This window comes from Nicotiana tabacum, chromosome 2, assembly GCF_000715075.1.
Source record: "Nicotiana tabacum cultivar K326 chromosome 2, ASM71507v2, whole genome shotgun sequence".
Lineage (NCBI taxonomy): Eukaryota > Viridiplantae > Streptophyta > Magnoliopsida > Solanales > Solanaceae > Nicotiana > Nicotiana tabacum.
This window is the reverse complement of record NC_134081.1, coordinates 118,212,918-118,357,096: the sequence shown is the minus strand read 5'-3', so window position 1 is coordinate 118,357,096 and position 144,179 is coordinate 118,212,918. Positions and strand designations below refer to the sequence as shown.

Genomic DNA, 144,179 nt, shown 5'->3' with positions numbered 1-144,179 from the left:
GAGTTTCGCAAATGCGAAGGAGTCATCGCAAATGCAAGATCCTTCACATTTCCGCTGCCTTCGCATTTGCGAAGAATATATCGCAATTGCGACAATTGGCCCATCATATTTGCGGACAGAAATTCGCATTTGCGAGCATACCCTTCCCTAGACCCTCATCGCAATTGCGAAGAAAATCTCGCAATTGCGAGAACATGCTGGCCCAGGCCTTCTTCGCAATTGCGATAGATACCTCGCAATTGCCAGGCCTGCTTATTTCGCATTTGCGAAGCCTGATCTCGCAATTGTGAGATCAGAGGCCTCCAACAGGTTCAGTTATACCAACAAAAATTTTTTAAGTTCAAAACATCCTGTGGCCTATCCGAAACTCACCCGAGCCCTCGAGGCTCCAAACCGAACATGCCCACAAGTCTAAAAATATCATACGGACTTGCTCGCACGATCAAATTACCAAAATAATACCTAGAACTATGAATTTAATACCAAATCAAATGAAATTCTCAAGAACACTTTACAATTCATATCTTCTCAACTGGACGTCTGAATCATATTAAATCAATTCTGTTTCTCCCTAAAATTCACAGACAAGTCTTAAATATCATAATGAACCTGTACCGGGCTCCAAAACCAGAATACAGACCCGGCACTAACAATGTCAAACATCAATCAATTCTTAAAAATAAATAAATTTTCAGACTTTTAATTTTCATCAAAAATTCATAACTCAAGTTAGGGACCTTTGAATTCGATTCCGGGCATATATCCAGGTCCCATAATCTGATACAGACCTATCGGGACCGTCAAAATATGGATCCGGGCCCGTTTACCAAAAATATTGACCGAAGTCAACTAAAATTAACTTTTAAGGCAAAAATTCTTATTTTTATTAGTTTTCAACATAAAAGCTTTTCGGAAATCTGCTCGGACTGTGCACGCAAATCGAGGAGGATAAAAATAAGATTTTTAAGGCTTAAGAGCACATATTCGAGTTCTAAAACATAAGATGACCTTTTGGGTCATCACATTTTTGTTCAACTTATGAACAACGAGTTCCGAACTAAGATTTAGGTCATTATACCGTTTCTTTTCTCTGAACATTTTTTTGTGTACAAATGATTTATTTTAATTTTAACATATGTTTATAGATTAATTAGTTTCTAAACCACGTGATTTGCATGTGTACCTTGCTGAACCATTTAGTAAAAGATCTTAATATTTTTTCTTATTTTTTATTTTTATTTTTACATTTCATTTCGGTTAACTTTGAGTTCTGAATCAACAACAACAACCCAGTGAAATTTCAAAAGTAAGGGGCGAGTTCTGAATCCAAAACTCATATTTAGGTCATTCTACAGTTTAATTTTTTTTTTACTTAAATATTTTTTTTGTTTAATTTTTGAGTAGCGAATCCAAAATTCAGATTTATGTCATAATACAGTTTGGCTTTTTCTTTACGCGTGTTTATAGTTTTATTAGTTTCTAACACACGTGTACCTTGCTCAATCATTTAGTGTAAGATTTTGAATATTACTAGTTCATTTTTATATTTAATTTTTGGTCTACCCTTAATTGTGATCCCAAGTAAGATTAGTTCATGTCATATGTATGGTTTGACTTTTTCTATACAAGTATTTGAGTGTGTATAAATTAATAGTTGCAAAATTTTGCATAATGACAACTTGGAAACAAGTTTTCGATCTTGTTAAGGGCATATTTGTTATTTGATTAATTTTTATTTTTCATATTCTGCATATCTTTTTTGTATTAAATTTCAATTAACTTGTGAGTGGCGCATCCAAAACTCAGATTTAGATCATTATTTTATTTGGCTTTTTGTGAACTTAATTTTTTTTTTTTTGTATACAAATGATCCATTATTTTTAAAAAATTGCATGTTACAAGTTGGAAGCATTATAGACGAAGATGGTTTCATTTGTTTTGCATGTGTACAAGTATTAGTTATAAAGCACGTGATTTGCACGTGTACCCCGCCTAATCATTTAATATATGATTTTAAATAATCGCAGAATATTATCAAAAAATATTTTTGATTAATGTTGTAATTTTTTCTAGAATTCTTTTCATACTTAATTTTTGGTAAACTTTTAATTAGTGAACCTACATAAGATCAATTCAACAACAACAATAACAACCACCCAGTATAATCTCACAAGTGGGGTCTGGGGAAGGTAGAATGTACGCAGCCTTACTCCTACCCTGGAAGGGCAGAGAAGCTGTTTCCGATAGACCCTCGGCTAAAGAAGGTGAAAGAAGCCCTGATAGCAAGTAATAGCAAGACAAATAATTAGAAAACAAAATCAAATATAGCAACAGAGAATATGAAAGGGGTACTGATAACAAGTAATAGCAATATAATATATTTAGAAAACTAAATCCAAGGCAGCAAATGAGAATATGTACTTTTTTATACAAGCAATTTTTATGTGTAAAAATTAATAGTTACAAAAAATGGTATGATTATAACTTAGAACTCTTTTGATCTTGCTAAAGCTATACTTGATATTTGTTTTAATAATAATAATAATTATTATTATTAATTCTTTTATATTTAATTTTTTTTCATCATTCAATTTTTTTCGCGAGCAGTTTGTAATTATATGAATTTTGGTCGAGGATCATCCAAGCTAACTAGTCATTAGTTACAAATAAGTCTTTATAATTTTATTAGTTTTTAAAGCACGTGAATTACACGTGTACCCCATCCAATTATTTAGTACAAAATTTTGAATAATCACATCAAAATATAGAAATGTGTTATAAATATATTATATTATGAATGTTCATTTAGTACTCCGTTGTAAATAAGCTTCCTGAAGAAGCTGATCTATATGAGACTCCGCCGTAAATATATTTATCTATTTAGTACTCTATTGATAAGCCTCCTGAAGAAGCTTATCCTTTCGGTACTCCGTTATGTATAAATATTACCCCCACTAGAAGATTATCTATATCTAGTATAATAGCAGCTTACACATCAGCTTGCAGTAGCAGCTTACACAACAACTTCATTTCTTCTATAAATAAAGGAAATTTCGGTTCATTATGTACATGAGTTTGAAGTTGAATAATATATCAATCTCTCTCTATACTTGTCTTCGATTTATTTACTTCACATTCTTTATTTTATAACACTGGTTTATATCCAAGCTGGTTTATATCCAAGTTGGTTTAGCATTGAATACCTCCTATTAATGGCTAAACTATTGCGTATGAGAACAAAGCTTCATGTGTTGGTGTAAGATTTTCTAAATTGCATACAACAACACTAGTATGCATCATACTAATAAAATATGATAAGTCCTCCCCTCACAATTTATTTAGGATCAGAAACCAAATATTTTTACTATCTAATAACTTTTGATATGTGGTATATGATTAATTTATCTACCACAATGCACAAAGATAGGTTTTCCAAAAAAAATTGGGGATATGTGTTAGTTTTTCTAACATTTAGGGGATGAAATAAACAGCTGAAAAATATGCTATATAAATTGAATTATCATTAATATGATCCTCACTTTGAACATAATTCAAGTCAAATGCCAGAAGCATTTGCTGATCCAAAATTAAATATCATATTTCAGCTGCAAATGCTCATATTAAGATTAAAGTCCCTGAAGGATAAAATTTACTGCAAACATGAAGCGTAGTAAACCGATCTGTTCCAAAGGTAACAATCCTTGAAAATGATAGGAGCAAATGATCAAAATGAGGAGGAAACGAGCTCTAGAAGAGCCCACGACATAACATTTCATGAAACTGTAGAAGAAGTTCAGGTACCTACAAATAAAGAAAGTGATAAGATCTCAACAAGTTATGTCGCTTAGGAACCGATAAAAAATGATCGTTGACGATATATTTAATACAATATAGTGCATAATATTGTAAAAGATTGTGAGGATCAGAGATGTAGTCTAGACACCTGAAGGTGACATGCCATTTAAATGCAAGTCATAACCTATATGACTTATTTGATTAAGTCTATATGAAAATCCCCGAAGGATTTAAAATGCCTGAAGTATATAGTTCAACGGATCATGAAATATATTCAATCAGATTACAAAGATTTTTGTACGGTTTAAATCAATCTGGGTGCATGTGATATAATCGCCTCAGTGAATACTTGCTGAAAGAAGGTTAGATAAATAATGTTATTTGTCCATGTATTTTTATAAAGAAAATGTCATTAGAATTTGTTATACCTGCTATTTATGTTAATGGCATAATCTTGTTGGAACTCCAGAAGAGCTCCAAAAGGAAGTTGAATATCTTACAAAAGAATTTGAGATGAACGATCTTGGAAAAATAAAATTTTGTCTTGGTCTGCAAATTGAATATTTAGCAGATGAGATCTTTATCTATCAATCTGCCTATACATAAAGGGTCTTTAATCGCTTTTATATGGATAAAGCGCACCCATGGGTGTTCGATCACTTGGAGTGAATAAGGATCTGTTCCGACCTCCAGAAGTGGATGAGAAACTACTTGGTCCTGAAATACTCTATCTCAGTACAATTAGTGCACTTATGTATCTTGCTAATGCTAACAAATGTGGTGCAGATCGTATTGGTTATGCAGATGCATGTTATTTATCCAATCCATATAAAGCTCGATCTCAAACCAGCAAATCCGTTTAAGTGACAATCTAGCATATTTATTCACTAAATCTTTACCAACTTCAACTTTTGAGAAGATAGTATACAGTATTGGAATGCGGAGACTCAATATTTGAAACAAAGTTTCATCAGGGGGAGTAAAATACGCGTTGTACTCTTTTTTCCTTACTAAGGTTTTTTCCCACACGGTTTTCCTTATAAGGTTTTTAATGAGGCAACTAGCAATGTGTGTTACTAGATATGTGTACTTTTTTTTCTTCACTAGAATTTTTTTTCACGGGGTTTTTCCTAGTAAGGTTTTAACGGGGCACATTATCTTTTAATGAATATCCAAGGGGGAGTGTTATAAATATATTATATTATGGATGTTCATTTAGTACTCCATTGTAAATAAGCTTCCTTCTATATGAGACTCCGCCGTAAATATGTTTATCTATTTAGTACTCTATTGGAAATAAGCCTCCTGAAGAAACTTATCCTTTCGATACTCCGTTATGTATAAATATTACCCCCGGTAGAAGATTATCTATATCTAGTACAATAGCAGTTTACAAGTAGCTTACACAACAACTTACAAACAGCTTGCAGTAGCAGCTTACAAGCAACTTGCAGTAGCAGCTTACACAACAACTTCCTTTCTTCTATAAATAGAGGAAATTTCAGTTTATTATGTACATGAGTTTGAAGTTGAATAATATATCAATCTCTCTCTATACTTGTCTTTGATTTATTTACTTCACAGTCTTTATTTTATAACAAAATACATCTTTTATTAATATTTTTTTTATTGTGTTTTCCGTATAAAGTTTTTTTGTCAACTTTTGATTTCTTACCCAAATAAGGACGGTTCATGTTATATTTACTGCTTGGCCTTTTCCATACAAGTATAAGTATTTTTTTATAACTTAATAGTTATAAATTTTTACATAACATGTTAAGCAAATTAAAGTGCTAATCTGGAGCAAAACGCTCCTTTGTTTTTTCGCAAAACACGACATTGTTTTCCTAACCAGTCTGCATTCTAGGTTTATCAGCATATCTGCTATCTGCAAACTTACTATTCTTTTTGGGGTAACTTTTGAGTTTATTAAACTCTATGAAGTGCAGATTTTTAGCACTTTTCTGGGTATAGCACAGACGAGAACGTTTATAACTTCTCGAAGATTATAATTAAACAGATTATATCTGTTGAAGATTAGGGTATATCCACAATGAAGGAAAGGCAGATAAGCCTTAACAAAAATAAAATAAATTTTACTTATTGGGATTATATCCAAGCTTTTGATAAAGTATTATACTATAATAATGATAGACACAAACATACTTGGTTTATAAAAGTATGTGCAAAGATATTTGCAACAACTGTTCCTAATTGGTTTCTAAACTGGTGGTCATACCACGGTCCAACAATAAAGATTTTACCAGATCCATTTCTCATGTTATACAAAGAATGGATAAAAATTTCTCCTTTTATTAACGATCTATATCACGCAGATCATATCTGCTACCCAGAAAAAATTAACCAAATATATTTCTTTCTGGAATTTTCTATCCCTTGGATACACAAATGGAATCCGGAAGTCGGATTCACTGAAGAACAAGTCCCCTGCTTATATAGGACTTTTTACAATAATTTTTGGGACAAGTTAATGAAGAAGGATCCCAAAACAAAAACCTTATATGGTCAAGAGCTCTTGGATTCAATCGAGATGATGATCCAAGAATATTCCAGTAAACCTCAGAAAGAGGTAATTGATGACAGTTCAGTGAGGCATATTGCCAGAAGGATTAGCCTATGGTACACAACGATACAGTTAAATTTATACGTGATTTCTAGATAAGTGAACTAATTTTATCCTGAAATAATACAATAATCGAAGAAATACACAATACTTAGTCTTAGAATGTAGATGAAATAGCAAAGATGGTGATTCCGTGAACACGGTTTTAGAACACATCAATGATGAGATCAAAAGGCAAGAAAGTAAAATTGTGTAAAGTTTTATATAGAATATAGTATATGTTCTTGCGAGAAAATTCATCCCCTTACAATGATAACAAAGCTCACTATTTATAGCTACGTCTATGAAAAACGGTCCTAGGATCATACCCTTCTTTAATGCCAATTATGAGGGTCATTGATGAAGATGTAATGGTGAACATAAAAGATAAAATCTATGTAACGGATTGTCTCTCTTAATGCTACAGAATATTCCTTAGTAAATGCTACCGGGCGCAGAGTATTTAATACACTTTTACGAAAGTTATCCTTTCCGGTGACAAACGGAGTGACTGTATTCGATCCTCAGTAATGCCATCTTGGATTTCACGTGTCCTCTTTTTAGCAGCCACATGTCATATCATATTTTACAATATACATATAGCCCCCTATTTTCCGGTGACATAACTTTGTGTTACCGAAAAATTGGTAGAAATACCTTTTTGGCGGGAATTACTATAATTCCCTCTGAAGGTTAGACACAAGTCTCTCCGCATTTAATACACCGAACATGCATCATCCCATGATTCAACAAAATTTTTATCGGTTATCGAGATAATCATGGCCATAAATTTAGCCGTCAAAATTTTACTTATACGCAACTTCTTTTTCCTTTGCGTTTCACAATTGCTTGAGCTTCTGATTTGCATCCTTATTTCCCATCCCTTTCCTATTTTTCTCCAAACACAAACTATTTACCTTATTCTTTTCCAATGGCTTCTTCCTCTAAACGTGTTGGTTCTATAAAGAATAAGAACAAAACTGAGGAATCCGTTCCTCCAGCAGTGGGTTCCATCATCCCAAGAAGGTTTAGTACTTCGAAGGATTTTGAAAAGAAATTTTCTACTGCTAACCCTCGTACATGGGATGTTAGTAAGTACCCCTCTTCCATTCGCCCGTCCAGTATTCTTGTTATGAAGGAAGATTGTTGCTACAATGAGTTGGAAATTATTGCTCTTGATCTATCGGAGCGGGCAACCCTTCCCAAGGAAAGTTTTACATACTTTTTCACGTATCATTTTACTTTGGATGCATTTTCTTTAATCGGAGAGCTTGATTCCATGATTGCGGAGTTTTGCCTTCGCTACCAGGTGTGTTTGGCATGGGTAAGTCCTTTAGTGTGGAGGACGATCCCATGTCTCCTAAGTTTGTGCCAAAAAACCGGAGATGAGTTAACCTTAGCTCATATGATGAATCTTTATTCCCCAAAAATCTTCCGTGTGGGAATGATAAACCTTTGCAAGCGTGGTCACCATGCTTTATTGTCTAACATGGATGATGACAATGATCGTGGATGGATGGAATGGTTCGTTACAGTTGACACCAATGACATCATTCCGACAACGGCTTCATACTTTCCGGTTGCTTGGAACCGCACTCGTAAGCTCTTTGTATAATATTCCTCTTACTAGATATTCTTCTATGGCTGTATCATCTCTTCACCCTTCACATGTTTCAGCAACTCTATGACTCCCACCGGTGGTGAAAGGTTTGAACCGGTGGGTTTAGAAGATCTTGGACTTCACAATGCCCGAAACTCGTCCGTGAAAAGAATTCGGCCCTTATATAGGGGTGAAAGGCCAAAAATCATGGTAACTTTAATTTACCTTGCTTCCATTTTTGTGTATGAAGAACTTGGTTGAACCCTTTTGACTTTGTTCATGAAATTATGTCTACATGCGGGCTCTATTGTTGTCCCCGATGAGGACGTTCTGGTTGATCCAGCTGATGCAGCGAGGCTGCTTCATGAAGCAATTACTCGAACATGTATCTCCGGGTCTGTTTCGGGTGCAAATACTTCTTCACGGAGTCCCCACCTGGAGGATAAACAAACAAAGAGAAGACGTACCCCCATGGCCGGGAAAAAGAATAAAAAGGCAAAGATTGATGCCCCGAATCATCTCCGGTAGCGATGATGAATGGTCCTCCTTCTGGGCCGGTCGTAGACACTGTGATGATTGATGATGATGAAGAAGTTGTTGATAAGGGAGCTTCTTTACACAGAAGGCGATGATCCTCATCATCTCAACAGGATGCTCGACCTGTTGAGATAGTTACACCAACTGAAGACGATGTCTCGGCATTTTGGGGAGAATCTAATTTGGTATATTATGCCAACTCCCATTTTCGGTCCCCAATTGCTGCAATCGGTGCTGCGGGGATAAGTACCAGGTCCTTGCAATCTTTGGTTGGCGAGCATCAAACAACCAACAGTGCATTTGATGCAGCTGTTTCTCCCTCTTTAACTCCATCAGCTTCATCTCCACCTTCACCGACACAAGCATCAGCTACATCATTTTCATTTTCGTCTACCCTTCCACTAGCGGTTGCTACACCATCTCCATCGGTCGCACCTGACCATGAAGAAGGTGTTCCTCTTCCACAATCCCCAGTTCATGGGAATTTGGGGCAAAATTATACCGCTTCTTCTGAAGATCCACAAATGAGGAGGAACATTATTATTTCGGTCTCTATCGGGTGTAACCTGCTATCATGACCGGTGGAGCTTGCTAATTACCTGAAGCCTTTGGCTTCATAAAAAAGACTGGGAAAAGATTCTGACACTCTCGGGCGAATGTTTGTTGAACAATGCTATGCATAACGCTACAGTTGTACGTTCATTCCTTCCTCTGTTATTTCTTCTACTTTTGAACGAATGTATTCTAAGTTTTACCTCTTCTTATTTATAGGCCAACTTTGTTACCTCTGAGGGCCTTCAAAGGTTGATTCATGAGAAGGAAGAACTTACTTTTGAACGGGATCAACTTTTGGCAGAACGGGACCAGACTGTTCTCTGCCTCACGGAACTGGAAACTAGGGCTACTGAGGCCGCTGTTTTGGAGGCTCGTTTGCAGCAAGGCGAGCAAGAAGTGTTAACCCTTAGCCAAGAAATTAGGCTGGTGAGGGTTAATTTTGATGAGGCCAAGGCCAAATAAGCAAAGTCCATAATGTCGTTCTTGCTGCAGTCGACCGTGAGGCTGCCTCCACTGAAAGAGTGGTTAACTTGGAGGCAACCTTGAACTCAAAAAGTGAAGAGCTTGCTGTTTGTAGAGGTAAAACATGCCCAGCTAGAAGAGAAGTACAGGAAAACCATTGAGCATAACATGCTCTTTAGTTCAACTGTCTGCGAGCTCCACGTCAGCCTCAAATTTGCTAGATCCTCCCAGGAAAACCTTTCTGCCGAGGTAGCTCAACTCAAAGAAGAACTCAAGTGCCGAGCGGCTTCCTTCATTGTCGAAAAAACTTATTCCATGTATAGCATGAGGAGAAAAACCTTGGAAGAGGCCAAAGCTGGTATCATTGATATCGATGCCGAAATTGCTAAGGCCCAAAAGCTTGAGTTGGCTACAAAAAATGGACTCCCGCCGCAGCCTGATGCTCCAGGTTCTTCTGATCCATGTTCCGAGTTTTCGGAAACTAAAGAGGGATCGGAAGGCGATGAGGCCGAAGACCAAACTGGGGAAAGCATTGAGCCATCGACGGAACCGCCTGTGTTTCCCGGCAATGCAGATTCTCCTCTTCGTCCTGGTTCCGGAGGCGCTGCAGTTTAGCTTTTTCTTTCTTTTCTCATTTTGTACTTGTAACGTTTTGTCCCTTTATTGTAAATAAAGACATATTTTTTGTTCAAATATCATTTGAGTCTTACTTTCGTTTGAACATCCATGCAAGCCTCAAGCATTCTACGCATGTTGTTCAACTCACGCTTTATTATGTGTAGCCTCGAATTCCTTTTCATCTAAGCATTTTGGTTCCAAGTATTATCCCTTTTACGTGAGTTTTTTTATGAATTTTTGCGCAAGTTTCCCTTTTATGTGAGGGTTTCTATTAATATTTGTGCAAGTTTCCCTTTTAAGCGAGGGTTTCTATAAATATTTGTGCAAGTTTGCCTTTTGCGTTCTTTTCATATGCGACTTCAGGTGTATTTTTTCCCGATGGCATTTTGGATTCTGAGCATTGATTCTTCTGGAACCAACCCTTTAACGTGATGGTTTTTATAAGAGAGGGACATCTTATGTTTACGGTGCTCTTGAAGAGAACGTCTCATGTTCATTACGACACTAATATTTGAATTACTTTTTAAACTTTCAAATGACAAAATTAGCTCATTATTTAGACAACAAGCATGATAAAAAAAAAGGATTTCATTTATTCATTCTATTTTCAGAAATTACACAAGCATTTTGGTATGCAGAAAATAAATTGCCATTACTTGTGGCTATCTTGTACAACTTGTTTCTACGAGGCTGGTTGTGCAGTCCTCGGTCCCGATGATGCATTTTGTTCCGGATTTTTGTTCCTAGTTGACGTGACAATCATTGTTGTCGTATTCTCATATCATTCCCCCCCCCCCCACCAATGTTCGAATGCGAATTGGAACACTTAAAGTCTTGTATCTTCGAATGTCCCACTAATGAATTGCTAGGTAATCCTTCATTCGACAACATATCTTGTTTTCTCTTAGGAATCTATGCTATTGAGCAAAAGAATACCTAAGAGTCCTCTGGTGCTTTGGGCCCGTGAATGTTTAGGTAACCTCTGTTTGGTAGAAAACTTAACTTATCGGTGGGAATTTGCTATCAAACTAAAGATTACCTAATCGTCCCCAAAGCTTGTTCGTTTGCCTTGCTATTAAAGGTCTTATTGTTGATGTCTTCATAGAATGTTTTCTGTCGCTGCCTCATTAAAAACCTTGCAAGAAATATCCAATTTGGACAAAAACTGAACTAAGGGAAAAAGAGTGCAACACATACTTTATGTTTGAGCGTCGTTCATCAGCAATAATACCTTTTGAGGTGTGCCATGTTCCAGTTGCTCGGCAATTTATCCCCATTCTTATTCTCCAACTCATACGAACTTTCCCAGTGACAGCTGAAATCCGGTAGGGACCTTCCCACGTTGGACCTAGCTTTCTCACGTTGAGCTCCCGTGTATTTTGTGTTACTTTCCTTAGAACCAAGTCTCCTATTTTGAAAAAACGGAAGTTGGCTCTTAGATTGTAATATCGCTCCATCCTCTGCTTTTGAGTTACCATTCTTGCACGCACCAAGTCCCTACGTCCCTCGAGCAGTTCAAAGTTGATTAGCATTGCTTCGTTGTTCAATTCTTCATTTGTATGAGAATATCTCAAAGTGGGTTATCCCACTTCAACCGAAATCGGGGCTTTAGCACCACCGCACACGAAGGGAAAAGGAGTTTCTCTTGTACTTGATTTTGGCCATTGTTCAGTAGGCCCATAGAACTCCGGGCAACTCTTCGGGCCATTTGCCTTTTGCTACTTCCAACCTTTTCTTGAGGTTTTGAATGATAACTTTGTTTGTCGACTCCGCTTGACCGTTTACCCTTAGATGATAAGGCGAAGATGTGATTCTTTTTATTTTCAAGTTTTCGAGGAACTTTGTAACTTTTGCATCGATAAACTGTGGTCCATTGTCATATGCTATCTCTTTTGGTATTCCAAACCTGCAAATTATATATTCCTACAGGGAATCGACCAATTAGCATTCTCCAATCTTCTGATAAGAACCTGCTTCCACCCATTTAGAAAAATAATCAGTAAAAATTAAAAGAAACCTTACCTTTTCAGGAGCTGGTGGCAGCGGTCCAACGATGTTCATCCCGCATTTCATGAACGACCATGGAGACAGAACCGAATGTAAGGGTTATGCCGGTTGATGTACTAGTGACGCATCGCGTTGGCACTTATCATATTTTCGTACGAATTTTTTGGCGTCTTGTTCTATGTGAGGCCAATAATATCCCGTCCATACCAATTTCAGCACCAAAGACTATTCACATGAGTGATTGTCGCATATCTATTTTGTGGATTTCTCTCATGACATAGTTAGCTTCTGATGCTCCTAAACATCGAGCCAACAAGCCTTGAAACATATTTTATACAATTGGCTATTCCTGAAGCTATTACGTGCAACCTTGGTGCGTAATGCCCGTGATGCTTTGGGATCGTCAGGCAACCTTCCGTGCTCGAGGTAGTTGATTATTTAGTTTCTCCAGTCCTACGCCATCATAGTAACCACCCGTATCAAGGACTGAACTCATCATTTGTACCACCGTTCCGGACTCCGATCCCTTTATTTTTGTTGATGAACCTAAGTTTGCTAATGCATCCGCTTTTACACTATCCTCTCTCGGGATATGAGTGATTGACCACTCACGGAATCGTGCCAAAAGAGCCTGGACCTTTACCACGTATTGTTTCATACGTTCTTCTTTGGTATCAAAGATCTCGTAAATCTGATTTACCACCAGCTGTGAGTCATGTTTGATTTCGATAACCTCTGAATCAAGTCCCTGGGCCAGTTCGATCTCTGCAATCAAAGCTTCATACTCTGCTTCATTATTAGTTAAAGTGATCGTGTGTGATGGCTTGCCTTAAGGTTTCCCCCGAAGGCGTGATTAAAACTATTCCGAGCCTAGACCCTTTTACGTTCGAGGCTCCGTCCGTAAATAAGATCCAAACCCCTGATGTCGATTCTGACACCATTACTGCCTCATTGATTACAAGAAGCAGCAGTCTTGAACTAAAATCAGACACGAAGTCAGCCAAGACATGTGACTTAATTGCAGTCCTCGGTTTATATTTTGTGACGAATTCACTCATTTCGATGGTCCATTTGGCCAATCTGCCTGAGAGCTTGGGTTTATTAAGGATGTTTCGCAAAGGGAAAGTATTCACCACAACTATTAGGTGGTATTGAAAATAGGGCCTCAACTTCCAAGAGGCGACTACTAAAGCTAAGGCCAGCTTTTCCAAATGTAGGGTAGCGAGTTTTTGCTTCCGTTAAAATTTTACTAACGTAATAAATAGAAAATTGCATACCTTCGTCCTTCCAGACTAAAACCGCACTTACCGTAACTTTTGAAACTGCGATGTAGACTAGCAATGTTTTACCTTCTTTTGGTTTCGAGACAAATTGAGGGCTTGATAAGTACTTCTTCAGGTCCCTCAAAGCCTGCTGGCACTCCGACATCCATTCAAAATCGTTCTTCTTTTTTAGCAATGTAAAAAAGCAATGACACTTTTCCGACGACCAGGAAATGAAGTTGCTCAAAGTTGCTAACCTTCATGTGAGTCTTTGGACTTCTTTCACGTTTGATAATTGATCTGGATATCGTCTATGGCCTTGATTTTGTCGGGGTTGAGTTTCATGTTATGCTTCCTCACAATATCAAATATTTCTTGCAAATGCTTAAGGTGGTCACATGCATTCAAAGACTTAACAAGCATATCGTCTATATAAACTTCCATGGTTTTTCGTATTTGCTTTTCAAACATCTTATTTACGAGCCGTTGATAAGTGACTCCGACATTTTTCAACCCGAAATTTGTTAAGTCTTAATTTGGTTATACCGAGAACATGCATAAAGGAAACTCATCAACTCGTGCCCGGGCGTGGCATCAATCATTTTATCGATATTTGGCAGTGAAAACGATTCTTTCGAACACGCCTTATTAAGATCTTTATAGTCCATACACATACGAAATTTATTGTTCTTCTCAGGAACTACTACTACACTGGATATCCAGTCTCGATATCTTACCTCTCTGACCAAACCAATTTTAAGCAAGCGAGTTACCTCTTCTTTGACGAATTTATTCCTGGCCTCGATAATAAGGCGCTTCTTCTGTCGTACTGGTGGTACGTTGGGATCCAAACTCAGCTTTTGAATGGTTATTTCCGTCGGGATACCTGTAGGGGTGGGCATTCGGTCGATTCGGTTTTAAGAAATTCGGTTCGGTTATTTAATTTTTGGTTTTGTAAAAGTAGTAACCGAAATCGAACTGAAATAAGTTCGGTTCAGTTCGGTTTAAGAAATTCAGTTCGGTTTATTTCGGTTCGGATTGAACATTATCATATTGGGCTCTCTCTATGTAATAATTGGACTAACGAATTTGTTGGTTTTCTTTCAAAATTTGGCTAAATTAAACTAAAACCAACCAAAAATTTGTTGGTTTGCTAATATTTCGGTTTTTCGGTTAACTGAACCAAATAAACTAATAACCGAAAACCGAACCGAAAAACTAAAATTTTAAAATTTTAAGCCGAAACCGACCAAAAAAACCGAATAACCGAAACTGGAATAAAAATATTTTCGGTTCGGTCGGTTTTTTCGGTTCAGACCGAAATATGCCCACCCCTAGATACCTGTCATATCCTCGTGCGATCATGCAAAACAATTAATGTTAATTTTAAGGAATTCAATAAAACCATACCTGAGCTCGGGGTGCAGTCATGTCCCAAAGTGAAATTTTCTTTCTAAGAATCTTCGAACAATGCCACTTATTCTAGTTCCTCTACCATGGATTTCGTTGCGTCCGTCTCTTTCGAAACTTGGAAATATCTCGACACCTGATATTGTTCTGACGATTATGCCTCTGGAATAACCCCTTCTAACTCGGGAGTAGGCGTTGGTTCCTGTAATTGCTATGTTGTGCGCTCCTTCCCTTTGCTACTGGAAATTGAGATTACATTCATCTCCCTTACTACCGGTTGGTCACCTCTTATCTGCTTGATCCCTTCGGGCATTGGAAACTTCAGCAATTGGTGATACGTCGAAGGTACAACTTTCATCTCATGTAGCCACGACCTTCCTTAGATGATGTTATATCCCATATCACAATCCACTACTTCGAAGAGAGTTGTTTTCATTACTCATCTAGCGTTTGTGAGCATCAAGATATCTCCCTAGGTTGTCACACTCGCAAGATTGAATCCAGCGAGGAGTTTTGTTGCCGGAATAATGCTTCCGATGAGTTTAGCTTGTTCCATACTCTCCATTGTATGATATTAGCCGAACTTCCTGGATCCACTAGAACACGCTTAATTTTAAAATCTAACATATTTAAAGATATTACCCGTGTGTCGTTGTATGGTAACAACAATTCGTCTGCGTCTTCCTCCGTGAAAGTGATATCATCCTCCCGGAGTCTTTTGCTGTGATTATCGATACTTTAGTCTTTTTTCCGCCATAAAGGTGACCCCGTTAATCTCGTTCCCCCTAAAGATCATGTTAATCGTCTGGCGTGGGGTTTCTCTTCCTGCTTTCGAAGATTCCTCGTTGTTTTTGTTACGACCGTAATTGTTCTTAGCTCAATCACTCAATAATTCTCGGAGATAACCATTCTTCAATAGCGTTGCCACCTTCTCCCGAAGATGTTGACAGTCCCATGTCCGGTGACCGTTCATCCTGTGGTATGCGCACCATAAGTTGGGATCCCTCTCGCTGGAATCAGGCCTCATAGGTCTTGGGAATCATGCTTCTTTAATGTTCCTCATGGCTGACACCAGTTCCACTACGCTGACATTGAAGTTATATTCTGATAACTTGGGGTAAGAAAAATCTCGAGACCCCAACATTTCTTTATCTTGAAGTGATCTATTGTTTCGACTACGATCAGTCCCTCTGTCAACGGTGGACTTGTTTGCTGGTCAGAAATTTTTGCCATGGCTTTCGGTACGCTCGTAGGGAAAAACTGACCCCTCGAAGTCCGCTTATCCGTGCCGTAGTCATCCTTTAATTTTTCTTTATTCTTCTCCCGTCATTTGGTCGATGATGTAGAACCAACCTGGTCATCTTCGATCCTTATCTTTGACTTGTACCGGTTGTGAACATCTGTCCAGGTTGTTATTTGAAACTCAAGTAGACTCTCCTTCAGCTTCCAGGAAGCGTCTGAACTTCTTGGATTCTATCCTTTGTTGAATGCTTCAGCTACCCATTTATCCGGGATGACCGGGAGCAACATTCTTTCTTTCTGAAATCGAGTAACAAACTCTCGTAATAATTCAGATTCTCCTTGTGCGATTCTGAATATATCAGCCTTCCGGGCTTGTACCTTTCTGGCCCCAGCGTGAGCTTTAATGAAAGAATCCGCAAGCATCTCAAAGGAATCTATGGAATGCTCGGGCAGTAATGAATACCACGTTAGGGCTCCGCTCGTAAAAGTTTCGACAAGTTTCTTTAGCAACATAGATTCAATTTCGTGAGGAGCTAGAACATTTCCTTTCACCGCCGTTGTGTAGGTGGTAATATGTTCATGTGGGTATGAAGGTCCATCATACTTTGGAACTTCATGCATTTTGAAACGCTTCGTAATTAGTTTTGGTGCCGCACTTGGCATGTACGGTAATTGAACATACTTTTTCGAGTTCGGGCCTTTCAATACTGGTGGTGCTCCCGAGATTTGATCCATGCGGGCGTTTACTTCCCTCATAAACTGTAAAATCTCAACTTTAACTGAATTATTCTCGTTGTTATGACATGATCTGCTCCCCCAGTCCCATCGGAGCCAACTTCACCCCTGGGAGTGTTGTTGTCGACTCTCTGCGTTATTTGGTGTGCGTGAACAACAGGAGGAATTGGATCGTACTTGTTTGCATTATTCGAAGCACTTGTTAGTGTCTGCTTCAGTTCCATCATAACCTGATCCTACCGAGTGAGATGATCTAGAATGATTGCATGCTGCTCTTGCAGGATCCCCACAGCATCCGCTACTTGCTCTTCGCCAGCATCATCGGGAGTTGTCTCCCGAACCTGTCAAGGGTATCGCTTGTCATGCACCAGTGTGGCGTTATTTCCCTCATTGCGGGTGTCACTGATTAAGTCCTCGAAATGAGGTTGATACCCTCAAATTTCAGGGTTGGGTGCATCGTTAACAGTATTATCTGTCATTTTTTGTGATTTTTCCCAAGACAAAATAATCAAAACACGTTAGTAAAAAAGGCAAGGATCAATTTAATTGCACGACTGTCTAGGACCCATGGTGGGCGCCAAATGGTTTACCCGTAAAATGATACAATTGAATTTATACGTGGTTTCTAGACAAGTGAACTAATTTGATCCTGAAATAATATAATATTCGAAGAAATCCACAATACTTATCCTTAGAATGTAGATGGAATAACAAAGATGGTGATTCCGTGAACACGGTTTCCGAACACAACAATGATAATATCAGAAACCAAGAAAGTGTTGTGTAAAGCTTTGTATAGAATATAATATATGTTCTTGCAAGAAAAATCACCCCTTACAATGATAACAAAATTTACTATTTATAGCTACTTATAGGGAAAACAGTCCTAGGATCATACCCTCCTTTAATGCCAATTATGAGGGTCATTGATAAAGATGTAACAATGAACATAAATACCAAATCCTCTATAACGGACCGCAACTCTTAATGCTGTAGAACATTCATTAGTAAATGCTACGGGGCGCAGAGCATTTAATACACGTTTACGAACGTTATCCTTTCCGATGATAAACGGAGTGGTTGTGTTCGGTCCTTAGCCATGCCATATTGGATTCCACGTGTCCTCCTTTTAGCCATCCACGTGTCATATCATATTTTATCATATACAATGGTATACAACAATAATCAACATCGGAGATGATCGTGTATTTTAAAGATTTTACCGGAAACAAAATATTTTTAAAATATAATAATAATACAGTTATATATGTTATGTAGTTTGTAATGATGTGAACTTTGAGAAGTTCATCCAAACCAACTAGTCCGTAAGTACCTCTTTGTAATTATTTAAACTTATATATAAGTATTCACAAGTTATTAATTTCTAACCCACGTGCAAACCCGACCAATAATATAGCATATGATTTTGAATAACCATGTAGTTTTTTTTCCTATTCTATATCAAGGAGATAGGTTTTTTTCTTTCTTTTTTTTTTTTGGGGGGGGGGGGGGGGGGGGCTTTTGGTATAGTTAAGGACTATATATAATATTTGATTTACTTTATTTTTTTTAAGTTTTGGCATTTGAAAATTTTGAGTTGTGAACTTTTATTAGTTTAAATCATGTTTACCCCATCACCTCTATGGTTACAATTTATTGCATTTGCTCGATTTGGAAGCTTTGTTGGGGAGGGCGATTCCTTAGTTGGAACGATAAATTTTGTTTCACCTTAAATATCATAATTTTTGTTTGTTATGTAGTTGTAATTACATGAAAGCTACCACTTTGGTGAGATTATCTAAATTAACTAGTCATTAGATACTTATTTGTAATCATTTAAACTTATAAAGTTATGTTTGTAACTTTTTTATTAGTTTCTAAAGCATGTGCTTTGCATGTTTTCTCGACTCAATCATTTAGTACAACATTTTGAATAATCATGAAGGATTACTAAAATATATATTTTTTTGTTTTTTTATTCTATTGATTTTTTGATATTTAATTTCTGGTTAATTTTTAATTTGTAACCTCATATAAGACCAGTCCATGTCATGTTTACCTTTTAAGCTTTTCTATGTAAGTGTTTTTTTTTTTGCATGTAAAAAAGAGTAATTATAAAATTTTGCTTGATTTCTACATGGATGCATGTAGGAAAACGCGACACTTATGTGATGATAAATTTTATCTAACCTCTTTTATGATTTAAAATGTCAATTAATAATGAAGAAAAAAAACTTTGAATAATCAAATTAAAATGCTAATATGAATTAAAATCCAAGTATTCATTACGTACGATTACGATAAAATTAAGGATAAGTATTGTGATGACCCAAAATATTATCGTTAAATTTAATAATTAATTATGTATTCTAAGACCTTGAAAAATACCATTTATCATTTCTCGACTTGCGTACGCAGTCCGTACAATTTTTCAAAAAATTTTTATGTGAAAACGGATTAAAATGTGAAATAGAGCTTTAAAATTCAATTGAGTTGACTTTGGTCAACATTTTAAGCAAACAGACCCGGATTGGTATTTTGACAATTTCGTAGGTCCGTATCGTGATTTTGGACTTGGGCGTATGCCCGAAATCGAATTCCGAGGTCCCTAACCCGAGATATGGAATTTTGATGAAAAATTAAAAGATGAAAGCTTAAAGATTTTTAAGAATTTACTGATATTGGATTTATTGACACCGGGTTCGTATTTTAGTTTCGGAACCCGGTATAGGTCCACTATAATATTTATGACTTGTCTACCGAATTTGGGGAGAATCGAAGTTGATTTGACGAGATTCGGACGTCTAGTTGTAAAAATATAAGTTTTAAAGTTTTCTTGAAAATTTTCTTTGATTTGGCGTCTGATTCGTAGTTCTAGGTGTTATTTTAACGATTTGATCACGTGAGAAAGTTTGTATGATATTTTAGGACTTGTGTGCATATTTGGTTTGGAGCCACGAGGGCTCGGGTGAGTTTCGGATAGGATACGAGATGATTTTGAACTTAGAAAAATCTCGTTTTGTGCAACTCCAGGCTTCTGGTATTTCTTTCATCGCGTTCGCGAATCTACTCTCGCGAATGCGAAGAGCAAACTGGGCTGACTGAATTTTCCTTCTTCGCGAATGCGAAGATTGGGTCGCGAACGCGAAGCTATGGGGACTTTACCCTTCGCGAACACGACCAACTCAATGCGAACGCGAAACTTTAGAGGCCTGGGGGAGGGGTCAATCGTCCTTCTACGCGAGCGCGAGCACTGGCACGCGAACGCGAAGGCCAGGGGAGAAAAAGCCTCTGCGAACGTGAAAGACACGGGCTGCTACTCATCGCGAATGCGACAGGCCCTTCGCGAACGCGAAGAAGGCCTGACGTCTGTGACTTAAAACAGAACTAAAACGGGATTTTCCCCATTTTTCACAAACCCTCAATTAGAAATCGGTTTAGGGGCGATTTAAAAGGAGTTTTTTACGATTTAGAACTGGGTAAGTGTTCTTTGTCATATAGTGATTGTATTTCATGAATCCATGCATATATTCATCCTTTATTTCGGATTTAGATGGAATAAATTAGAATTTTTGTAAAACTTTCCAAAAACGAGAAATTTAGATTTGAAGGTCCATTTGACATTGGAATTGGATAATTGTTGTATGATTGGACTCGTCTTGGAACACATATTCGAATTTTGTAAGTTTTTCCGAGATTTTATATGTGGGTCCCACTATCGAATATTTTAATGAATTTTAGATTTTTATCCGGAAAATTAGTAAATTCATATGGAATTAATTCCTATGATTCGTATTGAATATATCGAATTGTTTGTGAATAGATTTTAAACTTTTGGAGACAAATTTAAAAGAAAAAGTTGTGATTGAGTAATTGATTGAAATTTGTAAAGAGAGGTAAGTGTCGTGGTTAACCTTGACTTGAGGGAATAGAACCTTTAAACTATTTGTTATGTGAAATACATGTGAACGACGTATAAGCGAGGTGACGAGTGTCTATACGTCGTCAAATTAATTGTTTGCATAATTACTTGAAGAAAAAAATTCATAAATCGTTTTAAATCATGAATTAATTATTATAATAATTATTTCTCTCCTATTCTTTGTCAAATATCAATTCTTGAATTTCTGTATTAATTGTTACATGCTATTTGAATTATGTGTCTTAATTGTTATTTGACATTTAGCATATTAAATATTAAACTGCCTATTTTCTCCCCGATTTTCATAATAATTTGCTATTTGCCATTGTTTATTTCATAATTTAATCATAATTATTGTATGCTTGTTGTCTTATAATTTTATATTAATTGTTGCATTTATTGGAAAAATTTCTTCTATAAGAATTGGTAAATGGATATATTGAAGGATCGGGTTGCACGCCGTAACAAAATTGATTGAAATGGATATATTGGAGGATCGGGTTGCACGCCGCAACAGACTTATTAAAAAGTCCATATTGGAGGATCGGGTTGCATGCCGCAACAGACTTATTAAAAGTCAATATTTGGGGGATCGGATTGCACACCGCAATAGACTTATTTAAAAGTGAATATATATACCTAATTAAAAATATTTATATGAGAGGATTGAAAATGAATATATTGTGAGAGCGGGTTGCACGCTGCAACATAATTGAATGTGAATATATTGTGAGAGCGGGTTGCACGTTGCAACGAAAATTGATGAAAATGATAATTGGTTCTGACTGCTGAGTTGGCTTCAATTATTATAAATGAGTTACCTGATTTATTTCTATTATTTATTGTTGTTACTAATATTGCGTACATGTTAATGTAAGTGACCAGCCTTAGTCTCGTCACTACTTTGTCGAGGTTAGGCTCAGCACTTACCAGTACATGGGGTCGGTTGTCCTGATACTGCACTCTGCACTTCTTATGCATATTTCAGAGTCGGTCCCAACGGCGTACCATAGACTTGCTCGGATTTCAGCTACTCGGAGGAGACTTGAGGTATAACTGCACAGCGTCCGCAGTTCTGAAGTCTCTATCTACTTTACTTTAGCTGTGTGTTTATTTTCAGATAACTTTATTTTATTCAGGCCCTTATTTGTATTATTCTAGAAGCCCGTGCACTTGTGACACCAAACTCTGGGATGGTATTTAGACACCATTATTTTTATGGATAATTTCACTATATTTCAGATTTTACTTCCGCAATCGTTCTTTGTTATTAATAAATTTAAAAATTATTTAAAAATTAGTTAATATTATTCTAATATTGGCTTGCCTAGCAAGTGAAATATTAGGCGTCATCACGGTCCGAAGGTGAAAATTTCGGAGCGTGACAAGTATCCATTAATGATCAGTTGAAATCAAAAGGGTTTTGACATTTTCGATGATGTGCAAAAATCAAATATATGTAAAGAAGAAGCTGAACGGAATGAAATCTATAATTAGTTTGGAAGTCATAGTTAGATTTGTGAAAATTTAGATAATCAAGATGTAATTCGTCGTATTTGATTTTGTCATATTAGCAAATAAACAACTGAAATATTGTCTTAAATCTTCGGGTTGAACTCATAACGCTAATTCTCCTAATTTCTAAGGCTCGTGAGTTGCACACGCGCTTTCAGAATCATATAATACAAGAGTTCAAATAGCCACATAATATTATTAAAACATATTTTTTATATCTTTTGTTTTTTATTTTTAATTTAAATTTTTTGGCCAATTTTTGCTATTCAATGAGAGATTTAATTGGTTATATTTACTAACTAGTTAATTTATCCACGCTTTCGTGTGTTCCAAACCTCTCCATAATATTAACTAGTAAATTTATTTTGTTTAAATTTTAAAAGTAAAAATTATTTTCTAGTAATTCATCGTATATTTCACTAACTGTCAAAACAGAATTGTAAAAATTGGAAAACATCATGTATCAGAATAAACATTAAATAGCATGTCACCAAAAAAAGGAAAAAAAAAGAAAGAAAGGTTAAAGCAATGTCGATACTTGCCCTTTATTTCTCTAGCAGAGGAAGTTTTATTCTTAGAAAGGCATGAGTGGTAATAATAATTAATATATCCTTTCATAAACCTTTAAAAATTTAATAAGGATCTAGAAAAAAAAATAACTAACTCACGGAAATAAAATGAATTTCTTATATCCTCCTCCTTCATTAAATTTATGCAGAAATTTTGGACTGAATAGTAATTTTGAATGATAAATTTTTATTCCTCCCTTAATTTGTATTACTTTATGAACGTTTTCTTTCTTGTCAAAACTTTCATAGCATAAAAACTTTGAAAGCACTAAAAAAAGAGTTTGAAATTTTATCATATCAAAAGCATGTGTATTTCTCAAAATATATTATTGTCCAAAAGGGTCTTCCCATTCTTAATTTAAATTATCATCTTTGTTAAAAACTCAAGGGCCTGAAATAGATTGACACAGGAGTATCAATAAATATTATGTCATTTAGGTTTAGAGAGATATTTTGAAAATTAAGAGATTCAGATATCAATTTAGTAAAATATTATTATGGTATTTTTCTTCTTTGCACCCCCATTAATTGAGAGGGAGATTTTTACTTAACTGTCGGCACAAACTATCAATACTAACGTTTGTAAAATCAGTCAGTTATCCAAACTAAACCAAAATAATTTGAAGTAAAATTTTCTGATTTCATTAGCATTTTAAATATAATGCAAAGAACACTAACTTTTATTAAATCTACACATGCAAAAATAAAACAGAAATATTTGTAGGAAGAAATAATAGAAGAAGAAATTAGAAAAGAGTAGCAGGAGTAGAAAGAAATACTAATGATAACATATATTTTAACTCGCTCTTCTTGGATTTGTTATTCTGTTACCTATTTTTTTTTTTTCCTTCTTTTGATTTTATCTCCTTTTTTCATTCCACTCTTTGCATATATTTCTTCGATTTTTCATTCCAGGCCGGTCACCTTCATCCCTTCAGAAAAAAACAGACAAAGTTGTGGAGATAGCCCTTGTTGTTGGTCAGAAGAAATTTCAACCTTTGTTGGAGTATTACTGTTAGAATTGATATATCCCAAAATATTACTACAATCACGTAGATAGAAGAAAACAAAAGAAGCAATAAAGAGAATAAAAAAAATAAAAATTTATTGACTGCTCTGATTCGAAGAAAGTTTGCACTTAAATCTCATCCCTTACTGCATTACATATTGCCAGTATTCTCAGCATAACATGCACAACTTTAAATAGGAAAAGCAAGATCATATACTGTTTAAATAATACATTAATATCACATCCATTACACATTGAATTGAAAAGAAATTAAGGGAGAAAGAAGAAGAAGACAGGGCGAGGGAGAAGCTACTGTAATAGGGTTATCAAAAAATAGGAAGAGAGCGAGGGAGAAAGTAACGTGCAATAACCAATTAGGGTGATCTTTGATATTGTTTCTTTTGGGTTGGGTCAAAAAGTAGAACGATAGAGCTCTGGAGAATGTAACATATAATAAGGTTGCTTTTAACATTGTACCTTTTGGGTTGTGACTAATCGTAATATCTTCGCATCGTGTCTTTTGGGTTCTGACTAAACGGTTAGATAGAAAATAATAGAAAAGAGAAAGAGGCAAAGTGATAGAAAATGGTAAAAATTTGAGGAAAAATATAAATAGAAATCCTACTTTAGGATAGTGCCACATCAATCACTTGTTCTATACCTTTTCTACATCAGTATTTATTGGGTGTACAAAACAACACAAGTCATATTTACTATCCGGCCTTTTTCTATATACATGCTTTTCTTTTTATAGTGTACAAATCAATAATTACAAATCTTTTCATGTGACCAATATTACATATCGTATGATCACTTTGACTTAAAAAGAAGTTTTGTAATTATATTATGTCGACATGTATCGTGTATGTGTATCCTAAAATATTTAGTACGTAATTTTAAATTGTAACGACCTGACCGGTCGTTTCGCTTTCTAAATCCTAGTTCCCCTAAATAAGACTCATCGTATCTACTTTTACTGTTTTATGACATGCAGGTTGGTTGGTCTGGGTTTAGAGGAGTTCAGGTTGAAATCGGAACACTTGGTTCCTCGTTATTGGCTTTAAAGTGTTAAGTTTGACTTGGGTCAACACTTTTAATAAACGACCTCGGAATGGGGGTTTGACGGTCCCAATAGACTCATATGATAATTTTGGACTTAGGCGTAGATTCGAATCGGGTTTGGGATGACCCAGGAGCGTTTCGAAGCCTAGAGTTGAAAGTTGGTTTGATAATGGTTTTAAAATTCCTTAAATTTGGTTTGGAGTAGGTTTTGGTGTTATCGAGGTCCGTTTGGGATTCCGAGCCTGTGACTAGCTCCGTATGGTGATTTAAGACTTGTAAGCAAAATTTGGTGTCATTATGAGCAGTTTAAGTATGATTCGGTATGCTCGGAATAAGTTGGATGAAATTGAAGTTCATAAGTTGATTCTATTGGTTTTGGGTCGCGATTCTTAGTTTTAATATTGTTTTCCGTGTTCCGAGGGTTCGAGCGAGTCAGTTTTATGTTTACAAACTTGTTGGCATGTTTGGACTGGGCCTTAGGGCCCCCAAATGCCATTCAGATGAGGCACAAAACTCATTTGGACTTGGAAAGAATGGTTAAAGTATCAGAGTTCTTGTGCAATCACACATGTGGAGGTCCATCCGCAGGTGCGAACTCGCAAAAGTGAGGAGAGGGGCCGCATCTGCGAAGGCGCAGATGGGAGGAAGAGATCGCAGAAGCGGGCTCGCAGGTGCGAGACTTTGCCCACAGAAGCGGGAAGGGCAGACTTGGGCATGGTTTGCATCTGCGAGGCTATGTCAGCAGAAGCGGAGTCGCATATGCAGCCATGGCTTCGCAAAAGTGGAAGTCGCTGGGGCAGCGAGGTCTATTTATTGCGGACTTAGGCCATTTTTGGTTCATTTATGGCTACGTACTCACGAGGTGAGAGAATTTACCCCATAGGTAATTTAAATTATTATTTACTTTTAATTGTGGGGGCTACGTATGCACGAGGTGACGAGAGTCCGTGCGCAGCTACTAATTATGCTTATGTCCATGTAGTTTATGATCCAAATCATGAATTACTTGTAATGCTTTCACCCTATTTGTTAATTAAAGTGCCTAAATTAAATTGGACTTGATAGAGAAAAGTATAAAAGACCGACTTCCACTTACCTGAGTTTTGGCGAGTTACTTGACCGTTAAAAAAATATATGTTTCTTTGTACATTCGCCTTGTATTAGCTTTTAAATCAGTTGTTCATAAAGTATCCTCTCTTCTTATGGAGCGGGCCGAACGCATCGACAGTATATATATGCATCTATGGTTCGTGCCGCTCGACCCTCGGCAGTGTACACATTATTCTGGATCGTGTTGTACGACCTCGGTATAATCGTGCATGAAAATACTCAGAGTTTAATTATATTTGATATTATTTTATGGCTTGAGAGGTTATAATTTCATATGACAGAAACTGACTTGGGATTTACCATTAGTGAAAGAATTATTTATTTCCTGCTTGTTATTGAGTTAATATTATTACGTGCATAACTCATGCTTATTTATAATTCTTGTGTTTTTCTTGTTAGCCTATAGTAAGTGTCGATGTCGACCCCTCGTCACTACTTTTTCAAGGCTAGACTAGATACTTACTGGGTACATGTTGTTATGTACTAACGCTACACTTCTGCACTAACCGTGTCGGATCCGAGGCAGGTGCATATGGCAGTCTTACCGATGCGCACCCCTATTACCCTGAGGCCTTGTGGTGAGCTGCTTCCTGAGCCGTCTTGCAGCACCTAGAGTCTCTCTTTTGCACTTACTTTCTGTCTATTTTTATTTTAGAAAGTAGTTAGAGTTTTGTATAATCTACTAGTTACTCATACACTTGTGATACCAGGTCTTGGCACACATACTAGTAGACTATACTTTTGCAGTACTTATATCACTATGATTGCCACTTAGTTATCTTCGTTTTATTTATTAAATTTTATACTCCTTATTTTATTAATAAATAGAATTTAATTACTTGAAAACTTATTAAAAAGAGAAATAACATGGATCAGTTCACCGTTGGCTTGCCTAGCGGTGACGTTGGGCGCCATCACGGCCTATAGGGAAAATTGGGTCGTGATAATATGGTATCAGAGCATTAGGTTCACGTAGGTCTCATAAGTTTTGAGCAGGCCTAATATAGTCTTACGGATCGGTGCAGAGACGTCCGTACTTATCTTTGAGAGGCTATAGGGTATTAGAAAACTACTCTTTCTTCATCTCCTATCGTGCAGTTGATGTTGTGCTAAGTATCTCTCACATATGGTGAGAACGCGTGCGACAGATGTACCCGATCACAGAGGGGGTGGTCCCCATGTTGCTAGAGGCCGAGGGAGGTCTCCAGCTCGTGGTATAGGATGAGGACATCCTAGAGTTTCTCCAGTTACGCCACTAGTGGATCCAGTAGAGGGTCCTATTATTGAGGAGCAGGGCAAGGTGCTTGCAACCGAGCCAGCCCCAGTGGATTTCATGTCCGCACAGGGATTTCATGAGGTCATTGGTCGTATGCTGCGGTTCATGAATTCTATGACTCAGACTGGTTTATTTCCAGCGGACCCAGCCATATCTCATGTGGGAGGGGGAGCACAAACCCCTACCGCTCAGGCTCCTGGGCATGCAGCTACTGTATATCAGACCCTGGACGCACTACCCGTGGGCAGGGCCCAGTCAGTTGCAACAACTATACCTGAGCCCATACCATCTGCGGTCGGCGAGCTGCGGAAGCAATTGGATAGATGGACCAGACTACACCCTCATGTTTTAGAAGGTGAGCGACATGAGGACCCCCATGACTTTATTGATCGGTGCAGGGACAAACTACACAACATGAGGATATTGGAGTCCCATGGGGTGGACTTTACTACCTTCCAGATGGAGGGCAGGGCCTATAGGTGGTGGCAGTCATATCTTCTCGACACACTAGCAGATTCTCCCTCCCTTGACTTGGGATCGGCTCACATGTACTTTTCTGGATAGGTATATTCCGCCCTCTCAGAGGGAAGAATTGCGGTTTCAGTTCGAGCAGCTCCAGCAAGGTCATATGTCGGTGACCAACTACGAGGTGAGATTCTCTGAGTTGTCTCTCTATGCACTTATGATTCTTCCTACCGACGCAGAGAGAGTGTAGAGGTTTGTTACAGGTTTGCACTGTGGTATTCAGGCCACTATGGCCCGAGATGTTGAGGTGGGGACTTCTTACGAGCTAATTGTGGAGATAGCTCAGAGGATCGAGGGTGTACGTCAGTGTAGCCGAGAGCAGGCGACGAGGGATAAGCGGTTTCGATATTCTGGAGAGTTTAGAGGTGCCCCAGCTGGGGGCAGAGGTCAGTTTGTGAGGGGTCAGTCTAGCAGGACCATATATCCAGCATCACCGCCTCCTCGGGGTACTCCGATGTGACTTTATTTCAGTGCCATGCCAGAGAGTTCCTACCGCCCATTAGCTATCCAGGGTTCCTCCAGTGGGTATTCAGGCTATTAGGGTCAGACTTCAGGTCGGCAGTCCACTGTACCGAGAGGTTGTTTCGAGCATGGACTTCAATTATGTGCGGAAGTTCTGCCTTAGACTTCGTGGAAAGGCAGTGCACCAGGGTCCGCAACCTATGATTTCAGCACCAGTTCCCCCACCAGTCGTCTGGCCGCCCAGATGCGGAGGGCAGGTAGGTAGGGGTCGTCCTAGAGGTGGAGTCCAGTCAGGTGGCGTACTAGCTAGGTTCTATTCTTTTCCGGCCAAACAAGATGCAATGGCCTCAGATACCGCGATCACAAGTATTATTTTTGTTTGCGGTAGGGATGCCTCAGTACTATTTGATCCAGGGTCTACATATTCATATGTTTCATCTCTGTTTGCTCATTTCTTGGGTGTTCCTCGTGAGTCTTTGGGTACTTCTATATATGTGTTCACACCAGTGGGCGATTTTGTTATAGTGGATCGGGTCTATGAGTCTTGTATCGTGACATTCTGTGATTATGAGACTTGAGCGGATCTTCTGTTGCTTGATATGACCGACTTTGAGGTCATCCTGGGCATGGCTTGATTGTCTCCATATCACGCCATCATTGATTGTTATGCCAAGACTGTTACCGTGGCGATGCCAGAGTTGCCTAGATTGGAATAAAAGGGTTCGTCTGTCAGTACATATAGTTGGGTTATTTCTTTTCTAAAGGCTCGACACATGGTCGAGAAGGGTTGATTGACTTATCTAGCTTATGTTTGAGATACTACTACAGAGACCCCGACGATTGATTCAGTGCCTGTAGTTTGGGTGTTCTCTGATGTGTTTCCTTCTGATCTTCCACGCATGCCACAAGATCGTGATATTGATTTATGTATTGATTTGGCTCTACGTACCCAACATATCTCTATTCCACCATACCACATGGCTCCGAAAGAGTTCAAGGAATTGAAGGAACAACTTGAGGAGTTGCTAGCAAAGGGGTTCGTTCGATCGAGTGTGTCGCCTTAGGGTGCACCGGTGTTATTTGTGAAGAAGAAAAATGGGACTATGCAGATGTGCATTGATTACCGCCAGTTGGACAAATTTACCATTAAGAACAAGTACATGTTGCCACGTATTGATGATTTATTTGACTTGCTGCAGGGTGCCAAGGTGTTCTCTAAGATCGACTTGAGGTTGGGGTACCATCAGTTGAAGATTCGGGATTCGTATGTTCCGAATACGACTTTTCGGACTAGATATGGTCATTATGAGTTTCTAGTGATGTCCTTCGGTTTGACCAACGCCCAAGCAGCATTTATGGATTTGATGAATTGGGTGTTCATTCCATATATTGATTCGTTTGGCATTGTCTTCATTGATGACATTTTGATCTACTCACGTAGCATAGAGGAGCACGAGCAACATTTGAGAGTGGTGCTTCAGACCTTGGGAGAACAAAAGCTATATGCTAAGTTCTCCAAGTGTGAGTTTTGGTTGGATTCTGTGGGATTTTTGGGACATGTTGTATCAGGCGAGGATATTAAGGTAAATCACAGGAAGATTGAGGTAGTTCAGAGTTGGCCTCGTTCTACTACGGCGGCTAAGATTATGAGGTTCTTGGGGTTAGCGGGTTATTATCGCCAGTTTGTGGAGGGCTTCTCATCCATTGCAACATTTTTGACTAGATTGACACAGAAGGGAGCTCCATTCCGATGGTCCAATGATTGTGAGGTGAGCTTTCAGAAGCTCAAGACCGCATTGACTTCAGCATCGGTGTTAGTGTTGCCTTCCGGTTCAAGAATGTATACTATGTATTGTGACGCTTCACGCGTTGGTTTGGGTTGTGTATTAATGCAGGAAGGGAGAGTTATTGCATATGCTTCACGTCAGATGAAGCCCCACGAGAAGAATTATATTGTTCACGATTTGGAGTTGGCCGCGATTGTTCATGCTCTTAAGATCTTGAGGCATTATCTTTTTGGGGTGTCCTGTGAGTTTTACACCGATCATCTCAGCTTCCAGCATTTGTTCAAGCATAGGGATCTCAATTTGAGGCAGCGCAGATGACTTGAGTTACTAAAATATTATGATATTACCATCATATATCATCCGGGCAAGGCAAATGTAGTTGCGGATGCCTTGAGCAAAAAGGCAGAGAGTATGGGTAGTTTGGAATTTTTTTCAGCAGAGGAGAGGCCACTAGCTTTGGACATTCAGTCCCTGGCTAACAGACTTATGAGATTGGATATATCGGAGCCCAGCCGAGTTCTTGCATACGTCATCGCCCAGATCAAGACTTGTCAGTTTAATGATCTGCACTTGTTGGTTCTTAGAGAAATGGTACTATAGTGTGGGGCCAAGGAGGTTACTATCAGCGAGGATGGTGTTCTGCGATTCTAGGGTCGTCTATGTGTTCTAAATGCTGACGAATTGAGGGAAAAGATTTTAGATGAGGCACATAGTTCTCGGTAATCTATTCACCCAGGTGTTACGAAGATGTATTGCGACCTGAGGCAACATTATTGTTGGTGGTGTATGAATAAGGACATAGTCGAGTATGTGGCGAGATGTCTAAATTGCCAGCATGTTAAGTATGAGCACCAGAGACCAGGTGGCCTACTCCAGTTAATGACTATACCATAATGGAAATGGGGGCGCATTACTATGGATTTTGTAGTTGGATTGTCGTGGACCTTATGGAAGTTTGATGCAGTTTGGGTTATTGTCTATAGGTTGACCAAGCCAGCACACTTCACTCCGGTGGTGACCACGTATTCATCAGAGAGATTGGCCCAAATTTACATCCAGGAGATTGTTCGGTTGCATGGTGTGCTTGTTTCCATCATATTGGATAGAGGCTCTCAGTTTACTTTGCATTTCTGGAGGGCAGTGCAGAGTGAGTTGGGGACCGGGGTAGAGCTCAGCACAGACTTTCATCCGCAGACCGACGAATAGTCGGAGCATACAATTCAAATCCTCAAGGACATGCTGAGAGCATGTGTGATTGACTTCGGAGGACATTGGGATCGATTCTTGCCTTTGGCTGAGTTTTCTTACAACAACAGTTATCAGTCCAACATCAAGATGGATCCATTTGAGCCTTTATATGGTCGGCGATGTCATTCTCCCATAGGATGATTTGAGCCCGGCGAGGCTAAGTTATATGGTACTGATTTAGTGAAGGATGCCTTGTAAAAGGTAAAGTTAATTCAGGAATGACTTCGCACAACACAGTCCATACAGAAGAGTTACGCGGACCAGAAGGCGCGTAATTTATCATTTATGGTGAGCGAGAAGGTTCTCTTGAAAGTCTGGCCGATGAAGGGAATCATGAGTTTCGGGAAGAAGGGCAACTTGAGCCCTAGGTTCATAGGTCCATTTGAGGTTTTGAGACGAGTTAGGGAGGTTGCTTATGAGCTTGCTTTGCCTGCCAGTCTATCTGGAGTTCATCCGGTTTTTTATGTGTCTATTCTCCGGTGGTATCATGCCGACATGTCGCATGTGTTAGACTTCAGCACAGTTCAACTAGATGAGAGCCTGGGTTATGAGGAGGAGCCAATTGCCATTATTGACATGCAGGTTCGCCAACTGAAGTCCAAGAAGATTTCTGCGGTAAAAGTTTAGTGGAGGGGCCAACCAGTCGAGGAGGCGACTTGGGAGGCCGAGGAGGACATGCAGAGCAAATATCCACACCTATTCAACACTCCAGGTATGATTCTTGACACGTTCGAGGACGAATGTTTGTTTAAGAGGTGGAGAATGTAACGATCCGACCGACCTTTTCGCTTTATAAATGCACGCTCCCTTAAATAAGACCCCTTGTATGTGCTTTTACTGTTTAGAGGATATCGGGTTGAAATCGGAACACTTAGTTCCTTGTTATTGGCTTTAAACGGTTAAGTTTGATTTGGGTCAACACTTTTAGAAAACGACCTCGGAATCGGGATTTGACGCTCCTAATAGGTTTGTATGATGATCTTAAACTTGGGTGTACGTTTTGATCGGGTTTTGGATGAACCAGGAGAGTTGAAAGTTGGTTTATTAATGGTTTTAAAGTTTTATTAATTTGGTCTGGAGTTGGTTTTGGTGTTATCGAGGTCCGTATGGGATTCCGAGCCTGTGAATAGTTTCGTATGGTAATTTAAAACTTGCACGCGAAATTTGGTGTCATTACGATTAGTTTAAGTATGATTTGGCGCGCTCGGAGTAAGTTGGAAGAAATTGAAGTTCATAAGTTGATTCTATTTGTTTTGGGTCGCGATACTTAGTTTTAATGTTATTTTCCGCCTTTCGAGGGTGCTAGCGAGTCCGTTTTATGTTTACAAACTTGTTGGCATATTTGGACGGGGCCTCGTGGGGCCAGATGCCATTCAGACGAGGCACGAAACTCCTTTGGACTTGGAAAGAATGGCTGAAGCATCAGAGTTTTGGTGCAGTCGCACCTGCAAAGGTCAAGCCGCAGGTGCAAGCTCGCAAAAGCAGCCTAGCGTGGGCTGCCCAGTGACCGCAGAAGCGAGGAAAGGAGTCGCATATGCGAAGGCGCAGATGCAAGGAAGAGACCGCAGAAGCGAGCGGGTGCGCAGGTGCGCAGGTGCGACGCTAGTGCCGTATCTGCGGGCTTGTAAATGCCAAACGTTGCCTGTAGAAGTGGGAAAGGCAGACCTGGGCATGGTCTGCTTCTGCGAGGCTATGTCCGCAGATGCGGCCATGGCTCCGCAGAAGCGGAGGTTGGCAGTGAGGTTCATTTATTGCGGACTTAGGCCATTTTTTGTTCATTTATTTCACTTCTTGAGGCAATTTTGGAGCTTCGTAAAGAGGGATTTCCACCTAGCTATTGAAGGTAAGTAATTGCTACCCAATGTAAGTTAAATACATACATTATGGGTAGATTTTAACATGTAAAATTGTGAGAATTTTGGATTTAGATGTAAAACCTAGGTTTTGATAAAAAAGAAATTTAACCACAAAAAATAGTTATGGAATAGGATGAAAAATATATGTTTGAGTTCGTAAGGTTATAGGTAACAATTATATTCAAAAAATTTCAAAATCAGGGCACGTGGCCCCGAGGGTGAATTTTAGGAATCTTCTAATTGCAGTTGGGTAATTACTCTAATAGTTAGAATATGAACTTTCAAACATGTATTGATTAATTTATATAACATTTGACTAGTTTCGGATTGTTCGGCACCGAGTTGAGGCTTTAGAGTGAATTTGAAGTCGAGAAGTGAGCTTTGAGATGAGGTAAGTCTCTTGTCTAACCTTGTAAGAGGGAGTTTATCCCATAGGTGATTTAAATTACTACTTGCTTTTAATTGTGCGGGCTACGTACACATGAGGTGACGAGAAACCGTGTGTAGCTACTAATTATGCTTATGTTCGGGTAGTTTACGACCTAAATCATGAATTACTTGTAATGCTTGCACCTTATGTGTTAATTAAAGTGCCTAAATTAACAAAAATTGTGTTTCTTTGTACACTTGCCTTGTATTAGCTTTAAAATGGGTTGTTCATAAAGTATCATCTCTTCTTGTGGAGCGGGTCGAACGCTTCGACAGTAGATAGATGCATATATGGTTTGTGTCGCTCGACCCTCGGTAGTAAACACATTATTCTGGATCAGGCCGTACGACCTCCGCATAATCGTGCGTGAAAATACTCGGAGTTTAATTATAATTGATATTATTTTATGGCTTGAGAGGTTAAAATTTCAAATGACAGAAACTGACTTGGGATTTACCATTAGTGAAAGAATTATTTATTTTCTGCTTGTTATTGAGTTAATATTATTATGTACATAACTCATGCTTATTTAGAATTTCTATGTTTTTCTTGTTAACCTATAGAAAGTGTGAATGTCGACCTCTCATCACTACTTCTATGAGGTTAGACTAGATACTTAATGGGTACATGTTATTTATGTATTCACGCTACACTTCTGCACTAACTGTGCAGGATCCGAGGTAGGTGCATCTGGCAGTCTTACCGGCGCGCACCCCTGTTACCCTGAGACCTAGTGGTGTGCTGCTTCCTGAGCCATCCTGCAACACCTAAAGTCTCTCTTTTGCACTTATTCTGTCTATTTTTTATTTCGGACAGTAGTTAGAGTTTTGTATAACCTACTAGTTGCTCATACACTTGGCATCAGGTCTTGGCACACATACTAGTAGACTTTATAGTTTTGGAATACTTATATCACTATGATTACCACTTAGTTGTCTTCGTTTTATTTATTAAATTTTATACTCCTTAATTTCTTAATAAATAGAATTTAATTACTTAAAAACTTATTAAAAAAAGAAATAACATGGATTAGTTCACCGTTGGCTTACCTAGCGCCGACGTTGGGCATCATCACGGCCTATAGGGGAAATTGGGTCGTGACAACATGGTATCAGATCACTAGGTTGATTTAGGTCTCACAAGTTATGAGCATACCTAATAGAGTCTTGCAGATCCGTGCAGAGACGTCCGTACTTATTTTCGAAAGGCTATAGTATGTTAGGGAACTACTCTTTCTTCATCTCCTATCATGCAATTGATGTTTTGCTAAATATCTTTCTCTTATTCTCTTATAGATGATGAGAATGCGTGCAGTAGATGAACCTGGTCATGGAGAGGTTGTTCCGCCTATTGCTAGAAGTCGAGGAAGACGCCGATAGAGGGCTCCAGCTCGTGGTAGAGGACGAGTACGTCCTAGAGTTGCTCCAGTTATGCCACTAGTGGATCTAGTAGAGGGTCTTATTATTGAGGAGCAGGGCGAGGTGCCTACAACCGAGATAGTCCCGGTGGATTTCATGTCCGCACCGGGATTGCAGGAGGTCATGGGTCGTATTCTGCGTTTCATGGATTCTATGACTCAGGTTGATTTATTTCTAGCAGACCCAGCCACATCTCAGGAAGGATCATACCCCGGGCGCACTACCCGTGGGCAGGCCCCAGCCAGTTACAACAGCTATACTTCAGCCTAGACCAACTGCGACCGTCGAGCCGCAGAAGTAATTGGATTGTTGGACCAGACTATACCCTCTTGTCTTCGGAGGTGAGTGACATGAGGACCCCCAGGACTTTATTGATCGGTGCAGGGACAGATTACACAATATGAGGATATTGGAGTCCCACGGGTGGACTTTACCACCTTCCAACTAGACGGCAGGGCCCATATATGGTGGCAGTCATATCTTCTCAGCACACTAGCAGATTTTCCTCCCTTGACGTGGGACCGATTCATATGTATTTTTTTGGAGAGGTATATTCCTCCCTCTCAGAGGGAAGAGTTGTAGTTTCAGTTCGAGTAGCTCCAACAGGGTCAGATGTGGGTGACCGACTACGAGGCGAGATTCTCTGAGTTGTCTTGCCATGCACTTTTGATTCTTCCTACTGATGCATAGAGAGTGCGTAGATTTGCTACAGGTCTGCACTCTAGTATTCATGCCACTATGGCTCGAGAGGTTGAGATGGGGACTTCTTACGAGCTAGTTGTGGAGATAGTTCGGAGGATCGAGGGTGTACGTCAGCGTAGCCGAGAACAGGCGACGAGGGATAAGCTATTTCGATATTCTGGAGAAATCAGAGGTGCCCCGGCTGGGGGCAGAGGTCAGTTTGTGAGGGGTCAGTCTAGCAGGCCCACATATCCAGCACCGGCCTCCTCGCAGTGCTCCGGTGCGACCTTATTTTAGCAGTCCACCGTACCGAGAGATTGTTTCGAGTGCGGGGATTTCAGTTATGCACGGAGGTTTTGACCCAAACTTTGGGGCAAGGCAGTACACCAGGGTCTGCAACCTATGCGGATGGCAGGTGGGTAGGGATCTTCTTAGAAGTAAAGGCCAGTCAGGTGGCGCTCCAACTAGGTTCTATGCTTTTCCTAGCACACCAGATGCATTGGCCTCAGATGCCATGATCACAAGTATTATTTTTGTATGCGGTAGGGGTGCCTCAGTACTATTTGATACAAGGACTACATATTCATATGTTTCATCTCTGTTTGCTCATTTCTTGCATGTTCCTGGTGAGTCCTTGGGTACTCATGTTTATGTGTGCACACCATTGGGCAATTATGTTGTTGTGGATCGGGTATACCAGTCCTGTATCGTGATATTCTGTGATTATGAGACTAGAGTGGATCTTCTGTTGCTACATATAACTCACTTTGAGGTCATCCTGGGCATGGACTAGTTGTCTCCATATCACGCCATCCTTGATCGCCATGCCGAGACTGTTACATTGGCGATGCCAGAGTTGCGTATATTGGAGTGGAAGGGTTCTTCTGTCAGTGCATATAGTCGGGTTATTTCTTTTCTAAAGGCTCGACACATGGTCGAGAAGGGTTGTTTGGCTTATCTAGGTTATGTTCGAGATACTACTACTGATGCTTCGGTGATTGATTCAGTGCCCGTAGTTCGGGAGTTCTTCGATGTGTTTCCTTCTGATCTTCCAGGCATGCCAACAGATCTTCTAGGCATGCCACCAGATCATGATAATTTTGGACTTGGGTGTACGTTCGGATCAGGTTTTGGATGACCCGGGAGCGTTTCGGTGCCTAGAGTTGAAAGTTGATTTATTAAAGGTTTTAAAGTTTTTAACATTTGGTTTGGAATAGGTTTTGGTGTTATCGAGGTCCGTTTAGGATTCTGATTCTGGGAATAGTTCCGTATGGTGATTTAAGACTTGCACGCAAAATTTTGTGTCATTTTGAGTAGTTTAAGTATGATTCGGCGCGCTCAGAGTAAGTTGGAAGAAATTGAAGTTCATAAGTTGATTCTATTGGTTTTGGGTCTCGATTCTTAGTTTTAATATTGTTTTCCGCGTTCCGAGGATGCGAGCGAGTTGGTTTTATGTTTACAAACTTGTTGGCATGTTTGGACGGGGCCTCGGGGGCCCCGGATGCCATTCAGACGGGGCACGAAACTCATTTGGACTTGGAAAGAATGGTTAAAGGTTAAAGCATCAGAGTTCTGGTGCAATCGCACCTGCGGAGGTCCAGCCGCAGGTACGAACTCGCAGAAGCGAGGAGAGGATCCGCATCTGTGAAGGTGTAAGTAATTCCTACCCATTGTAAGTTAAATACATAGATTATGGATGAATTTTAACATGTAAAATTGTGAGAATTCTGGGTTTAGATAAAAAACCTAGTTTTTTTTTTTTATAAAAATAGAATTTAACTACGAAAAATGATTATGGAATGGGATAAAAATTATATATTTGAGTTCGTAAGATTATGGGTAACAATTATCTTCGAAAATTTCCGGAATCGGGGCACGTGGGCGTGGAGGTAAATTTTAGGAATCTTCCAATTGGAGTTGGGTAATTACTTTAATAGTTAGGTTATGAACTTTCGAACATGTATTGATTAATTTATATAACATTTGACTAGTTTCGGATTGTTCGACACCAAGTTGAGACTTTAGAGTAATTTTGAACCAGGAAAGCGAGCTTTGGGACGAGGTAAGTCTCTTGTCTTATCTTGTAAGAGGAAATTTACCTCATAGGTAATTTAAATTACTATTAATTGTGGGGGCTACGTACGCACGAGGTGACAAGGGTCCATGCATAACTACTAATTATGCTTATGTCCGTGTAGTTTAGGACCCAAATCATGAATTACTTGTAATGCTTGCACCCTATTTGTTAATTAAAGTGCCTAAATTATATTGGACTTGATAGAGGAAATTGTAAAAGACCGACTTCCACTTACCTGAGTTTTGGCTGGTTACTTGACTGTTAATAAAAAGTATGTTTCTTTGTACATTAGCCTTGTATTAGCCTTTAACAGGTTGTTCATAATGTAACCTCTATTCTTATGGAGCGAGCCGAATGCCTCGGCAGTAGATAAATGCATCTATGGTTCGTGCCGCTCAACTCTCGGCAGTGTACACATTATTTTGAATCGGGTCGTACGACCTCGACATAATCGTGCTTGAAAATACTTGGAGTTTAATTATATTTGATAATATTTTATGGCTTGAGAGGTTAAAATTTTATATGACAGAAACTAACATGGGATTTACCATTAGTGAATATTTATCTCCTGCTTGTTATTGAGTTAATATTGTTATGTACATAACTCATGCTTATTTAAAATTCATGTGTTTTTCTTGTTAGCCCATAGTAAGTGTAACGACCCAACCGGCCGTTTCGACTTTTAGAACCCCATTTCCTTAAATAAAACTTTCCGTATGTGCTTTAATGATTTATGACTTTGTGGGGATGGTTGGTTCGGGATTTGAAAGTATTTGGGTTGAAATCGGAACACTTGGTTCCTTAAGTTGGCTTTAAAATGGCAAGTTTGACTTTGGTCAACATTTTGAGCAAAGGGACTCAGATCAGTATTTTGACAAATTTGGTAGGACCGTATAGTGATTTGGGACTTGGGAGTATGCCCGGAATGAAATTCCGAGGTCCCTAGCCCGAGATATGGAATTTTGAAGAAAAATTAAAATGTTTAAGTTCGAATAGTGACCGGATGTCTAATTATGTGAAAACGACCCCGGAATAGAATTTTGATAATTCCAACAGCTCCGTATGGTAATTTTGGACTTAGGAGCGTGTTCGGAATTGTTTTTGGAAGTCCGTAGTTAAATTAGGCTTGAAATGGCTAAAAACAAGAATTTAAGTTTGAAAGTTTGACTGATGAGTTGACTTTTGATACCGGAGTCGGAATCCAGTTCCGAAAATTTTCATAGCTCCGTTATGTCATTTATGACTTGTGTGTAAAATTTGAGGTCAATCGGAGTTGATTTGGTAGGTTCCGACATCGAATGTAGAAGTTGAAAACTCTTAGTTTCATTAAGCTTGAATTGGGGTATGATTCATGGTTTTAGCGTTGTTTGATGTGATTTAGAGGTTTGACTAAGTTCGTATGATGTTTTAGGACTTGTTGGTATATTTGGTTGAGGTCCCGAGGGCCTCGGGTGAGTTTCAGATGGTTAACGGATCAAAAATTGGACTTAAAAGCTGCTGCAATTTTCCCTTATGCTGTATATTCTGGGCTGTGATCGAGCCCCATATCGAACCCAGATATCGAGCCCACAATCAAGGCCTGAGTCGAAGCCAGGGACGGGGCTCAGTATCGAAGCCACGATCGAAGGTCCAGCTCGAGGCCGTGCGTAGCTACTATTAATGCTAAAGTCCGGGTAGTTTAGGATTCAAAGCTGTCTTACTTGTTGAAATTGTATTCTTTGATTTATTTATATTAATTGATATCTATATGAATATATTGTGAATTGTTAGATAAAGATACTAAAGGGTGAAAATCTCACAGGCTTGATTGTTTGTTTAAATCAATTAATTGTTAAAAGAAATTGTTCTCTTCCCGAATTTACCCTATAATAAATATACTCTCCTTCCGGAGGCACATAAGAAAATGTCCTCCTTTCTTGTGAAGCGGGTCGAACGCCTCGGCAGGATAGATGCATCTATGGATCGCGCAGCACGTCCCTCGGCAGTGTACACGACACTCTGGATCGGACCGTACGTCCTCGGCAGAAATCGTGCTTAATAATAATAATTATACGATACTTAAATAATTTATTTCAGCTTGTGAAGCTAGCTACTAAATTGAAAAAATCCTTGAAATTTAATGAATTAATATTCTTGCTTGTTAAGGAATTTAATTGTTACTCCTGTAAATGAGATTTAATTGATAAATTAGAAATTATTTGAATTGAAGGAATTTAATTAATATATTGAGAATTGTTACATTTGAAGGAATTTGATTATTTCCGCTGATTAAATAAATTATTGTAAATTATGTAAATCATGATGATTTAAAAATCCTAGTTTTATTTCAGTTATTATTATTGACCCATAGTGAGTGTCAAAATTGGCCATCTCGCCTCTACCACTTCAAGATTAGGCTTGATACTTACTGGGTACACGTTATTTTCATACTCATACTGCACTTGCTACATATTTTATTGTGCAGGTACATATATGTATAGCGGCCTTGTGGGTGCAGATGTGTGGTTAATAATTGTGGGGACATAGGTGAGCTGCATTCTATATTACGATCCGCAGCTAACAGAATCTCCGCCAGAGTTATTATACTTTCCTGTCTAATTTGTATTCTGGACATATGCTGTATTTTATTTTAATTCCCTAGTAAATGCTTAAGCTTTTGTGATACCAGATTTTGGGAATGGTTGTGAATTGTTTAGAAATTTAGTTTTAAAAATATTTATCATTTACTCTATGAGTTTTATCTTTACTATTTCATTGAAGAAATTTTTATTTCAAAAATACTAAAATGGGTAATTAAGCTAATTGACTATGGTTGGCTTGCCTGACAGTGTTGTCCGGCGCCATCACGACCTTTTTGGATTTTGGGTCGTGACAGTTTTGTTACAAAGCACTAGGTTCACGTAGGTCTCACGAGTCATGAGCAAGTCTAGTAGAGTCTTGCGGATCGGTACGAGACGTTTGTGCTTATATTCGAGAGGCTACAAGGTTGTTAGGAATACTTCCCTTTTTGATTCCTCACTGTGCGATTCGATTCCTTTGAGGCTTATGCCTACATTTCCTTCCTATTCAATCTTATGCGACGTGAAGCGCTTGTTATAAATTGGGAATCGAGGAAATTTTTAATGCTACTACAGATGTAGTACAAGATGCTTCTCCATGTATAATTAATTGGGCTATTGACGTTGCTTTGCAAAAAGGCCGCTCAGTCATTTCAAATTAAGTATCAGTACTACCTAAGGTTTTGAGATTTGGCATTGATTGTTATGACGATTCGTGCGTTGTTATCGCACAGTGTTTATGAATTGGTAAAATGCCCGTCTATGAGTCAGGGCAGTAAACGACTTGAAAGAAGGTTTTCCTCAGTACATAATTCAGAGGCTCCACGTTTTATTTCCAGCAGAGAAAAAGGCAATCGGGCTATGATTGTTCAGGTTTGGGGTTGATAGAGTAATGAAGCATGATATTTTCGAGCGTGGTAGAGTTCTCAATTTCGATGTGGTGTCATCGCCTTGTAAAATGCGTTAAGGTTCGCCGGTGTTATGATTTTCTTCAACTCGGCTTCACGACGGGGTGTTAGGAATTGGTATAGGGGAAGCTGTCATTAGAGATCGCGGTGTGCAGTAATTCAGGATCAAAGCAGCGTTTCTAGTATTGATGTCTCGAGAAGGATGATCGTCAGAAAGGTTTAAAGCCGGTAACGAGCTATTGGTTCAAGTGCTACAAAGACGAATTTTGAGTTAAGGCAACAACTGGGCAGCGAAGGATGAGGAAGGACATGTGGAAGGTGCCTTGCGGTGGTTAGGTTCTGAAAAGTCCAAGTGTAAGAAAACATAAGTCGAGTAGTTGCTTAAAGGAAAAAGGTTTGACCAAAGTGGGAGAGTGGCAAAGTAGCATATGGGTTATGTGGTAGGATGATTACACGTCTTGAGGAAACGTTTGAGTGATTTGGGATGTATAATGGACAGTGACTAGGTCTACGGACTTAAGTTGTAATATTAGCTGCTACATTGAGGAAGACTAGATACAACATGAGGGAGTTGCTTGATATGCAGAAGGATACACCATGACTTTGGATTGGAATGTATTGTCGCACCTTTAGCTGATGTCCACAAGGAGTGAACGGACTGATGTAGCTGGTGAATGAGCTTGGACTCGGGATGATCTATTGATTTCGTAGTAATTACACTAGTGCAGCGACGTTGGAATATGTCAGCATGTAATTTCCACATGTGGGTTATCTCCTGTAAATAGGTTAGCGGTCGCGTGGTGTTGACGGAACTTCTGCGAAAAATTCTACTGGCTACCCGGTAAGAGATTTAATATGTAAATATGGCTAGTGGTTCGGAGTGTCTATTAAAGGTTAATAGAGGGATTTCAAATAAATAAATAAATTGGCGAGTTGCGTGTGCAAGATCATGTCAACGATGAATAAAGAATCTCGGTGGATTCCAAAATTTTGTAACTGTAGCTTCAAGCTAAGTGGGAGAGCCCCACCGTCTATGATTGGATTGTGTAGTGTCAACTTGTGCGGTTTCTGGTTATCGGTGTATTGGTGGGTCATTGAAACTAAGGAAAGAAAACATCAGTGGTAATTTAAGCAAAGTATTTGGGGAATGTGTGCCATATTTGGCCTTATCAATTCACATTCAGGTTTTTGGAAGACTTAGAGTTTATGCTTCGTGTAGATGTAATGCACAGGAAAGTGAGACAGTCGGATGTTTTCTTGATAAAGTGTCCATGTGCTAGCAGGGTCTTGGAATTGATCATGTTTGGGAACAAGTCAGAGCAAGTGACTCTCAATAACGGTCTTAATGGGTTCAAAAATTTAAAGTGCGGTGTCTAAGGATCTCGAGTTCGTAGTATGGTTGAGTATCGAGCTTTTGCAGCAGATTATGAAACAGGGCTTGGAGTACTCTGCGTTATATTTAGGTTGTGGTGTAGCATTTGAGAAACGGAAGAAAATAACTTCGGATTCATAAAAGAAGTATCAGAATGGGTGTAACAGTTGAAGATGAAAAAGTGCGCACAAGGAGGGGTAAGAGATGATTTGTGGATTTTGAAACAGCGTGGTCTCGCGAAATAAGGTCACTTGGGATGAGTGCGGATTTGAGTTCGTGATCTAATGAATGAAGCTATTATTATTTCTAAGGCAAGTTGAGAATAAATTGAGAAAAAGACGAGTTGGCTAACTATGGTTGAATCGGCATGATGGTGGCATTGACCAGTTCCTTCAGTGCATAGAGTTATGCATGTAATTTTTGGCGGTACGTGCGAGGCTTGGCGGCCGCCGTAATTAATTTTTCCTGGAGGAATTCAAATATTATGGCATATTATGTGTAGAGGGATCCCGGAAAAGTTATGGTGGCTTAGACCACTACTTGAGGCCGGTATTTTCTACGGATATGGGAATTCAGTCACGTGTTGCAATGGATCTCTTGAAATAAGTTAAGAAAAAGGTTTCTATATGATGAAGTGTTTACTCTATTAGTGGTTTGGGAGTTATGATGGAATTCTCGTACTCCTTCACATTGGCGTGGTTAAGTGCACTAAGTAGCATGGGATTCGAAAGTTGAGGATTTAATATCTCGGTTCGGTGTTGTCAAGGATGTCATGAGCTCGGATGAGCAGGAAAGGGATTTAGAAGTTTAAAGTAAGATGGTATTGTTTTTGGCATCATCTAAGGTCGATGTCAGGTGTAAGAGACCTTGTGTATTGATTTGTGGATTTTTGATATGCTTTACAGTATTAGTGTAACTGGTAGCATGGATGTGCAGACTTGTTACCTAGTGCGAAAGGTCATGGGAGCGTGTCTCACGGAAATATTATGTAAGAGTGACATGTAACCACTTGATTGAGTGAAGATTGAAACCAAGTATGAAGATTGTGGTAATATCGTTGATTCGAGAATTTATGCCTGGAGGGCGCTCTGTTAATTTGGTTGTGGACTATGGAAGTTGTTCCGATTATGATGGCTATTATTGTGTGTTATGGGAAAAAGGGTTATTATGGATACTTGAAAGGTTATTAGCCTAGTACGAGGCGATCAGAATCGGCTTGAGGTCTGTGGATGGATTTGAATATGAATATGGGCTCTATATCAAGACGGGTGTGTTCATTTCAGCATAACCGCTCCCTATAGAGGAGTATTCAGACGATGGATGTCATTTCGTCGCCGGCTATTTCATGTAATACTATATTATGCCGTGTGAGTTGCGAAACGGCTTGATAATTTTCTTATGTGTTGAGGTTCTGCATAACGATGGTGTTATATGAGCAGGATGGCTCTCGAGATTCAGATCATATATCGCACCTTAGTTGTGCTTGAGTTTTGTAGCATATGGCATTGTCGGTCCTTCCAGGGATGATATTACGCACTAAGTGTGCTTGTGTCCAATATTCAGATATTTTATAGTAATGAGCATTCTAGCTCGGTAAGTATTTTTTTTATAGATTCTTTTTGTGCGGATCGGGTGGTACGCCACCACGGGCATCATGTATGGATCGGGTTACACGCCGCAACGGTATCATGTGTGGATCGGGTTGAACGTCGCAACAGTGTGATGTTGAGAATAGTCCCCTATATTCTATTTTGTGTGTTTGTGTCCCATTTTTTGAGGAAGGTTTATGACACCTTTTCAGTTGTCTAATTAGTCACGAAGGTTGAGAAATCCTTTCCAGAGTTCGTTTTTCTTATGCATCGCAATCGAGTCCGTAGCTTATTAGCTCATTGTGGGTCATATGAGGCTTTTTGACCGCGTCTGAGGTGGTTTATTGCCTGAGCAGCTTATACTTGGTGAGACGAGATTATTGGATTCAGGATCAGTGCAATCGGATTATATGAAGTGTAATAAAGAGCAAATACCATTATTTGGTTATAATGAGGCAATGGTTCTTGTCATAAGGAGAAAACTCAATAATTGTTGACTCGGCAGTTGGTTATGAGTTTTTACACATTCCTTCCATCGTGGAAGCATTTCAAGAGTTGGAACATGACTTATATGTATCATGAGGTGTGTTGTGAACATCAGATTCGTGGAATTTTGGCTATTGTTATCAGAGGATGTTATTATAGTCATGTGAATGATGCAGTGCATGGTCTAAATTCAACAAAGGTATGCAATCCTGTATTGGTGCATCGGATAGTGATTGATACAACATTCATAGGTTAGAAACAGGCATGGTGGAGAATTCTGGATGTTAGAATTCGGCTCTAAGGCTTATTTGCCTAAATAAAGGGGAGAATTTTCAGATTTTTCTCAAGCTAATGTGCTCAATTGGTTGTGGTAGCACGGGTAGGTGCTCGAAGTGTTAAACAGTAATTTTGGACAACTCCGAAAGAGTCCTTAGCACGTTCGAGGATGAACGTATATTTAAGTGGGAGAGAATGTAATGTCCCAACCGGCCGTTTCGACTTTTAGAACCCTGTTTCCTTAAATAAAACTTCTCGTATGTGCTTTAATGATTTATGACTTTGTGGGGATGGTTGGTTCGGGATTTGGAAGTGTTTGGGTTGAAATCAGAACACTAGGTTCCTTAAGTTGGCTTTAAAGGGGCAAGTTTGACTTTGGTCAACATTTTGAGCAAACGAACTCGGATCAGTGTTTTGACAGTTTTGGTAGGACCATACAGTGATTTGGGACTTGGGAGTATGCCCGGAATGAAATTCCGAGGTCCCTAGCCCGAGATATGGAATTTTGAAGAAAAATTAAAATGTTTAAGTTCGAATAGTGATCGGATGTCTAATTATGTGAAAACGACCCCGGAATAGAATTTTGATAATTCCAACAACTCTGTATGGTGATTTTTGACTTAGGAGCATGTTTGGAATTGTTTTTGGAAGTCCGTAGTTAAATTAGGCTTGAAATGGCTAAAAACAAGAATTTAAGTTTGGAAGTTTGACCGATGAGTTGACTTTTGATACCGGAGTCGGAATCCAGTTCCGAAAATTTTCATAGCTCCGTTATGTCATTTATGACTTGTTTGTAAAATTTGAGGTCAATCGGAGTTGATTTGGTAGGTTCCGACATCAAATGTAGAAGTTGAAAACTCTTAGTTTTATTAAGCTTGAATTGGGGTATAATTCATGGTTTTAGCATTGTTTGATGTGATTTAGAGGTTTGACTAAGTTCGTATGATGTTTTAGGACTTGTTGGTATATTTGGTTGAGGTCCCGAGGGCCTCGAGTGAGTTTCGGATGGTTAACGGATCAAAAATTGGACTTAAAAGCTGCTGTAATTTTCCCTTCTGTTGTATATTCTGGGCTGTGATCAAGCCCCAGATCGAACCCAGATATCGAGCCCACGATCGAGGCCTGAGTCGAAGCCAGGGACGGGGCTCAGTATCGAAGCCACGATCGAAGGTCCAGCTCGAGGCCACGATCGAAGGTCCAGTTCGAGGACATGATCGAAGGTAAGGCCCGAGGGCTAGGATCGAGACCCATGCTCAATGCCCTGATCGAAGGCCCAACCTTGATATCCTGATCGAAAGCCCAACCTCGATGCCCTGATCGAGGCCATGACCAAGGTCCAGGCTAGAGCGTGTGATTGAAGCCGCGATCGAGGCCCAGTTCCGAAGGCTGCTGGGCAGTTTTATAAAAAGAGGGCATTCGTCCCATTTACCATTTTTGACGTACTTGAGCTTGAGCAGAGGCGACTTTTGGCAGATTTTCAAGGGAAAAACATTGGGGTAAGTGATTCTAACTTGTATTTGGTCTACATATACAAGTATATCATTGTTTTCGCCATAAATTATTGTTCTGAGATTTAAACTTGGGAAATATTTAGAAATCTCATAGAAACGAATTTTTGAGATTTCGGTATCGATTCGGAGTCGGATTTGAGTGAAACTGGTATCATTGGACTCGTAATTGAATGGGTTGTCGGATTTCATAAATTTCGCTGGATTCCGAGATGTGGGCCCCGCGAGCGAATCTTTAATTAATTTCGGGATCTTTTCTTTAAAATGTAGTATTTTCTTATAGAATTGATTCCTATAGTATTTAGTGATTGTATCGAATTATTTTGGCTAGATTCGAGCCAGACGGAGTTGGATAATCATGGAAAAGGCCTTATAGTAGATTAAATTGGAGCAAGACGAGGTAAGTCTCTTGTCTAATCTTGTGAGTGGGAAATTACCTCATAGGTGATTAAAATTAAATAATTGTTGCTAATTGTGGGGGGCTACATACGCACGCGGTGACGAGAGTCTGTGCGTAGATACTATTAACGCTAAAGTCCGAGTAGTTTAGGACTCAAAACATACCTTACTTGTGGAAATTGTATTCTTTGATTTATTTATATTAATTGATATCTATATGAATATATTGTGAATTGTTAGATAAAGATACTAAAGGGTGAAAATCTCACAGGCTTGATTGTTTGTTTAAATCAATTAATTGTTAAAAGAAATTATTCTCTTCCAGAATTTACCCTATAATAAATATACTCTTCTTCCGGAGGCACATAAGAAAATGTCCTCCTTTATTGTGGAGCGGGCCGAAAGCCTCGGCAGGATAGATGCATCTATGGATCGCGCCGCACGTCCCTCGGCAGTGTACACAACACTCTGGATCGGGTCGTACGTCCTCGGCAGAAATCGTGCTTAATAATAATAATTACACGATACTTAAATAATTTATTTCAGCTTGTGAAGCTAGTTAATAAATTAGAAAAATCCTTGGAATTTAATGAATTATTATTCTTGCTTGTTAAGGAATTTAATTGTTACTCCTGCAAATGAGATTTAATTGATAAATTGGAAATTATTTGAATTGAAGAAATTTAATTAATATATTGAGAATTGTTACATTTGAAGGAATTTGATTATTTTCGTTGATTAAATAAATTATTGTAAATTCTGTAAATCATGATGATTTAAAAATCCTAGTTTTATTTCAGTTATTATTATTGACCCATAGTGAGTGTCAAAGTCGGCTATCTCGTCTCTACCACTTAGAGATTAGGCTTGATACTTACAAGGTACACGTTATTTTCGTACTCATACTGCACTTGCTGCACATTTTATTATGCAGGTACATATATGTATAGCGGCCTTGTGGGTGCAGATGTGTGGTTAATAATTGTGGGGACATAGGTGAGCTGCATTCTATATTACGATCCGCAGCTAATAGAATCTCCGTCAAAGTTATTATACTTTCCTATCTAATTTGTATTCTGGACAGATGCTGTATTTTATTTTAATTCCCTAGTAAATGCTCATGCTCTTGTGACATCGGGTTTTGGGAATGGTTGTGAATTGTTTAGAAATTTAGTTTTAAAACTATTTATCATTTACTCTATAAGTTTTATCTTTACTATTTCATTGAAGAAATTTTTATTTCAAAAATACTAAAATGGGTAATTAAGCTAATTGACTATGGTTGGCTTGCCTGACAGTGTTGTCCGGCGCCATCACGACCTTTTTGGATTTTGGATCGTGACAGTAAGTGTCGATGTCGACCTCCTGTCACTACTTCTCTGAGGTTAGACTAGATACTTATTGGATACATATTATTTATGTACTCATGCTACACTTCTACACTAACCATGTAGGATCCGAGACAGGTGCATCTGGCAGTCTTACCGGCGTGCACCCCCGCTACCCTAAGGCCTAGTGGTGAGCTGTTTCCTGAGCCTCCTGCAGCACCTAGAGTCTCTCTTTTGCGCTTATTTTCCGACTATTTCTATTTTAGACAGTAGTTAGAGTTTTGTATAATCTACTAGTTGCTCATACATTTGTGACACTAGGTCTTGGCATATATACTAGTAGACTTTATGGTTTTGGAGTACTTATATCACTATGATTGCCGCTCAGTTGTCTTTGTTTTATTTATTAAATTTTCTACTCATTAATTTCTTAATAAATAGAATTTAATTACTTCAAAACTTATTAAAAAGACAAATAACATCGATTAGTTCACCATTGGCTTGCCTAGCGGCGACGCTAGGCGTCATCACAATCTATAGGAGAAATTGTGTCGTGACATTTTTTTAATTAGCAATACACAAATTATAAGTATAAAAATATTAGTTTTTCAAATGATGAATGTGACCTTGTTAGTGACATGGAAGTTGAGTTTAGAATATCGCCTAAACGTGCAAAGACAAAACCTCAATTTTAGTTACTTATATAATTTGTAAATACAAATTTTTACTTTATGTGTTATAAACATATATAGAGTGTGTTTGGTATGAAGAAAAATATTTTCCTATAAAATAATTGTTTGGAAAGTAAGCAATCGTTTTTACTTATTTTATGATGTTTGGTTAATTACCGGGAAATATTTTTAAAAATATATATAATATAGGCAAATACTACGGGAGACGAAATAAGAGTGTGGGAGGGTGGTAGGTGAGGATTTAGGGTCCGAGGTGAGATGAGGGATGGCTGAGTGAGGTGGGGTTTGGGGTGGAGTATGGGTTTAGGGGTTGCGTTGGGGTGAGATGGGCAAGGGTTGAGGGTAGGGGTGGTGAAAAAGGTTGAAAGAGAGTTTTGAAAAATAATTTTTCTTCTCTTGGTAAGAAAAATCGGAGGAAAATGAGTTTATAAGAAAAATATTTTTCAAAGCATTTAAGTCAATCAAATATAAAAAAATTAAAAAATATTTCCGTCACGCCAAAGAGAGGCATAATTTAACGTGCGCCTAAAAAGGAGTTCTTAAATGAGGAGAAAGAAAGTGAAGTCCTTTTAGCTCAACTAATTTTTCTTTAAAAAATTCAACTAATCAAACCCTTATATTTTTATAGTACATGGCCGTATTCCCTGTTATTTTCAAATTTACACGTTAAATAGTTTTAATTGTTCTTGGTTTACTGATTGAACCTTAAAAGTATGTATTTGTTTTTTAGGACAGTGAAATTTAAGATATGAAATTTTGCACCTCCTGATGATTTAAGAGCCCTAATCACACTTTATATAAATATTTTCAAATAATTATCCGACATAATAATTTTTAAAAAAAATATAACAACTTAATGGAATATGTATCTCTTGATTTGAGGCTCTAATTTTGGTAAATCTTATCCCTCCCAATCTTTCCTATTTCCTTTTCCCCACCCCCTCTATCTCATTTTTTTTTTCACGTTAATCCTTTTTCAAACCACCATCCAGTATCTCAAACTTGAATTTACCACAAGAAAACCCTCCAAATCAATTTTTATTTATAATGCAACCAATAGAATTTTAAAACTCTTTTTTTCTCAAACTATGATGTCACGAACCGAAATTTTTACCTTCGGGACCGCGATGACGCCTAACATTTCACTTGCTAGGCAAGCCAATGTTAGAATAATATTATCCATTTTAAAATATTTTTTAAATTTATCAATAACAAAAAAATTAAATGCGAAAGTAAAGTCTGAAATGTAGTGAATATTTCATAAAATAACGGTGTCTAAATATCATCTCAGAATTAGTGTCACAAGTGCACGAGCTTCTAGAATAATACAAATAAAGGTCTGAATAAAATAAAATTGTCTGAATAGAAACACACAACTAAAGTAAAGTAGACGGGGACTTCAGAACTGCGGACGCCATGCAGTTATACCTTAAGTCTCCTCTGGTAGTTGAAATCCGAGCAAGTCTATGGTACGCCGCTGGGACCAACTCCAAAATCTGTACAAGAAGTACAAAGTGTAGTATCAGTACAACCGACCCCATGTACTGGTAAGTGCGGAGCCTAACCTCGACGAAGTAGTGACGAGGCTAAGGCATGTCACTTACATTAACCTGTACGCAATATTAGTAAAAATAACAATAATAAAAATAAATCACGTAACTCATTTTTAATAGTTGAAGCCAACTCAACAGTCATAATCAATTATTATTTCAACCAATTTCTGTTGCAGCGTGCAACCCGCTCACACAAAATATTCATTTTCAATCCTCCTATATATTTATTTTAATCAAGTATATATAGACTTTTAAATAAGTCTATTCAAGCGTGCAACCTGATCCCCCAATATAAATTTTTAATAAGTTTGTTGCGGCGTGCAACCTGATCCCCCCAATATGGACTTTAATAAGTCTGATGCAACGTGCAATCTGATCCCCCAATATATACTTTTTAATAGTCTGTTGCGGCATGCAATCCGATCCCCCAATATAGATGTTTTAATAAGTCTGTTGCGGCGTGCAATCCGATCTCCCAATATATATATTTAGTTTCATTTTCGTTGCGGCGTGCAACCCGTTCCCCCAATATAACTTTAAACAACTCATAAATAAAATAAAAGTACTCCAATAAATATCACGTCCAATGAAAAACTATTAAGCATCGAGGCACGCAATAATTATAATTTATTTATGAACAAACAATGGCAATTAGCAATTAATTATGAAAGTCGTAGAGAAAATATGCAGTTTAATATTTAGTATGTTAAATGTCAAATAACAATTAAGACACATAAATCAAATAGTATGTAACAATTATTGCAAGAATTCAAGAATTAATATTTGATAAAGAATATGAGAGAAGCAATTATTATAACAATTAATCCGTGTCTTAGAATAATTTATGATTTTCAAATAATTATGCAAATAATTAATTTGACGACGTATAGACACTCGTCACCGCGCCTATACGTCGTTCACATGCATTTCACATAACAAATAGTTTAAGGATTCTATTCCCTCAAGTCAAGGTTAACCACGACACTTACATCGCTTTGCAATTTCAATCAATTACTCGACCACAACTTTTCCTTTTATATTTGACTCCAAAAGTTTCAAATATATTCACAAACAATTCGATATACTCAATACAAATCGTAGGAATTAATTCCATATGAATTTACTAATTTTTTGGATAAAATCCGAAATTCACTTTAAAAAATTGACAATGGAGCCCACGTCTCAAATCTTAGAAAAACTTACAAAATCTGAACACCCATTCCGAGACGAGTCCAACTATATAAAAATTATCAAATTCCGATGTCAAATGGATATTCAAATCTAAATTTTTCGTTTTTCGAAAGTTTTACAAAAATTTCAATTTCTTGCATCTAAATCCGAAATAAGTGAGGAATATAGAATGGATTCATGATATATAATCACTTTTGATTATAGAACACTTACACACTTCAAAGTCGTGAAAATCTCCTTTAATATCGCCCAAATCCGACACTTAAAACTAAAAAATGAGTAAAAATGGCGACTTCCGAATTTATGGGCTCTTCCCAATCATTTTCGCATCTGCGGATAAAAGTTCCGCAGTTGCGGACTCGCATCTACGAGACAAGGCTCGCATTTGCGATGCCAGACTGGCAGGTGAAGTTCTGCATCTGCGGACATTCTTGTCGCACCTGCGACATCCACTTTTGCGCAAAATTGACGCACCTACGAAGACCCCAGCCCAGCCCAGTCCCGCATATGCGCAATTTTGCCGCACCTACGGCCAAGACCCTCGCAGGTGCGATTACATTAAAGGCGGCAAATTTTCAGAATTTGCTTAAGTTCACAATTTGATCCGAATCACACTCGGGGTACTCTGGACCCCATTCGAATATACCAACAAGTCCCGTAATATAATACGAGTTTACTCGGGATCTCATATCAGATTAAACAATGCCGAAATTAATATTCACAGCCCGATTTGAACTTTTGAGTTTTAAATTTTTTAATTTGCAAATTTCATGCCAAAACATATTAAGTGAATCAGGAATGACTTCAAATTTGGCACACAAGTCATAAATAACATGGAGCTATTCCAATTTTCATAATCGAATTCCGACCCCGGTATCAAAAAATCAAATTTGTGGTCAAACTTTTGGAAATCTTTAGCCTTTAAATTACTAGTTTCCGTTAAATGGTCATAACTTGAGCTAGGGACCTCCAAATTAAATTTCGGGCCTAAGCCTAAGTCCCAAATCACGATACGGACCTACCAAAATTGTCAAAATACTGATCCGAGTCCGTTTGCTCAAAAGATTGACCAAAGTCAACTCATTTGAGTTTTAAGGCTCTATTTCACATTTTAATCCATTTTTCACATAAAAACTTTTCAGAAAATTTTACGGACTGCGCACGCAAGTCAAGAAATAATAAATAGTACTTTTCGAGGTGTTAGAATACAGAATTAATTATTAAATTTAAAGATGATATTTTGGGTCATCACATTCTGCACCTCTAAAACAAGCTTCCGTCCTCGAACGGAGTTAGAAAAAGTACCCGAGCTGGTGAATAAGTATGGATATTTACTCTGCATGTCCGACTCTGACTCCCATGTAGATGTCTCAATTGATTGACCTTTCTATTGTACCCGAACTGAAGGATAACTCTTAGACCTCAACTGTCGGATCTGCTGGGCTAGAATAGCTACCGGTTTCTCCTCGTAAGTCAAATCTTTGTCCTATTGGACTGAGCTGAAATCTAACACACAGGACGGATCACCATGATATTTCCGGAGCATAGACATATGAAACACCGGATGAACCGCTGATAAACTAGGTGGTAATGCAAGCATGTAGGCTACTTCACCCACCCTTTCAAGAATTTCAAAGGGTCCAATATACCTAGTGCTCAACTTGCCCTTCTTTCCGAACCTCGTTACACCTTTCATGGGTGAAATTCGGAGCAATATTCTTTCTCCAACCATGAATGCAATATCACGAACTTTACGGTCGGCATAACTCTTTTGCCTAGACTGAGCTGTGCGAAGTCGATCTTGGATAACCTTGACCTTATCCAAGGCATCATGTACCAAATCGGTACCCAGCAACTGAGCTTCTCCCGGTTCAAACCATCCAACTGGCGAACGGCATCGCCTTTCGTTAATGCCTCATATGGAGCCATTTGAATGCTCGACTGGTAGCTATTATTATAAGCAAACTAATCAAGTGGCAAGAATTGATCCCAAGATCCTCCGAAGTCTATAACACAAGCGCGAAGCATATCTTCCAATATTTGAATGGTGCGCTCTAACTGTCCGTCTGTCTGTGGATGAAATGTTGTACACAACTCAACCCGCGTGCGTAATTCATGCTGTACAGCCCTCCAGAAGTGTGAGGTAAATTGCGTACCTCGATATGAAATAATAGACACGGGCACACCGTGCAGGCGGACAATCTCACGAATGTAAATTTCAGCTAACCGCTCTGAAGAATAGGTAACTGCCACTAGAATGAAATGTGCTGACTTGATCAATCTGTCGACAATGACCCAAACGACGTCAAATTTTCTCCGAGTCTGTGGGAGCCCAACAACAAAATCCATAGTGATACGCTCCCACTTCCACTCAGGAATTTCTAACTTCTGAATCAAACCACCAGGTCTCTGATGCTCGTACTTAACTTGCTGACAATGCAGACACTGAGCTACATATACAACTATATCCTTTTTCATTCTCCTCTACCAATAATGTTGCCGTAAATCTTGATACATTTTGGTGGTACCTGGACGAATAGAATACCTGGAACTGTGCGCCTCTTCAAGGATTAATTCACGAAGCCCGTCAACATTAGGCACACAAATACGACCCTGCATTCGCAGAACTCCATCTTCCCCCACAACAACCTGTTTTGCATTACCGTGCCGCACTGTGTCCTTAAGGACAAGCAAATGAGGATCATCATATTGCCTCTCTCTGATGCACTCATATAAAGAAGACCGAGCGACTGTGCAAGCTAGAACCCGACTGGGTTCTGAAATATCTAACCTCACAAACTGATTAGCCAAAGTCTGAAAATCTGTAGCTAATGGCCTCTCACCAACCGGAATATACGCAAAATTGCCCATACTCACAACCTTTCTACTCAAAGCATCGGCCACCACATTGGCCTTTCCGAGGTGATACAAAATGGTGATATCATAGTCTTTCAATAACTCCAAGCATCTTCTCTGCCTCAAATTAAGATCTTTTTGCTTGAACAGATACTGAAGGCTACGATGATCAGTAAATACCTCACACGAGACACAATAGAGGTAATGTCTCCAAATCTTCAGCGCGTGAACAATGGCTGCCAATTCTAAGTCATGAATAGGATAATTCTTCTCGTGAACTTTCAACTGCCGCGACGCATATGCAATCACCTTGCCATCATGCATTAATATTGCACCAAGCCCAATGTGAGATGCGTCACAATATACTGTATACGATCCTAAACATGTGGGTAATACCAACATTGGCATCGTAGTCAAAGTAGTCTTGAGCTTCAGAAAGCTCAACTCACACTCGTCTGACCATCTGAATGGGACACCTTTCTGGGTCAGTCTGGTCAATGGGCTTGCTATAGATGAAAACCCTTCCACGAACCGACGATAATAACCTGCCAAACCCAGGAAACTCCGGATCTCTATAACTGAAGTAGGTCTAGGACAATTCTGAACAGCCTCTATCTTCTTAGGATCCACCTTTATGCCTTTTGTCGATACAACATGCCCCAAAAAGGCAACTGAGTCTAACCAAAATTTATATTTTAAAAATTTGGCATATAACTGATTCTTCTTCAAAGTCTGAAGCACACTCTGAAGATGCTACTCATGCTCCTCTCGACTGCTGGAGTAAATCAAGATATCATCAATGAATATAACCACAAAAGAATCCAAATAGGGCTTGAACACCCGATTCATCAAATCCATAAATGTTGTTGGGGCATTTGTCAACCCAAATGACATCACTAGAAATTCGTAATGCCCATACCGAGTCCGAAAAGCTGTCTTAGGGACATCAGATGCCCTAATATTCAACTGATGGTAACCAAACCTCAAATCAATCTTCAAAAATACCTTGGTGCCTTGAAGTTAATCAAATAAGTCATCAATTCTTGGCAGCGGATATTTGTTTTTGATAGTGTCCTTCTTCAACTACCGATAATCTATACACATCCGCATAGAACCATCTTTATTCTTTACAAATAATACCGGTGCACCCCAGGGCAAGACACTCGGTCTAATGAATCCCTGATCAAGCAAGTCTTGTAACTGCTTCTTTAATTCTTTCAACTCCGGCAGGGCCATACGGTATGGTGGAATAGAAATGGGCTGAGTGCCCGGAGTCAAATCAATACAAAAGTCAATATCTCTGTCGGGTGGAATCCCCGGCCAATCTGGAGGAAATACTTCTGAAAATTCACGAACAACTGGTACTGAATCCATAGATGGAACATCCACGCTGGGATCGCGAATATAAGCCAAATAGGCTAGACCCCCTTTCTCTACCATACGCCGAGCTTTCATATAAGAAATAACCCTGCTGGCAGAATGACCAGGAGTTCCTTTCCACTATAACTGAGGTAACCCCAATATGGCTATGGTCACCGTCTTGGCATGTCAATCCAATATAGCATAATAGGGTGACAGCCAATCCATACCCAAGATGACATCAAAATCTACCATATCAAGAAGTAGAAGATCCACACTAGTCTCAAGACTACCAATAGTAACCACACACGAACGATAGACATGATCTACTACAACAGAGTCTCCCACCGGTGTAGATACACACACAGAAGCACTCAGAGAATCACAAGGCACAACCAAATATGAAGCAAAATAGGAGGATACATAGGAATAAGTAGATATTGGATTAAATAGAACTGAATCATCTCTATGGAAAACTAGAATAATACCTGTGATCACAACATCAAATGACTCGGCCTCAGGCCTAGCTGGAAAAGCATAAAATCAGCGTTGGCCCCCACCACTCTGAACTGCGTCTCTAGGACGGCCTCTAACTGGCTGGCCTCCACCTCTAACGGTCTGACCTCCACCTCTAATGGCCTGACCTCTACCTCTAGCTGCCTGACCCCTACCTCTAGCTAGCTGAGCAGGCGATGAAGCAACCGGTGCCGGTATGATGGCACGAGAATCCTGCCGAGATCTCTTACTCGCCAACCTAGGGCAATACCTCCTGATGTGACCAATGTTCCCACACTGATAAATGTAATAACACAGACGGTCATTTTGACTATTACAGCCTCGTTTCCTCATTTACTGCTCAAATTATGAATTACAGTTGTTATTTTGCTTGCTGAGGGTAATTGGTTTGGGTCCGATGAGGTTTTGAAATGATTTGGAGCACTTATTTCCAAGGTTTAGAATTTAAGTGTTGACCGGATGTTCACTTATGTGTAACGACCCCGGAGAAATTTTGCTAAGGAAATTAAGGTTTGATGGTGCCAAGGTAGATCAATTAGTACAAAGATTATAGGCTCGGACTTTTTGGGTTGAACAATGCACCGATGTGTAAAGGAAAATTTTATCAGAAAAGGTCATTTCTGCGACCACTATGCGGTCGCAGAATCACTCTACGGACCGCATAATGGTCGCAAAGTGGATCAGGAGAGGGGCAAGATTTGAGGAAAATCTGCGGTGTACTATGCGACCGCAAACTTGTTTTGCGGTGCATTATGCGACCACAGAACAAGTATGCGGACCGCATAATGACCGCAGACCGGGTCAGTAACTCCCAGCTTTGGAGCCAAATTATGCGGCCGGTATGCGGACCGCATACCTGTTATGCGATCGCATAACTGCGTCGGAGCTTCCATTCTTTTTAATTTTTGACCCAACCCAACTTCGATTTATAGCCTTTGAAGCTCATTTTTTAGCCAAAATCTGATATTTTAGAGAGAGGTGAGAGCATTTTAGAGAGAGAAAGTGAAGACTTAGTCATTTATCCATCAATTCTTGTTCAAGGTTTGAAGATTTCACAAGGATCTTATTAGGGCTTCAAAGAGGTAAGAATTTCTTTCCTCAATCCTTCAATTTCGGGTTTGGAGTAAAAATGGGTGATTAATAGTATGATTCTTGGGTGTAAAAGTATTATGTATACATACCAATAAGGTTGTGGAAAGATTGTTAAGTTCAAATGGGTAAGGATTGGGTTGAAAATTGTAGAAATCTTCATAGGCTTTAATTGAAGATTTGAGGGTCGAGTTGGTGTCGGATTTTGGTAAAATTTGTATGGTTGGACTTGTGGTTGGAGGAGCGTTCATATTCTGTAACTTTTGTCAGGTTCCGAGACGTGGGCCCTACGAGCGATTTTTGACTTAATTTCGGATTTTATTGGAAAAATTAGTATTTCCTTATGAAATTAATTACAATAATTTGTATTGACTGAATCGAATTAATTGTGGCTAGATACGAGACTTTTGGAGATCAATTCTCATGGCAAGGGCATATCGGAATAAATAATTACACGGGTTGAGGTAAGTAACAATTATAAATCTGGTCCTAAGGGTATGAAACCCCAGATTTTGGTATCATGTGATTATTTTGGAGGTGGTGCACATGCTAGGTGACGGGCATGTGGCCGTACACCGAAGGGATTATGACTTGGTCCGTCCCGGAAAACTGTAAAGTTGAATAATTTATTGTTAGCTATATATCTCTATGTGTTGAAAAAATTTGACTATAAATCATGTTAGAAATCATGCTTAGGCTATGTTATAGTACCGTTGAGACCCGTAGAGGTCGCGTACTTGTTGAATTATTTGCTAATTGTTGTCTTGTACTCAGTCATGATTTTTCTTGTGTATTATACCTCAGTCTTTCTGGATATTTATTGATATACTATGTTATCTTTGTTTGGGCTGATCTTTGTGATTCCTGAGAGCCCGAGAGACTTGAGAGATTGAGGATTGAGTAAGGCCGAGGGCCTGTCGGTGAGGTGAGGATATTATGGCAGGTGAGTTGTCCGTGTAGGATATTATAGCACGTGAGTTGTCCGTGCAGTACGTGAGTTATCCGTGCAGATTATGGCGCTTGGGCTGTAGGAGCCCCTCCGGAGTCTGTACATACTCCCAATGAGCGCGGGTACCTATTGAGTTTGAGTGATGAGGGCTGAGAGCCGAGTGGTTGAGCTATTGTGATAAGTTGAGTGACTGTTGCCTGAGAGGCTGTACTTGCTTTGCATTTGTTGTTGCACTTGGTTGCTATCTGTCATTGTTGTAAAATCTCTGAAAGAATTTACATCTGGATTACTTGAAATTGAACTGTATAAAAATGATTTGACTTAAATTGCCGGATTTGATAGCATGTCAATTCTTTGGTGGAACTACTGAAAGTGAACTATGACTGTGTAGCTCGTCATTATCTTCAGTTCCTTAGTTATTATTGCTACTTGCTGAGTTGGTTGTACTCATACTACACCCTGTACTTCGTGGCAGATCCAGGTGTTCCTGAACATAGCGGGTGTTGATCATTTCGCGCATTTGATTTTCAGGAGATTTTGAGGTAGTTGCCGTATTCCGCAGATCTTGTCTCTCCTTCTCTATCTCCTTGTTTACTGTATTTGGTATCAGACTATTATAGAACGTATTTTCCAGACTTGTACTCATATTAGATGCTTAAGTACTCAGTGATACTAGGTTTTGGGAGTGTTGTATCGGGAATTGCTAGATTTTTGGTATTGTATTAAACGCTACATTTTAAAAAAAATTTAAAGGAAATCGTGGGTTATTGATATTGTCGGTTTGCCTAGTAGTGAGATAGGCGCCATCACGACATGTTAGGATTTTGGGTCGTGACAATAACACCCATCCTGATGTCGTGGCTACTGAAGCTGAAGCTGACCCGAATGGGCCGGATAACCGTTGTAGTAACTCTAGAGTGGTGGTGCACTGATAGGAGCTGAATGTGCACTAAATGTTGGCTGCCCATAGTAAGGCATAATAGGACCGTGACTCCCTGAAGCACCGGGAGATTCATGAAACGGTGTGGGAGGATGACCCATACCAAAATTACCCCTACCTCCAGATGAGGCACCACTGAAACCACCGAACTGATGAGGCCTCTTATCAGACCTCTACCCTCTCTCCTGTGCAAGAACCATCTCGATCCTCCTCGCGACATTAGCAACCGCCTGAAAAGAAATCTCACTTCCGGTCTCCTTGGCCATCTGAAGCCTAATAGGGTGAGTGAGCCCCTCAATAAATCTCCTCACTCTCTCTCCCTCAGTAGGTAGTAAAAGGAGAGCATGACGAGACAAATCCAAAAATGGGACTCATACTGAGTAACAGTCATACTGCCTGCTGTAGACACTCAAATTGCTTACGGTAATCTTCTCTCAGTGTGATAGGAAGTAACTTCTCCAGAAATAGCTGAGAGAACTGCTCCCAAGTAAGTACAGGCGATCCAACTGGTCTGGCCAATGTATAATCTCTCTACCACCTCTTGGCGGAATCCGTCATATGAAATACAGCAAGATCAACCCTATTGATCTCGACTATACCCATGTTCTGCAGCACCTCATGGCAGCGGTCAAGGTAATCATGTGGGTCCTCAAAAGGTGTACCACTAAAGTGAACTGGAAAGAGCTTGGTAAACTTATCCAGTCTCAATAAGGTCTTAAAAGACATGTCGGGCCTATTACCGGTCTGTGCCGCAATAATTGGTTGAACTACCCCAACTGGCGGGGCTGCTGGAACCTGATTCTGGGGAGCCATCTGCTCCAGAGCGGGAGTAGTAGGAGTTTGTGCTCCTCCCCCAGCCTGTGAGACGGCTGGTGCCACTGGAAATGTACCATTTTGGGCCACGCCATCCATAAGACTTTCCAAATGGACTAGAGCGTCCTGCAACACTGGAGTAGCTATGAATCCTTCCGGGACCTGAACTGGTCCAACCGGTACATTCTGAATTGGAACCTCCTCCTGAAGATCCACCTGAGGTTCGACAACAGGTGCAACTGCTCTAGCTCTAGACTGAGCTCTACCTCTGCCTTTGCCTCGACCTCTAGCACAACCTCGGCCTTGACCTCTACCCCTGGCCATAGTTGCCACCGGGGGCTCTGGTCCCTGTCCGTCGGCAGATGTATTACGTGTTCTCGCCATCTGTGAGAGAATAAGAATAGAATGGTTCAATTATCGATGATAGGATAAAATTGCACGACAGGATAAGAAATAAGTGATATTGTTCCTAAACTTCATAGCCTCTAAAAGATAAGTACAGACGTCTCCGTACCAATCCTTCGGACTCTACTAAGCTTGCCCGTGACTCGCGAGACCTATGTAACCTAGTGATCTGATACCAACTGTCATGACCCGGAATTCTCACCTTCGGGACCGCGATGGCGCCTAACATTTCACTTGCTAGACAAGCCAATGTTAGAATAATATTACCCATTTTAAAATAATTTTTAAATTTATCAATAATAAAGAATTAAATGCGGAAGTAAAGTCTGAAATGTAGTGAATATTTCATAAAATAACGGTATCTAAATACCATCCCAAAATTGGTATCACAAGTGCACGAGCTTCTAGAATAATAAAAATAAAGGTCTGAATAAAATAAAGTTGTCTGAAAATAAAAACACAACTAAAGTAAAGTAGACGGGGACTTCAGAACTACGGACGCCATACAGTTATACCTTAAGTCTCCTCTGGTAGTTGAAATCCGAGCAAGTCTATGGTACGCCGCTAGGACTAACTCCGAAATCTGCACAAGAAGTACAGAGTGTAGTATCAGTACAACCGACCTCATGTACTGATAAGTGCTGAGTCTAACCTCGACGAAGTAGTGACGAGGCTAAGGCATGTCATTTACATTAACCTGTACGCAATATTAGTAAAAACAACAATAATAGAAATAAATCAGGTAACTCATTTTTAATAGTTGAAGCCAACTCAACAATCATAACCAATTATTATTTCAACCAATTTTCGTTGCAGCGTGCAACCCGCTCACACAAAATATTTATTTTCAATCATCCCATATATTTATTTTAATCAAGTATATATAGACTTTTAAATAAGTCTGTTGTAGCGTCAACTCGATCCCCCAATATAGATTTTTAATAAGTCTGTTGCGGCGTGCAACCCGATCCCCCAATATGGACTTTAATAAGTTTGTTGCGGCGTGCAATCCGATCCCCCAATATAATACTTTTTAATAAGTCTATTGCGACGTGCAATCTGATCCCTCAATATAGACTTTTTAATAAGTATATTGCGGCGTGCAATTTGATCCCCTATATATATATATATATATATATATATATATATATATATATATATATATTTCCGTTGCGGCGTGCAACCCGTTCCCCCAATATAACTTTAAACAACTCATAAATATAATAAAAATTACTCCAATAAATACCACGTACAATGAAAAACTATTAAGCATTAAGGCACACAATAATTATAATTTATTTATGAACAAACAATGGCAATTAACAATTAATTATGAAAATCGCGAATAAAATAGGCAGTTTAATATTTAGTATGCTAAATGTCAAATAACAATTAAGACACATAAATCAAATAGCATGTAACAATTATTGCAGGAATTCAAGAATTAATATTTGACAAAGAATATGAAAGAAATAACTATTATAATAATTAATTCGTGTCTCAGAACAATTTATGATATTCAAATAATTATGCAAACAATTAATTTGATGATGACGTCACCGCGCCTATACGCCGATCACATGCATTTCACATAACAAATAGTTTAAGAATTTTATTCCCTCAAGTCAAGGTTAACCACGACCCTTACCTCGCTTTGCAATTTCAATCAATTACTCGACCATAACTTTTCCTTTGAAATTTGACTCCAAAAGCTACAAATCTATTCAAAAAAAATTTGATATACTCAATACAAATCGTAGGAATTAATTCCATATGAATTTACTAATTTTCTGGATAAAATTCGAAATTCACTTTTAAAAATTGACAGTGGATCCCATGTCTCAAATCTCAAAAAAAAAAAAACTTACGAAATTCGAACACCCATTCTGAGACGAGTCTAACCATACAAAAATTATCAAATTCTGATGTCAAATGGACCTTCAAATCTAAATTTTTCGTTTTTGGAAAGTTTTACAAAAAAATTAATTTCTTGCATCTAAATCCGAAATAAGTGAAGAATATAGACATGGATTCATGAAATATAATCACTTTTGGTTATAGAATACTTACACACTTCAAAGTCGTGAAAATTCCCTTTAATATCGCCCAAATCCGACACTTAAAACTAAAAAATGAGTAAAAATAGCGACTTCCGAATTTATGGGCTCTGCCCAATTATTTTTGCATCTGCGGATAAAAGTTCCGCACTTTGCGGACTCGCATATGCGAGACAAGGCTCGCATTTGCAATTCCAGGCTGCCATGTGAAGTTCTGCATCTGCGGACATTCCTGTCGCACCTGCGACATCCGCTTTTGCGCAAAATTGCCGCACCTGCGAAGACCCCAGGCCAGCCCAGTCCCGCATATGCGCAATTCTGCCGTACCTGCGGCTAAGACCCCTCGCAGGTGCGATTACATTAGAGGCGGCAAATTTCCAGAATTTGCTTAAGTTCACAATTTGATCTGATTTCGATCCGAATCACACTCGGGGTACTTGGGTCCCCGTCCGAATATACCAACAAGCCCCATAACATAATACGGACATACTCAGGGTCTCATATCACGTCAAACAATGCTGAAATTATAATTCACACCCTCATTCGAAGTTTTGAGTTTTAAACTTTTCAATTTGCAAATCTCGTGCCAAAACATATTAAATGAATCCGGAATGACTTCAAATTTGGCACACAAGTCATAAATGACATAACTGAACTATTCTAATTTTAAGAACCGAATTTCGACCCCGGTATCAAAAAGTCAAATCCGTGGTCAAACTTTTGGAAATCTTTAGCCTTTAAATTACTAGTTTTAGTTAAATGGTCATAACTTGAGCTAGGGACCTCTAAATTAAATTTCGGGCATACGTCCCAAGTCCAAAATTACGATACAGATCTATCGGAACTGTCAAAATACTGACCCCGAGTCCGTTTGCTCAAAATATTGACCAAAGTCAACTCAGTTGAGTTTTAAGGCCTTATTTCACATTTAAATCCATTTTTCACATAAAAACTTTCCAGAAAATTGAACTTAAAATTAATTATTAAATTTAAAATTGACATTTTGGATCATCACATGTGAGCGCAAGAAATTCCTATATTGAAGACAAAAAAAAAATGTTATACTTACCAATTTAATATCTACTTAAAGATTCAACTACATATTTTACGGAGCATATTTTAAACATGAGTTTTTTACTTAAAACTTTTAACAAATAACTTTTGCATTCTTATGGTGGGACAAGTGGTGTTTAGGGTGATTTTTAGCAGTAGTTGTGGTGATTTTTGGTAGTGATCTGGTGGTAAAATTACTGCATGCATGTGTCACATGTATATCATGTGTATATCACATGTATCTTGGTTAATTATGTAAGTTGTGAAAAAGATTCCTCGAAGTTATGCCCATCACCAAAATCAATAATTTTGCAACATGATGATTTTGTGAAATTTTAAAAATCAAAAAAGAAGTTTATACATTTAATCTTATTGTTATCTAATTCTAACACCTTTATTTTTTGTAGTCCTTTTAACTGTTCCAATAATTAACGATGCTTTTATTGATTTCATCAATTAGCACAATGTTATCATAAAATAAAATACACCATGGAATTTCATCTTGTATTGATTAACTTTTTTATAACTAGAATAAACAAGCACAAAGTCAATGTCGTTCCCTAGTGTAAATCGACATTTGGGAAAAACTTCTTCATATCTCGTACTATTGTTCTCATGTTAATAGCAACTCTTTTATACATGTCCTTGATGACCTTTTACGAGATTCATTCACCATAAATAAAATGGCTTGTGATCAAATGCGCAAACCTTTATCTTGCACCCATCTTATTATGATACGTAAACTTAGGTGCTTGAAACTTGATCAAAGATTTTTAGAGGTATTGTCTCTGTTAACCTTGTTATTTATCTTATATTGTAGGATAATTTTTACATGTAGAGTATATTCTAATTGTAGAAGATCGCAATTGTATTGCATATGAACTATTTTACTATATTTGATTTGTGTATTTCAGTAATCAAATCGTCTAATTCTAATAATAATTAACTAGATTTGATTGATTGAAATATGCCATTTGAATACATAAAAGATTTGAGTGATTTTCTAATTTGTCATATCACACTGTATAAGTTAATATACTATTCACTTTATAGTTCGCTAAATTGCTTGACGTATATATGAGAGTGATCTATAACAACTTAGGTGTAACGATCCAACATGTCGTTTTGCTATCTAGAACCATTCCCCTAAATAAGACTCACCGTATGTGTTTTTATTATTTTATGACTTGTGGGGATGGTTAGTTCGGGATTTGGAAGAATTCGAGTTGAAATCGGAACACTTGGTTCCTTAGTTTGACTTTAAATGGCTAAGTTTGACTTCGGTCAACGTTTTGAGTAAACGACCTCGGAATCGGGATTTGATGATTCCAATAGGTTCGTATGATAATTTTGGACTTGGGAGTATGTTCGAATCGGGTTTTGGACGACCCGAGAGTGTAACAACGCTTAATAGCGAAAGTTGGCTATTTTGAAGGTTTAAAGTTCTTCAAATTTGGTTGGAAGTATGTTTTGGAGTAATCGAGATCCGTTTAAAATTCCGATTCTTGGAATAACTCTGTATGGTGATTTAAGAGTTGCACGCAAAAATTGGTGTCATTAAGAGTAGTCTAAGTATGATTCGGCGCGTTCAGAGCAATTTGGAAACTTGAAGTTCATATTTTGATTCAATTCGGTTTCTGGGTGCGATTCTTAGTTTCATTGTTGATTGACACGTTTTGAGAGTTTGAATAGGTCCGTATTATTTATAGACTTGTTGGTGCATTTGAATGGGGTCTCGAGTGGCTCGGGTGAGTTTTGAACCACCCAGAGTTAAGTTGGAAAAAATAAATTTTTCAGTTCTGGTTTCCTTCTTCGCGAGCGCGGAAGGTCTCTCGCATCCGCGATGAAGGAATTTGGGGGCTGAGCAGTTACCCTTCGTGTTCATGGGAAGGGGGGTCGTGTTCGTGAAGCTTGGGGATCCCAGGCATATGCATTCGCGAAGGCCTTATCGCGTTCACGTAGAAGGACAAGGCCTGGGAGGGGTCAACGTATTTTACCCCTCGCGTTCGCGAGACCCGTGTCGCGTTCGCGAAGAGCATTTTCAAGGCCTGGTGAATTTTGACTTCGCGGACGCGAGACCCTCACCGCGTTCGCGAAGAAGGATCTTACTGTGCTCGGCAGAATGCCTTAAAAATGGGGCTCGGCCTTTTTTAAGCCCATTTTCTTCATTCTTGGGCGATTTTGGCGCTTCTTGAGAAGGGTGTTCACCTAGCAACTTGAAGATAAGTTATTTCTACTTATCGTGAGTTAAATACATAGATTATGAGTATATTATAACATATAAATTATAAAAATCAAGATTATTTCTCCATTCTTATGAATTTTACCAATTTGGGTTAGGTAATTACTCTAATAGATAAATTATTAAATTTTGAGCATGTATTGATTAAATTATATAATATTTGGCTAGTTTCGAAATTTTTGGTACCAAATTGAGGCTTTAACGCAAAATTTTGACCGGAAAGTGACCTTTGAGACGAAGTAAGTGTCTTGTCTAACCTTGTAAGAAGGAATTTACCCCATATGCGTTTTAAATAAATATTTATTTATAATTGTGGGGGTTACGTACGTACGAGGTGACAAGTCCGTGCTTAACTACTATTATACTATTGTCTGGGTAGTTTTAGGACCCAATTCATGAATTATTTGAATTTTTTTGCACCATACTTGTTAATTTAAAATGCCTATGTTATATTAGTAATTGTTAGAGAAACTGTGAAAGATCGCTAATGAAATTCGTATTATTTTTGTATAAAACCTCAGTAATGTTTTAAGTCAGAAGCTTTTAAAGTGTCCTCCTCTTCTTGTGGAGCGGACGAACGTCTCGGCAGTAGATAGATGCATCTATGGTTCATGCCACTCGACTCTCGGCAGTGTACACATTATTCTGGATCGGGTCGTGCGACCTCGACATAAATCGTGCTTAATAATAATAATTACTCAGTGCTTTGATATTTATTTTATTGCAGCTTATGAAGGTAAATGATTATTTGGAAATTGTCGAATTGTGAAAGAATTATTTGTCTATGCCTGCTAAGGAAAATTTGTTATTGTTCACATAAATTGTGTTTATTTAAATATTTTCGTCTTTAATATTATTGACCCATAGTAAGTGTCGAAGTAGACCTCTCGTCACTACTTCTTCGAGATTATACTTGATACTTACTGGGTACACGTTGTTTACGTACTCATGTTACACTTGCTGCACTTTTTGTGCAGGATTTGAGACAGGTGCATCAGGCGGTCCTACCGGCGCGTACCCGAGATATCCCTTGGCCTAGAGTCTCTCTCTTTTGTATTTTGTATTCTGTCTATTTCATGTTCGGACAATGGTTAGAAGTTTGTATAATCTACTAGATGCTGACACAAGGTCTTGACACAAGGTCTTGACACACACACTAGTAGAATTGTGGTTTTGAAACTATTACTTGGTTTTTCTTATTTAAACCTTTTATTTTTCTTAAATCTTACAAATGAGAAAAGTTTAATTACTCGAAAACTTGTTAAAAGAAGAAATTTATATTTAATTCACTAGTTGGCTTGCGTAGCGGTGATGTTGGGCGCCATCACATAAAATTTTGTCATGATATTAGGATTTCAAACCAATGTAATTGGCTTAGGATGGTCAACTAAATAATTACTACTACGTAGCATGTTTACTTATAGCTCAAGATTTTTCTTGGAAAATTATTATTTTTTGTGTGGATTTTAGCCAAGGTATGTAGTCCTTATGGTCCATTAACTGTTTATGATTATATTAAACATTTATGAATTACTAATTATTTATAAAAATAATTTTAATATTTAAAAGTATTTTTACTTTTAAATACGTATTGCTTATTAATTATTAATCACTTTTAATCGACCAAATCAAATGATTTGTACAATTGAGTATCATAGGGAAAAAAAATTCAAGTAATTGCCATTTATATGAAGTCCAAAATGGAACATAAGTTTAACGTATTTACAACTAAAAGTTATCATGAGATAAATATAATTACCTAAATAATGAGGTTGGAAAAATTATGATATGGAGCTATTTTCATTTGGTAAAAGAGACAAATATAATCCTGTATTTTTGAAAAATATTTAAATATACCATTCATTATACTATGAGTTCAAATATACCCTGCCACTATACTTTGGGTTCAAATATACCCCTCATTTAAATGGAGGCACACGTGTCATCGTCCGGTCAGCCAATTATAAATATCTTCTAATTAATTAAAAAGACTCATACCCATTACCCATACCCGAAAAGCAATTTTCTAAACCATTTTTTTTTGTAAAAACAGGGAAAAAAAATTCAATAAAATATTCTTATTTTTTTAAAAAAACTAATGCACCTGTAGTCCACTGCTTTAGGAATTACCTAAATAATGAGGCTGGAAAAATTATGATAGAAAGCTATTTTCATTTGGAAAAATGGCTAAATATACCCTTGTACTTTCGAAAAAGGTTTAAAAATATCATTGGTTATACTATGATTCCAAATATACCCCTACCGCTATACTTTGGGTTCAAATATACCCCTCGTTTAAACGCATGGACACTTGTCATCGTCATGTTGACCAATTTTAAATATCTCATAATTAATTAAAAAGACTAATAATCATAACCATACCCACCCATACCCATATAAATGATTATAATATAGATATAATATACATATCTAGTATATGTAATTATTTTTGATCCACCGGCCAAATATGTAATTTACCCAAAAATAAATAAATAACCTTTAACTTATTGAATTAGACTTTATATATTGCACCATAAAAACCCAATCCCTCCTTATTGTGCCAACATCATAGACAACCCTAGACTTGTGTAGCTCTTTCTCAGATCTGACTATTCCGCAACCCCCCCCCCCCCCCCCAAATCTTACCGATGGGTTCCAGAAAGACCGATTTCGGCGATGGCGCTAGTCCTGGGTTCGTTTTTTTTTTTTGTTAGATAAATTAAAAAATTTCTATGAAAATATGTAGGTGTATTGCCCAAGTTATTTTTTTTTTCGTATAAAGATTTATATGTATTAATTAGTTTTTTTTTTGTTATTTGTTAACTTATTGAACAGAAAAATCTTTATTGGAGGTTTAGCGAAAGAGACGACTCTAGGTTAGATTTTTAAGCTGTTTCATACTTGTTTTTATGTATTACTAATTGTTTCTTGCTAGTGGATTTTTTATTTACTGAAGGGGTGGCGTTAAAAATTGGATTTTGATTTTGGTAGAACAATTTGTCAAGTACTTTGAGAAGTATGGGGAGATAATAGACTCGGTGATTATGAAGGATAGGCATACTGGTAGACCCAGAGGTTTTGGGTTCATCACTTATGAAGATCCATCCGTTGTAGACACTGTTATAGCCGAAAACCATATTATCAATGACAAACAAGTGAGTAGTTTAGCCTCACTTTTCTACTGCTGTATGTCGCTCTTGCATGATGTTCAATTGTAGTCGAAATTAGTTGAAAGATTAGGAAACTATGGTCAACTTGTTGACCACTTGCCATATGCACAAATACTTTAGTTATTCATATGCTTATGAGATCATGAGCTGGGTTGATGGGTTTCATTTATGAGTTCAAGTTCTATGTATTGATGGTGTAAAAGATATTTATGAATCATGTCAGTTACAAGGTTAACTCTATTAAATTGCAATCATTGATAACCTGGAATAAATGATAAGTGACCTATTATAACTGTCAAAATCACACTGATGGTGTAAAATTTCATTACACTGTCAGCATATATATATATATATATATATATATATATATATATATATAATCTTAAATGTTTTATTTGCTTATTAGAGTCTGAATGTTACTGTTTTCCTGAAGCTTCTACTGATAATCATATTTTTTATAAGTACATGAAAGATCGCGTCTTGTGAATGTATTGGTATTTGCCAGGTTGAGATTAAAAGAACCATTCCGAAAGGATCTGCTGAATCAAAAGATTTTAAAACAAAGAAGATTTTTGTTGGTGGCATTCCCACTACCATGACTGAAGGTAACAGTGTGCTTTTTGCAATAACACTGTTATAAAGAAACAGTGCTTTTTTGTTACATCATTAATTTTGTTATTTGGCAATTGCAATAGTATTCTGTAAGCTTTGAAGTACTTTAACTGATGTCTCTTGTACATTGCTTGTCAGATGAATTCAAGAACTTTTTCTCCAAGTTTGGGAAAGTAACAGAGTACGAGATCATACGAGATCATGTGTCCAAGCGTTCTAGGGGTTTTGGATTTATTGTGTTTGACAACGAACAAGTAGTTGATAATTTGCTGGCTGAGGGAAATAGGACTGACATGATGGGTACTCAGGTAAGTTTTGTAGGATATTTTTCTCTGATGTCAAACGTTCTAGGACATGGCTGTCGTGCGTGCAAAGTGGATCTACAAGTTGCGCTTTCGTACCATTTCCCAGCCCAAATTTTCTTCTTTTAACCTATACCTCTCTGCCTTTAGGAGTTTCCTGCACGTGTGACAGTTTAATTTAAGGAATATAAGTTTGTAGGTTTTCCAATGTGGTATGCATCTTATAGTGCTCAGCTGTCAGACTATTATGCAGGTGGAACTTCTAGGTTAACTTGCTTCTTTATTGTAGGTTGAGATCAAGAAGGCAGAACCAAAGAAACCCTCAAACCCAGCATCTGCTCCTGCATATGGTAGTGACTCTAGGGGGCGTGGATATGGTGATAGTTATGGAGGATTTGGCAATTCATATAGCGGTTTTGGCAGTGGCAGTTTTGGCCCTGCTTCTTATAGGTCGTTTGGAGCTAGGTTTGGTGAATATGGATACGGTGGTGGTGAATTTGGTGGTAGATATGGAGACTTTGGTGGTAGTGATTTTGGTGGTTACCGTGGGGACCCATCACTTGGTTATTCTAGTCGGTTTGGCTCTTACGCTGGTGGGTTTGGTGGGGGATATGGTGGCAGTGGACTAGGTTCATATGGCCATGGAGGTGGTTATGGAGGTTATGGTGGAGTTGGCCCTGATGCTAGATCTGGCCCTGGTGCTGGTTATGGTGGACCAGGAGGTTTATATGGAAGTAGGGCAGGCTATAGTGGCAGTGGCCGTTACCATCCTTACTCCAGGTAGATTTTCCTAAGCGTTGTAGGAGTTGCATTCAGGTCTCTTGGTTATCGCATCCTCAGCTCAGGGTTGAGTAGATATTTGGAGCACTAGCAAGCAGACACCACCTAGAAGATTTGAAGAGACCTAGTTTGCCACTTCTTATTAATACTGTGTGACCGGAGAACCATATCTAGATAAATATAATATAATTTGTGCTTTATCTTAGTTTAGACATTTTCTCTTTTTATGAACTATGAATTAGCTAGAACCTTCTTTGGAGTTATTCATGTGTCTTGTGAGTTTGGTTTCATAGATACATGTGATGCAGGCAGTCTCTTATTGTTCTCTATTTAGTAAGTACTCTCCTCATAAGGAATCACTCTATGATAGATTCATGTGTCTTGTGAGTTTGGTTTCATAGATACACGTGTTGCTTCTCTATTTAGTAATGCACCTCATCAGGCACCACTCTATGATAGATTAATGATATTTTTATATTTAGAGATCTATGGTTCTTGGTGTCTAGTTGTCGGTTTGATTGGTGTAGTTGGCTTAGCTTGGTCACACTCAATCATAGTTGGTGGATATTTTAAGTTATTTTCCTTCGTGCCACCTAAGTTTTTTAGAAATGTGTGTTGTGCCACGTATCTGAGAATTTGATGAAGCCATTTACATTTTTAAGGCTTAAATTGGAGAATGTTAGTCTGCTCCAGTCTTTGTTTTAGTTTTTGACAGGATCTGTGTGTCTTGTTTCAACCATTCATATTTAAGGTGCTCACAGCCTTGTCGGGGGGGGGGGAACGCACAGCTTACTGGTTTGTGCTGTAGTGCAGTCCAATAGTACTTTCTTTTGTTTTCTCCCACTTCATCTTTTTCTCCTTCACTTAAATTGTTTTGCATCAGTATTCAAGATTTAATTTGTTCATAATCTCAGGTTAGTGTCTTTAGTTGGCGCATTCCTGTTTTAACTGCCTGAAATTCAGATCTAAATTTGTCTCTAGGATGATGTACTGGTCACAGTTTTGTAAATTCATCTTCTATTCGAGTTTATTTATCCTTTTGAAATGCAAACATCTTGTTAATATTTTGTTGATTACTGGTATTCTCTGAACCCTGTGATTGGATCTTTTGAGGGAGAGCCTGACCTCTGGAAAGCCAAGGTAACCCTTTTCCCTTTTTGTAGCCGAAAGGAAATATTGAGAAGAGACATTAGATGACTTGAATTCAAGTGAGAAGCCAAAAATTTAAGTGAAAATACATATTATTCAAACATATTTAATTGAGAAGTGTGTGTGTGTATGCAAGACACATGTCTTGCATTTATTGGTTTGGTGTAAATATTGGATGTATTTAAGTATTTATCCTTGTAACATGCTTTGATTTTTTGGTATTATTGGACAAAGATTAACCAATATCAAAAAATCGAAGCATGCTAAACGGTGAAAACTTAATCATGCCTAACGTTTACACCAAATCAATGAATGCAAGATACGTGTTTTGTATAAACACACTTGGGGGTCATTTGGTTGGTGGGATGAGATAGGTAAGGATATCTAATGGAGTGAGATATTAGGACCAATTGATACGACTGCGGGATACAATAATCTTTACATTTTATCCGTGGATTGTTATTCCTTATCTCACCAACCAAATGACCCCTTATGACTTAACTATGTGTGAGTTCTATGTATATTCGCTTAAATTTCAATTGCTAAGGTTAAATTGTTTGGCTTGGTGATGACATTGGTGAGCTAAGTACTCGCATTGGTGTTTACACTAATCCAGTAGAAGTATGGCACATGTCTTCTCATTTACTCTTATCAGTAAGCCATAGTAAATTAATAATGTTTGCCTTCTACCATCTTACATTTGGTTCAACAATGTCTTGGTCAAACTCAAGAAGAATGATTACATTTTAGTCAAATTGGTATGCTTGCCTGAGATTGATGTGTGTAGGTCTTGGTTTTAGTCACGTTGAACTAAACACAACCATGTGATGCTTTGTGCTAGGAAGTTTATATATTACCAGTTTTCTTATTACCTCATCTTTTGTAGTTAGAGAAAAGCAATTTGCGTCCAATATTCTTACGATTGCCGAGATTCGATATAAGTCGTGTCTAGCGCTCAATGCATTGCTTTGTGATGCTCTCATGAATGGCATGCAACTTTTTGTTTAGTTCATGTTTCGTGCAATCTCAGACAATTAATAGCCGGCCATATTATTTACTTTTTCTAGCCATATACATAGATTATATATTGATTATAAACAATTATACATATGCAATACATAAATTATGCATATATTATTCATTCACCAGCTATTTTTAGTTTAAGTGCTAGGGTGAGCGGCTATTTGGGTTAATTCTTCTTCTTACTTTCCGGATGTCAGAGTAAATGAGTTCTTAATCAATTAAAGGTCTAATTTGGTTATAGGAACATAGAAATGATTGGTTGATTACCTTAACTTGCAGCCCCAACATTCGGTAGCGTCTTCATTTTTCTAGAAGAACAAATCATAGTTATTGTCAATTGTTGACTCCAATAAACGTAATTCATAGTATTCGCTTAATCTAATCCCTAAATTTATGGGAGTGTTTTCTCCATTTCAATCTCCCCTAAGTTCCTTGATTTAGAATGAAAAAAGAAAAACAATTGAAGATTTTCTTTGCAATAATTGGCGCACGATTAGAAACTGGTGATTAATATTAAGCGGGTTCTTCTATTCTTTTCCCCTTAAATACAAGACCTTTTCCATTTACACCATGGTTTATATTAGTGATGCTTGCCCAATCAATTCACCCACCACTTTGGTCGGTTACTTGTTGCTCTTCAAAGTAGAGAACCACGCAAAAACTGAAGTGGAAGAGCTTGGCTTTACCTCTTGATTGAATTCACCTGTCACGGGACAAGAAAACAATCGAAAGCAACATGGGGGAAAATCAGATCTAAATTCAGAAATATAACAGATTGCATAGGAAATGAATCTAGAGTAGAAATGATCAAGATATACTTTTAGCAGCATTGGAAATCATAAATTGTATTACCGGCTCAATACCTTTCCAAAAAGTTTAAGAAATGTCAATGTACTAAAGCGCCAAAAATGAGCATACAGAAAGGAAGACAGAAACTAAGGCGTGGTTTACATTGTAAAAGGATCTATCTGCCATCACAAAAGGCAGCCAAAATGTCAGTTGGCTTGTTTTTCCGCCTATGATGGAAAGCATTATTTGACCTAGTAGATTCATCAGTGTTTGATCTTGTTCCATTACCATCTTCCTCTTTAATTGAATCATGCTTTTCTTTCATCCGAGTATTCCGATTCCTCTTCTTCCCATTTTCCGTTGCAGAACTTTTTATCTCCAAGTTTAGAATTCCACTTTTTTCATTCGCAGAATCTTCCTCTTTGATCATCTCAGCTGCTTGTTCGTCAATGTCATCTTTGAGTGATTTTTGTGGCCTTCCTCTCCTCTTCTGAGTAGGGATTTTCTCTTCATCATCACTTCCTGGATCATCGGGGTCAATTACAGTCAACTTCAGCCCTTTCCTCTTCCTCGACCCATTGCCTTGATAACCCCAGGGTTTAACAAACTAGCAGCAAACACGCCTGCTAAATAAAATAATTCAGGGAGACATGAATCAACTATGTTTTCCAATGGAAGATTCAAAAAGAAAAACTTTACAGAAGGATGTTCAAGTAATCAATAGAAAAATGCACACAACACTTAATAATCATGGGTGTGTCGACGATCAAGTACATACAAGCTCTCTTTTTTTTCCTTTTGTTTTTTCAGGGATTACATGCATGGGAGGTGAGAACTGGCTGTCAAAAAAGAAGGCAAAGCTACCACTACAAAAAAAAAAAACAACCCGGAGAACTTAAATTATGCGACAATGACCGGCAGTCAAGACCTCCATTCCCAGTTAACTCTGATTGTTGCGAGGCAAAGTGTAAAGAAGTTGCTACATGATCGATAAGTACCCCAAGTTGGAATTATCCTCCCGTTCCTACACTTATTAGCATGAAAACACACTGTCCACTCTTTTCTGTACTACTCCACACTAAGTCACCAACCAAAAACCAAATCTGGAACAAAGAAATACGGATTTTGATATATCGACAACCTAATTCAGAAGATGATGCATATAGATATGTACTCCCAACTATGTCTAGCTTCAGTCAGTATATTTCAGCTATCCTGCTGCCTCCGCCAGTATCAGTCTGAAAGAATAGCCAAGTGCCCTATGTTAAATGATCAACTATAGTTACTCTCAAGAGGTGACATAAAAACTGCAGAAGGCTTTAAAGGTAGGCAAGTGCAAACTTGCAAGGCTCTTAATTTTCAACTATGATAGCCAATACTAAAGGTAATAACATTATGTAGAAATAGACTCACTTCTACTGTATATTCCAAGTTAAAGATGTAAAGTCTATGCACAAACAGCTTCACATTACGACTAAAGCAACACTTGATTGGGGTGAAAGGAAGAAGTGGTGCATGAGTGGAAGTAAAAGGGGGAATGTACACATCATTACCCTCTGCTTTGTAAGGAAGTGAACGAGGAACAGAAAAAGCCCTTCAGATTTTTCATCGATGGAGAGGAGTAAGTATAACAGTTTTACTTCCATTTATGTAGTAAACTGGATGCAAGTATCAATACATCACCTAAAGGTAATTATATTCTCTTCAGATTCTTATCCTTTCTAGGAAATAATATAGTTTTAAGTGAAACAAATATTGAGTATCACGACCCTTGTGTCCATCCCAGCATAGCATTATATTTAAAAAAAATAAAAGAGATGAAAGTTGTTTGACGTCATACTTCTTAAAATAAATCATACCTCTTGGTCACAAGACTAGCCGGTCAAGAATGAGAAACATATGAAATGATTCAGATCCCAAAACAGACTGTTAGTTGAAGTTTGCACAGAAATATTTAGAGCCCTGATTAGTTTTTTTAAGAGCGCTAATCAGTTTGGCTCTAACCAAAATTAGTAATGCTCCATCTATGCCACAGCTTCTAGAATACACTGAAAAACACAGTACAGCTAGTTCTGAGGATATGATTGCAAGTTTGCAACATAGCATCCAAGAAAAGAAAGAAAAAGAACACAAATAACACTACCGATCGGTACAATACTAGATTACTTAATAGTGGACTTCACAGAGTTAACCAGCCAACTAAACCTCAAAGCCGAAAGATGGACTTCATAGAGTAAAATCACAAAATAACTTGACCAAATCAAAAGGCTACTTCAAGGTGAAAGTGTATAAAGAACTTTTTTCAGCCAATATGAGCAAAGGAGCACCAAATAAGGAAGAAATTCAAGTAAGACTGCATCAATCCCACTTGTTTTTTTAAAATGATAGTTCTTTGTTTTATTTGGGCATGAATGAAATATTCGCAGATATGCACTCTCTCAATGCAGCCTACGCTACTTAACAGATCAGCAAATTTTCCAATTCGTGAAAGGGTAAAGAAAGCCACATAACAGAGAGCTTAGAGCATTTAGCTGAGTGCAAAAGTAAATTATACCATGGAAACCATGTTCCTCATTCCCGATACACAGGTTCTTCAGAAAAGGATGTGAGACCTTGAATAATCATTTTCAACTTTAAGCGCACATTAAAGGCAACAAAATCAGAATACTATTGCAAACAGCAAAGTATGTATATCTTATACTCCCTCCGTTTCAATTTATGTGAACCTATTTTCTTTATAGTCCGTGCCAAAAAGAATGGCCCCTTTCCTTATTTGGAAATAATTTACCTTTATGCAATGATTTATAGTCACACAAAATATATGTGCCTCATTTTACTCCACAAGTTCAAAAGTCTTCTCTCTTTTCTTAAACTTCGTGCCCAGTCAAATAGGTTCACATAAATTGAAATAGAGGGAGTATGTTCTTACCGTTATCTAATGGTTTAAAATCAAATTTTGCTTCACACTCCTAGATCTATCTCCGGATATCATCTTGTTCTCTACAGCCGACTGGAACCAGGCATCTTATTTAATCCCTTGCCCTTCATCACGCTCCTCACATTCTCAACATTCTCCTACTCTCCTTCAGCAGCATAAATATTTGAGAGAGCTACAAGACCTTCAGGCTTCTTCAGATCCATGTGCAATATATCCTTAGCCATCTTTTCAGCAAGATCTCTCCTTGTGTAGGCCTTACAACCACTGAAGAAAGCCCCAATAATTGAATCTGTAACTTCTGTTGGCATATCTTTGATTATATTGTAAGCCTCTTCCAGCCTCCCAACACGACACACAAGATCAATAACACAAGCATAATGCTCTTTCCTTGCTCTAACGCCATAAGACTCCTCCATGGACCAAAAGATCTTCAAACCTATCTCAACTAAACCAGCATGACTACATGCAGAAAGAAGAGAAGTTAACGTTACTTCATTTGGCAGCACTACTTCATACTGCATCTTCTCAAATAGTTTGATTGCATGTTCTACTCTGCCATGCTTTCCATAACATCCTATCATAGCATTCCATGATGCAATATTCTTGAAAGGAACGGACTTGAAAATATTCCAAGCATCTTCCACACTCCCACATCTACTGTACATGTCAATGAGAGCACTAGCAACAAAGACATTAGCAAAAAGCTCTAATCTATATACTAAGCCATGAATTTCTTTCCCCGTAGAAACAGAGTCAATCAACCCACACACAGGAAGGAGCCCGGTGAGAGTGACTTCATTAGGCTTAACTCCAGCATCCAACATGTCCAGAAATAATGCTAATGCTTCAGTTGACCTCTGGCTTTGAACGAACCCTGAAATCATTGCATTCCAAGTAATCAAATCTGGAGTCAACCCCTCTTTACTCATTTTAGAGAATAACATTAAAGCTATGTCACAATCTCCTTTCCTAGCATATCCAGCAACCATAATGTTCCATGTAAAATCATTAGGCCTTATGCCTTCTAACCTCATCTTTTCAAACAAAATAAAGGATTCTTCAATTTTCCCCATGTTGACATATGAATGTATCAATGATGTCCAGGATACAATATCTCTCTCAACCATTACATTAAAAACTAAACGAGCATATTCCGTATTGCCACATTTACCATACATATCAATCAAGGCATTGGCAACCGATAACTCTGACTCAAATCCCATTCTATATATCATACTGTGCACTTCCTTTCCTTTGTTCAGATCCATTAGACCAACACATGCTTTCAATACAATAGCAAATGTGTACTTGTTCGGAATAATACTTGATTGTTGAAGAAGAGAGAAGTAACCAATGGATTTTTCAGGGTAGCCATGAAATGCCAAAGCTGAAATCATCCAATTAAATGCAAAAATATTCAGGTTTCTGGTTCTTTCGAACACGAGCTCAGCAGAACCGAGATCCCCACAACTTGCATAGGCACCAATGAGCTTTGAATCCAGTGACAAAGCATTCATGTCAATGTGCGATGTTAACATTAATGCATGAATTTGCTTGCACGGTCGCAGCAACTTAGCTTTCAAGCATTTTTGCAACAATAAGCCTAAACTGCTTATAGACAAGTTGATTGGGGATAAGAGGCACAAATTCATGTCCAAAAGGAAATCCGAAATGGTTACATTCAGATGTTGTGTCGATTTCAATATTCAACTGACCAAATACTGACTGGAATCTGCAATTGTAAGACCGTAAGATAACATACAGAGTCAAATATGATAATACCCAACTCAAAGCCCAAAAGCACAACCTTTAACTTCAATCTTGCCATATGCAACCATGAATATGAGAGAATCAAATTCCCATTCCTAAGCACTAAAAGATGCAAAAGCAAATTTAAAAAGAAGGGGATATTTCACGCTGGGAAGATCTGGAGAGCAAGGGAACCGAGGTCTTTAGTCCAATAATTCAAGATTCCTGAATCAAAATCTGAATTGTTGATGACAAAACAAAAGAAGCCCTCAGTTCCTACATCTAGTACATACATTCTCCATGTGTAAACTGAAGACTCACTGAAAAACATAAACTGCCAATTAACAAGTAACGATATCCTATAGCCAGGGGTCGATGTAGTTAAGGACTAATAGGTTCATCTAAACCTAGTAGCTTCGGCTCGCAGGGGCGGAAGCAACATTTGAGTATCGGGTTCATCAGAACTCAGTACTTTCAGCGGAGCATAAATTTATGTGTCAAAATTCAATAAAACTGCAACAAATAATAGATATGAACCCATAACTATAAAATTATAATGGGTTCAATGCCAAAAATATTAAAAGCTAAACCCATATATTTTAAATCCCGAATCCACCTCTGTTGGCTCGGACCTAGTTTATGGGTTAAGAACTTCAGTAAACAAGTACAAAATAATAGATTTTGAACTCAGTAAATCGAAGGGGTTGTGGTAGAATTCTGAACTCGAACCCATAATGTTCAAATCCTGGATGCGACATTGCAGATAAAAACCTCATTGACATGCAAATACTAACTAATAAAAGAGACATTAGATCCAGAAGATTAGAGAAGAATTCAAATCACAAGCAGCTATCAAATTCAACATCAACCAATACTAACTTATATAAAATCTCAAATAGGCAGTGGAGAAACTGATATATGGGAACTCACCAAATGAGTCATTAGAGTAAAAGTGCGCAGTCAAAACATGAGATGAAACTCCAAGAACACTGTGACCTAGAATTCTTTTCCTCGTTTAAGTAGCTTTAAACAGCTAAAATTAGCAAAAAATATATGGGTCAAAAACAGATCCAGAGTAGTTATCAACCCGAATATAGACTTGGAAAAACTAAGCTGTCCGTCAACTGAGATGACAGTAAAGGGTAACTCAAAGAGAGATCAGAGAGAGAGAGAGAGAGAAGTACGAAGAGTAGGAAAGGATATTTTCTCAACGGTGTGAATAAACTGTAGCTAAGAGTACGGTGCTCTGAATCTCTAATCAGCTTACGAGGAAAATGGGAAAAAGAAACTCCTTCTGTCTTCCCAATTTATGCCGTAATATTTGATTCGGCATAGAGTCTAGGTGATTTAAAATAAATCATAAAATTTTACATGACTATAAATCATATTATTATGATAAAATATGAAGTATAAAGTTAAATTATTTCTAAAGGAGCGTATTCTTTTTGAGATAGATTAAAAGGTATAGTATTCTTTTTTAGACAGATTAAAAAAATACAAGACATGAATTGGGATAGAGGGGCAAAATGGTAGATTTTTTGGGTTCCTATTCGCTGTTTGATATACACATAAGAAAAAGGACAGTCGGGTGCACTAAGTTATACGTTAAAGATTCTAACTCTGAAAGTAAGTGTTCTTTATGAAAGGCAACTCCATACACAAAGCAAATATATTAGGGTGGTTTGGTCGAGTATATTGGCATAAAACATAAACTTTAGCGTAAAATAATATATTAGTGTTTTATTGATCATGAAAACTGTTTCTCTACCATCACTAGGTAAGGGTAAAACCTGTGTACACACTACACTTTCCAAACCTTACATGTGGGAATATACTGCGTTTCTTCTTGTTGATATTGTAGTGTTTTATTGGCCATAAAAGAAAAAAATATTGCATAAATAATGTAATATTTGAGTTGATCACATAAGAAAAAATAATTGTCGCATTTTCCTTATTAAATAATAAATAATACTACCAACATTAGAATTGGGTGAAGTCATGTTATTCTGGCATTTTCATTGCTGAAATTAGGTGGTCATTTCTGATATTACAATTACTCAATGAGTCAATCCTATACCAACATTACAAACCATGCACGTAAGATTACTCAGGCAATAATATTTATGTATGGCCTCTTAACCACAGCTAAAATTTGGTTTAAAAAGATGACATTCAATATTTTTATTAGTGCAGATGTACCAGTAATAGTGGCTCGTCATTTAACTGAGACTTGATTTGGTGGTCAAAATCATTGACTCAGTTCTTGAGTGATCTTGAACTGTATATACCCATGAACTGAGTAGTGGAACACACTTTAACCGAAAACCAAATTTCCAACATAACACCAACAATTAGCACTTTTCCTCTAAACACTATTTCCAACAATACTCAAGAAGATAACTAGAAGCAATCTCAAAAGAGAGGCTTCTTAGACCAGTACTTTCTGGCATGTTAATCAAAGGAAAATGTTCAGTATATTGACTAAAGTTCGCCATTTCCAATAATGGAGTAGATTACTATGGAGAAAAAAAATCTTTGAGGTTCTAAAATTTTGCACAGCACACTTTCAGCTAGCATAAGTTTAGTCATTGCTGTCCAGTAAGAAAGGCAGCATTACTTCACTTCTGCTAATAGAAGGATGGCATGTTGAGATGGGCATATGAGGTTGAAGAGACCTCCTGGTTCATAAGCAGCTCTGGTTTAAATAGGATACTGATGTTATCAACTTAAAAGCTAGTTAGATCCTCGTTTAGCACATTCTTCAGCTCGTGTTAGTGCATCAGTTATAACATCTATTGTCCAATCCTTGACATCTTCCTGCATATAAGCGATCAAACAAACAGCATAGTCATTCAAAATTTTGTCATGCCACTGAACCAGCAAGAATTTTGGGGGGGATAATAAGAAGTATCATCAGAAGAGAAGAATAAATGATAAGTTACCACTTATAAGGTAACATAAGACGTTTAAGACATCTGAAAGATTGGAAAATGAGTAACAAACTGTGTACTGCATAATCATGTTAAATTCACCATTGCCTAATCATTTAAACAGATGTCTTGCGTGATCTTACGACGAAGTTTCCAAATAAGACATAGAATTGCACTGATCCTGACTTGACAAAAACCTGACACCAAACAAAAGTAGAGAAGTTCAATTGGAAAATGAAGGTCTCATTAGTTTTTTCATATATATATTTCCAGACTTCCATTATTTGGATAGACGTTTTTCCCCAAACTACACCTGTAACGTTTTACCAGGAATTGAAACTTCAAACTTAAAATATATAGTTGAGAGTTCTCCATTAGCCCTTATAACTTGATGGCCTTAATAGCTGGTTGCCTTTAGATGTGCACTACTTCCAACATAGATATATATATATATATATCATCTTCACTATTTCTGGCCTAAATCATAGAAGAGCTGGACTTTTAACATTCCAACCAAATTATATGTGAGGATTGCAGATATTAAGAATGTCAATATTAGGAAATTGTGATTATGACAAATTCGAAGGAAGATCTGAACAGTGAGGACTGAGGATAAAGCAGTTAGAAAGGAAAGAAACAATTCATAGAGGAGAAAAAACTCAAGGCCAGGTCAGCAACAGAAATATTTGGACTAGGATGGGTATACAGAAAGAAAATTGAGGGAAAGAAAATTGAAGCCAATAGAAAGTGAGAAGAGAAGATGAAGCTAGGGACTTGGTCGACCTTGACACACTGGCAGTCGGAAGGTCACCGGAAAGCGACCCACGGCCGGTGCGTGAAACTTTGGTGAAGGTGATGGATGGCAAGTGAGATACATGCGTGTGGCTTCTAGCTCTGGGCTTTTGAGGTTGGGGTCAATAGCGACTGGGTAGCCTTTCTAGGAGGTAGTTGAGACTCAATACTAGTCTGATTGAGATTTCCTTTCTTTCTCTTTTCTTTTTCCTTTTTGGAAACACAAGAAGGAAGAAGAATTTTTCCAGAGTGAACTCAAACCCTTGGCTCCGATACCATGTAAAGAATAAGAGAATGAATTGCTTGATTATTTCCCTCAAGCATGTTGACATTTAAATAGCATTTACAAGTGATATAGAAAAGGGGAAAAAAGCAATTCATATTCTTAATTACACAATTACAGGCAGTCCAAGCTTTTCCCATATTTACGAGGTACCAATTCTTGTCATATTTATAATTTTTTATATTGACATTCTTACTGGAGAAAGAAAAAGAGAAGAAATATTAGCATCAACACAAACAAGGCAAGTCCAATTTGAAAAGCAAACTCGGAACAAAGTTAATCCTATTGGTCCATGAGAATGAAAACACAAAAATCTACTACGAATGCAGTTTCTCTTATTCCGTTTTCTAAGGACATGGGGATGTCGAACATCTAGAACTCCCCTTTATTTTCATTCCCAAGCTAATCAAAACCTCTGCTGGTGAGTACATTCTCTGTCCATAAAAAGATGAAAAGTGAACTTAATCAGGCACAAGGTAGACATGCATAGTTCTAGGCCAACAGGCAACCGATGTGACCATAATGATAGATCTCTAAATACTACAACACCATTAATAGTCATTATCGCGAATATGATATTCTGCTAGAAACTGCATTCCCGCTTGTCGACTGAAAGTCTCACAACTATAGGAAGCTTTCTGACCCACTTAGTTTGTTCCCTAGAATGTTAGCAGGAAAAGTACCCACCACCAGATGAATGAAAGACTAAAGAAGTAATGCATTTACCATCTTCAAAGCATCCCCTGTCCTTAGCCTTGCATTTGGACGAGCCAGTTTAGATTCAAATGGAGTTCTTGGTCGCACGTCTTGAACTGATTCCCATTCCTCACGTGTAAGCATCCTAACTGACCCTTGACCATCAGGCGCATTCTTTATTTTTCGCTCAATCATTTCTTGAGACTTCGAGTCATCATACTGCATGCAAAAACAACTGTATCTTATAAGCTACTCAGCTGATATAGATTGTAAAAATGTACAAGCAAGTTTATTATGCCAAGGAATTGAAAAATCTTAGTGCATAGCGCAAGTCCCCCGTGTTCCTACCTGTAGAGTAAAATTACAAAAGCACCATTTGAGGTTTGTGGATTCACTCAGCTCAATTCCATCAAACTCCTCAATCAATGTCAACAAGATCCGCTTAAGTGCACTTTACATTGCAACAAATATAATAAAAATAAGCAGCATCCATTCAAACCAGCCCCAAAGTTTTAGCCGACCCCAACTTGTTTAGGACTGAGGTGAATTGTTGTTGTATTCAAACTCAAAGGTATTTTACAGTATTAAAGTAGTTCTACTAATAAGTTAGGTTTCTTTGGTAAGTTACAGTACTAAAGTAGTTCTCCTGCTAAGAATATGAACATCACGAGACAACATCAATTTATTTACACATCACTCCAGGTATGAAGCAACATTGAACTTTTTCAACTATCACTATCCCCAAGCATCCCTTCTACTCACTATTACATTCGCCAGAATCACAACCAACAAATGAATAAATTAATGCTTCGTCCATTTTCAAGGTCATCCACATTTCAGCCAAATACTAAAAGGCTACAAGTTATACACTAACAGTGTAAAGGATTCTTACACCATCAATTCAATTTAACTGGTTACAGCAGGTTCGTACTTCTTATTCTATTTTCTTTTTTCGTATACCAGTCTTTCTATGAAGAGTTACCTATTAATATAGGCCAAATTAACTTGATTGTGCCAAAATATATACATTGTCAGTGCACATAACTTAAACTCCTAAAAGTATTTAAGTTATATACAGCAAATCGGTTCAATTTAACTGGTTATAGCAAGGTTCTTTTCCGTTACTATATCAGACTTGCTATGAAGAGTTACCTATCATTGTAGGTCAAATTAACCGGATCATGTAAAAAATCTACCCCATCGGGGTAGAAGGTAAGGTCTGCGTCTCCCCATACCCCACTTGTGGATTTTATTGGGTCGTTGTTGCATGTAAAAAATTTACAGTGTCAGTGCACAAAATTAAACTCATACTAAAATAGGATTTTAACTGTAGGTTACTATACCAGCAATAGGTGATTTCTTCTCATTTATCCGCCTTGGTGGATAGAGTTACATGGTACTTGTATCCCGTGTAATTAGTCGAGGTGCGCGCAAGATGGAACAGACACCAGAGTTATAAAAAAAAATGTAGTTTTTGAATTAACACAGTACAATACAGAAGTGCTACACAATATATAAACGTACCATCATAAGGAGCTTAGCGAAAAGTGCGGTACCAACGACAGTGAGTATCATGGGCATAGTAGCAGTGTCAAGCCACCCTCTTGATTCTGGTACCTGAACAAATAATTGGTTCTTACGAGGATCCTTTCGTTTCTTCTTCTCCTTCAATTTAGTAATATTCATCTTTAAGGTTTCACTGGGGCGATCACGAGATAACGCGTGAACTTGTCTACTAAATTGGCACAATTTTCTATGAATACCCAGCATAATCGGACGAAATGAGGATTTTAGGGTTTTTGATGAGTAGAGTGTCGATCAAAGCTGTTAATTCAACTTACCAATAGAATTTTGGTAAACTTTCTTCTACAGTAATGCAATCGGAAAAAGCTGATTGTTCCGTAGGATTATGTAGCTGAAGCTCCTTTGTGTTCTCGGAGTTTTTTTACTCTCATTCTCTCACTTCTGTTAGCCAAAAAAACGACGAGGGGAAAGTGTGTTTGTAATTGTATTAGCTATTCCTCGATAATGCGCTTTGTAAGACGCATTCTTCTAATGCGAATTATAAGTCGCAGTCATTTTATATAATTTGTTCCTTTCTAAATAACTAGAGGGTTAGCTATACTAAACACCCTTACTTGACTAAGTTTCGAATACACCAACTATGTTTTAAAATTAAACTTTTACACGTACTATATTATGAAAATTTTACACTAGCACCCCATATTATTTATATCTCATTATCTCTAAGTAAGTATATTAAAATTTGGCAATTAAAAGACAAATTAATTTAAAATAACCTTATTTTTATATAGTTCTTTATATAGTTCTATTTTTAGATCCTGATCAACCTCTAACATAACCTTTTTTTCCTGTATTAACTTTGATCTGGAACATATATTGCTCTTGGTAACTGCCTAACTGGTGACCTATAGCAAACCAACTTCACAATAGACCGGGTCTAATAGCATGTTTAGTCAAGCTTCTAAAATCAGCTTATTTTGAAAAAGTATTTTTCTTAAAAGTAGGTGACAAGCAGTTTGTGTTTAGCTAATAAATTTGAAAATACTTTTGAATAGTAATTAGTGTTTGGCCAAACTTTTAAAAACTGATGCTAAGTGTATCTTTCTTAAAAGTGTTTCTCAGAAAATTACTCTTGAAGATAAACTACTTTTTTTTACCTCTCAAAAATTATTTTTGTTTCTCCTCAAAAGCACATTTTTTCTTCTAAAAGCTTGGTCAAACACTTCATTTTCTGAAAAAAGTATTTTTGGCCAAAAAAATTTTGGCCAAAAAAGGTGTAGAACACATTCTCCACTTTTCTATTTACATTTTCTTGAGGCTTGTCTTTTCCCCGTATAGCTTACTCACTCTTGTTGTCCTTTCCCAAATCTACTAAATTTTGCACAATTAAGATCATCCGAAATCCTAATACCCTTGATTGTTTGGCCAAACTCTTGGAATATTTTATGGACTTAACATACATTGAATTAAGAATAATTGTATTTTGCTTGTTATCATTATAATAAGGGAAACTTTCATAAGTATCACAATTTAAAAATATATATACAAAATCCTAGCACTATTAAGTATATTTCAATGGTGACAGTGTATTATTTACATAAGTAGTAGAAACCTAAAAATAAGTTGGCATCCTATTAATGCTCCAAGAATGTCGCAATTTCCTATCGCAAAAATCCCTCCAAAAAATTAGGACTTCAATTTTATCTCCTTTAATTTCCTGCCATCATCTCCTAATCATATTCATTGCAAACACATCATTCCCCTCGCCCATAAATTATTTTTAATTTCTCCCATATTCTTTTCCACATCAACCTCTTAATAAATAGTACAATATGTATTAAGTATATTTTTGTCACGATCCAAATCGTAGGGCCGCGACGGGCACTCGGTGCCTAACTCAACCGAGTACCAACGTAACGTATCTTTCTTATCATACTATCATGGGTAAATGAACCGGGAAGGCCATCATGAGATAACTAGAATGAAACATTAGAGAATACTCAACATTGGATGACCCAACATGATATAAAAGCTTATGCATACGACATACGGGCCTATCAGGCCGGCATGATTATCTATAAGTCCGACATGATCATTTGTATAATCAAAACATAGACCGACAAGGCCATACAAGTATCCATATACATGACATATGTCTACAAGCCTCTACGAGTACATAAATGTCATAAAGTTCGAGATATGGCCCCGTCATACCAATCAATATATGTCCAAATCATACTGACCAGATAGGCAACTCCGGAGCAAGTGGAGTGCACCAACACCTTTCGCTGGGCTGATAGCCTACTAGGAGGACTCCCAACCTGTCTATCGGGACATGCGGGCATGAAACACAACGTCCCCAGGCAAAAGGGATATCAGTACAAATAAAGTACCGAGTATGTAAGGCATGACAGTAGTATGTAAAAGACATGAAAGAAACATAGAGTAAAGAACTCAACCTATAATTCTGAATAGCTCTGTGAATCATGAAAAATTTATAATGTCATGCATGTGCGTATAAATGACATACCATGCATAGGTATATGCGTACATAACATCATCGAGCCTCTGAGGGCATCCCATCATATCATCTCAGCTACTGTGGGCGAAATCATCAACGTATACCAGTTGATCAGGTGGTGGTATGTATATAACGCCATAATCTTTTTTCATATCACATATACATATAATATACGCATATATAATGCCATCTGGTCATGGGTCAATGTACATGTATAAATTAATGCAATGCATAATGAAGTAAGTCAGTAAGATTTCTCGGATTGTCATAAGATCAATATGCCTTTGGATAAACTTTAGCAACTTACGTATTTTTCTGATACACATGAACAAAAGATATAATAATATGACACATGGGGAATCAAGAACATATGCACCCCTAGTACTTACATGAATATAGTCATTTATGAAAGTTCCGCGTTTGCACGTTTCGTTTGTATCATATGGATCATTCCAAAAGGAAAGAATGGATATCCTTAACATACCTTAACTCCATTGAGTCCTTAATACATTCCAAGCAATTCTTCAAACAACTCAACTCAATCTACCATAACATAAGGAGATTCAAAATCAGTGTTGAGTAAAGGCTAAGTCCGTAACTTAAACTAGTAGCTCGTTTATGTAAATTTGGGCAGCATTTACCATGTAACAAGAGCCTCCTCCAATATCATACACCAACAACAATGACCAGATAAATCCAGCAATACATAATTATCAATAACAAAACACCATATAACAACAAGTCACAACCACTTCACGACGAGCTACAAGCCCAATTGGAATCTGTATACCCCATATCACCCCTTATAGACTTGTTACTTTAACTTACTAGTATCATTAACAAGATAATGAAGTCATTAATCAATGATTCCAGCCTTACACCATATATTTATAACAAATAAAATAATCCACAACTCCAATTATCCTCGATTAACAACTTTATTTCACTAGTTCATGTCTAGTCCATCCATTTAACTTAATCAACATCAAGATAACCCTAAGCATATGAAAGGACACAATATAATTACCTCATACAGTGGATTCAAGTCGAGATCCATGTTATATATAGCTTACAACATCCCAACATACCCCAATCGCTTCATACCCAAAACGACAACTATAGTAGCGTCGAACACCCCGAAAATATTACAAAAAATGACTAATCCACTATTTTGCCATTATGTGGTGTTTCTCCATATTATTTCTTCTCCATTAAACAATAGCAAAATAGACATACCAAAAGCAACACGAAACAGCCCACAAAACAGTCCACTACAAGTCAAATAACTCGAACTCACGGCTTTCGATCACCGTTCCGTGAGTTCTAACTATTAGGAAATGATTTATCAACCTTTCTTGATATTTAAAAGCTTAAATATATAAAGTAGGCATATTCTTAACTATTAAATACTTTCCAAAACTCAAACTACAGAGAAAAATAGAGGCGATATAGCAATACTTACGTCGTAGGGATCGTTTTAATGTTATCGCTTCTTGATTTCGTACCCGGGATGATAATCTTATTTGAAGCTCTTGTAGAGAGCGTAAGGGTAAATCTAGGGGTGTTATTTGCTCGTGCTCTCTGGAAAAATGGAGAAAAAGACGAGATAAGGGATGTAAATATCCCTTTTTTAAAAAAATAAAAAAGGTGCTACTTGGCACCCTCGCATTCCTTCTTTAGATGCTTATATCTTTTTATCCGCACGTTGTATGAACGACCTTCAATTTGATATATAATGTGTCCCAAAAAGACCCCATATAGCACATGAAATCTATTGCTCAAAAATCTTTGTTACAAGGCAAATCCTTAGTCGGTGTTTTTGCAACTTTAATTCGATTTTTTTCAAACTTTATATTTCATATCCAAACATCATATATAGTCATATAATGACTTTAAACTCATTTAAATCATGATTAACAAGTCTCATATTCATCTCAACTTACTTAATATTTCGGTAAACCTTTCTTATCCTTGTAGAAGGATTTCGTCATTTTTGAGCTTACATTAGATAATCCTATAATGACAGTGACGTCTGAAATACGGGGTGTAACAACGTGTCCCCTTAGAAATATTTGTCCCCCAATAATAACTCCTAAAGGCTTGCGAAAATGGGACGTAACATCATTAAATCACTTTATATACTTTCAAAGAGGATCTCATTTTCAAGCTTACATCAATTGACTTACGACGTACTTTCACGTATAAAAATATGGGGCATAACAATTATACATATATATTTGTCTATTATATGTACATATGTACTCCCATATCTTTCATTTCACACCCAAACTCGACACCCAAGTAGTATACGTAAGTACGTAACCAAGTAAATTTTAATCAAGTATATAGTACATACCATTTTTATACCTAAACAAATTGAATAAACAAAAACATACCATGTATTTTGAAGACGAAGTACATACCATTTTTATGCCTAGACACAATTAAAATACATGGTATCTTCTGTATATTTAATTATATTTCGGTATAAAAGTTTTACGTATTTTATCTTCAAAATAAATGGTATATTTTATTTATTTGATCGTGTTAGGTATAAAAATTTTATGTACTTTGTCTTCAAATATGTGGTATATTCTATTTATTTAATTGTGCTTGGTATAAAATTGGTATGTACGTTCTCTTGAACTTAGTTAACATTTACTTATGTTAGGTATAAAAATGGTATATATGTAGTTTGTTAATTAGTTCTTTGGAGCCTGGTCTACCAGCTTGATTTACTTTTGAATAGCAAAAAAAAAATTATTGAAGGCACTTTTTTTACAGCCCGGATTTGGTAGCAATTATGAAGCAGAGTTTATCTATAAAAACTTTTTCACATATGATGAAAGAATAAAGAGAAACCAGAGAGAAGGTGAGAAACATACATGATAGAGAATTATGGATGAGAAATAAATTAAAAGACGATTTTTCAGTGGTTATTTAAAGAAGATAGAGAAAAGATGAAAATTTTCACTTGGTACTTATCCCTTAATTAGTGGATACAGACGTTACAATTTACAACTATGATTGCTACTATATTTCCAACATGCTATATTTCTTATTAGATCTGCTAATCCTATAATATTTAAAAGGATTTGTTATTATTGTATATAATTCCTAATAATTGATCTATCATGTAAAAATTTCTTATAATAAAATGGATCAAAAAGTAAAGTGATATATTGAGGTTTAAAGTTAAACGGGCCAAAAATGACACCTTATAAATGATGGGATCTACTTTAATAATGGCTAAATTATGAGTGTATGTACCGTTTATCCATATATCCCAATATATTCGGACTCTCTATGGTTAGGGAAAGTCCAATTTGAATTTTGAGCTACATTATATTCACACAACATCTAAAATAAAGTGTTTACCTTTTTCTTTTCTTTTCTTTTTTTTTTTTCCGTTTCAAATAACAAAGCAAATGCCTAGCTCTCTAGGGAAATTGTGATTTTGAATTAAATGATTATTCCTTTATCATGAGAATATACAATAGAAGCCAAAATTTATAAGCAACGAGTAAAAATTCCGCATTAAATTCTGGACATATTAGATATGCTTGTATATTTTCATTCTATTGTATAGAAGTTTCTATCATTCGTAATATCTAATATTTTAATATCTGCACACAATGGTGTTCGTGGTTCGGTTTGACTTGCTTAAAACTAAACCAAATCAACTAAGGCGGTTTTTTTAATATTCAAACCAAACCAAAGCAATACAATATAAATTTTATCGGTTTTATCGGTATGGTTCGGTTTTTCGATTTTTTTCCGATTTTTAAAGATATAGTTTATAATGCAAAGAAAGATATAAGTGAGATTAAAAAAAATAAAAAAATAAAAAATAAGATACATGAAAGCAAAAGGTAAGGAGCATGTGACTAAATTGGTGTCATCTACAAATAGTTCTTCAATTAGGCAATATTTTTAAATATAGAGCTTTTTTTTTTTTTTTATCAATTAAGAGGGCAGAAACTTCATATATATATTGATGTGAAAAAAGGAAGCATTATCTTTTGCAAGTCTGCAATAGAAAACAAAATTTAGAATACTAACATTTCATAATAGAAAACTACCAAGGATAAAATTGATTTTCAAAGCGGAAAGAATTAGAGAAGGGATATAGAGCATGTAAAAAGCTCGTTTAGAGGATAATAACTACAATCAATTAAAAATCAAAATACTCAATTTCTCTATTTTTTTCTTTGTGGCAAACACATTGAAAAATATATTGAAAAGTTAAAATTGGAGTAGTAGTTCTTACTTCTTACTGGGGCTGCCATTATTGACGGCAAAAACTAAGAAGAACTTGAAATAGTATTGTTCACTTGCTGAAAAATGAGACTAGCTTTAGCTTTGTTGATATGATTTTGACAATTTGCTTTTTAACTAGGGTTTTGGCTTTTCTTTTTACCTCCATAACACAAAATTTTATTTTATCTTAAACTTAAATGTGATGGAGGACAAATGTGCCAGGGGTTTTCTGCTCTACTTGTTTGTATTAGTAATTGATTTGGGATGAGCCAAAATTATAAAAAAGATAGAGAAAATTCAATTAATATTATAAAATAAAAGACACGTGCGGGTGTGCATACACACATATATATTTTAAATATGTATATATTATCGGTTTGGTTCGGTTTGATCCGATTTTTTTAGGATTTAATACCAAATCAAACCAAATATTATCGATTTTTTAAAATTTAAATCCAAACCAAACCAAACCAAGTGATTATCGATTTATTAAATCGGTTTGACTCGGTTTATCGATTCGGATCGTTTTTTCGATTTTATTTGAACACCCCTATCTGCACATATCTTTCGCTGAAAGTTGGACATAAATCTTTATTAATTCAAGTATTATATATTAGAATCTATAAAACAAGATGTTCTTCCATTAATTTTGAAATAAATTATTTTTTAAATCGCTTTAAAATGTGTGCCTTAAAGTTTTAATTTTTGTATGTTTAGTTATGGATGTATTAACAATGTATTAGCTTCATTTATTTTTAATTATTAAAATATACATATTTTTTGATTTTAAATTTGAATAATGTTCTTATCTTTTATGCGTAACATTAAAAAAGACAAAAAATTAAATAATTTTTATCTATAATAATTAAAATATATTTAAATATCAAACAGTATTATACGTGTATAACCGTCATTTATTATAACAATAAAAATATAATAACAAACGATACTGATATAAAGATGTTCAAATTGTAATCAAAACTAAACGACAAAGACAGTTTGATTAGAACGAAACAAAACTTAACAACTTCAAGAAATTTAAATTTGAAACCCATTCCACATTGCAAAAGTAATTATGCATTTTTTTTTTAATTCGTCACGACTTACGTTTTTGCAAGAGAGACGCTTTAGTTGTTGAATTTCTGATAGGTGAAGAACAGAGGGAACCTTCTCCTTCTCGATCTGGCAGCCAAAACGGCGTCATAGGGACAATTCCGACTGACAAACGGTGTCGTTCAGTTAATTAATTCCCACAATAGACAATAGGCCACGTGGTCCAATTTATTGCCTGAAATAAATTCGGGTACGGGCCTTTTGGCGGGTGTCAGTACTTTATTCCCCTGCTTTTAAGAATTGTCAAATTGGCATCAATTCCTAAGGATTTTGGATTTTCCGTATTTAATATTAAGGCTCCGACAAAATTTAAATTCACTTTACATAAGTTTATTTTTTTTTAAAATCACTCTCTATCATAATTTTTTCTTTCCAAAATACATGTCTTCGTTAGTCATAAGACCATACATATATAGGGGCTAGTGGTTGTCCAGTACCGGAAGATCAAGAAAGTTGGTGACATGACAATAGGGGAACCAACAATCGAAGCCTCGTAAGTAGCGATAGTAATTATAAATAGTAATTATAACAGTCCTATATCAATAAATTCAGTGAAATTTCATAAATAAGATGTGGGAAGGGTAGACAGACCTTACCTCTATCTTATAAAGATAGAGAGACTATTTTCGATAGACCATCGGCTTAAGTAACAGAAGAGATAAGATAAAGCAACCAAGTAGTAAACAAAGTTAACAACAATATATTATGGTGACTAACGTGAATGACACAACAACAATAACAACAACAACAATGTAACAACAACAACAAACACAACATGTAATAATAAAGAACCATGACTAGGGGTGGCAAAATGGTTAAAGAAAATAATTAACCAACCATATTATCTATTAAAAAATGGGTTGGATAATGAACTTTTTAAAAACGGATCAAATATGGATATGAACCATATTATCCGTTTAGAAAATAGATAACCATAACCAATGGGTTTAACATTTACATTTGTAAAACCTCAAATTGGGGGTTCCTCAAGTTTGGGAGACTAGGAATTATCCCAAAAGTGATCATATTCAAAAAGTTATGGATAATATGGTTACCCATATTGTCCGATAATTAACTCATTTTTTATCCGTATTAAATATGTATCGGGTCGGATAATTTAGACATTTTTTCATTATCCATTTTTTACTCGTCCCATATCCGACCCGACCCGACTCGTCCGCTTGCCACCCCTAACCATGATTAAGATAATACAAAAATAGTCTTAGTAATACTAGTAGGCTTAGGAGGAACACACTACTAACTGTCAACCTACAACTCTAATTCTCGACCTCTACGCCTTCCTATCGTGGGTCATATTCTTGGTAAGCTGAAGCAATAACATGCCTACTTTTAAGAATTGTCAGATCGGCATCAATTCCCAAGGATTTTAGATTTTTCGTATTTAATATTAAGGCTCCGACAAAATTCAAATTCGCTTTACATAAGTTTATTTAAAAAAAAAAAAATCACTCTCTATCATAATTTTTTCTTTTTATATACAGGGGCTGGTGCTTGTCTAGTGCCGAAAGATTAAGAAAGTTGGTGATATGACAACAGGGGAACCGACAATCGAAGCCTCGATAGATAACGATCATAACTATAATAGTCCTACAACAATAACAACAATAAACTCAATAAAATTTTATAAATAGGGTGTAGGAAGGGTAGTGTGTACGCAAACCTTATCCCTACCTTATAAAGATAGAGATGATGTTTCCGATAGACACTCGGCTCAAGGAACAATAAAGATAAGATAAAGCAATCAAGTAGTAAATAAAGGTAACAACAATGTATTATGGTGACGAGTATGAATGACACAACAACAATAACAATAACAACAACAACAAATACAACATGTAATAATAAAGAACCATGATTAGGGGTGGCACAATGGTTAAAAAAAAATAATTAACCACCCGTATTATCCATTAAAAATGGGTTGGATAATGAACTTTTTAAAAATTGGTCAAATATAGATAAGAACCATATTATCCATTTAGAAATTGGATAACTAATAGATAATCATTGGATAACTAATGGGTTTAACTTTTACATTTGTAAAGCCTCAAATTGGGGGTTACTCAAGTTTGAGAGACTAAGAATTCTCCCACAAGTGACCATATTCAAGAATCCAAGGATAATATGGTTACCCATATTGTTGGGCGGTTAACCCGTTTTTTATCCGAATTAAATATGGGTCGGGTTGGATAATTTAGTCATTTTTTCATTACCCATTTTTGACCCGTTCCATATCGGACCCGGCCCGCCCGTTTGCCACCCCTAACCATGAGTAAGATAATACAAAAATAGTCTTAGTACTACTGGTAAGCCTAGGAGGAACACACTATTAACTGTCAACTTACAACCCTAATCCTCGACCTCTACACCTTCCTATCGTGGATCATATTCTCGATAAGTTGAAACAATGATATGTCCTGCCTAATAACCTCTCCTCAATACTTGTTAGACCTACCCCTTTCCCTTCGCAAATCCGCAAGGGAAAGGAGTAGGCCTAAGAAGTAATTATAACGGTACTAACTTTTATATCCAGATTGGAACTGGACTTAAACGTCTTTGGATCCTGCTTAGGGCGAAAAGTAAGAAATTCCGCATATTTTGACCAATTCAAGGTGAAAAATGGGGTTGCTCCCTCGGCAAACTGGGATTAGCTTTCTTTCTCTGCTCTCATTGCCCCTCTTCTTATTTGTAAAGTGCGCCCGGCCGCGAGGAATCAAGAGATCTTTGCCGGTGCTGACTTGGATCTCGGGTGACGGAATAAGGCGGCCAGAAGCGACGAGCAGTCGCGGTCGAAGCTAGGGGCATAGTAATAGTTGTTTGCTGGGTTGGTTTTGCTCTCTACCTTCTCACGGTGGGATGGAAACAAGAGAGGTCAACTGGAGTGGAAGCCTTCCCGCATCGGAACAAGACCCACTATACTAGATTTAGCCAATTCGGGTGCGGATGGGGATTCCCCAATAGATTCTACAGATTCGGATTTGGATGCCCCTGCGCATAAACATATGGATAGGGATGCCGATTCAGATGCGGCTAGAAAGGCTCACTATTAACTGTCAACTTACAACCCTAATCCTCGACCTCTACACCTTCCTATCGTGGATCATATTCTCGATAAGTTGAAACAATGATATGTCCTGCCTAATAACCTCTCCTCAATACTTGTTAGACCTACCCCTTTCCCTTCGCAAATCCGCAAGGGAAAGGAGTAGGCCTAAGAAGTAATTATAACGGTACTAAGATAACAAAATTTCTTGTGGGATAAGTTCCGATTCATACGTAACAATTTTAGCACTATTTTACAACTTTTAGCCTAAGGGTGAATAAATGATATCCATTCCACCAAAATTACTCCATTATATTCGAGGGCTCCTGGCTCATGCTCCCTCATATTCATTTTGTCACTTTAATAAAAAGATTCTTTTCTAATTTTAATAATTTCTAAGTACGGAGTAAATTTATTTAGAAAATTAAAGTACTCCATTTTCGTTGTTAAAAGCATGAGCACCAGTAACGCAGTTGCAGATCAATTGCTTCACGAAAGCAAAAGTTTTGCACTAATTGTCCTTTGACTACGTCCTTAAATGAACATAAGACCACATACTTTTTATTACTCACACTTTCTTCCCATGAACCTTCCTCAACAGGCATTGTCACGGTCCTACTTTTGAAATTAAGTTGTAGACAATTACTTTATTCAATGTTACCTTTATATAATAATTTATTAGAAGTTAATACAAACTTTTTTATTGATTTTATTTTAAATTTTGTTATGCTATTATGCAAAAGCCGAACCTACTATTGCATAATATTGTACAAACACCAATGGCTGTGATAAGGTGATAAAATAGGCGGAGTTATATTATCTACGGGTTCAGAACCCATTAACTTTTACTTTGATTTTATATTTGTATTAAGAAATTTATTAAATATAGATAAATATCTAATCATGAATCCATTAATTAAATAAAAATATATATTTTTAGCCGCTCTAAAAAATAATACTCCAACTGATAAAATGTATATATTTTTTATTTATGTGTATTATAACATATACTCAATCCGTTCACTTTTAATTGTTCATTTTTGATTTTACACGCTCCTTAATAAATAATAACTGTAGTATATATTTTACCATATAACTCTAATAATAATAGCATTTCAAAAAGTCTCGAGAAATGATTTGGAAAATGAGTAGTTAATCATAAGGGTAAAACAGAAAAAAAAAATTATCTTTTTCTTAATTTGCTAAAATGTACAAGTAAAAGCGAAAATGTATTTTTGGTATGGTATACAAGTAAAAGAATAATATATATTTTATATACTTTTTGCCTAGCAAATATAATTAATTTTAATCGATCGACCAATTTTCTATTTTGCCCTTAATTAAAACAAAGTTATGAGTTTGATAACAAGTTCAAAACTTATATCCTAACTCCGTCTTTGGATGGTAAGCACTTTCACCCTTATTCTAGAGGTATCGGGTTCGAGTTCTGAGAATGAAGTTACCCGGAGAACTTTCATGTGATGTATAGGGGTTTTAGTTTCAAAGTATAAAAAATTACCGGCCTCATAGAGCAAATACAGGAATAGTTTGCTTGCAATCTACACTATATATGGCATATGTTGTTCTGGAAAGTTGACGCTCATTGCATGACTGAGCCTTTTTCCCACCACCATAAAAAAACGGGAAAGTGAGTTTCACTCGGACTTCCCCAATCCATAACACGTTCCCTCTTGGTAACTTAATTTTTTCAATTTCACTATTTAATAGTACTATCAATTGATAAGTTCGATCTAGATCGCATGATTTTGAGCTCTGCAATTTAGCGATTGTTTTCATTTTAGTGAATTGATTGGAACTTTTGAGTTGTTTATTTTCACAAGCAATGATTTGTTCTTTTTTTTTTTTCTTTCTATATTTGTGATTGGATCTAAGCTATATATAGTGATTGTTCTTTTGTATATTCATGATTGGATTTAGCTACATACAGTGATTGTGTAAAGATGTTTACACTGTCAGGTCATCTACTCGTTCTAATAATTCGATAATTTCATTTATTTGATTGTAAGGTCAGCCCTATTCGCGAGGTTCTGGAAAGGGCTTGACCACGTTGGGTCTGATGTATGCATCCTTACCTTGCATGATTTATTTTTTGTATGTGATTATTAAATAACCAATATTGTAAAAAAATCTTTATACTGTCTGCATATAAAATGTTACCACATTTGAGTGTTTTTTATTGTTGTTACCGGGTTAGAGTTGAGAAAATTTCAATATTCCCCCGTGATTTATTTTTTCGTCCGAGTACGTAGTATTTTTGGGATTCTCAATGGTGAAATATTCAGGGATAATGCAGACGGTTGAGGGACTATTTAGTGTTAATGGGTGGTCAATATGGGTAATGGTGTTTGAACTTTTCATTTTCAAACATGTCTTGTTTGCTTCTAGAAACTGAAAAGCATAGTTTGTACATGATTTTTCTCTAATAACATCCAGATGGCTAAGATTAATGAGTTAGAGGCTGAGGATTCAGTGTTGTGATACTGTGTTTTGGGCCATTATTTTGGGGAGTTCTCTCCATTTGTAAGTTCACTTTTTTGCATTTCCTAGTATTCGTGGTGATTATATTATAGATCTCGATTTGTGATATGAGAATCTTTTCTCGCATCTATGGGTTCAAGTCTTTGGCCATTCCTTTCGTGTATACTTTAGGACAAAGGATGCCATATTCATTCCATTATTAGGTTTAGGTTCAGGGGCACTCCTTTCTTGGCCTTTCGTTGGCCAAATGCCTTGTTAATTTTATCCTATGTTGTGTTCAGATTAAAGTCAATATACTGATCTATGTATCATGTCTTAGGTATTGGTTTGTTCTTTTAAGAAGTCACTTCAGAAACATAGAACTGTGTGGCATATAAGATGGAAGATTCTGAGGGAAGTAATCCATATATGAGTACACTGGAGAGACTGGCCAGCAATGATTATATCTCCAACTTCAAAAGTTACGGGCCGTCTGGGGTTGCTGGTGCAGTTATTATTGCCATTATTATACCAATATTACTGTCCATGGTACTAATGGGGAAGAAGAAGGGGAAACAGAGAGGAGTTCCGGTTCAAGTTGGTGGTGAGGCAGGTCTTGCAATGCGCAATGCTAAGTCAGCCGGATTAGTTGAAGTTCCTTGGGAAGGGGCTACAACTGTGGCAGCTCTATTTGAGCAGTCTTGTAAAAAATATTCTAGTGAACGCTGTCTTGGAACTAGAAAACTAGTTAGCAGGGACTTTGTAACTGCAAGTGATGGAAGGAAGTTTGAGAAACTTCACTTGGGGGAGTATCAGTGGGAGAGTTATGGACAAGTATTTGATCGTGCTTGCAACTTTGCCTCTGGTCTTGTTAAGTTGGGTCATGATGTGGAGACTCGTGCTGCTATCTTCGCAGAAAGTCGTGCGGAGTGGCTCATTGCCTTTCAGGTATTCAAGTAGTATGCTAAACCAGTCCCTTATCTTCGTGTTCTTAATTACTGTGAGATCCAACAGTTTTGATGATCAAATTATTTTATTCAGGGATGCTTCCGGCAGAATATTACTGTTGTTACCATTTATGCTTCTTTGGGCGATGATGCACTTATATATTCACTCAATGAGGTGGGGCAGCTTTATTTTTTAGTCTGTGCATGCATTGTTTCTTCATCTATTCGAGGCGTCATATGACGTGATGATTTGAATTCATCTGTGGCCATTGACAGACTCAAGCATCTACGTTGATATGTGATGCCAAGCAACTGAAAAAGTTGGCTGCTGTTAGTTCTAGCCTGGAAACCATCAAGAATGTCATCTATTTTGAAGACGAGACAGTGACAGATTCCACAAATATTGGCAGCTGGAGGGTGTCATCTTTCTCAGAAATTGAAAATCTGGGTAAAAATGGTTCTATTCAGCCAAGACTGCCTGCCAAGAAAGATACTGCTGTGATCATGTATACCAGTGGCAGTACAGGCTTACCTAAGGTTTGACCCCACTTTCTATTAATTCATTTTTTCCGATGTGCATGCAAGGAAAAAAATATAACCGTTGAGTATGCTTCTAGATGGTTCTCGTGGGATGTTTCTTATAGCTTCCCTAGTGGCTGAAGCATTCTTGTTATTTAAGGGTTAAGATAACCTAAGCTATTAAAAAACTTATGGGATTGTGAATCCATTTAGCTTGGTGATCAATGCACTGAAAATTTGTAAATTCAAAAAGTTATCCAGGATGAGATGTCGTCAGATCATGCTACAGAAGATCCAACACATAAAGAGAAAGAAAAACAGAGTATTTTGGCTTACTGTAACTTATCCACACTCGTAGTCTAGATTGCACTGTGCCTTCCTCGATGTCTATCCCTCCACTGATGCTCGTTGTCTATTTTACTTTTGGTTTAAACCAACTGACTTATTGTGTATTTTATCTTTTTCATTAGGAAAAGGAGTACTGCTCGTAATTATTCTCTTATCTATGTCCTATAGGGTGTTATGATAACTCATGGCAACATTGTAGCCACTGCAGCTGGTGTTATGGGTGTGATTCCAAAAATTGGAAGCAGTGATGTCTATTTGGCTTACCTCCCTTTAGCTCACGTCTTTGAGTTGGCTGCTGAGGTAATTCCTTAGGAGTTTATCTTTAATTTGCTTCATTGTGTTTTACCTATAAAATGAAGATTAGTACAGTTCTAAGTGATTCTTGTTCTGCAGACTGTAATGCTGACTGCAGGTGCTTCTATTGGTTATGGCTCAGCTCTCACATTGACAGACACTTCTAACAAAATCAAGAAGGGGACCCAGGGAGATGCTACAGCTTTAAAGCCTACTTTAATGGCAGCAGTTCCAGCCATTCTGGATCGTGTTAGGGATGGTGTTATGAAGAAGGTTATCACTGTACCTTCCATTCTTAAGATCTCAATGAGAAAGAGCATACTTAGTTTAGTATAGGGCTTCAAAAGATTCAATGGAGACTAATCTTTTGTTTATATTTTTCATGACTCTAGGTTGAGGAGAAGGGAGGTTCTGCTAAGAAACTTTTCAACATTGCCTTTAAGCGTCGATTGGCTGCTATCGAAGGTAGCTGCTTTGGAGCTTGGGGTCTAGAGAAACAAATATGGGATATTGTTATATTTAAAAAGGTAAGGGCAGTGCTTGGAGGAGATATCCGTTTCATGCTCTGCGGTGGTGCTCCTCTGTCAGGAGATACTCAAAGATTTATCAACATCTGTATGGGGTAATTCTTCTCACTCCTAATGATGGTCTGTATATTTTCTGAATATGTTCTACATGTTTGCAATGATAAGTTTGCTTTCTTTTTAGCTCAATAACTGCTCTTAGTATGGCCGTATGTTTTTCCAAGTGTGGCAAGTCTTTTTAACTTTAGAAATTTGCGAACAATTGCTGCAGAGCTCCTATTGGTCAAGGGTATGGATTGACGGAGACATTTGCTGGAGCTGCTTTCTCTGAGTGGGATGATCCTTCTGTTGGGCGTGTTGGTCCACCTCTTCCTTGTAGCTACATAAAGGTATGGTTACTTTGTTGTGACAAATCGATTTGAGAACACCAGCTGCATTCAGTCATTTATGAAAAATCTTTGTGAAGCTATGTTAGGTAATTGTTTTGAATAGATACAACTTGGGAAGTCTTGCAGCAAAAAAAAACAAAAAAAAACCCCCTTAATATGTAATTTTAACTTCATCTGTTAGTTTCTACCTTTTCCTTCTGTTTATATTGCTTGACAATCCTAAGATCTTCCCAGGTTTTTAAAGATGCCATACTTTTGGTGTGCTTTTACCATCTTTTGTTATATGCCATAAGAATTTGAAGATAATTTTATCAATCTTCGCCAAATTTCTGGCAAAAGAACCTGTGCTTTGATTCTATAACTTATAAGTCATCTGTGGAGAAGAGAAAAAAGAAAACTGCTAATAAGCCATACAAAAAAGTTAGTGATTTAGAAATGTACAAGACATATTTCTGTTTCTTAACCTCCTTATTTTTATTTTTCTCTTCTTTCTCAACTTATGATTTTTCTGAGAAACAACAAACCAGACAAGGAAAAGGCATAACGAGGGAGAAAAACCAGGAGAAACTAAAGAGGACATCGCTATTGCAGCCTTTCATACACCAAACGGTACATGTTTCTGTAAAATGCTCCACTTGGCCAGCACGCACCAGCGTAAATATCCCACTACAATGATCCCAACTGTCGACTCTGCAAAGAACATCCCTTCAACCACCGAGTCCTAAAGCCTTGCCCATTCCCCCCATCCGAAGTTTTGAAATACATAAACTTTTTGTTGCCTTCTGAGTTCGGATCATTTTCCTAGGCTACCTTTAGCGCCTTCAGCCTATTACTATCTTTCCTGAGACAGCAGTACTGCTAACTCGTGTGATATTGAAAAGGTTATCTATTTAGTACTTGTATGATACTGAAAATGTTATCTATTTAGTAGTTGTTCTGTCCTTATCTATATAACAGTGTTTTTATATTAAAACAACCAATAATGTTGACACTAGTTCACTAATAATACTATTATTCATACAATTTTCACAAGCTTCAAGATTCAAATTAACTTAACTGTTTAGATTTAAACTCCAGCAACCTAACTTCTCAGCCATTACTTTAATTTTTACTTAGTATTTGGGAATACAAAAGTCAAAAATAATATTCTACTCTTATAATGGATGAAGTGGCGGCTTATATATTGGAGGGTTGGAGTATTTTAGTTCTTCTGCAGTACCTTCTTGGTACTGATTGTTGATGCTTGATAGAACTACCTCAGCTTGTCAGAAACAAAACCGGGAAAAAAGTACTCCATGAGTTTAGTTCTTTTTTCCAATGTAACTAAGAGCTAAACTGATTAGCGCCGTGTTTTCATGGTTGATAAGTTGAATCTGGAACCCAACTTAAACTGGTCGACCGCTCCGAAATGGCTTAATTTAGGGTCCTTACAAGGTTATTGAACTACTTTCCACTAGGCCCTTGGGAGTGGGTCATTGCGTGTTGGATAATTGTTCAATGCAGGAAATTGTCTAGGTTTTCTTTTGACAACTAGGCACAGATGGGAGCGTTGGCTGCTTTTCCATGAACATGAGATAGTGGTTCCATTGGCTCTTCATGGGAGCTATATATTTCACAATAAAGCTGAGTTTTCATGCAACTAGTTTTTGATAGTGGCTAATTTCAAAGCTTTGCTTCTACTTTTCGTGTTTGTAGTATTTATGTATTATAAGTACACATCAGCTCTGACAATGCGCTGCATCAGTGTGGAACCTAATGTGGCAGTTAAGAAATTTCTGTGAAGTTCAAATTTGGGCCGATATGCACTGTATATAGTTTTTTTGGTACTCTGTTGAGAATTTTGGAACGTCTTAAAAAATCAATTTAGTCTTAGTTGTTTTGGGGGAAAATATATTCTCATGTTGTAAGTAAGATCTTATGCATAGTTGTTCCAAGAACTTAATTAACACATGCACTTGGCTTGTTAGATGGTTAAGGCATACAATTTGGCAGTCCTTCCAATGTCGTTGAATCTTCGGATGGCTTATAAGTTTATAAGATCGGTTATTGTTTTCACACAGTTTCTCCGAAAATTTGCTTTCAATGAAGTTTCAAGTTTCAAATGTTGTCAGAGTGGTTTTCCTATCTGGAGACTTCCATGGTAGCCTATTAAAGGGAAATAGACAAATGGATAGAACTAGCTTCAATCAGACATTATAGCAAGAAAGTGATAGTGGCTGTTCCCATTTCTTTATTTTCTTTCCTGATGATGGTTTTCTTGCTAAATACAAAGGAGTTAGCTGTTTTTTGTGGTACTGCATGTGGGTTTCTTATGTGAAGCCTTGTGTTAAACCATGCAGCTTGTTACTTGGGAAGAAGGAGGTTACACAATAGCTGACAAGCCTATGCCTCGGGGAGAAGTAGTTGTTGGTGGGTGCAGCATTACTGCTGGTTACTTCAACAATGAGGCCAAAACCAATGAGGTTTATAAGGTAGTTTTGCGTTGTGAGATTTTGCTTGTACAAATAGAGGAATTCTGTATATTGCAAATTTTATACGCTGCTAATATCTCTGATACAGGTCGATGAGAGAGGCATGCGCTGGTTCTACACTGGTGACATTGGAAAGTTTCATCCTGATGGATGCCTTGAAATTATTGATAGAAAGAAAGATATTGTTAAGCTTCAGCACGGGGAGTATATCTCACTTGGAAAGGTATTCACAATTTCTTTTATTCACACGGAATCTGATGTTTCCCTTAGCAGCATAACCAGTTCCTAATAGATTCGTCGCTTCATCCTATGATTGGATATGATATTAGAGTTTTGGCCTGTAACTTAGCCTTTATCCGTTCATGATCATGAAACTGTACAATACGTGGCAGAAGCGGAGACGAAAATAATATATCATACATGGGCCTTTTCTTTTTATCCTTGGGTCTTGACTTCGGGTAATAACCAGATAAATTGATGCTCAACTCACAGGTTGAGGCAGCACTTCTATCAAGCAATTATGTGGAGAGCATAATGGTTTATGCGGACCCCTTCCACAATTATTGTGTAGCTTTAGTTGTCCCTTCACGCCCGGTGCTTGAGAAATGGGCTCAGGAATATGGCATCCAGCACAAAGATTTTTCCGAACTGTGCGACAAAGTAGAAGCAGTCAACGAGATCAAGCAATCGCTTTCAAAGGTTCGTTTCCTTTCCATGGAATCAATTTGTAATCACCGTAATGTATTAATTTGGCAAAAATATTGGTCTTTCTTTATTCTGAAAATGCATTATGTATGATAAATGAATGTTATGCTGACTGTGGATAACATGAAAGGAATATGATGACATAATTCGGCGAAGTTTTGAAATGCTAAAAAAAACAAAACACGTTTCCTCCAAATTTTAGTGCTAGTCTCAAAGTCCAAGTGATGAATAGTTATGTAGAATCAATTGCTAACTTTAAAAGGAATCCAAATTTGTGTATATGTTAAAAAGAACAGAAAAGTGGGAAGAGAATCCAAGAAAATAACAAGAAAGAAAAAACTAGAAAACATCAAAAAGAAATAGAAAAGTTAATGTTTTAACTTAAACAAAAAGAAAGAAATAACCGACCTTTACCACCTCTTGCTCTCCCTTACTAACCATATTCCAGCCATTAGTGATTACCATTTCAGCCTTGACAAGTAACCCAGAGTTCAGACCCTGCCACAATGGCTCACCTTGCCTTCCCCTCTATGGAATTAAATTCCCCTTGTTTGGTTGGGATGATATCCCATCTCTCAGAAGTAAAAATTGTCCTTGCTCTTGTTTCCGTAGAATATCCAGGGTACACAAGCTAATTAAGAAGTTAAGGTTGCCAGCCTCTGCTGCTGATCTATTCTAGGCTGTGCAAATAATGAGTGAAAGTTTTCTCCCAATAGCAGTTTACCTTTGTTCTCATGTAAGTAATAAGGTGTGTGTATATGTGTGTGAGAGATGGAGTCTCTTATTGAGCAAGGTGAAACAGAGTGAATGGATGTCTATGTCAAAATTATTTTCCTCGTATGTTGGAAGTTTTGGTTTTATAAACGACTGATATGCAGGTAGCAAAAGCTGCAAAATTGGACAAGTTTGAGCTTCCTGCAAAGATCAAGTTAATACCAGAGTCTTGGACTCCCGAGTCTGGATTGGTTACTGCAGCTCTGAAATTGAAGCGAGAACCCCTGAAGGCTCGATATAAGAATGAGCTAGAAAAGATGTATCAGTGAATCATTTTTAATTCCCTGCCAAGTCATGCCCCATTTTGCAGATTTATATATCTGTTGATGAGTTAAACTATGGTCCTTCCCAAGATAAGCACAAATTTTCCTGTTGATGCACAATTACTTGTCTCAGTTTGCTGTTGTATTAATGTCAAAGCTGTTTATACATATTGTCCATATGCTTCTTCCTTTAAGGAATGAGGTATACTGGATTTTGTACTAAGCGTAAAAAGGCAAAACTCACCAGATTTAATTTTGCGGCAGGAAAGCTTGATAAAGTTTTGTTGTATTGAGTAGATTGAGCTTTTCAGTGAGGTAAATGAAAATCTGCTCCCTCTATCAGTTAAGAGGTATAAAGGTAGTATCTTTGTTAATCATATCTCAGATAGAAGCAAATTTAGTATCTTTGTTAATCATATCTCAGATAGAAGTAAATTTAGTTAGTTGTTCCCGTTCTCTCTATTATTTCTTAATGTAGGACTATCTAAAATCATTTTATTTAATTCTAATTTACTTTTTTTTTGTCTCTAATATATCCACTTAAACGTATAGGATAAACAAATAGATCCATTCTACCCTTGGAACTAGTTTAAACATTGGTCATAAAATGTGCTTCTAGGCTTGCTTTTCCTTCTTCCATCTTAAATCATCTTGTGTTTTTCCTATCAAACAAAGTAGGACATATTCGATCTTTTTGTCTTTTATAAGTGTTTGAGGCTCTTTAGATTGTTTGGTATTGATTTTCCTTTTGATTTTGTAAGGGAAATATATAAGCTTTCAGTATTGATGGTAGAATACCATTCACTTTTTAGTATTATCATTGTATTTATCTGCGAGGCTAATCATTATTGCTGGTATCCTCAATTAATTTGGAGGGTTTGATTGACTATTATTTTTATTTTTCGTAAACGAGGACTGATCCTCTCCTAGCTTTCTTAAATTCTTTTTTAAGTTTCCTAAAATAAATTGGTATGACCTCATTCACGAAACGCTAAATACTAGTCGGATTAGTCTTTTTAACAAGCATATTACCATATCAAATGGAGGACAGCTAAAACAAATCTAAACGATCAGCTACTAATTAGTATTTGTGGTTGCAGGTCAGCAATCATTTTTAACAAACTATCAATTAATGGTTGTTAAGATATTTACCTGTAATTACCTAATAAGTGACATCATTGTATAAATGTATTAAACTATCCCTTAAACTCGATACTAACATGTGAGGGCATTCTGAAAATGAGAATTTAAAGTACCAAAAGGCCGAAATGCTGGTACACCTATCACCAAGACTTTTCAAAGTAGCCTCCACAGATATGAAATAATAGAGGAAGTTGACTTCTCAATTTATAACATCTACCGATTATGAGGGTGTTTGTGAATACTGTTTAACTACAAAAGAAACTAAAATAAACTTGAAATCGAAAATTACCATCTCAAGAATACATGTGACAAGGTTTATATAAAGCAAGGGTGGTAAAAAAGAACTAAGAAGAAGAAAAGAAGACAGAGCAACAAGTCTTGGAATTTGCAGCAGAAATGGTCTTCACTCTTCAGTTCAACTGCTGAACTATTTACATTACAAATAGCAGAGAGGAGTTTCTGCACTATTAGTTTAGATATGTTTCACCTGTAGGTTTATTTTCGCTCATATGTACCACGCCATTGAAATCCTGATGCAAGAGACTTGGATCATTTTTCTTCAGTCGAAGTTGGGCTTGATGAGACTGGCATTGTGGGAATAGATGGACGTTGGAGAAGGTATAGTGCTGGACCCAGAAAAGGAATCACCGATAAGGGAAGAAGCCAAAATCCTTTGTTATACCTTGAGATATAACCACATGTTATCTGTCAATTTCATTTTGCATAGGGTGGGAACTACATTTCTGTGAGCATGAGCTTACCACTTTCGAGCAGTCATGTCATTGTAAATCCAGAAGGGTGCAAACGCTGACAGTAGACTGAAATCAATTGACATTGCATGGATCTGCAGATCAATCAAGAATATGTCAGGTTTATATATGTCTAACACAAGGTGTGCATAATTGACGGAAATCTCTCATTAGCATAAATATCCACAAGGTTGAAATCTGGATTTTAACAAATGTTTTTGCCATAGTAGGAGCTAGTTAGATTCTTGATCACCTTTTCGCAAGATGAGATTAATATCATATTCATGTACAAGGACAGAATGGGAACTCTAACTTCCACCTTAATATAATTATCAACAAAAAAAAAAAAAAGAAAAAAGAAAAAGAAAAAAGAAAAGAAGAAGTAAGAAAAGGAAGTACAATGACAGAATAGGAACTCTAGCTTCCAACTTAATATAATTATCAAGAAGTAGACCTCTACTGTTATTTTAACGACTGGCTGAACATATTACTAGCTTTATTTCTTTCAACATATGGTGAAATGCTGAAGCAGATTTCTTAGTTATCACACGGACCATCTTCTGGACCAGGTAACTGCTCATTTAAATATCAAACCCGCTAACCAGTTTTTGCAGGAAACTAAGATTGTCAACGAAGTAAGATCATTAGTCAACCTTATAGGAAAAAAAAAGAAAAAAAGATGAGATCATTACTCCATCAGACAATGAAATATGACACTAACTCAACAGCTAAATTTATGGTAACATGTTATGCAGCATATCAAATATAGACACTAAAGTAGAAACTTACGAATCTGCTTTCTCTGAAGTATTGGTAAAATTCCTTCCAAACATCTCCATTTGATAAACCTGCGTAAAATATTATCCCTAGCCCTGCAGCCATGGTTACCTGATTTTGCATTAGTTAGAAGACAGAAAAGTAGTTCATCTCTCAAGCTATAAAGCACTTTACGATCAGTTCCCTAAAAAATTTTAATCTTCCAATATTGGGGAAAAAGCATACAAAACAGTGCTACCACTTAAGGTGTCCGATATTACTCCTTTTTCTACTTACTTCAGATAAGATGCGGTTGCAACAAGATCTTTTACATGCTTATATATATCACAGAGTTTCTGTTCCATATTCTTTGGTTTAGAGCTAGAAAAAGTAGACTGTAGTCAGACAAAAGCATTCCTTACCCCAGCAGTCAATTTCGATTCGAGAAAATTTAGAGGCCACCTTCGAAGCTCAGTTTCTTCAACAGGTGGAGGAGGTGGTTTCCAGAGAGCAAAATATGGGATAAGAGCATATGCACCACCAAAGAATGAAAGTACGAGAAATGGCCAGACAGGTATGCTGCTCTTTGAACTGCAGAAAAAACAAGATTTTATATCGAATGATTGTATCTTTTTTTTTGCTGTCCAAGCTAGAAAATCTAGACAAATTTGAATGTGGTACTTTTCCTAATGTGTTAGTCACAACAGTTACTCCAGAATGTTTGAATTACACTTGATCACTCCAAGCGACTTAATCTCACATTATATATAGAACAACAACAACAATAACAAACCCGGTGTAATCCCACAGGTGGGGTCTGGGGAGGGTAATGTGTACGCGGACCTTACCCCTACCTTGTGAAGTAGAGAGGTTGTTTCCGATAGACCCTCGGCTCAATTATATATAGAGCCAACAAAAAAATCAAGAACTGTACAACCCAAGATTTTACCTTCTAGCGGTAGGAAGGAGCAGCATACTGTAAACTAATGGCCACAAACCCATGAGGTACCAAAGACTCACTAGCACTTGATTCATTTGGAAGCCATCATCTCCTTTCAAATTAAGGAGTTTCTTTAAGAAATACATGTCTGTCAACTGCAAATTTAAGGTTAAAAAAGGACTAAGAAAAAAATACAATACAGAGCAGAGAGCTATAGAGTAAAGAGTGAAGCAAATAAGTATCATAAAGGAGTACTTGTTGACAAAGCATCTTCTCATACTTTGATATTTCAATTATTTTTAGCACACTAGAGAACTGCTCTCTCCACTTCATTTCATGTGAACCTGTTTAATTGAGCACTAAATTTAAGAAATGGATGCTATGCGCAGGGTTTAGAGAAGGGTCAGACCACAAGGGCCAGACCACAAGGGTCTATTGTATTAATGCGGTCTTAACTTGCATTCCTGCAAAAGTATGTTTCCACGGGTTGAACCCTTGGTCTCATAGTATCAATTTTACCGGTTACGCTTCACATAAACTATAAACTATAACTCGATAATTGTCTATGTAGAAATATGCAAAAAACATGACTTTAAGCCGGAAGAAACAAGAAAAGAGAATATTTAGCAGAAAAATACGATGTGATACCGGGGTCTGATTAGGAGCAAGGAAGAAAACATAGTACATGAGTCCACCCCACAATCCAAAGAGCAAAAACGACGTCGTCCAATCCCATTGGTCTCCTCCACTTGCTCCATTATTGCTTCCACCACTTACCTCATTAGAAACATCTGTATCTTTTTCCATAATTGGATCTTCTTGATTTTGAAAGTTTAGTGAACTATGGCATATATACAGACGACCCTTTTTCCCAAATACTGAAATTTTGGTATTTATGTAGTTGTAATTGTAGATTGAGTTCTTGAAAAAATGGGTCTTTGGATTCTTGATTTTTGCACTGTTTGGAAATGAAATTCTAGTGTTGACTTTCTTATTTTTAAGAAATAGTAGTGAAGAAAAGTTGGAGGGGATGACGCTGGTATTGGCTAACATTTTTAGAGTAATAAGGAAAATGCAGCAACCGCTGACCAGCGAAGTGCGAACTACTCCGAAGGACCAAAATAATTGACAATATCTCATCATGTGTGTTCAAAGGAATACCACAAACGTCGTCGTTTTGTAGATATATTTTGTGTTCTAACTTGGACTGCAAATAAGGATGATTTTTTTTTCCTTCCAATTATATAAATTGTGTTTTACTGTTTAACAGCAATGGGGTGGTTAGTTTATTTACAGCCTCTAATCAATATACATAGTACACTAATTATTTATTATACGTTTGCCGGCTATTTTTTTAGACAAACAATTATTTGAGTTAGTTTTTCTAGAAAAAATATATTTGCAATTAGGTAGATAAATAAATAAATCTTTTAAATGGGTATTTATAATTGATAGTCTGATAAAGATGCTAATTAATTTGATATCACTAGGGGCGGAGCTAGAAGCTCGAGTACATATTAGGCCAAGTCATTAGCTTTTGCTTAAATAATATACTCCCTCTATCTCAAATTATATGTTGTGATTTATAAAAATAGTTGTCTCAAATTATTATCATCTTAGAAGTTCAAAACAAACTTAATTATTTTTTTATTTTATTTTACCCCTAGTAGTAATTATCTTGAAAACTACAAACACCTCAATTATGGGGTAATATTATGATTCTTCAAGTACCAATAAGACATAAATCAAGATAAAATAATAAAAAATGCCTCATAATTATTATTTTCTTAAGCGGTGTAAAACAAAAAACGCGACAGATAATTTGAGACGGAGGGAGTATTTGTGTTAAAAATTAATTAAATATATACAAATATTAAATTTAGTCCGTTATTAGTACTTAAAGTCTATAATTCTTTAAAATTATGGCTCCGCCTCTGAATGTGCAAAATTAAAATATTTCATTATCATTGTATTGTATATAACTTTAAATTTTAAATCCTTAAGTTTTATTGTTGACGATTAAAGAATTCAGATAAATTCTAACTGTCAAAACGACCAATCTTGAAAGCTATCCCCTCACCTCACCTCACCTTTCAACAGATAAGGCAATAGTTCATTTATCTTCTCTCCTACTCTTTCACCTCTCTTCTCTAGCCATGGCGGAAGCTTCTAGAATACTCCAATCAGGTTTCCTTCCTCATTTTCCCCATAACTCTCCGTCTCACAGAACCACTCTCCACTTCAACTCCTCCTACACTTTCCACAGAAGAAACAATACTACTCCCAACCTCATTAATATCCGCTGTTCATCATCAATTTCCGCAGCTGAAACTACCAAACCGACAAAAACAGAGAATTTTCCGTGGGGCTGCGACATTGATTCTCTCGAAAATGCGTCGACTTTGCAGAAATGGTTGTCGGATTCGGGGTTGCCTGAACAGAAAATGGGCATACAAAGAGTGGATGTTGGAGAAAGAGGCCTTGTTGCTCTTAAGAATATTAGGAAAGGGGAAAAGTTGCTCTTTGTTCCTCCCTCACTTGTCATCACTGCTGACTCGGTAAAGTTATTACTCCTCCATTTATGTGACTTAGTTTGACTCGACAAGAAGTTTAAGAAAAAAGTAAGACTTTTGAAATTGTGGTTTTAAAAACATAAAGTTAAAAAGTTTTGTAGAGCCATGATATTTGTGTGGTTATAAAAGTTTTTTATTAAGGTAAAATGGGTAAAACGTAAAGTTTAAAGTTAATTTGTTTTCAAGTATAGAAATGTATCATTCTTTTTGCAACAGAATAATAAAGAAAATATGTCATATAAATTGAAACAAATGGAGTAGTCTTTTGTTTGATATTTGAACTTGGCCTGAAGTAAAATTAGCGGGGCTATAATTAAACTCGGTGGATAATGGGCCCGGCCATCGACCTTTCTCCGCTTAGATAGCAAGCAGGGTACGAACTCATGAGGTGCACCTAATCCACACATCACGTGTTGCACTCTTACTATTATACGAAAGACCGGGGGCTTAAGAGGGAAATTTTAATTTGTAAATCAGATGTTAATTAAGTTGTTTTGTATCCCTGCAACGAACATAACTGCTCATTAACAAATCCTAATTTCTGTCTGGGAGCCTGAGTAACCAACTGAGGTGGAAAACTTGAGATCGTAACATGAAATGTAACAGTCTTAACTTAGAATGATCCTCTGTAAGAACTATTTTCAATGAACAGAAGTAGGATCATGTTTACAGGCTAAATAGGTAATTTTCCCTGACATATAAAGTACTCTACTTGTATTACTATTACATGTTGCAGATCGCAGAGATTTTGAAGGACTTACAGTTTAATAAGACAGGATGTGGAACAAATTTGAACATGAAACTAATATTTCATTACCTGTCTGGTATAGAAGTCATTAAGGTGAAGGTCAATCGGACTAGAAATTGGATGTTGATGCACTTCAGCTCTAACTTCTTGACATTGCAGTGTATCTCATGCTAGGTTAGCTTAGTTGGACTTTTAGGACATGGAAATAAAGTGTAAACCTTGGCTTCCCATGATTGTCAGTTGCTAATACATCAAGATTGCCGTGATTGTCTGCCTCAGTTGGCAAACTCTGTCATATATAGTTTATAGCCCTTAACCCCTAGGGATGGTTGAGTTGTTGATTGCATAGGGTAATAACCTTGAGATCTCAAGTTGGAATTCCAGCTACAAAATTTGGTTTATGGACCGATTTACCCTTCACATGTACTTGTGGGGGTTGTAGTAACTTCCAATGGATTAGGCAAGTATGAGCAAGTTGGTCCGAATACCAACATATATACGCTCGCACACAAACAAAAAAATAGCCATCTCCAGGTAGAAGGAGTGCAATAACAAGATGACATCTTTCTTTTCCTCTGAATTTCCTTTCTTCCAAACAATTATACTAGCCACACATCTGAATTGCATTTCTTAAATAGTAAAGTTGATTCTTTTATAAACAAATATTTCTCATACCCCATACTTGAAATACCACTGGAATGTTTACCATTGTTCTTATTCTCAGAATCATACTAGTCATTAGTGCAGCTTGGAGGCAGAATGGCTACAAATGGATCTCAAGTGTTACTTATATATTTGTATATCAGTAGAGATAACGGAAGAATTAGGTATCCTTAAAGTTTTTAATTAGTTACTGGTTTAGATGCCATGCTATACATGTGTAAGTATAGGTTCTACAGCATACTGAGTAACTGCAAACTGAAATGTTTTGTTTCTCCTTGTTTAGTTGTGGATTAGTTGGTTTACTAAAGGGGAAAAATGAGAAAGGGGAAACGGTTTTCCATGTGTTTAAAAGATGGTTAACATTAAACACTATGGCAAATAGCAACCTGTGATCACCGGTTCAGGTTTCATATGTTCAATGCTGTGAGATTTAAGACACGAGCCCTTCCTAATTCAAGTAAATCAGATGGGAGGGGCATAACGAAAGTATCTAGAATACAACAGATACAGTTACCATTATTTAAATCTATGTACTTTTTGGATTTAAAATATTATGAATTCTGGTACCAACGGAGGTTTTTTTTCCTGTCTTGCTATGTGCTGGTGATGCCAGAAATGGAGCAACCCTGAGGTTGGTGCTGTGTTAAAACAGTACAATGTTCCAGATTGGCCTTTTCTTGCTACATATTTAATTAGCGAGGCAAGCCTCATGAAATACTCAAGATGGAGTAACTATATTTCTGCCTTGCCTAGACAGCCTTACTCTCTCTTGTACTGGTAAGCCTCTTATTAGTTTTGGTGTCTACCAAACCTTGTCAAGACTTAAGCGTTCTTCCTTTACTACGTAAAAGGGTACATGCTCAATAAGTTCCCCTACAGCTTTTCCATGTCATTTCAGGACTCGTTCTGAGCTAGATAGGTATTTGGAAGCATCACAAATAAGAGAACGAGCAATTGAAAGGATAAATAACGTCACTGGAACGTAAGGCTTCTTTCGTCAATTTCTCAGAATTTATCATTTGAAGCTAGTTTTTTCCTTACTTTTATTGGGAAAAAATTTACTACTTTGATCACTCAATTATTATCTTTGGTTCTCGTTACACCTGACTAAGCACACTTTACCCTAATTGTTAGTTTACAGATATGTATAGTGTAGTCTTGTCCCACATTGGAAGATGAGTAATATCTCCTTGTAGTGTATAACTATAAATAGGGACCTCTTGTATTGTATTTATCATCCAATATCAATAACATATTTTCTCCCGTGCCTTCTCACATGGTATCAGAGCATTAGTGAGAAAAGATCGTTGTGCGTCATTCCAGCATTAACCGGGAAGAAAGAACTTAGTCATCGTGCAATTTTTCCGGTGACCTAAGGCTTGTCTAAGTGAAAGTCACTTTCTGTCAGTGTTGTGCTAAAACCAACACCACCACGAGGTAGATCACCCTCCGACGACCAACCCCTGAAATTTTATCTGGCAGAAAAACCACCACGCTCCTCCACGCGCCGGCAACAACAATTTTTCCGGCGAGGGTTCCGACCACTTTCCGGCCATTTTTTTCGCGAAGCTTCTTCAGGACAGTGTGCTCTCCTCAAAATTCCGAGCCTACCCATCTAATTCAAATCAAATTCCGACCAGTTTTATATTTTTCCGGCGTGAACAGTGACCTTTCCGGCCATTTTTTGAAAACATTTTTTCAGGACAGCTTGCTCGCAAAGGAATTCCGAATCTATCCATCCTGGTTACGACAAATTCCGACAACTTTGGAATTTTCCTGCGAGCTACAGTGTTTCCGGCATGAACCGTGTTTCGGCGCATAACAATGTTCTGTTTTCCTGCTGTAAACAGTGTTTTTTAAGCTATTTCTTCAGTTTTCTCACAGGAGTTACTTATTTTCACTATTTCAAGTTAACCCTACTACTACAAATTGTATCGACATGGGAACCGATGCTTTGAATAGTCGGATGGTTTCTTTAGCAGATTATATTGAGTTCCTTCAGTATAAAGCATGTAAGCAGACATCTTCTGAGATAGCTTCTGTTGTTCAAACAAGTAATAGCGTGACTTGTTTCTCCCAATCTTCATCCTCTGAGTCTTGGGTCATTGATTCAGGTGCATCTGGTAACAAATCTCTTTTCACTACTATTTCGTATTCTCAATCTCTTCCAAAAGTCACAATGGCCAATGGGTCTCAAACCATGGCAACTACAATAGGTCAAGCAAGCCCACTTCCTTCCTTACCTTTAGATTCAGTCCTTTATGTTCCCAATAGTCCTTTTAATCTCATAGCTGTTAGTCGCTTAGCCAAATCATTTAAATGCGTTGTTTTATTTCTTGATGACCATGTTTTTATACAGGAACGCAGTACGGGGCGGATTATTGGTACCAGGCGTGAATCAAACGGACTTTATTACCTTATCCTTGCTAAATCACATGGACTCAAATCTCGTCTTCCTTCTACAACTTATCCTATTACTGATTCACCAGATTTATTACATAAACGGTTGGGACATCCCAGTTTGTCAAAACTTCAGAAAATGGTATCTGGTTTATCTCACTTTTCAGCTCTAGAGTGTGAGTCATGTCAGCTCGGTAAGCATACCCGCTCCCATTTCCCTTGACGTCTTGATAATCGAGCAGAGTCACCTTTTACTTTAGTCCATTCAGATGTTTGGGGTCCTAGTCGGGTCAGTTCCACATTGGGATTCCGCTACTTTGTCAGTTTCATTGATGATTATTCCAGGTGCACTTGGATATTTTTGATAAAAAATCGATGAGAGCTGTTTTCTATTTTCCAGACCTTCCACGCTGAAATTCAAAATTAATTTGGGTCGCGCATTTCGTAGTGATAATGCCCGAGAGTATTTGTCTTCCCCATTTTAGCAGTTTATGAAATCTCATGGGATTATTCATCAAACATCTTGTCCGTACACATCTCAACAAAATGGGGTTGCTGAAAGAAAGAATAGACATCTTATTGAAACTGCTCGTACCCTACTCATACAATCTCATGCTCCGTTGCGTTTTTTGGGGGGATGCAGTTCTTACATCTTGCTATCTTATTAATCGTATGCCATCTTCAGCTATCCAGAACTAAGTTCCATTCTCTGTCATGTTTCCCCACTTACCTTTGTTCTCTCTTCCACCCCATATCTTTGGAAGCACTTGTTTTGTTCATAACCTTACTCCAGGAACAGATAAGTTAGTTCCTCGTGCTCTTAAGTGCGTATTTCTGGGTTTCTCGAGAACACAAAAGGGGTATCGATGCTACTCTCCTGACCTCCAGCGGTACCTTATGTCCGCTGATTTTACCTTCTTTGAAACCCAATCATACTTCACAGGTTCAGGTCATCACTTAGATATTTCTGAAGTACTACTAGTTTCATCTTTTGGAAATTCAGTCACTCCAGCTTCACCACCTACAGCTCCAGTTGTAGCTCCACCACCTATAGCTCCAGTTCCACCACCTACAGCTCCGGTTGTAACTCCACAACCTATAGCTCCAGTTCCTCCACATAATCCAGTTCAACCTTCTGCAGCTCCACCACTCTTGACTTATCATCGTCGTCCACATCCAGCATCAGGCCCAGGTGATTCACGCCCCGCATCAGATTCTGCACCTACTGCGGGCTTGTCTCCTCTTAGTCAACCAATTGCACTCCGCAAAGGTGTACGATCCACACTTAATCCTAACCCCCACTATGTCGGCTTAAGTTATCATCGTCTGTCGTCACTTCATTATGCTTTTATATCTTCTTTGTCCACTGTTTCTATCCCTAAGTCTACAGGTGAGACACTGTTTCATCCAGGATGGCGACATGCTATGATTGACGAGATGTCTGCTTTACATGCGAGTGGCACTTGGGAGCTTGTTTCTCTTCCTCCGGTCTACTGTTGGTTGTCGTTAGGTTTATGCAGTCAAAGTCGGCCCGGATGGCCTGGTTGATCGGCTTGTCTTGTTGCAAAAGGATATACTCAGATTTTTGGGCTTGATTATAGTGATACTTTCTCTCCCGTGGCTAAAGTAGCATCTGTTCGTCTCTTTTGTCCACGGCTGCTGTACGTCATTGGCCTCTTTATCAATTAGACATTAAGAATGCTTTTCTCCACGGTGATCTTGAGGAAGAAGTTTATATAGAGCAACCACCTGGTTTTGTTGCTCAGGGGGAGTTTAATGGTTGTGTGTGCAGATTGCGCAGGTCACTATATGGTTTGAAACAGTCCACTCGAGCATGGTTTGGTAAGTGTCACACCTCCTTTTTTCCGAGGGGATAGGGGATAGGGGATAGGGAGTTTTTTCCAATTTAATTGACATTATTCGAAATGAGATTATTTATTTATTCAGAGTCGCCACTTGGAATAATTTATGGTGTCCCAAGTCACCGATTTATTTTAGAATCCCAAATCGAGGAAAATTGACTCTTATTTATGGTCTGCGAACACAGAAGACCGGGTAAGGAATTCTGTTAACCCGAGAGAAGGTGTGAGGTACTCCCGAGTTCCGTGGTTTTAGCACGGTCACTCAACTATTAATAATTGGCCTAGTTATTTGATTTAATACATGTTTTAAACCTATATGTGCATTTTTATTCCTTTTACCGCTTTTATTACATTACTGCATTTTAAACTTTTATGGAATTAATATTAGACGAGTTACGTTGTCGTACACTCATTGTTTATACACATCACAAATCGCGTCACGTGAAACGCACCCGCAATCTACAACGCGTTTAATTTTATTTATTATTGTTTGAAGTTGTGGTCGAGTCACTTGAAACGCACACTCGAATTGGGGATTACGTATCGTGACCATGCCACGGGAACCGTACCCACAGTCACGATGATTTATTATTAATTGCGCCTAAAGCAAGCTACGATGTTCGAATATTATTCAATTACTAATTTTGAGATTATTGTAAGGTCATGAGGTATGTAATTATTTGTGGAAGAATTAGATTTATTATCTATAGAAAAATGGGCTAGTTTAGAGAAAGATGGCCAACTATGTTATTTATTACTTTGGGCCTGATGAGACTAAATCATTTGGCCCAAAATCTTTTCTTCTCCAACAGCCCAAAAACCAATTTTCTTAGAAACAAATCGTGGCCCAAGCAAATTATCCAACCCATTATCCCATATTCTGTATATTTCTTAAACAAAACTAATGACACCACAATCTCATGAACAAAATTAGTAAACAAAAAAAATTACAGTGATTCAATAGACCCTTTATCCGGTTAAATCAACTCAAAACAAAACTTTGCAACTCTAAAATTAACATCATGGTCCAATAAACATATGAACAAGGAAACAATCAGATTCAAATGATCCAAATATGAATAGAGTGAACTACTACTTCACACCAATAGACAACAAGGTAAATGGACAATTATAATCAGTGAAGAAAGGGAAATAACGGACCTTTGATATAAATTAACAAAGTTGAAATTACAAGAGCGCTAAACAATTCGACGAGTGTTGACTGGATCTTTCACCGGCCACGAAACCTCGAACAAAAAATCGCAACTTGCAACCCCGATCGACCTTGCAAGACCGGTGATTTAGTGACTTGTTTTTGCTGGGTTTAAAGCTATTTTTTGGGGGTGATTTTGCTGGATTTTTCGAAAGAAAGGCGAAAAAAGAATGACACGAGTAGAAATTTCCTTATCCTAGAAGAAGAAAATAAATTTCTCTCAATTCCTTCCTCCCTATTTTTTTCTCTCTCTCCCTTCCTCTTTTTCCTCACATTTCTCTTCTATTTATAGAAAAATTTTCGGAATTTTCAGATTTTTTTTATTTTTTTTATTTTTTATTTTTAATTAAAAAGAATTTTCACTTCCCATTTTTCTTATTTTTTTTAAAAAAATAATTCCCCACTTTCCTTTCCTTTACTTTTATTTTTTAATTTCTTATGTTTTTTACTTTTATTATATTTAAATTCCCAGTTTTATACTTTTCTTTTTTTATTTCCCATTTATTTTACTTTTCTTTTTTTTAATTTCCACTTAATTTTACTTTTTTTTAAAAAAAAATTCAGCTATCCTTACTTTTATTTTTTAATTCCAACTTTCATTTACTTTTCATTTTTTAAATTTTCACATTCTTTTACTTTTATTTTTTTTTATTTTTCACTTTCTTTTACTTTTTTTTTTTAAAAATAATTTTCACCTACTTTTACTTTTACTTTTTAATTTTATATTTCTACTTTTCCTATTTTTTAATTCCCATCCGAAATTTGTTTTAAAAAAAAAAAAAAAATTAATTAATTTTTATTTTTTTTGGTTTTTTAATTCATTTTATTTAAAAATAAAGATAAAAATAAAAATAATACTAATAGTAATAATTGACCTTTTAAATTATTATTAATTTTTACCCTATATAAAAAAAAGTATAAGAAAGCTAAAAATATATATATATTAAAAAGCTAAAAAATATATATTAAATTTCTGAAAATATTTACATAGTAGAAGGTGATAAAAATTCAAATATAGTCAAAAATTAGGTGCTCACAGCTGCCCCTCTTTGCTTGGAAACATGAAGAGTTTTCAGGCAAAGACTAGGTGAGCCACGTGACTAATTTTTGACCAAACCATTATTCAAAAGGAAAAGAAATAAAAGATAGGGTGCAACCGAGTCCTGGTTTTGGACAGCCTACATATCCCGGGTTATAGGGGAATCAGGTCGCGTGTAGTTCAAGGAGAATGGTGGAATGATGAGTTGAGGAGTCGAGTGAGGTTCCATCTAGGCTCCGGTCCGCGGTCCTGCTATTATATCAAAATAAAAAAGAAACTAAACAAGCCTATCAGTTATGAGATACAAGATTCCTATCTATGAGTCTTCAGAAACTAGATCTTGAGTCTTGACTGGTTCTTCATGCAGAATCTGATCTAAACCTTGATGCTCGCTAGCTGTAGGTTCTAGTTCATTGTTTTATAGCTTCTTCTAATCAAAACGGGACTCCAATGCTCGTGTCTTCAGTCATGTTTTGAGCATTCCACATCTTTTCAATTGCTTTTGCATTTTGGATTCACTTATTTTTTCTTTTCTTTTATTCTGAATTGAGACTTCTTCTTTTGGTCATCTCGAATCCTGTGCCTCGAGGTAAAACCTACTCAGACACCAAAACAAACAAACGAACGAAATTTTTCTGCCCCAGTTTGCACTAGGAAAATTTCGTGAGTTATTGTAATAAAATTCTAAACTACTTCTTTATTGAAAGCAATAAAGGTCGGGAGAGGTGTACCCTGAAAAAGTCATGTTTTTTTTTGGATGGTGTTCTTTTATTGTCAAAGGATGTCCCAACTAAGGATTGGTGTACCTTATGTTGGGAAAATGTGGCCAGGGAATGGGATACCCTATATTGGCAAAGATATCGGGGAGTGGTGTACCCCGCATTTAAGATCAAATCAACTAGGGAGTGGAGACCCTATGTCTAAAAACATCAACTAGGGAGTGGAGACCCTATGTTGGAAAAGCGACTAGGGAGTGGAGACCCTATGTCTAAAATAATCATCAACTTGGAAGTGGAGACCCTATGTCTAAAATAATCATCAATTAGGGAGTGGAGCCCCTATGTTGGAAAAACAGACTAGGGAATGGAGACCCTATGTCTAAAAACATCAACTAGGGAGTGGAGACCCTATGTTGGAAAAGAGACTAGGAAGTGGAGACCCCATGTTGGGAAAGAAATTAGGGAGTAGAGACCCTATGTCTAAAATAAAATCAACTAGGGAGTGGAGACCCTATATGTTGGAAAAGGCTAAGTTGGGAAAGAGACTAGGGAGTGGAGACCCTATGTCCAAAATAACTTCAACTAGGGAGTGGAGACCCTATGTTGGAAAAGAGACTAGGGAGTGGAGACCCTATGTCCAAAATAACTTCAACTAGGGAGTGGAGACCCTATGTTGGAAAAACGACTAGGGAGTAGAAACCCTATGTTCAAAATAACTTCAACTATGGAGTGGAGACCCTATGTTGGAAAAGAGACTAGGGAGTGGAGACCCTATGTCTAAAATAAAATCAACTAGGGAGTGGAGACCCTATGTTGGGAAAGAGACTAGGGAGTGGAGACCCTATGTCCAAAATAACTTCAACTAGGGAGTGGAGACCCTATGTTGGAAAAGAGACTAGGGAGTGGAGACCCTATGTCCAAAATAACTTCAACTAGGGAGTGGAGACCCTATGTTGGAAAAACGACTAGGGAGTAGAAACCCTATGTTCAAAATAACTTCAACTAGGGAGTGGAGACCCTATGTTGGAAAAGAGACTAGGGAGTGGAGACCCTATGTCCAAAATAATTTCAACTAGGGAGTGGAGACTCTATGTCTAAAATAAAAAGAGACTAGGGAGTGGAGACCCTATGCCTAAAATAAAACCAACTAGGGAGTGGAGACCCTATGATGGAAAAGAGACTAGGGAGTGGAGACCCTATGTCTAAAATAGAATAACTATGGAGTGGAGACCCTATGTTGGAAAAACGCAGCTAGGGATTGGAGACTTTCCTGTTGGAGTGGTTGCTGTAAAACTATTTCTAGCCTTTGCGCAATTTCTTTTTGGTTGCACCTGCTTCTTGCAAGGGTGCTTTTGGATTGCACCTGTTTTCTGTTTTTTCAAACAAAGAATAATTTGTCAGTTTGAAATGGTGGTTGGTTTTGTGGCCTTGATTGTTTCAGTCACTTGATCTCGGCCCCTTCAGCTGCAACTGGTTGTTTCCTGAATACCGATTGCATTTCTAACCTTGGAGAACCTCTGGCTTTCCCAGACTTTTTCATGACGGTTAGTTACGTGGGACTTAACCTTTTCAACTTTATTTTGCCTTTATGGGCATTTGACTTTGAATTTCCTCTTTCAACAGTTTTTGATTTTGAAGCATCGGCCACCATGGCCAGTCGAAGTCGACTTGATGCCCCTGCCGAGGCTGGATGCCCTTTTTTTTTGCATATTGGCTTGTATCAAGTGAGAACCCTGTAAATCAGTCTTGCCATCCTTTCTTTGTCTTAGTTTCGAAACAGATTTAGACCGAAAGGGATTCAAAGAAAAGCAAACAATGGAATGGAGAAATGAATTTGGACAAGAGGTATCCCTTTCGGGGAAAAGAAATAAGGACTTATCTGGAGTGTATACAGACTTCAATGAACATGACATGCCTTTTGGACTAGATGTCTGATATGTGTAAACCGTCCAACTCTCAGAAGTTCATCACAACTCTTGCTTTGAGACTGAGAAACTTTGCCCAGGACTGTGTCGATGCTAGTGACTGTGAGGATCCTTTTTTCGATCAGTGGCGCCCTTTGTGGGTTTTCACCAGCTGGCCTCTCTCATTTCTCTTCTCACCATTAACGCTCCTTTCGGCAATAATTTTCTTATAATGTACGGACCTTTCCAATTTGGAGCAAATTTTCCTTTTGCTTCCTCATGATGCGGGAGAATACGTCTCAGAACGAGTTGCCCCACTTCGAATTTCCTGGGTCGCACTTTCTTGTTGTAGGCACGGGCCATTCTTTGTTGGTACAACTGCCCGTGGCAAACTGCGGCCATTCGCTTTTCATCAATCATAGTTAATTTTTCCAACCGGGCCTTGATCCATTCATCATCCTCGATCTCGGCTTCAACAATGATTCGAAGAGAGGGAATTTCAACTTCTGCAGGTATTACGGCTTCAGTGCCATAAACCAATAAGTAAGGCATAACCCCAACTGATGTGCGCACGATTGTGCGATATCCCAATAATGCGAAAGGCAGCTTTTCATGCCATTGTCTAGAACTTTGAATCATTTTCCTGAGGATCTTCTTGATATTCTTGTTTGCAGATTCAACAACGCCATTAGCTTTGGGCCGATAAGGGGTAGAATTACGATGTGTAATCTTAAATTGTTCGCATACCTCCCTCATCAAGTGGCTGTTCAGATTTGCAGCATTGTCTGTAATGATAGTTTTAGGAATACCAAAACGACAAATAATGTTGGAATGCACGAAGTCCACCACCGCTTTCTTGGTGACAGCTTTGAAAGTGACTGCTTCAACCCACTTTGTGAAATAATCAATGGCAACCAAGATGAATCTGTGCCCATTTGAAGCTTTCGGCTCGATTGGCCCAATGACATCCTTACCCCAGGCAACGAACGGCTAAGGTGCTGACATAGGATGCAACTCTGAAGGCAGTGCATGAATCAGGTCACCGTGTATCTGACACTGATGACACTTCCGGACAAAACTGAAGCAATCCTTTTCCATGGTCATCCAGTAATAACCTGCCCGAAGGATTTTCTTTGCAAGGACATATCCGTTCATGTGAGGTCCACATACTCCCGAATGCACTTCGTTCATGATCTTTTCAGCTTCTAGGGCATCTACACACCTCAAAAGATTCAGATCTGGAGTTCTTTTGTACAAGATTTCTCCGCTCAAGAAGAAACCGCTGGCAAGCCTTCTAATGGTTCTCTTTTGGTATCCACTAGCTTGCTCGGGATATTTCTTTGTTTTCAAAAACCTTTTGATATCATGATACCATGGCTGAACATCTGGTTCTATTTCAATTGTATTACAATAACCATGCCTTTCTCGAATTTGGATTTTCAGCGGGTCAATATGGACATTGCCCGGATACGGCAGCATTGAGGCAAAAGTATCTAATGCATCAGCTAACTCGTTGTGGAATCGAGGAATATACCTGAACTCGACGGACTTGAATCGTTTGCTAAGATCTTCCACATGTTGCCTATATGGGATAAGCTTGATATCTCGAGTTTCCCATTCACCTTGGTCTTGCCGAATGATCAAATCTGAATCTCCCATGATTAACAATTCTTCCACATCGAGATCAACTGCCATAGTCATGCTCATAATGCAGGCTTCATACTCAACGGTGTTGTTGGTACAGAAGAACCGAAGTGGGGCTGTGGCCGGATAGTGCTGATCGGTGGGCGAAACCAAAATTGCCCCAATCCCGACACCTTTTGCATTTACAGCTCCATCAAAGAACATTTTCCAAGCATTGGTGTCTTCTAGAATTACTTCAATTGAATTTACTTCCTCGTCCGGAAAGTAAGTACTTAGGGGTTGGTATTCATCATCAACCGGGTTCTCAGCTAGATGATCCGCCAAGGCTTGAGCTTTCATCGCTTTACGGGTGACATAGACAATGTCGAATTCAGTGAGCAAGATTTGCCATTTTGCTAACCTTCCCGTGGGCATTGGTTTCTGGAATATGTACTTCAGAGGATCCATTCTAGTTATGAGATATGTGGTGTAGGCCAAAAGATAATGTTTGAGCTTCTGGGCGACCCAAGTTAGGGCGCAACAAGTTCTTTCCAACAAAGTATACTTGGCTTCATAAATGGTAAACTTCTTGCTCAAGTAGTATATGGCCTTCTCTCTCTTCCCGGTCACATCATGTTGCCCTAGGACACAGCCAAAGGAATTTTCCAAGACTGTCAGATACAAGAACAAAGGTCTTCCTGGCTCGGGTGGAACCAATACTGGCGGATTTGACAGATATTCTTTGATCTTATCAAAAGTCTCCTGACATTCATTTGTCCATTTGATCGCTGCATCTTTCTTCAGCAACTTAAATATGGGCTCACACGTGGTAGTAAGCTGAGCAATGAACCTGTTAATGTAATTCAATCTCCCTAGCAGGCTCATGACCTCTTTCTTGGTTCTCGGAGGTGGCAAATCCCGAATAGACTTTATCTTTGTCGGATCTAACTCAATACCCCTCCGGCTGACTATAAACCCTAGAAGTTTCCCAGATGGAACTCCGAATGCACATTTGGCTGGATTCAATTTCAAGTCATACCTGCGCAGACGCTCAAAGAACTTTCTCAGATCTCGCACATGGCCTTCTTGTATTCTGGATTTAATGATCACATCATCCACATACACCTCAATTTCCCGGTACATCATGTCATGGAAGATGGCAGTCATGGCTCTCATGTAAGTTGCCCCGACATTTTTCAAACCGAATGGCATGACTCTGTAACAATAAGTGCCCCACGGCGTGGTGAAAGCCGTCTTTTCTGCGTCGTCCTCATCCATCAGAACCTGGTGGTACCCAGCATAACAATCCACGAAAGACTGTATCTCATGTTTGGCACAGTTGTCAACAAGAATATGAATGTTTGGAAGTGGAAAGTTGTCCTTGGGACTTGCTTTGTTCAAATCCCGATAATCAACACACACTCGGGTTTTCCCATCTTTCTTCGGCACTGGGACCATATTAGCCAACCACGTGGTGTATCGGACCACCCGAATCACACCAGCGTTTAATTGTTTGGTGACTTCTTCTTTGATCTTATCATTGATTTCCGTTTTAAACTTTCTTTGCTTTTGTTGTACGGGTGGGTAACCGGGATAAGTTGGCAATTTATGTACTACCAAATCAACGCTCAAACCTGGCATATCATCATAGGACCATGCAAACACATCCTTGAATTCAAACAAAAGTTGGATCAATGCATCCCTAGTTCTTTCATCGGCGTGAATGCTTATCATGGTTTTTCGGACCTCTTCTGGACTGCCCAAATTAACTGGCTCGGTTTCATTTAAGTTTGGCTTAGGCTTATTCTCAAATTGTTCCAATTCTCGATTTATTTCCCTAAAAGCCTCATCTTCATCATATTCTGGATCTTGATTCATTATTTCACAGTTAGACAACGTTTTAGGATCTGGGCATAAAGTCCGCAAGCATGTCATGTTATTTAAGTCCGCATTATTAGAACTGAAAAGGAAAAGATAAGAAAAATAGCAAAATTAGAATAAAGAAAAAGGAAAAATCCATTGATGATGAAATATTGATCTCATTTCATTGAATTGAAGATAAGAAGGTTTACATCGAAATCAAAAGACAATAAAATAAAAACATTCGAGTTACACCCTGAAATAACTCGTAATGTAGAAAAAATGGCAAGACTGGACTACCAGGATTCCCGCCTGACAGGGAATGGGGTAGCTTTCCAATTCTGAAGCTTGGCATTTGGTCCCATGTATAACACCTCAGCAATGCTCGTTCCTTACCCCGGCTGGACCATGTGGGACTCATACAACATTTGTTTCATGGCTTCACAAATATCCTCAATCTCTTCGGTCGTGAAGGCCTCTTCTTCTTCTTCTTCTTCTTCTTCTTCTACATATTTGGGATCAATAAATGACTTGGCGAGATGTGGAATGGGCTGAGGCAGGACCCACCCATTTTTCTTGCGCTCATCAGCCCATTTTCTATCGGCCTCTGTAGCTCGGAAACCTACGCCGAAGAACTTCTCATTGGCGGTTGAAGTAATAGGCTCTATGATGCCTTGTAGAGATACCCCAAGCCCCTTTCAGGACTTGTACCCATGTTTAATCATTTCAGTGGCGACCATGACCGAGACATTAGATAAGCAAGGTTGAGGGAACGGGGCCCCTTCTTCGCATTGGTCGGCGACCACAATTTCGAAGGCTTGGTAGACAATGTGCTCACTTCCTTCTCTAGCTTCGAGACATGGGACTGAAGGGTCCCTGTAAATGGTTTGTTCATCCTCCCCGTGGACAACAATTTCTTGGTTTTTCATGTTCAAAATTTGACCATTTGATGAAGAGTGGAGGGCACAACTCCTGCAGCGTGAATCCATGGTCTTCCTAGGAGAAAATTATATGAAGTATCCATGTCCAGAACCTGGAAAGTTACTTCGAAATCCACAGGGCCAATAGTCAAAATCAAATCAATTTCCCCTATTGTGTCTCGCTTGACACCATCAAAAGTGCGCACACAGACATTGTTTGGCCGAATTCTTTATGTTCCAATTTTCATCCTCTGGAGCGTTGAGAGAGGGCAAATGTCGACCCCAGACCCGCCATCTAGCATGAATCTCTTCATATAATAACCTTCGCATTTGACAGTCAAGTGAAGGGCTTTGTTGTGGGCGGCTCCCTCTTGGGGCAAATCATCACGGCTGAAGGAAATCCTATTAACTTCGAAGAATCGTTCAGCCATTCTCTCCAGTTGTTCAACTGAAGTTTCAACCGGGACATATGCCTCGTTCAATGTTTTCAGGAGTACCTTCTGATGTTCATTTGAGCTAAAAAAAAGAGATAAAAATGAAACCTGGGAAGGAGTCTTCCTGAGCTGGTCAATTATTGCATATTCCGAAGTTTTCATTTTTCGGAAAAACTCTTCTGCTTCCTCAGCGCTCACAGGCTTCTTATGCGGAAACCGTTTATCCTTGCTCAGTTTTAACATCTTTTGCTCTTCTGGGTTGTGGTACTTCCTAGGTTGGTTCATTTCGTTCACCTCTCCCATAATCTTTTTCCCCTTGTAAGTAACCATTGTTTTGCTATAATTCCAAGGGACTGCAGTGGGGTCACTCATAGGGCTCTGTGGTGCACGGCTAATAACCACGGGCTCAGTCAGCCTTGGTGAAATTACCGGCCCCCGCGCCACATAAGTCCCTTTTGGCACATACAACTTTGACACATTTAGCGTGACTTTCCTCTGCTCAAATCTTTTGGGAGTGTTCAACATGAGTTGTTCTTTCCTTGGGGCCCTAGGAACATAGAGAATTGCGTCCTTAGCAGGTGCTGCCCCAGTATTTGTTTCCACAGCTTTTTCTGCAACTTGAGGAGTTGGAGTGATTTTCTTCTCATTTCTGGCTTGTTTCGCCGCCGCTTTAGGTCTTGCCTCTGAATCGGCAATGGCGATGATAGCTTTCAAAGCTGGATAAAACTCTTTATCATCACAAATCATTCCAATGACCGGCCCGTTGTTGTGAGCCGGTAATGGATTGTTAGTCACATTGGGGACTTCCTCGTCCCTCAGCACCACTCGTTTTTGTTCTATCAAATTCTCAACGGTCCTCTTGAGAGTCCAACAATCTTCCGTATCATGACCCTCTGCCCCCGAATGATAGGCACACCTGGTACCGGGCCGGTATGATGGAGATTCCGGATTTTGCCGGTTTGGAGGCACAAGTTACAATAGACCCATCCGGACTAATTTTGGAAACAGGCTAGAGTAGGACTCACCAATAGGGGTGCAGTCGTTTCTCCTAGGATGCTCACGAGGGAGTGTATTATGTTGGTAATTGTTTTGTAGGGGACGGGGGTTATATGGAGCTTGGTAAGGATGGTTATTTCTGGGAGGTGGAGCTCGGTTTTGGTTGTAGTGTTGTTGTGGCCGTGTATAAGGTTGGGCATTCATCACTGCATAGGGAGGCGGTGCCACGACATATGCTGCATCTTGATGGGGGTAGTAGTGTTGTGGGGTTCTGGAAGGCAGGTAAGAATGATCGCGGGATCGATGAGGGCCTCTCAAACCTGAAGCCATCATGGCTCCTTCTTCCCTCTTCTTTCGATTTGCTAAACCTCCCGAGCCGTTCTGGATGGCTTGGGAGGTGGCTCTCAATGCAGATTGACTTATGATTCGGTTAGTTTTCAGGCCATTTTCTACCATTTCTCCAATTTTTATGGCCTCTGCAAAAGGTTTGCCCATGACAGACATCATGTTCTGAAAGTAATCGGCCTCTTGGGCCTGCAAGAAAACATTGACCATTTCTGTCTCATCCATAGGCGGTTTCACTCTGGCTGCTTGCTCATGCCACTTGATAGCATATTCACGGAAGCTTTCCGCGGTTTTCTTCTTGAAATTGGTCAGAGAATTCCTATCCGGAGCTATATCAATATTGTATTAAAATTGCCTGACGAAATCTCGGGCCAAGTCATCCCATATATGCCAATGGGAGATGTCCTGGTCTATGTACCATTCTGACGCAATTCCCGTCAAGCTCTCCCCGAAATAGGCTATCAAAAGTTCTTCTTTTCCACCTGCCCCTCTCAGCTGATTGCAATATCCTTTCAAATGAGCGATCGGGTTTCTGTGCCCGTCGTACTTTTCGAATTTTGGCGCTTTTAAGCCAACGGGCAAATGAACATGAGGAAACATGCACAGATCGGAGTAGGAGACACTCTTTTGGCCACTCAGGCCTTGCATGCTCTTCAGACTTTGTTCGAGGCTTTTCATCTTCCGAACCATCTCTTCTTTCTCGGGGTTTCTCATAGCTCTTTCCTGTTCCATAGGAGACTCAAACTGCGGGTGCTGAGGGTAAGAGTTTGGGGTAACATGAGCGTTGTCTAGCTGAAATTGCGGGACTTGAAAAGTGAAAGCTGAAGGCTCGAAGCATGGCCTGGGAACTGTTGGCTGTGCCGTAGTAGAGACTGGTGGTGCGGTGAATAATGTAGAAGGTACCCCTGAAAACGGTGCCTGGGGGCGAACCTCAGAAGGCATACAGGTGAAATTGGCCGATATAGTGGGGTACCCAAACGGGATGAATGGGTTAGTTACGGGGATGGGGACATTGGAGGTTCCACTCGTCCTAGGAAACAGTTCAGGAAATCCGGGGATTATACTGGGTTGTTCTTTGCCATTAGACCAAGCGTCCCACATTTCTAACATGCGGACGCGCAACCTCCTATTTTCTTCAGCGGCTGCGGACTCTGACTGTGGCATAGCCGATATCGGACTATCCTCAGGCTCAATAATTGGTAGATGACTTTCGGAGGCCATAGGAACACTGCCTTTAGATCTCGTGAAGTAAGGATGAGAAGCCAGATTACCACAAAACCAACCACCTAAACAAGACCTTTGATATTTGCACACACAACAACCTGGTTAGTTTGAGATATTTAACAGATAAGGAATCGCATATTGGGGATGCAATGCACTTAAACAGTTAAATGTTTCTAAATGTCTTTGTAGCGGCTGTATGTTTCATCCCGGCTTTACTATCTCTTTTCTCAAATTTCGAATCCTGATTTCTTTTTCCTTCCCTTATTGCTGTTTTCGCTCTTTTATTTTTCACTCTTTTTTCTTTCTTGTTCACTCAATTTTCCTTCTTTTTCTCTCTTTTTCTTTATTTTTCACTTAGATTGTCTATAGCTACGATCGAATCCGATGGGGATTGCCTACGTATCATGACGCCGCATGAATCAGATCATTGCGTAGTTCAGGAAATAAATGCAGAATAAAAGAAAAGAAAATTTTGGTTTTTGTTTTTTTCAATATTTCATTAAATAAAATCTTTTTGGGTTTTTCTATTACAAAACTTTGGAAATACTGACGATTAAACATACATACTCAAAACAGAAAAAACAAACTCGAAAAGGTAAAATACAGACTCAAAGCCGAAAATAATAATAATAAAAAATCAGGAATATATAATAGCCTCCAATACTACTCCGGGGCCCCGTGGTACATCAGTCGGTCTCGACGCGGGCCTGCGTGCAATCTCTTCTTGAAGGTACTCTAAATCATCCATCACCTGACGGACAAAAGTTATCACAGAAGCAAAGAACATGGACCTAGTCATATCTTCGCATTCATGGCATTTCATTGCGACATAATCAACGATTTCTTTAATCCTCATTCTAATGACGCCCTTTTCTTGGAGCAAGCGTCCAATTTGCTGAGACCGGGCCTCCAACACGTGCGTGACCGTATGGTTTTGGTCTTGCAATTGTTGTATGTCTTCTTCCAATCGGGAAATCAATGTATAGCAATGCTCTCTTTGAGCTTTGAAATCCTTTGTCTGTTGGACCATTTTATTTTCGAGATTAGTCAGCTTTTCCGTTAAGATCGCGACCCCTCTATCATACTTTTGTTTTAAATGCTGAACACACCTTGCCCGTTCTTCTGCATTATTCGCCAATTTTGCTCGAGCTTTTGTCAATTCATCCTCGACCTTTGTCAAATCAAACCCATAATCATGAACTTTCCGCCTCAGATTGCTTATGAGTCTTTCATCTTTTTCGCTTCTTACCGGGTTTTCAGCAACTATTTTCATTTTCTGAATCTGAGCTCGGAGGGCTTCATTTTCTCGGGCCAACCTTTTCTTTTCTCCTTCATCCTCGGCAGCCTGCAAACTACTGTTGAATTTGAGGTTTTTGATTTGATCCTCTAGCTTGCTTATGGTGGTCCGGTATTCCTTCTCTTTAGCTAACCAAACCCACTGTTCTCGCGCTCCATCGGTGAATTGTTGGACATGGGGTCTTTTGGCGGGCTGTTCTGTCTCTTGATCGACTCGAACTCTCTTTCCATACCAGGCTGTATAGTTAGATTCTACTTCACCCGAGGAACAATCCCGTACTTGAGTCTGTGGCTCCAGAAACCTACATTGGTGCCAAATCTGGCGAACCTTTTCTTCTGGGAATGCGGCTTTTGGGCATAGTTCAATAACCTGTGGACTCAAATCTTCATCATAAGGGACTGTTTGGTATCTTCCCAATTGGGGTAGGACCCGATGCGCAGCATATGGCTGAATACTCCGAAGTCCCATCAATAAAAGAAAGCACACTCCGGCAGACATGTAAATAACCTTGTTGACCGTGAGCCAACTGAAAGTCCACTCAATTCGGTTTGCGGTCAAAAAACCCAAATACGCGAACCAAGCCTCAGTACCCTCCGGTAACTCATGACCGTTTACCCGGTTTCCGTATTTTTCAATGCAATCGAGTCCGGTCAGACCGTAGTTCATGTACCTCGGGCGATGGCAAAGATGTTCCACCAGCCACATTTGCAAAAGCAAGTTGCAACCCTCAAAGAACTTTGTCCCAGCTCGACAGGCGGTTAGAGCTCGATAGATTTCTGCGAGAATCATCGGTATAAGAGTGCCGTTGGCCTTTTTGACCATAAAGTCGGCCATTCCTGCAAGTCCCAACTCTATATGTCCGTCACTCCTTAGGCATATCAGAGTGCCTAAAAATGCAACTACGAAAGCTAAACCTCTGCGTGCTTCCCATTTGTTTTTATTTCCCTGATGACTCAAACCAGTGTCTGGAGCCTCAAATCCTTGGGGATCCCCATACCGGCTGTATAAGAAGTGGAATGTGCAAAATCCTTTGGCCAAATTTTCATCTTTAACCTGCCGGCTAATGCTCAGAAGGTCCAAAAACTTATGAGGGGTTACACGTCTTGGTGCTACTGGATATCGGTGCCTGAGATTCCCGTCAAGACCAACATAACCTGCCATCTCCTCTAGCAAAAGGGTCAACTCAAAATGAGAGAAGTGGAAAACATTGTGCGTCGGGTCCCAAAACGATATCAAAGCTTCAATTATATCAACCCTTGGTTTAATTTTCAGAAGCCCGGTGAGCCCACCTAAAGCCTATGTCACATAACGCTTGCTGACCTCCCCCAGGTCATTCCACCACATGTGGAGTCCCAATGGAATCTCATCTACGACCCGAAAAGGTACATTCTCAATGGTGCTCATTCTGCACACAAATTGAGGACAAAGATCAAAACCGACACATTTTCCAAATACACAAAGTGGTTAATTTTAAAAATTCAAATCAGTAAATTTCGTAGCAAAAAGGTTTTTTTTTTTTGTTTTGCAAATACGTCCCTTCAGCACTTGAGGAAAGGTTTTAGGGTTGTTTCTGCCAACTCAGGTTGGTTATAGGAGAAAAAACTGACTTGGGTTTACATTGTGGCTATTCTTGTGAAAACAGCCTTTCGGCGCTCCAGGAGAATGTTTTAAGGCTATTTTGACAAGAACGACCCCGAGTGATGATCATGTTTCAAAAGGTTCTTATTTTGGTTAGTTTTGAAAAAATGTGGCCGGACCTGATAGGGGTTGCCTACGTATCTCACATCCGGTGAGAATCAGACCCGCGTAGTTCGGTAGATTTTGGCGCAATAGGAAAACACAACTTATTTTGAAAATGACTTTTTTTTTTTTTTCAAAATTTCGGCAGAGTTTCAGTACTTTTCAAATACCTGGATTTTCAAAACCGGGTAATTTTTTTTTTCTCCTACCTCACTCTTTATTTTTTCTTGGTTCCCTTTCCCTATTCTAGAAGTCGGTCAACATGCAAGCCGAAACAAACATATGCACAAGTAGCACGTAAAATGTATCAGGATGGTCCTTTATATTGGGTACACCTGTCCTAGACGGACCCAACCCCCGTGTTGAGTACCCAAAGTCAAATGCACATGATGCAAATAAACGTTCTTACTAAGGATCCGGCATGAGGCTATGTTATTCTAGGTTTAGATCCTGGGTATGTTGTTCTAGACCTGGCTTACCCGAGCAGACAACTCGAGCCGAGGGAGGGCAGCATACCGGGAATACAAAAGCTTCACCGGCTTTGCAACTTGTCCGATCCTTATTCTAAAATTAGGGGTATGACTCTAACAGAAAAGAAGTCACGCGAAACGCACGCTTCCCAGAAGATTTAGAAGACTCAAAGAGAAGAGGGTTTCGTAACAGTTTATATACAGTTCAAGCAATATCAAAGCGGTAAAAAGCGGCATTTAGCACATTAGGCTCAAACACGTAAAAATCAGATAATAAATAAAAGCCAAGTATAACAACTATTCTAAGCTCGAATTCTGAACCCTGAACCAGAGATTCTGGGTTCTTATTCCCCAGCAGAGTCGCTAGAGCTGTCACACCTCCTTTTTCCCGAGGGGATAGGGGATAGGGATTTTTTTCCAATTTAAGTGAAATTATTCGAAATGAGATTATTTATTTATTCAGAGTCGCCACTTGGAATAATTTATGGTGTCTCAAGTCACCGATTTATTTTAGAATCCCAAATCGAGGAAAATTGACTCTTATTTATGGTCTACGAATATAAAAGACCGGGTAAGGAATTCTGTTAACTCGAGAGAAGGTGTGAGGCACTCCCGAGTTCCGTGGTTTTAGCACGGTCGCTCAACTATTAATAATTGGCCTAGTTATTTGATTTAATACATGTTTTAAACCTATATGTGCATTTTTATTCCTTTTACCGCTTTTATTACATTACTGCATTTTAAACTTTTATGGAATTAATATTAGACGAGTTACGTTGTCGTACACTCGTTGTTTATACACATCGCAAATCGCGTCACGTGAAACGCACCCGCAATCTACAACGCGTTTAATTTTATTTATTATTGTTTGAAGTTGTGGTCGAGTCACGTGAAACGCACACTCGAATTGGGGATTACGTACCGCGACCATGCCACGGGAACCGTACCCACAGTCACGATGATTTATTATTAATCGCGCCTAAAGCAAGCTACGATGTTCGAATATTATTCAATTACTAATTTTGAGATTATTGTAAGGTCATGAGGTATGTAATTATTTGTGGAATAATTGGATTTATTATTTATAGAAAAGTGGGCTAGTTTAGAGAAAGATGGACAACTATGTTATTTATTACTTTGGGCTGATGAGACTAAATCTTTTGGCCCAAAATCTTTTCTTCTCCAACAGCCCAAAAACCAATTTTCTTAGAAGCAAATCGTGGCCCAAGCAAATTATCCAACCTATTATCCCATATTTTGTACATTTCTTAAACAAAACTAATGACACCACAATCTTATGAACAAAATTAGTAAACAAGCCAAATTACAGTGATTCAATAGACCCTTTATCCGGTTAAATCAACTCAAAACAAAACTTTGCAACTCTAAAATTAACATCATGGTCCAATAAACATATGAACAAGGAAACAATCAGATTCAAATGATCCAAATATGAATAGAGTGAACTACTACTTCATGCTACCTAATAATCACACCAATAGACAAGAAGGTAAATGGACAATTATAATCAGTGAAAAAAGGAAAATAACGGACCTTTGATATAAATTAACAGAGTTGAAATTACAAGAGCGCTAAACAATTCGACGAGTGTTGACTGGAGCTTTCACCGGCCACGAAACCTCGAACAAAAAATCGCGACTTGTAACACCGATCGACCTTGCAAAACCGGTGATTTAGTGGCTTGTTTTTGCTGGGTTTAAATCTATTTTTTGGGGGGTGATTTTGCTGGATTTTTCGAAAGAAAGACGAAGAAAGAATGACACGAGTAGAAATTTCCTTATCCTAGAAGAAGAAAATAAATTTCTCTCAATTCCTTCCTCCCTATTTTTTTTCTCTCTCTCCCTCCCTCACTCTTTTTCCTCACATTTCTCTTCTATTTATAGAATCTTTTTTGGAATTTTCAGATTTTTTATTTTATTTTATTTTATTTATTTTTAATTAAAAAGAATTTTCACTTCCCATTTTTCTTATTTTTTTAGAAAAAGTAATTCCCCACTTTCCTTTACTTTTATTTTTTAATTTCTTACTTATTTTTACTTTTATTATATTTAAATTCCCACTTTTATACTTTTCTTTTTTTATTTTTCACTTAGTTTACTTTTTTTTTTTTTTTTAATTTCCACTTAATTTTACTTTTCTAAAAAAAAAAATTCAGCTACCTTTACTTTTATTTTTTAATTCCAACTTTCTTTTACTTTTCATTTTTTAAATTTCCACATTCTTTTACTTTTATTTTTTTTAATTTTTCACTTTCTTGTACTTTTTTTTATTAAATAATTTCCACCTAATTTTACTTTTTAATTTTATATTTCTACTTTTCCTATTTTTTAATTCCCATCCGAAATTTGTTTTAAAAAAATAATTAATTAATTAATTTTTATTTATTTTCGATTTTTAATTCATTTTATTTAAAAATAAAGATAAAAATAAAAATAAAAATAATACTAATAGTAATAATTGATCTTTTAAATTATTATTAATTTTTACCCTATATATAAAAGTGTAACAAAGTTAAAAATATATATTAAATTTCTGAAAATATTTACATAGTAGAAGGTGATAAAAATTCAAATATAGTAAAAAATTAGGTGCTCACAGTAAGTTCAGCATAATTATTCAGGAGTTCGGCATGACTCGTAGTGAGGCTGATCACTCTGTGTTTTATCGGCATTCTGCTCCTAATCTTTGTATTTATCTAGTGGTTTATGTTGATGATATTGTTAGTACTGGTAATGATCAGGATGATATTACTAATCTGAAGCAACATCTCTTTCAGTACTTCCAGACTAAGGATCTGGGCAGATTGAAGTATTTTCTAGGTATTGAGGTCGCTCAGTCTAGCTCAGGTATTGTTATTTCACAGCGGAAGTATGCCTTAGACATTCTTGAGAAGACTGGAATGATGGGTTGCAGACCTATTGACTCTCCTATGGATCTGAATGCTAAGCTTCTGCCTGGATAGGGGGAGCCTCTTAGAGACCATACGAGATATAGGAGGTTGGTTGGCAAATTGAATTACCTCACAGTGACTAGACCTGACATTTCTTTTCCGGTGAGTGTTGTAAGTCAGTTTATGGATTCTCCCTGTGATAGTCACTGGGATGCAGTTGTTCGCATTCTTCGGTATATAAAGTCAGCTCCAAGCAAAGGATTACTATTCGAGGATCGAGGCCACGAGCAGATTGTTGGGTACACAGATGTTGATTGGGCAGGATCATCTTTTGATAGACGTTCTACGTCTGGATATTGTGTTCTAGTAGGAGGTAATTTGGTCTCGTGGAAGAGCAAGAAACAGAATGTAGTTGCTCGATCTAGCGCCGAAGCCGAATATCGGGCCATGGCTATGGCGACGTGTGAGTTAGTTTGGGTCAAGCAGTTGCTCAAGGAGTTAAAGTTCGGAGAAATCAGCAAGATGGAACTAGTGTGTGATAACCAAGCTGCTCTTCATATTGCGTCAAATCCGGTGTTCCATGAGAGAACTAAACACATTGAGATCGACTGTCACTTTGTCAGAGAAAAAATACTTTCAGGAGATATTGTTACAAAGTTTGTAAAGTCGAATGATCAACTAGCAGATATTTTCACTAAGTCTCTTATTGGTTCTCGTATTAGTTACATGTGTAACAAGCTCGGTACATATGATGTGTATGCACCGGCTTGAGGGGGAGTGTTAGTTTACAGATATGTATAGTGCAGTCTTGTCCCATATTGGAAGATGAGTAATATCTCCTTGTAGTGTATAGCTATAAATAGGAACCTCTTGTATTGTATTTATCATCCAATATCAATAACATATTTTCTCCCGTGCCTTCTCACACTAATTAATTGTACTGATTCATTGGACACTCCACTACCGATTCCTGCATAATCGCACTATTACAGCATCTAGCTATTACATGTCACGGTGAGGGTGGGCTATTTTATTGAAGAGGAAAATAAAAAATTGATATCAGAAGAACAAATAACATGTCGAAAAACTTCTGTCATCATAGTACAAAGAAAAAGTACCGAAAATACCACTCATTTAGCATATTACGTTACAATCGCATAGTCTAATAGTTAAGTATTCATTGCATTTGCAAGAATCTGTTGCTAGGGGGGAACCAGAAGTGCACATTTGAATTAATTGAAAGTTAAACCTGCTTAGTCGGATATCTCTAGGATTAAAGCTGAATTTTTCAAGGAATAAAGAAAAGAAATGTTTTATAATTCATTTATTTTTCATCGTTGTGCTTGCTGACTAGTGTTTGCTTCATCATCTCGGCTGCAGGTACAATGATTTAAGACTCAGAATATTTTCCAAACATCCTGATTTATTTCCTGAAGAGGTACACAATCATAATGACTTGCTAATATTTGAGGCCAGCTAAATGTTATCTGTTTGTCATTATATTGTTTCTTGATGATGTGGTAAAGATTCTTGGGAGGAAATGGTTGCCTATGTGAAGTGAGAAGATATGATGGAGCTGCTACATTTCCTAGAGGCCATTTTAATTTATCAATGTAACATAGTCAATTTTGACTTCAAATTGTAAGACCGTATAGTCCTGAGGTAATGATGATTCTGCGTCATGACCAAGTGGAGCAATCAAATGCGAAGTTTCTTTTGAATGAATCACTTGTTTCACAATAGATCCGTCTACATATTGCAGCCTTATACAAGAGTCTTATAAATGACAAGTACATTACTATAGATCATCGGACTTGATCTTCTACTAACCAGGATCAACCCTTTTGATAACTTATTGAACATGTTCTGAAAAGAAAGTGCCCAGCAATGATTTATGGTCTTCAGGAGAAGTCAAGAGATGCATTATTCTTTTACAATAAGATGCATTATTCTTTTACAATTAACTAGAAAGGGGAGACTTTTCTCTGCCTACTGCTATTTTTCTTTAGTGTGTCCTGATCTTGTTCAAATTTCTGCTGCATGTTATTGCAGATATTCAACATAGAGACTTTCAACTGGTCATTTGGAATTCTCTTCTCACGTTTGGTGAGTTTCATACATGGGAATCACAATTTTTTTTTTGATGAAATAAGTGGGAAGTCATTAACAAGAAGCATTCAGAGGATGCATAGGTTATAAAAGAAAGGGCTCACGAAATTTATTTCTAGTGTGATTTCTACTGTCATTCATGTTTAGACTCACAAAAGGAGGAAAAAGAAGTAAACAATTTGGATGTGAAAACTGGTAGAAGTTGAATGCAGAAATCAAGCTGTGGAGTCTTCAGTGAAATGATATACTAAAAAAGAAAAAGAGATTTTGTAATCGCTCTTTTACTCTATGCTAAAGATCTACTTCATGAGAAACTTTGATATGCTTTCTAAATTGGTTATGCATTCACAGGTCAGATTACCCTCTATGGATGGAAGAGTTGCCTTGGTTCCTTGGGCAGATATGCTGAATCATAATTGTGAGGTTGTGAATAGCACTTTTGTGAAAATGTTTGTACTTGACATATATGGCATAATTCTGAGTCTGATTCTTTCAGCTGTTTTAATTGTACAAGGTGGAAACTTTTCTTGACTATGATAAATCATCGCAAGGAATTGTCTTTACAACGGACAGGGCATATCAGCCAGGTGAGCAGGTATACATTATTCTGATTTCTTAGAAGCGATTAGCTAAATTATTGTATTGTCAAAACTACTGGATCCCCCATCTTCAACATTAATAGTTAACTCAAATTAGAAAATTACTGCACTGGGGCTTAGAGAGGGCCATATACTAATATATTCTTAGTAACCTCCTTGCTGAACAGAATTCGCACTTATTTATTATTTATTTTTATAAGCCTAGCAAGTATGCAACATAAAATCTTTTATCTTCGTAATGTAATTACTTTCATGATGCACGCATCGTAGAACCACTTGACATTTTGAGTTTTCATATTAGACAATGCCTTCATGCCTTGTGTAAGTAACTTGTAAGCTTGTGATTTTACAGGTTTTTATATCATATGGAAGGAAATCTAATGGAGAGCTTTTGCTTTCATATGGATTTGTTCCTAGAGAAGGCACCAATCCTAGTGACTCAGTTGAGTTGTCATTTTCACTTAAGAAATCTGATAAATGTTACAAGGAGAAAGTGGAAGCTCTGAAGAAGCATGGGTTATCAGCGTGAGTACCTCGTTTGTAGAGACTGGTCCATAATACGGTGAACTAAATACTTTAGGATATATTATTTCTCTAATTTGAATTATTTCTGGCAAATTGTAGATACCTTCTGGCTGTTCTTCCTTGTTATCAGAAAAATACCAGCTTTTCCTAGATATTGGTGTCCTTTTGCAGTTTATGTCTAAAAACATTGACTTTCAAATTCTCATCTACCTTGAACAGATCGGAATGTTTTCCTATACAAGTCACTGGTTGGCCATTGGAGTTGATGGCTTTTGCTTATCTAGTAGTCAGTCCACCTAGTATGAGCAGACAGTTTGAAGAGGTATGATAAATCTTAACTTTGCAAGGTTCAAATACATTATTGGGTTGAAAAAAGATTCTAAAACTAAGTTTATTCCAGATGTCTGCTGCAGCATCGAATAAGTCAACATCAAAGAAGGATATGAAGTACCCGGAGATAGAAGAAAAAGCATTGCAATTTATTCTGGATAGTTGTGAATCCAGCATATCAAAGTATTCCAAATTCCTTCAGGTAGTAAATTACTTCCCTAAGTAATACAGTTTTATAATCACACTACATGGGTGCCGAGCATGGGATGTTGCTTCACTATCCGGCATGTGGGTCCCGCGAAAAGAAAGAAATAGGAGAGTTTTTCTTTTTAAATAACCGTGGTGTCTGGGTCAGCTTGCGCGCACCTCGGCTAATTCGTATATTTTCCTATAAGAGAGAAATAGGAGAGCTTTTAACGGGATCAAAAATGATTTTGTATATTTGAGGAATAACTTTTTTTTTTAAATTAGCGTGTAGCTATGAAGTTCCTGTCTGTGTAGAAGATTAGGTATTTGGGACCATTACACAAATAGACGGTCGGATTAATTGTTTACTTTTTCTAGCCAGTATATATAGATTATACACTGATTATAAACGGTTATACACATTAATATAAGAAAATATACGGTTATACACATATTATATAATTCTTATATATAGATTATACATCCGCCGACTATCTTTAGTTTAAGTGGTTGGGGTGGACGACTGCTTAGGTTAAATCTTCTATCATTTTTAGAGGACCATATTTTTATATAGGTGTTGTATTTATTGGCATATGGCTTGTTCTTCCCGCTGATCACACTAACATGAGTTCTAGAGATGATCTAGAGAAGTATACCTTTGTAGATCTGCAACTTTGCATGTACAAATATGTCCCATTGCATTTACCCATGCTCAATAACTATCATATCTTCTGACAGGCAAGTGGAGAAATGGATCTCGACATAACAAATCCAAAACAACTAAACAGAAGAGTGTTTCTAAAACAGCTTGCAGTGGACCTGTGTACAAGTGAGCGAAGGATACTCTTCCGTAGTCAATATGTAAGTACAGACTATGTTTCTCATTTCAACAAATCTATTCAAAATATGTACTTAGTTAATTAAACTACCATTCCCCGAGCTCCATATTGTACTTATATTACAAGTCCACATCGGTCTAAGAATTTCATGACAACATAGAAGGGGAGCCTTGGCGTAACTGGTAAAGTTGCTGCCATGTGACCAGGAAGTCACAGGTTCGAGCTGTGGAAACAACCTCTTGCAGAAATGCACCCCGCGCATAGCGGGAGCTTAGTGCACCGGGCTGTCCTTTTTTTTTTTCTCCTGACCAAACGTAATGGGATAGATATATGACTTGCAGCATATGTTTGTGTTTACAGTTAAATGAAGAAAAGAAAATGAAACTATGTGAATTGATCAATCTTCTTGATTTCCTTCAATTAATCAATATTTTCAAGCATTAACCTTAATTCAAAAATGGTTGTGACATGGTACCAGATACTGAGGAGAAGATTGAGGGATATAAGGAGCGGAGAATTGAAGGCTCTCAACTTATTTGATGGATTTAGGAACCTTTTCAAATAACTTGTTGAATGGCTCTTCCCCCATTTTGATATCAACCCTTCTGATTTCGACGAAGTTATCCACTGTCTCAATGATGAATTGCTAAGAAAGTCTTTGTTTTATAATTTGACACAGCACAAGGAGTGGAGTCTATTCAGATCCCATCTGCTTACATAACTGTGTCTTTGTTTCGTATTTTGTAAACTTTACTTTTTAGTCAGTTTTTAAATGGAAAACTTTCTCTTTTCGAAATTTTTTATTTGTTGCATCCTCATCTTATTAACAACATGACTTGTTGGGATTCACTTAATATAAAAATTCATTCTTATTTAAGGAGAAAGAAAACAAAATATATATATGAAACTCTTACCGCTATTCATTTAAAATGATGATTTGATACTTTTAATATATTTAATGTACCTGCCAAAGTCTTTTTTAATCTTTAAAACTCTATTTAGTCAAACACTAATCACATACAAATGGGACGAACGAAGTAGAATTTTCTTCTTCTTCAAAAATATGCACTTTTGGCTCAACAATTTTAGATGTATGTTGTTTTTAAAAGAATAATGTAAATATGCAAAACATATTAATAGAATGCGACTTAAGGCTAAAGCATAATGGAAACAAGATGAAAGTCATTACTATACATGCAATAATTCAAATATAATGAGAAGTATAAGTTGTATTCAAATGCAATTTATACAACTGCCAACTGCAATTTATAAGTATAAGTCATTTATAAGATTTGCAAATGCGATTTGTAAGATGCATTTAGGAAATAAGATTTATAAGTCGCATTTGCTGAGTGTGACTTATATTTGACAGACCTAATTTTTTTCACATTCCCGATTCCCTATTGAAATCTTATTCATTACATATAAATTTTCATCTTAAAATTGTAGCTCTTCATTTATATTTCTACAGCGACGTTTTTGATATATATATATTAACAAAAAAAGAGATTTCTTCTATACACAATAATGCGTTATATTCTTTAACGTAGCAAAATACATATTTACTAAGGGCCTAAAGCAAAAAGAATTCAACTAATAAAGCACTATTGAGTATATATATGCATCAATGAATTACTATATTTATTAAAGAAATTAAATATTATTGATTATACAAGGGCTTACCATTAGAGGAGAAACCTTTTTATTTAATAAGTTATTATCTGTTGGAGAACAGTTAATTATTTAGAAAAATAATAATAATAATTTATATGCAACTAATAAGGAAGTCCATAATGGGAATACAAAAAAGTAGTAAAAAAGAACGATTCATAAATAAATCATATTTCAACTGCGACTTATAAATTGCATTCATCCGCATTAGAGGAATGTGATGCATTCAATAAATCACATTCTACGATTACGACTTTAAAATGGGATTCAATGATAGGGCTTATAATTCAAAACACTTCTCTCTAAAGAACTGAATTGGATGGGCAGTCTTTAATCCCAACTGAAATTATTCTCAATAATCTTTTTTTTTTGGAAATTAAAAGTGTAAAAAAGTTCTAAGAAAGTCAAACATCAACTTCAGAATAAAACTTTAATCCTAAATATTGGGTTAGTTCAATCAAATTTTAAAATACTAATGCTACATCCAACCTAAAATGTAGCAATATATTAGCAAAAAAAATGTAGCAATATCAAAGTCGGATAGCCGGAAAAATGTATATCTTTTGTATATTAATATATAATTTTTATATATTGGTAGCAAATATAATTATTTTTGGTTGACTGGCCAAATATGTAACTTGCCTTACTTTGTTTTGTGTTTTGCAAATGTATAGCCTGTTTGGCCAAGCTTTTCCCATCCTAGAAACACTTTTTTTCCAATTTTTTTTTTTTCAAAGTTGAAGTGTTTGGCGAAACTTTTGGAAGAAAAAAAAGTGCTTTTGAGGAGAAGCAGAAGCAGAAAAAAGTAGTTTCTCTCCAAAAGCACTTTTGAAAAGCACTTCTAAGAAAAATATGCTTAGAAGTAGTTTTTAAAAGTTTGGCCAAACACTAATTGCTGCTCAGAAGTATTTTTCAAATTAATTAGCCAAACACAAACTGCTTTTCACCAAAAGTACTTTTGAGAAAAAATACTTCTCCAAATAAGCTGATTTTTACAGCTTGGCCCAACAGGAAGCTTGGACATAAAAATTGTATAGGGTAAAATATGATATGACACGTGGCTGACTAAAATGAGGACACGTGGAATCCAAGATAGGATGGTTGAGGACCGAACACAGCCACTGCGCTTGTCACCAGAACGAATAACGTTCATAAAAGTGTATTAAATGCTCTGCGCCCGGTAGCATTTACTAAGGAATATTCTACAACATTAAGAGCGACGGACCGTTTCAGAGAATTTGGCATTTATACTCAACGTTACATCTTCATCAATGATCCTCATAATTGGCATTAAAGGAAGGCATGATCCTAGGACCTTTTTCCCTAGGCATAGCTATAAATAGTGAGCTCAGTTATCATTGTAAAAGACACGAATTTTCTGGCAAGAACATATACTATATTCGATACAAAGCTTTGTACAATTTCACTTTCTTGCTTTTAGATATCATCATTGCTGTATTCGGAAACCGTATTCACGAAATCATCATCTTTGCTATTTCATCTACATTCTAAGGCTAAGTATTGAGTATTTCTTCAATTATTATATTATTTCAGGATCAAATTAGTTCATTTGTCTAGAAACTACGTATAAATTTAACTGTACCGTTTTACGGGTAAACAATTTGGCGCCCATCGTGAGGTCTCGACAGTCGTGCAATTAAATTGATCCTTGCCTTTTTTACTATCATTTCTTTGACTATTTTGTCTTAGAAAAATTCGCAAAAAATGGAAGATAACACTATTAACGATGCACACAACCCTACAATTCGAGGGGATCAGCCTCATCTCGAGGACTCGATCAGTGACACCCGCAATTAGGGGAATGACACCACGCTAGTGCATCACTGACGGTACCCTCGACAGGTTCGGGAGACAACCCCCGATGATGCTGACGAGGAACAAGTAGCGAATGCTGTGAGGATCCTGCAAGAGCAAAAGACAATCATTCTAGGCCATCTCACGCGGCAGGATCAGGTTATGATGGAACTAAAGTAGGCACTATCAGGTGCTTCGAATAATGCAAACAGGCGCGACTCGGTTTCTCCCGTTGTTCCC

At 37.5% G+C, this 144,179-nt stretch overlaps 6 protein-coding genes across 20 annotated transcripts; 3 read left to right on the top strand and 3 right to left on the bottom strand.

Annotated features, from left to right (window-relative positions):
* Window positions 1-68,579: 68,579 nt before the first annotated feature.
* On the top strand, window positions 68,580-70,833 carry LOC107830030 (heterogeneous nuclear ribonucleoprotein 1-like; the record flags this gene model as incomplete). The annotated part of the gene is given in 6 exon segments (NM_001326236.1): window positions 68,580-68,624; window positions 68,768-68,808; window positions 68,924-69,087; window positions 69,608-69,707; window positions 69,853-70,022; window positions 70,306-70,833. Coding segments are annotated over 6 exon segments (1,014 nt in total). The 5' UTR covers window position 68,580.
* A 2,953-nt stretch (window positions 70,834-73,786) lies between these two features.
* Window positions 73,787-79,832, bottom strand: LOC107830029 (pentatricopeptide repeat-containing protein At5g59600). 13 transcript variants are annotated; one of them, XM_016657505.2, is made up of 5 exons: window positions 79,375-79,775; window positions 76,687-78,427; window positions 75,617-75,805; window positions 74,899-74,995; window positions 73,787-74,383 (listed from the first exon to the last, which is right to left on the bottom strand). In XM_016657505.2, the coding sequence occupies exon 2, from the start codon at window positions 78,345-78,347 to the stop codon at window positions 76,833-76,835; it is 1,515 nt and encodes a 504-aa protein (XP_016512991.1). In that variant the 5' UTR covers window positions 78,348-78,427; window positions 79,375-79,775; the 3' UTR covers window positions 73,787-74,383; window positions 74,899-74,995; window positions 75,617-75,805; window positions 76,687-76,832. The 13 variants fall into 13 exon arrangements, 11 of the variants coding, with proteins under 11 accessions (XP_016512991.1, XP_016512992.1, XP_075094440.1 ...); XM_016657506.2 differs by having other exon boundaries at window positions 73,787-74,380; XM_075238339.1 differs by having other exon boundaries at window positions 73,787-74,995; window positions 79,375-79,776.
* Window positions 79,833-80,774: 942 nt separating this feature from the next.
* LOC107830031 (uncharacterized) lies at window positions 80,775-85,152 on the bottom strand. The gene is made up of 3 exons (XM_016657512.2): window positions 84,670-85,152; window positions 83,176-83,364; window positions 80,775-81,261 (listed from the first exon to the last, which is right to left on the bottom strand). The coding sequence occupies exons 1-3, from the start codon at window positions 84,913-84,915 to the stop codon at window positions 81,178-81,180; spliced, it is 519 nt and encodes a 172-aa protein (XP_016512998.1). The 5' UTR covers window positions 84,916-85,152; the 3' UTR covers window positions 80,775-81,177.
* Window positions 85,153-97,154: 12,002 nt separating this feature from the next.
* LOC107830032 (long chain acyl-CoA synthetase 8) lies at window positions 97,155-105,693 on the top strand. 2 transcript variants are annotated; one of them, XM_016657513.2, is made up of 12 exons: window positions 97,155-97,318; window positions 98,443-99,050; window positions 99,144-99,224; window positions 99,326-99,586; window positions 100,085-100,216; window positions 100,310-100,483; window positions 100,603-100,832; window positions 101,006-101,123; window positions 103,463-103,594; window positions 103,683-103,817; window positions 104,087-104,293; window positions 105,178-105,693. In XM_016657513.2, exons 2-12 carry the CDS (start codon window positions 98,502-98,504, stop codon window positions 105,340-105,342), a joined length of 2,184 nt encoding a protein of 727 aa, XP_016512999.2. In that variant the 5' UTR covers window positions 97,155-97,318; window positions 98,443-98,501; the 3' UTR covers window positions 105,343-105,693. The 2 variants fall into 2 exon arrangements, with proteins under 2 accessions (XP_016512999.2, XP_075094400.1); XM_075238299.1 differs by lacking the exon at window positions 97,155-97,318 and adding an exon at window positions 97,376-98,165.
* Window positions 105,694-106,741: 1,048 nt separating this feature from the next.
* On the bottom strand, window positions 106,742-110,060 carry LOC107830033 (uncharacterized). Of its 2 annotated transcripts, none has more exons than XM_016657514.2 (6): window positions 109,573-110,060; window positions 108,934-109,079; window positions 108,407-108,575; window positions 108,018-108,116; window positions 107,241-107,323; window positions 106,742-107,161 (listed from the first exon to the last, which is right to left on the bottom strand). In XM_016657514.2, exons 1-6 carry the CDS (start codon window positions 109,975-109,977, stop codon window positions 107,029-107,031), a joined length of 1,035 nt encoding a protein of 344 aa, XP_016513000.1. In that variant the 5' UTR covers window positions 109,978-110,060; the 3' UTR covers window positions 106,742-107,028. The 2 variants fall into 2 exon arrangements, with proteins under 2 accessions (XP_016513000.1, XP_016513001.1); XM_016657515.2 differs by having other exon boundaries at window positions 106,742-107,105.
* Window positions 110,061-110,959: 899 nt separating this feature from the next.
* On the top strand, window positions 110,960-141,249 carry LOC107809193 (ribulose-1,5 bisphosphate carboxylase/oxygenase large subunit N-methyltransferase, chloroplastic-like). Its single transcript, XM_075238278.1, has 12 exons — window positions 110,960-111,482; window positions 113,522-113,685; window positions 113,807-113,890; window positions 137,246-137,303; window positions 137,918-137,971; window positions 138,326-138,397; window positions 138,489-138,569; window positions 138,926-139,098; window positions 139,318-139,420; window positions 139,499-139,630; window positions 140,353-140,475; window positions 140,932-141,249. Exons 1-12 carry the CDS (start codon window positions 111,081-111,083, stop codon window positions 141,016-141,018), a joined length of 1,533 nt encoding a protein of 510 aa, XP_075094379.1. The 5' UTR covers window positions 110,960-111,080; the 3' UTR covers window positions 141,019-141,249.
* The last annotated feature ends 2,930 nt before the right edge of the window (window positions 141,250-144,179 follow it).

Bases quoted from the DNA above. Each gene is read 5' to 3' on its own strand.
- LOC107830032 (XM_016657513.2), top strand. From the start codon at position 98,502: ATGGAAGATTCTGAGGGAAGTAATCCATATATGAGTACACTGGAGAGA. The intron at 99,225-99,325 runs GTGGGGCAGCTT...GGCCATTGACAG, and splicing joins TTATATATTCACTCAATGAG to ACTCAAGCATCTACGTTGAT. The intron at 101,124-103,462 runs GTATGGTTACTT...TAAACCATGCAG, and splicing joins TTCCTTGTAGCTACATAAAG to CTTGTTACTTGGGAAGAAGG.
- LOC107809193 (XM_075238278.1), top strand. From the start codon at position 111,081: ATGGCGGAAGCTTCTAGAATACTCCAATCAGGTTTCCTTCCTCATTTT. The intron at 137,304-137,917 runs GTACACAATCAT...ATGTTATTGCAG, and splicing joins CTGATTTATTTCCTGAAGAG to ATATTCAACATAGAGACTTT. The intron at 139,631-140,352 runs GTAGTAAATTAC...ATCTTCTGACAG, and splicing joins AGTATTCCAAATTCCTTCAG to GCAAGTGGAGAAATGGATCT.
- LOC107830029 (XM_075238339.1), bottom strand. From the start codon at position 78,347: ATGAATTTGTGCCTCTTATCCCCAATCAACTTGTCTATAAGCAGTTTA.
- LOC107830033 (XM_016657514.2), bottom strand. From the start codon at position 109,977: ATGTTAGCCAATACCAGCGTCATCCCCTCCAACTTTTCTTCACTACTA. The intron at 108,117-108,406 runs GTAAGGAATGCT...ATGCAAAATCAG, and splicing joins AATCGAAATTGACTGCTGGG to GTAACCATGGCTGCAGGGCT. The intron at 107,162-107,240 runs GTAAGCTCATGC...TTATATCTCAAG, and splicing joins GACATGACTGCTCGAAAGTG to GTATAACAAAGGATTTTGGC.
- LOC107830031 (XM_016657512.2), bottom strand. From the start codon at position 84,915: ATGCTGGGTATTCATAGAAAATTGTGCCAATTTAGTAGACAAGTTCAC. The intron at 83,365-84,669 runs GTACGTTTATAT...TTTTGCATGCAG, and splicing joins TCGCTAAGCTCCTTATGATG to TATGATGACTCGAAGTCTCA. The intron at 81,262-83,175 runs GTAAATGCATTA...GCTTATATGCAG, and splicing joins CAGGGGATGCTTTGAAGATG to GAAGATGTCAAGGATTGGAC.